At 45.0% G+C, this 121,969-nt stretch overlaps 2 protein-coding genes across 2 annotated transcripts; one reads left to right on the top strand and one right to left on the bottom strand.

Moving 5' to 3' along the window:
• Positions 1 to 3,148: 3,148 nt before the first annotated feature.
• On the top strand, positions 3,149 to 92,846 carry LOC126983149 (uncharacterized). Its single transcript, XM_050835647.1, has 5 exons — positions 3,149 to 3,480; positions 31,859 to 32,134; positions 60,534 to 60,911; positions 67,018 to 67,379; positions 91,373 to 92,846. The coding sequence occupies exons 1-5, from the start codon at positions 3,229 to 3,231 to the stop codon at positions 92,685 to 92,687; spliced, it is 2,583 nt and encodes an 860-aa protein (XP_050691604.1). The 5' UTR covers positions 3,149 to 3,228; the 3' UTR covers positions 92,688 to 92,846.
• A 3,522-nt stretch (positions 92,847 to 96,368) lies between these two features.
• On the bottom strand, positions 96,369 to 98,042 carry LOC126983150 (uncharacterized). Its single transcript, XM_050835648.1, has 2 exons — positions 97,313 to 98,042; positions 96,369 to 97,001 (listed from the first exon to the last, which is right to left on the bottom strand). The coding sequence occupies exons 1-2, from the start codon at positions 97,709 to 97,711 to the stop codon at positions 96,477 to 96,479; spliced, it is 924 nt and encodes a 307-aa protein (XP_050691605.1). The 5' UTR covers positions 97,712 to 98,042; the 3' UTR covers positions 96,369 to 96,476.
• Between the last annotated feature and the right edge of the window lie 23,927 nt (positions 98,043 to 121,969).

The following is a 121,969-nucleotide window of genomic DNA, read 5'->3' as shown; positions in this document are numbered from 1 at the left end:
GGGTAGGTTAGGTTAGGTTAGGTTCCATAACATAGCAAAACGAAAAATCCATTTCACAAATTCACTAGGTAGGGATTTCATGAAATGACTGATTTCACACTTTCCCTGTAACATATATATATATATATATATATATATATATATATATATATATATATATATATATATATATATATATATATATATATATATATATATATATATATATTTCAAGGCCAGGGAACTCAATATGTCTTTATAGTGCTGGAAAGGCATTTGAGAATCTCTTTGATCAAGAAACAACTCCTTATTGCCCAGTAAGATCAACATATTTGGTAATATGATGTCATCGGATGTCACGAGAGGTCCTCGAATTTATTCCAGACGACCCGCAGTAAGGCCGCCTACAGTATGACTCAAGTGAACACATTAACGTGCACACCTTCCTTTCCCACTTTAATAATCCGCTCTAATACATTGTTACACTCCACACTACCACTTATGCCACACGTCCATGTAAAACAATGCCTCTCTCAGACTGCTGATACATTTCATATCCCTCAAAAACCCTCCATTTAGGAGCACAGTGGCAGACGTGGCATGTAAATTTGGAACGACACGAAAATTTCAAGCATTACTTACCCTTACAAGGCGAAATCTGGCTTCAATACACCTCCTGCAACGGCTGCGAAGCACTGTTATGCTGTGTTGCTTGAAGTGGGCCTGCAAGCTTCAACATTTAAAGAGAAAAGAGCAGTAATTGGTGTTGACGGTACGCACACGATACACGTCCCAGCTTTCAAACACTCGGGCGTGGGATAAGCCTTTGCAAGTTTGCAACGGCTCCCACTGTTGTTTTTATAAGAGGCATAGGCTTTTATCGGCGTATGAGAGGCATGGTAGAAGGATATTGAAAGTCAAATGATGTACTTGAATCCTAAGTAGCGAAACAATAATAAGAGCACACTGTTGATAGCGACTTAGATTTAACCACAACATAGAACACCCATAGGTTTGGGAATACTAATGAACATGGACATTATATAATAACGTCTTATAAGTTCACCGTAGGGATACATATATTGTTCTGACAATAAAATCATGATGTACCGCTCAACAAAGCAGTAAAATGAGTGGTTGAAAGCGGAGGGCCCTTAGCGCAGGGCAGGAAGGGGCAGTGTTGAGTCAAGGTACGTATAGCAGTCTATGGTCTAGCTCATCTGGGAAAGTTTCACCAAAACGGCTAAGAGAGGATGACTAAGGGTCAGTTAAGAGATCAAGAAGATCGCTAGTAGAAGATAGGCGATAGGCAGAGTTTGACCAGGCACGGTGTCAGCACGGAAGCACAGTTTTTATGGACATACGAGACAGTCCATCAGGACCATAAGCCCTCTGAGAGTTGAGGCCAGAGAGCGCATATAATCTAAACAATCTTAATAACAGGTATAAAGGAGTCAGGGGGGATGAGTAGGAAGAATATGCCCAGAATCGTTCAAAATTGGTGTTTTTACAGAGCGTTTGAGAAACGAGTTCAAACTCTCTATCTTTGATAGCACGGGAACAAACGTGATTAAACCAAGGTTTTTTAGAATGATTAGTAGAGAAAGTATGTGGACTGTATGCCTCCATTCCAGAGACAATCACCTCTGTGATGCGCTGGGCAAACACAGTGAGGTTTCTCTCCTGGAAGCAGTAATCATTCCACGGGAAATCGGAATAGTATATCCTCAGGACGTCCCACCGAACTGAAGCAAAATGCCAGAAGCATCGCTTCTTCGGTGGGTCCAGAGGCTGTGCAGGAAGGATAGGACATGATACAGAAATAAGATTGTGATCGGAGGAGCCGAACGGAGAGAACAGTTTAACAGAGTAAGCAGAAGAGTTTGTGGTAAGGAAGATGTCTAGCATGTTGGGCCTGTCTCCAAGACGGTCGGGTACACGTGTAAGGTGCTGAACCAACTGTTCCAGATCGTTGAGGATTGTAAAGTTGTAGGCTTGTTCACCAGGCTGGTCAGTGAAAGGATGAAAGCCAAAGCTGGTGGTGAACATTGAAATCTCCTATGATGGACATTTCAGCGAAGGGAGAGTGGGTCAAGATATGGTCCACTTTAGAGTCCAAGTCGTCAAAGAATTTTACATAGTTAGTAGTCAGTTTATTATTATTATTATTATTATTATTATTATTATTATTATTATTATTATTATTATTATTATTATTATTATTATTATTATTATTATTATTATTATTATTATTATTATTATTATTATTATTATTATTATTATTATTATTATTATTATTATTATTATTATTATTATTATTATTATTATTATTATTATTATTATTATTATTATTATTATTGTTATTGTTATTATTATTAATGTTATTATTATTATTATTATTATTATTATTATTATTATTATTATTATTATTATTATTATTATTATTATTATTATTTTTGTGTTGATCATTATTATTATCATTATTATAATTTATTATTATTAATATTATTATTATTATTATTATTATTATTATTATTATTATTATTATTATTATTATTATTATTATTATTATTATTAAAATTATTATTGTTATTATTATTATTATTATTATTATTATTATTATTATTATTATTATTATTATTATTATTGTTGGTGGTATTAGTATTAGTATTGATATTATTATTATTATTACTATTATTATTATTATTATTATTATTATTATTATTATTATTATTATTATTATTATTATTATTATTATTGTTATTATTATTATTATTATTATTATTATTATTATTATTATTATTATTATTATTATTATTATTATCATTATTATTATTATAATAAATAATATCAGTAGTAGTAATGAATATTGTCCACTTCATTCAATCTGAAATATTTTTTAATTTTTTTATTGTTATTGTTATTATTATTATTATTATTATTATTATTATTATTATTATTATTAGTAGTAGTAGTAGTAGTAGTAGTAGTAGTAGTAGTAGTAGTAGTAATAGTAGTAGTAGTAACAGTAGTAGTAGTATTAGTATGATTATGACCAATTACTATTAATATCATTGTCATTACCATCATGATATCATCAACATTGATATCATTATTATTTCATCAGTAATACCATTAGTATGTTAGTGATAGTGTCACTAGCGGCGCACCATCTTCACGTGCTCACCACCTCCTTTACCGCCCCGCCAGAGGATCCGGCGACACAGGGATGAACGCATTCACAGGGACATGGTGTTCGTGATGCCTTGCTTGGATTTCATCCCAGAGCACTATGACTGCCACCTGAAGGGCGCGGACGGCCTGATTCTCCTCCACCACGCAGCGCATCGAGGGTGGCCCCCGCGTAAAGTTACCCTGCTGCTGCAGGAAGGCGTGAGCCCCCACGTGCTAACCCCCGACGGCTTGACCCCCGCTGACCTGGCACGGCGGGCAGGACGCGAGGAGACGCTGGCGGTGCTGACCCAGCACGTGTGTGGAAAGGTATGTTGGGGGTGAACACAGCAGAGTGCACTGCAGAGTCTTGACGGTAATGTTAATAGTCATGGTGATCATGATCCTTCCTCCTCCTTCACTCAACTTGTCGAAAATATCCTTACATTATTATTATTATTATTATTATTATTATTATTATTATTATTATTATTATTATTATTATTATTATTACTATAATTATTATTGTTATTATCATTATTATTAGCTTTATTTTCATTATTATCATTATTATTATTATTATTATTATTATTATTATTATTATTATTATTATTATTATTATTAGTAGTAGTAGTAGTAGTAGTAGTAGTAGTAGTAGTAGTAGTATTAGTAGTAGAATTTGTAATAGTAGTAGTAGTAGTAGTAGTAGTAGTAGTAGTAGTAGTAGTAGCAGTAGAATTAGTAATAGTAGAGGTATTATTATTATTATTATTATTATTATTATTATTATTATTATTATTATTATTATTATTATTATTATTAGTAGTAGTAGTAGTAGTAGTAGTAGTAGTAGTTGTACTATTAATCTTATTCTTGTTATTATTATTTTAATCATCATTATTTTTATTATTACTATTAGTATTATTTTTACTCCTACTATTATTATTGTACAGTCTGCATTATACAAGCCTACTCCATTTCCTCTTTTAGTGGCAGTCGCAGGGATGTTTGATGGTTATAAACAGCAATCTTATTGGGTAACATAACATCTGGCTGCCACAGTCTTAATATTTTAAGACTCAAAATCAACTATAATTACTTAACTGACGTCGTTGTTGTCCTCACATTGCTTGTACCGTCAACTGTTTCCTCTTCGTAGGCTATCATAATATTATATTGTCCATGAAATCGGAGTCGCTGTGTGACAGCAGGCTGTTGGCGTGCGACAGTGCTCACCTCAGACCAGCGCGCTGCGACTATGGGCACTGTAGGCACGGCAGCCCTGCATGCACGGATCGCACACTGGCTGAGGGAACGTGAAAGGGCTGTCGTCAGTAACGGAATGTTAGCCCATCGGTGTCGTAGTTGGTATGCTGTTCATTAAGGGATCATTTCACTGTCTTAATGCAGTCTATATTAATTACAGCCGCATCAAATTGAAAAGATTTATCACCACGCCCTAAGTCACCGTGCATTACATAGAAAATAATAAGTCAGTCTTATACTAACCTTAAAATCTCGTGGCAAATCGTAGGAAAAATTGTATAAACAAAAGCAAGTCTTATATATCTGCGCCGGTGTAGCAGGCCAAAGTGTAGGAGCCCAGACTGTAGATTAGCCAATCAGCTCGCAGTATTGGAGGCCAGAGATGCCTACCGCTGCGTTCCCTTGGAGGAAAAATACAAAGAGTGGCTCTCAGCGGGTCGCCCTTCACTGTGAGGTAAAGCAAGGGGGGTAGGAAGGGAGGTAGGGGGGGCGGAACCTAGCCGGTGAGCGGAGCCAGCAATTCCACCAAAAACATGACGTTTCTCGCTCCCAGATGGTCGGGGTAAATGAGGTTGTCTGCCTTATTTCTTCCACTTATCTTATGTTTTTAGTTATTCAACTGCTGCAGTACATGCACTAAGGATGTATGTGCAGGTTTTAAAAGAAAAACACCAACATTCCCTGGCCTTTATTCCATTGAAGCTGAGAAGAAATGTTCCACACCCGCCTTGATCCCTCACATTGCCTCTGTACAATGTTCATTATATATTGACCATGGTCTTACTTTTAATGTAGAAGCATGTACAGCCACCTATGTAGAGCGTCTCAGATCTGATGAAAACTCACTATGAGTAAAGAAAAGGAAGTATTGGGGCAGGAAGGAGAAAAACTTACCAACACGCAACTAATAGTCTTTATTTGACTCGACGTCAACCAACCGTGTTACAAAATCATGCGTGTCATTGTTAAAGGTATATTAACCAGTAAATGCAGAAAATGCAACATACAGGTCAGGCACCAATTACTGAGAGGGGTTGGTTACACGTTTTTACGGAGAGAAATGGTTGTGCAGTGGTGGAGATATCTGGCTTGATCGCCAGGGATGAAAAAAGAGACTTACAAGAGTGGAATAAATAATAGAAAGATAACTCTTGAGAGAGAGAGAGAGAGAGAGAGAGAGAGAGAGAGAGAGAGAGAGAGAGAGAGAGAGAGAGAGAGAGAGAGAGAGAGTAAGAATGAGAGAGAATGCGAATGAGAGAATGAGAATGGGAGAGAGCTAGGGAATGAAAATGAGAGAGAATGAGAATGAGAGAGAATGAGAATGAAAGAGAATGAGAATGAGAGACGGAATAAGAATAAGAATGAGAGAGAATGAGAGAGAGAATGAGAATAAAAGACAAAGAGAATGAGAGACGGAATAAGAATAAGAATGAGAGAGAATGAAAATGAGAGAAAAAGAGTGAGAGAATAAAAATGAGAAAAGATGAGAATGAGAAAGAATGAGAATGAGGGAGAGAGAGAATGAGCGAATGGGGGGATGATAATGAGAATAAGAATGAAAGAGAATGAAAATGAGAATGAGAGACAGAGAATGAGAATGAGAGAGAGAATGAGAGAGATATAAGGAGAATTAGAGAATACAAAATGTGAAAATGAGAATTGGAGAGAGAGAATAGAAATGAGGGAATGAAAATGAGAGAGGGAATGAGCATAACATAATGAAAGAGAGGGAATAAGAATAGGAATGAGAGAGAATGAGAAAGAGATAATGATAATGGGAGAGAGAGAATGAGAATGAGAGAGAAATTGAGAATGAGAGAGAATGAGAGTGAGAATGAGAGAGAATGAGAATGAGAGAGAATGAGAGTGAGAATGAGAGAGAATGAGAGTGAGAATGAGAGAGAATGAAAATGAGAGAGAATGATAATGAGAGAGAATGAGAATGAGGGAGAGAGAGAATGAGGGAATGAAAATGAGGGGGCATGATAATGAGAACAAGAATGAAAGGGAATGATAATGAGAATGAGAAACAGAGAATGAGAATGAAAGAGAGAATGAGAAAGAGAATGAGAGAGAGATAATGAGAATTAGAGAATATGAATGAGAAAATGAGAATTGGTGAGAGAGAATAGAAATGAGAGAATGAGAATGAGAGAGGGAATGATAATAACAGAATGAGAAAGAGGGAATAAGAATAGGAATGAGAGAGAATGAGGAATCGAAAGAAAATGAGAATGAGTGAGAGACAGAGAATGAAGGTCAATGAGATGAGAGAGAATGATAATGAGAATGAGTGAATGAGAATAAGAGAGGTAATGAGGATGAGAATGAGAGAGAGAGAATAACAGACTGAGTGAGACAGAGAGAATGAAAATGAGATTAAGAGAATGAGAATGGAAGACCCACCCACCCAAGCAAGAGCATAAGAACGTAAGGGGTTCGCATAAAGCCCTCTAACTTATACTTGGCAGCCCCTGTCTACCTACCGCGAGTGGCAGTGTAACACCTATAAGTAACAGTAATAGATGGGCCACTAACACCCACACCCACACAGTAATATATGGACACTAACACCAACACCCACACAGTAATAGATGGACACTAACACCAACACCCACACAGTAATAGATGGACACTAACACCCACACCCACACAGAAATAGATGGACACTAACACCCACACCCACACAGTAATAGATGGACACTAACACCAACACCCACACAGTAATAGATGGACACTAACACCAACACCCACACAGTAATAGATGGACACTAACACCAACACCCACACAGTAATAGATGGACACTAACACCAACACCCACACAGTAAGATATATACTAACACCCACACCTACACAGTAATAGATGGGCCACTAACACCCACCCACACAGTAATAGATGGATACTAACACCCACACCCACACAGTAATAGCTGGACACTAACACACCCACCCATACAGTAAGAGATGGACACTAACACACCCACCCACACAATAACAGATGGACACTAACACCCACACCCACACACTAATAGATGGGTCACTAACACCCACACCCACACAGTAATAGATGGACACTAACACCCACACCCACACAGTAACAGATGGACACTAACACCCACACACACACAGTAATAGATGGACACTAACACACCCGCCCACACAGTAACAGATGGACACTAACACCCACCCACACAGTAATAGATGGACACTAACACCCACACCCACACAGTAATAGATGGGTCACTAACACCCACCCACACAGTAATAGATGAACACTAACACCCACCCACACAGTAATAGATGGACACTAACACCCACACCCACACAGTAATAGATGGGCCACTAACACACCCACCCACACAGTAATAGATTGACACTAACACCCACCCACACAGTAATAGATGGGCCACTAACACCCACACCCACACAGTAACAGATGGGTCACTAACACCCACCCACACAGTAATAGATGAACACTAACACCCACCCACACAGTAATAGATGGACACTAACACCCACACCCACACAGTAATAGATGGGCCACTAACACACCCACCCACACAGTAATAGATGGACACTAACACCCACACCCACACAGTAATAGATGGGTCACTAACACCCACCCACACAGTAACAGATGGACACTAACACCCACACCCACACAGTAATAGATGGACACTAACACCCACACCCACACAGTAATAGATGGGCCACTAACACACCCACCCACACAGTAATAGATTGACACTAACACCCACCCACACAGTAATAGATGGGCCACTAACACCCACACCCACACAGTAATAGATGGGCCACTAACACCCACACCCACACAGTAATAGATTAACACTAACACCCACCCACACAGTAATAGATTGACACTAACACCCACCCACACAGTAATAGATGGGCCACTAACACACACACCCACACAGTAATAGATGGGTCACTAACACCCACACCCACACAGTAATAGATTAACACTAACACCCACCCACACAGTAATAGATGGGCCACTAACACCCACCCACACAGTAATAGATGGGTCACTAACACCCACACCCACACAGTAATAGATTAACACTAACACCCACCCACACAGTAATAGATGGGCCACTAACACCCACACCCACACATTAATAGATGGGCCACTAACACCCACACCCACACAGTAAGAGATGGGTCACTAACACCCACACCCACGCAGTAATAGATTGACACTAACACCCACACCCACACAGTAATAGATGGGCCACTAGCACACCCACCCACACAGTAATAGATGGATACTAACACACCCACCCACACAGTAATAGATGGATACTAACACACCCACCCACACAGTAATAGATGGACACTAACACCCACCCACACAGTAATAGATGAACACTAACACCCACCCACACAGTAATAGATGGACACTAACACACCCACCCACACAGTAATAGATGGACACTAACACCCACCCACACAGTAATAGATGGACACTAACACACCCACCCACACAGTAATAGATGGACACTAACACACCCACCCACACAGTAATAGATGGACATTAACACCCACCCACACAGTAATAGATGGACACTAGCACACCCACCCACACAGTAATAGATGGACACTAACACCCACCCACACAGTAATAGATGGACACTAGCACACCCACCCACACAGTAATAGATGGACACTAACACCCACCCACACAGTAATAGATGGACACTAGCACACCCACCCACACAGTAATAGATGGACACTAGCACACCCACCCACACAGTAATAGATGGACACTAGCACACCCACCCACACAGTAATAGATGGACACTAGCACACCCACCCACACAGTAATAGATGGACACTAACACCCACCCACACAGTAATAGATGGACACTAACACCCACCCACACAGTAATAGATGGACACTAACACACACACCCACACAGTAATAGATGAACACTAACACCCACCCACACAGTAATAGATGGGCCACTAACACACCCACCCACACAGTAATAGATGAACACTAACACCCACCCACACAGTAATAGATGGACACTAACACACCCACCCACACAGTAATAGATGGACACTAACACACCCACCCACACAGTAATAGATGAACACTAACACACACACCCACACAGTAATAGATGGACACTAACACACCCACCCACACAGTAATAGATGGACACTAACACACCCACCCACACAGTAATAGATGAACACTAACACCCACCCACACAGTAATAGATGGGCCACTAACACACCCACACAGTAATAGATGGACACTAACACCCACCCACACAGTAATAGATGAACACTAACACACCCACACCCACACAGTAATAGATGGACCACTAACACACCCACACAGTAATAGATGGACACTAACACACCCACACAGTAATAGATGGACACTAACACCCACCCACACAGTAATAGATGAACACTAACACCCACCCACACAGTAATAGATGGGTCACTAACACACCCACACAGTAATAGATGGGCCACTAACACACCCACACAGTAATAGATGGACACTAACACACCCACACAGTAATAGATGGACACTAACACCCACCCACACAGTAATAGATGAACACTAACACCCACCCACACAGTAATAGATGGGTCACTAACACAGCCACACAGTAATAGATGGGCCACTAACACCCACCCACACAGTAATAGATGGGTCACTAACACAGCCACACAGTAATAGATGGACACTAACACCCACCCACACAGTAATAGATGGACACTAACACCCACCCACACAGTAATAGATGGACACTAACAACCACCCACACAGTAATAGATGAGCCACTAACACACCCACACAGTAATAGATGGACACTAACACCCACCCACACAGTAATAGATGGGCCACTAACACACCCACACAGTAATAGATGGGCCACTAACACACCCACACAGTAATAGATGGGCCACTAACACACCCACACAGTAATAGATGGGCCACTAACACACCCACACAGTAATAGATGGGCCACTAACACACCCACCCACACAGTAATAGATGGGCCACTAACACAAACACCAACACAGTAACATGGCGGGGAAAAGCTGAGGAGCTCTCTTGTGGTAAATATGTGCCTCCCAAAATGGCGGGCCTTTGCGGGGCAGTTGAGAAGTGATCAGCTGATCTCTGATGATGACGTCACGTGTAACCCCTCTATAAGAACTCAACAACAGTGATTAAAAATAAATCAAAGATGCCCAATTTCAAAGAGCAAATTTCGTAGAAATCCGACAAAAACTTACAGAAATATAACTATATCATTATTGCGACGTAGGGGAAGCCTGGCTAAACTTTAAAAATCATTTACTCACTCAGCAGAACACATTTGCCCCGTTTTGCGAGAAGCGAAGTAACATTAATAAAAGTCCACCTTGGTTGGTGAAATTAAATATTCGGTTTAGGAGATAAAAATGTCTTACAGGCTAAAGAAGGAGCAAAACATTCCCGAAAACATTAAACTTTATCATGAAGCCAGGCGGCGAGTAAAAAAGATTAACATATTAGTCAAAGCACTATACGAAGAAAACATTGCAGCCAACTGTAAAAATAAAATCCAAAATCCTTCTTCAGTTATATAAACAATAGGAAGGCGACCAGAAGTGGAATTGGACCTCTAACTAACAGCGACGGGGAATTAGTGACTGACAACCAAAACGTTGCGAACTTGTTAAAAAAATATTTTTCCTCGGTATTTAATACTAGCAGTCTTCCCATCATTACCACCAACACCAGGAACAACAACAGTACTAACGTAAACCTCGTTCATGCATTGCCTAACTTTATAATAACTGCCGATGAAGTCCTAAAACCTCTCCAATCCCTTAAAACAATTTAAAGTCCCGGACCTGACAAAATATATCCCATACTACTTAAAGAAACAAAGAGCAAAATACTCTCCTCCCTCGCAACCGTATTCAATATGTCCTTGCTACAAGGCATCGTCCCTCTTGAAATACGCGGTACAGTTCTGGTCTCCCTACCATGCAAAGAACATTGCTAAATTAGAAGGTGTTCAACGTAGGGTAACAAAAATTATCCCTTCCTTGCGCAACAAACCCTATGACGAGAGGCTCTCGACCCTAAATATGTTCTCTTTTGAGAAACGTTGCCTCCGAGGAAAACTGACCGAACGGTTTAAAATACTTAATGGTTTTACGAATGTGGACAAATCAAAATTATTCATAATCGATGACACTGCGAACAAGGTAAAATGGCAGAAAACAAAAATGTGAACAAGTTAATTAAGACTGGCCAAGTGCAAAACGATTGACTTAAAAACAAGTTCGACTGAATCGTCCTTCAACTTAATATTAACTAAAGCAGAAATGGAAAGTTTTGGAGCAATCTGTCTGGGCCATGGGGTTTGTGTGGTCTGAATTTTTATAAATTCTCTCTCTCTCTCTCTCTCTCTCTCTCTCTCTCTCTCTCTCTCTCTCTCTCTCTCTCTCTCTCTCTCTCTCTCTCTCTCTCTCTCTGACGCTTAGCGAACGTGGAATAATGGCACAGAACTTAAATGTAGACAAGTAAATTCAGACTGCACCAATTTTTTCTTCACCAACGTTGTAGTGCGAGAGTAGAATAAGCTCCCACCCTCAGTGGTCCAGTGTAACTCAATTGACTCCTTTAAAAAACAAGCTCGATCGACACCTCCTTCAGCTTATTATGACTAGAATAGAAATGCAAAGATTTGGATCCATCTGATTAATGTAGAATCACTTGGATTTTTTGACAGATCATCTAGTCTGGACCTGGGGTCTGCGTGGTCTGATTTTCTGTGTAAATCTCTCTCTCTCTCTCTCTCTCTCTCTCTCTCTCTCTCTCTCTCTCTCTCTCTCTCTCTCTCTCTCTCTCTCTCTCTCTCTCTCTCTCTCTTGTACTATTTCAAATGTGTCTCTGCAATAATGATAATATTAAAAAGTAATAATAATAATAATGATAATAATAATAATAATAATAATAATAATAATAATAATAATAATAATAATAATAATAATAATAATAATAATAATAATAAATTCATCAAGTATATGTAGCTGTTCACCTTAAAATGTACATTTTGGAGCATACACACACACACACACACACACACACACACACACACACACACACACACTCACACACCGGAAGCTCCGGTAGCTCAATACACCGCTCCGGTAGCTCACTTGGTAGAGTACCAAGCTGCAAGGCTTCACGGCCAAACAGGCGGCGGTTCGAGCCCCGCTCAGGCCGGATTCTTTCCGTTGACTAGAAGTGGTTACTGTCCCGCCTTGAGCAAGGGGGATGGAGTGTGTGGTGTGTGAGGTCCTGGCACTTGCTTACGTCGTGAGAGTACGGGCTGGCGAAGGCGAGCACTTGGTACCCTGAGGGATTTTTTAGTATAGGCGAGGGGGGGAGGAGTAATGGGAGCAATGGGAGGAGTAATGGGAGGGGACATCTAGCTCATAATATAACCAGGCAGCTTAGAAGTAATTCTAGGGGAGTAACAGAGGACGGGCTAAGAATCTTCTATACTAACAGCAGGAGCCTCAGAAACAAGTTAGACTTACTAAGGGGTGAAGCTTGTTCAGAAAATTTTCATAATAGCGATCACTGAGACATGGATAGACACTGCTAATAGAAATTTTAGATCAGAATTTGAAATAACGGGTTATCAGATGTTTCACAAAGACAGAAGGGGCAGAAAGGGAGGTGGAGTTGCGCTATATGTTAAAAACTCACTTAAATGTTTAGTTAACAATTCAGTCAAAACTAACATGGATTCAGAATCAGTTTGGGTGGACGTTTACAAAGGGAAAGAAAAACTAACTCTAGGAGTTATATACAGGCCACCCAACCTTAACAGGCAGGACACGAGTATATTACTACAGGAGATTGGCAGTGCGAGTATGAGTAGAAATGTCTGCGTAATGGGGGACTTTAATTATAGGAATATAGACTGGGAAGATCTAGTGGGTGACCTGGAAGCCGAGGACTTTCTTGAAGTTATACAAGATAATTTCCTTAAGCAGGTAGTTACTGAGCCTACCAGAGGAGATAACATATTAGACTTAGTCCTAACCAATAATGGGAACTTGCTACGTGAGTTGGAGGTGGGCGGAGAGTTAGGAAATAGTGATCACAGAACGGTTCGTTTTAGCTTAGACTGTGCTGTAACCCGCGAACCAAACCCAGTGTTAGTGCCAGATTTTAGAAGAGCAAATTACGAGGGGCTTCGAAGACATCTTGAAGGGGTAAACTGGGATAATTTAGGGATTCATGAGGGCCAGAACTGCGGATTGGAGAGCCAGGAGAACCAGGTAGAAATGTCTTACAATAATTTAATTAGAGTAATAGTAGAGGGGCAAGAACAGCATATACCACAGCGAACACTTAGAAAAGAAAACAATGATCCTAAGTGGATGACTCGTGGACTAAAACACGAGATTGGGTTAAAGAAGGGAATTTATCAGAAAATAAAGAATGGTGAAACACATCTCAGGGGCCGGTACGTCGAACTATCTAGATTAGTTAAGAAAAACACCAGGATAGCAAAAAAGAACTATGAGATCAAAGTAGCAAATGAGGCGAAAAGTAATCCTAAGGGCTTCTTTCAGATGTATAGAACAAAAACACGGGAGAAAATTGGACCGCTGACAACAAACACAGGGGAGCTAGTAGAAAATTACGAAAATATGAGCACATTGTTGAACGACTACTTCCTTTCAGTATTCACACAGGAGGATCGAACGACTATACCGGAAAGAGTTCAGGTGTACGAGGGCGGGGATGGCGATAAATTGAGGGATATAATCATTACCAGGCAAGTAGTTCAGGATGAGATATATAAGCTTAAGAAGAACAAGTCGCCAGGTCCTGACGGGATATTTCCGAGGGTATTAAAGGAGTTAGGTGATGTACTCAGTGACCCACTAACCGACATGTTTAAGATGTCGGTAAATACTGGCTATGTGCCGAGCCTATGGAAAGTAGCTAATGTGACGCCGATTTTTAAAAAGGGGGACAGGTCAGTTGCTTCAAACTATCGCCCAATTAGCTTAACATCGGTTATAGGGAAGATGCTGGAGTCCATAATAGACAGGAACATTCGGGAGCATTTAGAGAAACATAGCTTAATTCACGACTCGCAGCATGGGTTCACAAAAGGTAGGTCATGCCTCACCAATCTCTTGTCCTTCTACAATAAAGTATTTGAGGCGGTTGACAGAGATGAAAATTATGATGTAATCTATCTTGATTTTAGTAAAGCGTTTGACAAAGTTCCTCACCAACGACTGTTGCTTAAATTACAGGCTCACGGAGTAGAGGGTAAAGTTTTGAACTGGGTCAAGGCGTGGCTTAGCAATAGGAAGCAAAGAGTGCAAATCAATGGTAAAAGATCTGACTGGGGATGTGTTACGAGTGGGGTCCAAATTTTTTTGGTATTAGGTCCACTTTTGTTTATTATTTATATCAATGACTTAGATACAGGAATTAGTAGTGATGTTAGTAAATTTGCAGATGATACCAAGGTCGGTAGAGTAATTGAGTCGGATCAGGACGCTAGTATTCTCCAAGGTGAACTCAACAGATAGTATGACTGGGCGGATAAATGGCAGATGGAGTTCAATGTAGGGAAGTGCAGTATTCTGAGTGTAGGTAGGAACAACCCCTCACATAACTATCGCTTAAATGACACTCTCATAAGTAGGTCTGGGTGCGAGAGGGATTTAGGGGTCTTAGTGAGCTCTGATCTCCGTCCAAGGGCACAATGCATTCAAGCTAGAAATCGAGCTAATAGGGTACTGGGATTTATTTCAAGGAGCGTAAGCAACAGAAGCCCCGAAGTCTTCCTCAAACTATATTTAGCATTAGTTAGACCTCATCTTGACTATGCGGTTCAGTTCTGGTCACCTTACTATAGAATGGATATCAAAATGTTAGAATCGGTACAGAGGAGAATGACTAAGATGATTCAGGGGTTGAGAAACTTGCCATACGAGGGAAGACTCAAACAGTTAAACTTGCATTCTCTAGAAAGGCGAAGGGTGCGTGGAGACATGATCGAGGTTTATAAATGGATGAAGGGCTTTAATAAGGGAGACATTCATAAGGTTTTGTTGGTAAGAGAACCGGGTAGGACACGAAGTAACGGGTTTAAACTGGATAAATTCAGATTCAACAGGGACATAGGCAAAAATTGGTTTACTAACAGGGTGGTGGATGAGTGGAATAGGCTTAGCAGTCATGTGGTGAGTGCCAATACAATTGTCACATTCAAAAATAGACTAGATAAATTCATGGACAGCGATATTAGGTGGGGTTAGATACACGGGAGCTTAGGGTCAAAGGAGCTGCCTCGTACAGGCCTACCGGCCTCTTGTAGACTCCTGCGTTCTTATGTTCTTATGTTCTTATGTTCGTGATCAGGCCGTGGTGAATTACACACACACACACACACACACACACACACACACACACACACACACACACACACACACACACACACACACACACACACACACACACACACACACACTGTCATGACCTAGGCTGGGATTACGTTAGGTAGGATGTGTTACAAATAACGTAGGCAGTTAATAACCCAGTATGGGGTAGACAAGGATACGCTACTCTTGGCAAACCTGGGCCGACTTTCACTAACTTTGTGCGCTGAGGAGGGGAACCAAACCACAAATACAAAAATAACTTCAATATTCAAAGTTATGATTAATTACAAAGACTGCTTCACAGGAATAACACAAATCTCTCCACAAGTTACCTCAAAGTACCCCTTCCGTCACCACGCTAACACAACACACGTATCTCCCCCTAAACTCCTCAATACACTCTCTCACCACGCCAAAGTATAAAACACATTCTCCCCACAATCCTCCACAAGTCACAACTAACCGATTACCAATGAACGTTGCCCGCGGGCCACTCCGTGCCAAGTTATTACCCCCCTGCACTCGTGTCTGAATCCCCTGTCTGTGGCTATCCTGTGCTGTCCTTGAACTTCCATTAGTATGAGTGACACTGCTGTTAGGTTGCCTGAAGTTACCTTTATGTTGTCCTGTGTGTGATGTCTGGCCGTACTTTTCATCATATCTCCCTGGAGGTCGGAAAAATATAATGTTTCTGCCTCCATAAAATACATCTGTTTTACTAGATCCATAGGCAGCGCATATTTGAACAGCCTTGCGTCCTGCCATCACAACGTCTTTGATCTCGCACTTAATGACCTCGTATCTTATCTCAGGAGAGAGATTACCAATAGAGTGCTCCATTACCATCAGCTGGAACATTTCCTCCTTTTACTTCACCTCGGCGGCTTTTAACCATCTCTCAGCCTTCAGCACACACTCCCTGGCCACCTCTTAGTAAGTCATCTTTGGCAGCTTCCTTACTCCACTGAATCTCCTCCTATGTATCTCTGGGTCCACCTGCACAGTTTTCAAAACAGCCTCCTTCACCGTGTCTAACACTTCGATTCCTCAAGAGTTAGAGTGGTATGGGTTTCTTTAGCCTTTCTTTTGAACTTAGGCTGGATCAAAAATGCCCAGTCCTCCTTCCTCCATCCCTTCATAGTTGCCACCTTCTCAAATTGTGAGAATTTTTTTCCGCCCTACTCTCTGTGAACTCTGGGATGTTATGTATCCCTGCCATCTAGCCCTCCGCATGTCCTATAACCGCTACTTGTGGGGTTTGCCTCCAATTTCTTCAGCTCAATCTCCTTCTGTGCCTGAATCCTCTCCTTTTCTAACTACAACTCCATCTTCTGTGCCTCAATTTTCGCCATTTCCATATCCATCTCCATCCTCGCTTTGATCCTAAATCTCTCTAGCTCCAGGGCCTCACTTCCCGTTAGGTCACCTCCATTTCCTGCCGTCACTAGCCTCCTTTCACTTTCATCTTCACCTTCAATCCTAATCTCATCTTCGCCTGCACCCATTCCCTCATCTTCAATACCCCGTAACACTCCTCTTTCCTCCAACGCTTCCACGAACACTCTCTGCATCTCTCCCTTCAAAGAGGCCCTCAGCGACTCATCATAACTCTCCGCAATGTTACGCAATTCCTCCTTAGTACACTGATATAATATATCTACATCTTCACTGCCTTTAAACTGCTCCACTCTGGACGCAGTGATTCACAAGTTTTAAATCTCTAACACAAAATTAAACACACTCGCCTAAACTCAATCCTCCACAAGTTACGGTGCGCACAAACTCACGTCAGTGGCTCGCACACACACCAAACACATCAACACATAAACCTCACCACCAAGCACAACACCACAATTACACACACACACAATATTTCCTCGCCTCCCTCTCAGAGCACAAACCTACACCATACATATACACTGTATCTAATCACTCACTGCTCACAGCACTTCGGTCACACACCACCCTCTACACCACAATTCCCGCACACACACACACACACACACACACACACACACACACACACACACACACACCTCACTTAACTCACTTCCGAACAAGTTACAACACCGTCACCCAACACTCTCACTGACTCAACAGGATCACAACACCGTCACCCAACACTCTCACTGACTCAACAGAATCACAACACCGTCACCCAACACTCTCACTGACTCAACAGAATCACAACACCGTCACCCAACACTCTCACTGACTCAACAGGATCACAACACCGTCACCCAACACTCTCACTGACTCAACAGAATCACAACACCATTACCCCAACACTCTCACTGACTCAACAGAATCACAACACCGTCACCCAACACTCTCACTGACTCAACAGGATCACAACACTGTCACCCAACACTCTCACTGACTCAACAGGATCACAACACCGTCCCACAACACTCTCACTGACTCAACAGGATCACAACACCGTCACACAACACTCTCACTGACTCAATATCCCGGACAAGCCCCGAAAATTATGTCATGACCTAGGCTGGGATTACGTTAGGTAGGATGTGCTACAAATAACGTAGGCAGTTAATAACCCAGTATGGGGTAGACAAGAATATACTACTCTTGGCAAACCTAGGCCGACTTTCACTCACTTTGTGCTCTGAAGAGGGGGAACCAAACCACAAATACAAAAATAACATCAATATTCAGAGTTAAGATTAATTACAAAGACTGCTTCACAGGAATAACACAAATCTCTCCACACGTTACATCAAAGTACCCCTTCCGTCACCACGCTAACACAACACACGTATCTCCCCAAAAACTCCTCAATACACTCTCTCACCACTCCAAAGTATAACACACATTCTCCCCACAATCCTACACAAGTCACAGCTAACCTATAACCACCTTCACACCCTAACTCCTCACACCACACCACCACAGTGAACCAAGACACACGTTCCGCACCTCTTCGTGTCCCAGCCTGAAGTGAATGTCTCTCGTCGTCTTCAATCACCTCTCATTCCCCACGCCTCCCATTTCCGTGACGTCACACATTTTGCGGGGAGGCTCATCCTTCATTTTGCGGAGCGACTCATCCTTCGAGCCGCCCCATTCTTTTTTTTTACAGCTAAGGAGACAGTTCAAGGGCGTAAAGAAAAAAAAAAGAAAAAAAGCCCGCTACTCACTGCTCCCGAACAGAGGTCAAAGGAGTGTCCAAAAAGAGAGGTCAATTTCGGGAGGAGAGGTGTCCTGATACCCTCCTCTAGGAAGAGTTCAAGTCGTAGGCAGGAGGAAATGCATATGAAGGAAAATTGTTCCAGAGTTTACCAGCGTGAAGGATGAAAGAGTGAAGATGCTGGTTGACTCTTGCATAAGGGGTTTGAACAGTATAGAGATGAGCATGAGTAGAAAGTCGTGTGCAGCGGGGCCGCGGGAGGAGGGGAGACATGCAGTTAGAAAGTTCAGGAGAGCAGTCAGCATGAAAATATCGATAGAAGATAGAAAGAGAGGCAACATGGCGGCGGAATTTGAGAGGTAGAAGACTATCAGTATGAGGAGGAGAGCTGATTATACGAAGAGCCTTTGACTCCACTCTGTCAAGGAGAGCTGTGTGAGTGGACTCCCCCCCTCCCCCCACATCTGGATCTGGATCTGGACAATAATGCGCAGGGCACCCGTACAGGTGCATAACAAGCATATTTGTTGGTTGTTGGGGGGACGGGGGAGCCGAGTGTGCAGGGGAGGGAAGTGAATCAAGTGTAATTGTTAGTGTTGGTGTGTTGTGGTGACAAGTGAGTGTGTATTTGTTTTTTGAATGAGTCTATTGTATCGCAGTCTAAAATCTGTTGAGGGAGGCTGTTCCAGTCACGTATGGTGCGTGGAAAGTATGAGTGCTTGTATGCGTCAGTGTTAGTGTGATATGTTTGGTATTTATGGATGTGTGTGTTACGAGTACGTTGATTGTTTGCCTTGTGTAGGTATGTTTGTGGGTCAATGTCAATGTGAGTGTTTGCGATCTTGTACATAAGTGTAAGTCTGTGTGCTTGTCTGCGTATGGTCCATGTTTATCTGATGTTTGATCCGTGTTGTGATTCCAGGCGTTCGAGTGTAATTGTTTGTAATGAACCTTGCCGCCTTGGTGTTGATTTGTTCTAGCCTATCAATGTTTCTGTGTGTGTGTGTGTGTGTGTGTGTAAAGCCGCGTCCACACCAGGAATCTTTGTATGTCAACAATGTATGCCAGACGTTTCCCCAGTGATTCTGGAAGCAGTTGAGAAACAACCTGGATACTTTCAGGAAAGAATTCAGAAACATTGAGAGAGAATATGTGTGTAATTCACTACGGACTAATCGAGTGTTGGACTCGTAAGCTCCAGCAGGTACCCCTCCCGACATGAGCAAGTGCACTTTAGCGTATATCTGTGTGTGTGTGTGTGTGTGTGTGTGTGTGTGTGTGTGTATGCGCGCACGTGCGCATGTGCGTGTGCGTGCGTGCGTGTGTGTGTGTGTGTGTGTGTGTGTGTGTGTGTGTGTGTGTGTGTGTGTGTGTGTGTGTGTGTGTGTGTGTGTGTGTGATTATCAAGTCTTGATAGTAAAGTATAGACTATTTTTATATTCCAGTCAAATTTCATTTATATATTTATGGATGTGAGAGAGAGAGAGAGAGAGAGAGAGAGAGAGAGAGAAGGGGACACACCTGACCGCTGGGAGTGACCTCCCTCAGGGGTGCGGGATAAAGACATAGCCCACACCTCACTCACGGGGAAAAGAGAGTGGGATTATAATTATTATCAGTCAGTCACACACTTCAAAATCTAGCTAAGTGTGTGTGTGTGTGTGTGGGTGGGTGTGACTATATATATATATATATATATATATATATATATATATATATATATATATATATATATATATATATATATATATATATATATATATATATATATATATATATGTGTGTATATATATATATATATATATATATATATATATATATACACACATATATATATATATATATATATATATATATATATATATATATATATATATATATATATATATATATATATATATATATATAGTCACACATATATACATATACATATAAGCCCACGGACACCCACCCACACCCGCATATACGAGCGCGCGAGCGCGCAAAAGTTTCTCCTGTTTTCCATCCTGGATGGAAAACAGGAGAAACTCCCTAACTGTTTCTCAGGACCGCCCACACCAGGAAAGTTTGTATGGAAACTCAACTTTGACATTTCGAAGGTGTTAATGAGGCTCGTAAAAGGATCTCTGCCTGTCAGATTATAGCCGCAGGCTGATGGGAGCTGGAATGGCTTTTCTGTGCCTGGTATCGATTCGTTGTATTTTGGGAGCCACCGTTCGTAATAGTTCTTCAAAATCTGTGGTTGACCTTCCAAGAAAATTATTAATCAATTAAACCCTGCTCCATTAACTCTCGGCTCCGCCAAAAGTAAGTCATTCTGTAATGCTCAACTTTCTATAAACGACCGCACCCATACGCGTTTCCTTGTCTTCTTCTTGCTCTCCAGTGAGTGCAATAATAAATAAAACACAGAGGCCATTGTAGCAGTCTCCGCACACACCGACATCCTGAGAACAACCCTGAGCTGTGGACAGGAAACATTATTTCCCGAGGGTGTCAGATGAATATCCGTCAAGAAGAACACGTTGAGTCCGGTTAGTAAGAAATGCAGTGATCCAGTGAAGAATAGGTCCTGAAATACCGTAGTATTTCAATTTTAATGTCAGTCTTTTGTGCGGGACTTTGTCGAAGGCTTTGGCAAAATCTAAAACAATAGTGTCAATTTGTTTAATGTCACGTCGGTCAAGTAGCCTCGTAATGTCGTGATATGTAGTAATGAGTTGCGATTCAAATGAGCGTTTGGGTCGAAAGCCGTGTTGTGAGTCAGTAAGGATGTTGTTTGCGTCAAGGTGATTCATTATGTGTTTGTGTATTATGTGTTCGAAAATTTTACATGGAATCGATGTTAGTGAGATGGGGCGATAATTGGCAGGGTCAGTCCGGTCACCTGTCTTGAATAAAGGATTAATGTTTGCCAAAAGCCAGTCAGAGGGTAATGAGGTGGATGATAGTGATTGGGCGAATATGGTCTGAAGGATGAAGGCAAAGGATTTAAGGATGAAGGCGGGAATGTTGTCGGGGCCAGTGGATTTAGTTGTGTCGAGTCCTTCCAGTAATTTCTGTATTCCGTTAGTCGTAATGTCAAGGCGGGCTATCGGGGGGGAAGGGGCTGTGTAGCATGTTTGGTGTCAAGTTGTGTTCTTGTGTGTATACCGATTGGAACTGTGTGTTGGGTATTTGTGCTTTGTGTTGTGGGCTGGTTACTAATGTGTTAGTGTTGTCTTTAAGTGATGTGTTAGTGTCATTTTTGCGCGTCTTAAAGAATTTGAAAAAGTTTCTTTTGTTATTTGTTACGTTGTCTGCGAGGGAAGTTTCTATGTGTTTGCTATGAGATGCATACTCCATACGAGGGCGGACAAGGCCCCTGTAAATGGATAGCAACTGTGCGAGGGAGAAGAACTGGCGGAGACGGAACAGAACGCCCAGCCTCGAGGAAGCTGATTTAGTAAGAGATGAAATATGAAGTTTCCAGTTGAGATTTTGAGTTAAGGATAGACCGAGGATGTTTAGTGTTGGGGAAGGTGATAGCTGAGTGTTGTCAAGGAATAGGGGATAGTTGTTTGGAAGATTGTGTCGAGTGGATAGGAGGAGAAACTGTGTTTTTGAGGCGTTGAAGGACACCAGGTTCCTCTTGCCCCAATCAGAAATAATAGTAAGGTCTGAGGCTAAGCGTTCTGTTGCCTCCAGCCTTGAATCGTTAAGATCCTGTAGGGTGGGTCTTCTATTAAAAGAAGTTGAGTAATGCAGAGTGGAGTTATCGGCGTAAGAATGGATAGGACAGTTCGTTTTGGAAAGAAGATCTTCAATGAACAACAGAAAGAGAGTGGGAGATAGGACAGAACCCTGTGGGACACCACTGTTAATAGGTTTAGGGGAAGAACAGTGACCGTCTACCACAGCAGAAATAGAACGGTCAGAAAGGAAACTGGAGATAAAGGTACAGAGAGAAGGATAGAAACCGTAGGAGGGTAGTTTGGGAAGCAAAGATTTGTGCCAGACCCTATCAAAAGCTTTTGATATGTCCAGCATAATAGCAAAGGTTTCAACGAAACAGCTAAGAGAGGATGACCAAGAGTCAGTTAGGAAGGCAAGGAGATCATCAGTAGAACGCCCCTTGCGGAACCCATACTGGCGATCAGATAGAAGGTTAAACGTGGAAAGGTGCTTTTGAATCTTCCGGTTAAGGATTGATTCAAAAAGTTTTAGATAGACTGGAAAGTAAAGCTATAGGGCGTTAGTTTGAGGGATTGGAACGGTCACCCTTCTTAGACACAAGCTGTACGAAGGCGTATTTCCAGCAGGAAGGAAAGGTAGATGTTGATAGGCAGAGACGAAAGAGTTTGACCAGGCAGGGTGTCATCACAGAAGCAGTTTTTAACCTGTACAGTACCGGCCGAATTAAAAAAAAATTGGTTTGCCCAGTACCGGACAATTTTTTGGGGGGGGGCTTAAAAACGTTCCACGTGATGGGAAAAGTGGAAAAAATAAGAAAAAAACATATGTCATAGACCTACTTTTCGCAGGAGAACTCCATGAAGTGTTACCACGGTGTGGCTGGAAACGTCCCCTGTACGTGATCGATGATTTATGGACGACTTGACAAGTGATAGAGGCCAGGTAGCCCATTGTGAATTGCGAACTAACAAAAAAATAGCGGGTGTCCACCTCTGTCAGCCACACACACAATCTCTCTCTCTCTCTCTCTCTCTCTCTCTCTCTCTCTCTCTCTCTCTCTCTCTCTCTCTCCTTGCCAGGCAGGCTGCTTCCATTCATATTTACACAATATTACATAGTAGTACATACAGTACTATTACACAGCACACACATACATACTTTTTATAAATTTACATGAAACATACATACTACATAGTCACTATATAAAATTATCTTCCTCCTCCTACCCTTACACGAAGCTTTTGACTGATTAGGTTGGGCAAATTTGAAAGAAAACGAATACAAGATGTAATTTTATTAGATACTTAAGTAAACATGCATTTATTAATTTTCTTCAAATTCGCAAACTCTGTAGTCAGTAGTCTGCACTCTGCTCTGAGTCTGTGACTCTGTATTGTTTAAGGTATATGCGCCACATCCTCATTGTGTGTGATGTGGATGCGGATGCGGATGCGGATATTTACTTCATCACAAATGCGGATGCGGATGCGGATGTTTCATTTCTGATAATTGCGGATGCGGATGTGATAAATTATGCGGATGTTCCGCTGATGCGGATGCGGATATCCGATACATGGCTAATATATATATATATATATATATATATATATATATATATATATATATATATATATATATATATATATATATATATATATATATATACACACACACACACACACACACACACACCCACGTGTGTGTGTGTGTGTGTGTCAGGAGGAAGGGGGGGACAGGAGAGTCGAGGACGGGAAGGGGAGGACGGGGAGGGAAGGGAGGAAGGAAGGAAGGAAGGAAGGGTGGTGCGACAGCTGCAGTAGCACTAGCCAGGGAGGAATGGTATGGAGGATATGGGGGAGTGAAGGGGAAGGGGAGGAGGGTAGGAAGGGTGGTGCGACAGCTGCAGTAGCACCAGCCAGGGAGGAATGGTATGGAGGATATGGGGGAGTGAAGGGGAAGGGGAGGAGGGTAGGAAGGGGAGGAATCTCCGGCGTTTGAGCGAAAGCGAAAGGTTACCAATATAGGAAAGTCATGACGGGAACAGTGATACATTATTCACACTGTCCAACATATTGAGACAAAACACATCAACTGCAACTGGTAGGCCTAATAGCGAGACCTTGACCATGGGAAAGCTCTAAGCACTGGCGTCTCAGGCCTCAGCGAAGAAACCACGTGGACATTTCAGAGAGGAGATAATTATAATAATAATAATAATAATAATAATAATAATAATAATAATAATAATAAATATTTATTATTATTATTATTATTATTATTATTATTATTATTATTATTATTATTATAATCAAATAATATTGATCTTGGCTACATTGAAAAGAGAGAGAGAGAGAGAGAGAGAGAGAGAGAGAGAGAACGATAAAATAGAGAAGTTACCCTGAAGTTAAAAAACAGATGTAGTGTGTACTACGGTCTATGTTATGCATCAAAGAAAATTTTTTTTACGGGCCATGAGATTGAGCGGCGATCATGTTAGTGCTTGCTTGTACTGTTGTACACTGACAAGTACAGTCATCGCCTTGGGTTGTTTGACGAACAGATTTATTCATTCAGTATTTAACTTTGAACAATATCTGAAAAGTCAGAATGATTGAACAACTGATTCTGATGACTGATACCGATTCACTGATTGAGCCCGATTCACAAAAAAAAAAAAAAAAAAAAAATATGTGAGCATGCCGCGCTACAAAATGTCTTCGATAGTTTTCTAAGTACCGCAAAAAAGTACCGCAGTATTTTTTTAGTGCTGTCCGCAGTTGTGCGGTATATTCAGAAAGTTTGCGGCAGTGCGGTACTTTTTTTGTACTACCGCACTACCGCACTAGGTACCGCACTTGCCCACCTCTGAATATCACAGCTTCCACCACAGGCGTGGCAGGTAATGGCTGTGAGAAGAACATTGTGTTCTTGGAAATCCTCAAGAGTCTAAAGCCTTTAGATTTATCATCAAGAAACATTTTTCGAGAAGAAAATCCGTCCCTATCGACATGCAGAGTTAATTCAAACCGGCGGCCCCGCCCACCTTGGCTGGGGGATCTGTTGGAGCTCTGAAGCGATTGGCCGCCACGAACCACGTGACAAAAGGCGTGCGTTTCACTGGTCCCTCTGTATCATGTTTTACTACGCGGCTCCCCTCGGCGCTGGGTCTCTGAGGGAAGGGAGGGGAGGGAAGGTGTTGATGGCCACGGGAAGCGGCATTATGACCGTAAATTCAACAATGCGATTTCAATCAAAGTAACAGGGCTTCAGGGCATGAGCAGACGCGGCACTTCACACTACGCCAAGATTGAGGAAAACTTTAATAACTGTGTGGTGTTACGCACAGTCCTCCTATATTCTATTCGGGTAGCCCCATCAGCACTCGCAGACATGGCTCAGTCCCTCACACCCCAACACAGACCCTTAACTAATGATCCACCCTCTCCTAGCACAGCACTAGGCAACCCTCACAGCCATGACTCAGTCCCTCCCACCCCAACACAGACCCTTAGCTTATGACCCACCCTCTCCCAGCACAGCACCAGTCAGCCCTCACAGCCATGACTCAGTCCCTCCCACCCCAACACAGACCCTTAGCTTATGACCCACCCTCTCCCAGCACAGCACCAGTCAGCCCTCACAGCCATGACTCAGTCCCTCCCACCCCAACACAGACCCTTAGCTTATGACCCACCCTCTCCCAGCACAGCACCAGTCAGCCCTCACAGCCATGACTCAGTCCCTCCCACCCCAACACAGACCCTTAGCTAATGACCCACCCTCACCCAGCACAGCACCAGTCAGCCCTCACAGCCATGACTCAGTCCCTCCCACCCCAACACAGACCCTTAGCTAATGACAAACCCTCTCCCAACACATCACAAATCAGTCCTCACACCCTTGATTCAGGCCCTTCCAGGTAATTCATCCCTCAGCCCTCTCGGTCGTGTCCCTTCTGCACCTTCTCTCTGCTCCCTCCCTTCCCCTCTCCCTCTTTCCCATGCCGCCTCATTCATGATATTTTTTGTCTCCCTTTCAACTCGTAGCATTTTCTCTACCTCCGTATTTCACTCTCAATAGTTCCTCCCAGTCCTCCTCCGCCATCTTTTCCCTCCTTCCTTTTCGCTCAAACACCCTCCTCAGCCACAGCAAGCCCGTCCTCAGACACTCCTCACCAGGTGGCACCAACCGTTCGTCCATATCCTTCCTTTCCTCTCTCCTTCCCTCCTAGGTGGTGTCAGTCCACCACTCTTTTCTTCCCTCTACATCTCCCTCCAGGGTGGTGTCAGTCCCTCCCTCCCTCCCTCCAACGTGGTGTCAACCTCACGTCATACAGCAGCTCCTCAAACACTTCCTTCCCCTCCCACAGGTGGTTTCAGCCTTTCAGACACTCCCTTCCTCCATTCCTACTCCTCCTAGGTTGTGTCAGCCTTACACTCCCGACTTTCCTCCAATGTTGTTTCAGCCCCACAAGGCCCTCCCTCCCTCCGTCCTCCCTCCAAGATTGCGTCAACATTACACTCCCAACCTCCCTTCCATGCTGTGTCAGGTACACGGATCCTCCTTCACTCCCTCTCAGGCAGTGGCGGATCCAGGGGGGTGGGACACCTGGTCATGTGCCCCCTCAAAATATTTTTTTTTAATAACAGAATTAATAATAATAATGATAATTATTATTATTATTATTATTATCATTATTAGTATTACCATTATTATTAAAATGCATAAATGAATGATTATCTACTAGTTTGCGTTAACATAAAAATTATGTTTAAAGCTAAAAAAAATGTGAAATACTCTCCCAGAACAAGTATTTTTTTTTTAAGCAAAGGAGACAGCTGAAGGACAAAAAAAGTAAACAATAATAAATAAAAAAAGCCAGCTACTCGCTGCTCACAAAAAGAATCTAAAGAGGTGGCCGAAAGAAAGGTCAATTTCGGGAGGAAAGGTGTCCTGATACCCTCCTCTTGAAAGAGTTCAAGTCGTAGGCAGGAGGAAAGACAGAAGAAGTAAGATTGTTCCAGAGTTTACCAGCGCGAGTGATGAAAGAGTGAAGATGCTGGTTAACTCTTGCATAAAGGGTTTGGACAGTATAGGGATGAGCATGAGTAGACAGTCGAGTGCAGCGGGGCCGCGGGAGGGGGTAAGGCATGCAGTTAGCAATTTCAGAAGAGCAGTCAGCATGAAAATATCGATAGAAGATAGAAAGAGAGGCAACATGGCGGCGGAAATTAAGAGGAAGAAGACTATCAGTAAGAGGAGGAGAACTGATGAGACTGATAGCCTTACGGCCGTACCATAAGGCAGCCCCTAAACCTTCCTCTTCCTCTTCCCTTAAACGGTGTCCCCTTTCTGCCGGATACTATAAAGTGATCTCGGCCCCTTCCTCCGTTAGGGCTTCTTCCGAGTTGGGTTGGTAGCCTCTGTAAACATCTATACACGGAAATATTGATAATTGAGCCATTTTACATATATTAGTGTAATCATACATATTTTTCAATGTATAATCACGAAGAAAATGGTTGATTGAAAGGCAAATATAGGTATAACTGGGAACAGAGCGTGAGTGATAGGGTTGGCTTCCCTGCGCGGCCCGTGTTTCCACTAGGCCTACGAGAGGGGCGGCCCAGGGGATTGGGGGTGACGTCAGCACCCCTTGGTTTCCACCTCTCTCCACGCACACAGCCAGGGGTCCACATGTGCCCGGCGTTATCACTTCTCTGCCCCTCGCTACCATCCCGTCAAGCAAGGAGCCGTTAGATATGTGCTCGAGCCCCATCGGGGTTATAGGAAAAGACTATCTAGCTCCTTGAGTTGACCAAGGAGGCGTGTTGACACGGCAACTCGGCAAGGGTTAAAAATCATGATACAACCCTAAAGTCTTAAACAACATTTTAAATAATTTATTTTAAAAAAATTTGCAGATTCATATTAGATCAAATACGTTTTATTATAATTCCTGGATCATTTATTACTATATTAATGAGAGAAATGCAGAATTGACGCATAAAATATGCGAAAGGGCTCACGAAGATGTGCCCATCTCGACCCCTTGCCAGATTCCAACAATTTCGCCCCTCAACACCTTTCCTTCGCTTGCGGAGCGGGCCCCTCGAAGATTATGGTATGAGAAATTGGCCGAAGAGCTTCTATAGTCGAGGAGGCTGCCTTATGGTACGGCCGTTAGACTCCACTCTGTCCAAGAGAGCTATGTGAGTGGAGCTCCCCCACAAGTGAGATGCATACTCCATACGAGGGCGGACAATGCCCCTGTATATGGATAGCAACTGTGCAGGGGAGAAGAAATGGCAGAGACGATACAGAACGCCCAACCTCGAGGAAGCTGATTTAGTGAGAGAGGAGATGTGAAGTTTCGAGTTAAGATTTTGAGTTAAGGATAGACCGAGGATGTTTAGTGTTGAAGATGGTGACAGCTGAGTGTTGTCGAAGAATAGGGGATAGGTGTTTGGAAGATTGTCGAGTTGATAGGTGGAGAAATTGAGTTTTTGAGGCATTGAAGGACACAAGGTTCCTTTTACCCCAATCGGAAATGATAGTAAGGTCTGAGGTTAAGCGTTCTGCAGCCTCCATCCCGGAATCATGTAATTCCTGTTGAGAGGGTCTTCTGTTGAAAGAAGTTGAATAATGCAGAGTAGAGTCATCAGCCTATGAGTGGATAGGACAGTTTGTTATGGAAAGAAGATCATTATTGAATAACAGGAAGAGAGTGGGTGATAGGACAGAGCCCTGTGGAACACCACTGTTAATAGGTTTATGAGAGGAACAGTGACCGTCTACCACAGCAGAGATAGAACGGCCGGAAAGGAAACTCGAAATAAAGGAACAGAGAGAAGGATAGAATCTGAAAGAGGGCAGTTTAGAAAGCAAAGACTTGTGCCAGACTCTATCGAAGGCTTTCGATATGTCTAGCGCAACTGAGAAAGTTTCACCGAAACGGCTAAGAGAGGATGACCAAGAATCAGTTAAGAGAGCAAGAAGATCGCCAGTAGAACGCCCCTTGCGGAACCCATACTGTCGGTCAGATAGAAGATTAAAAGTGGAAAGGTGCTTTTGAATCTTCCGGTTAAGGATTGATTCAAAAGCTTTAGATAGACAGGAAAGTAAAGCTATAGGGCGGTAGTTTGAGGGATTGGAACGGTCACCCTTCTTAGGCACAGGCTGTACGAAGGCGTACTTCCAGCAGGAAGGAAAGGTAGATATTGATAGGCAGAAGTGAAATAATTTGACCAGGCAGGGTGTCAGCACGGAAGCACAGTTTTTAAGGACAATAGGAGGCACTCCATCAGGTCCATAAGCCTTCTGAGAGTTGAGGCCAGAGAGGGCATAGAAGACATCATTAAGAAGAATCTTAATAACAATCATAAAGGAGTCGGAGGGGGGATGAGTAGGAGGAATATGCCCAGAATCGTCCAGAGTGGAGTTGTTACAGAAAATTTGAGCGAAGAGTTCAGCCTTAGAGATAGAAGAGACGGCAGTGCTGCCGTCTGAGTTAAGAAGAGGCGGGAAAGAGGAAGAAGTGAAATTGGAGGAAATATTTTTGGCTAAGTGCCAGAAGTCTCTGGAAGTATTAGAAAAAACAAGATGTTGACATTTGCTATGGATAAAGGAGTTTTTGGTAAGTCGAAGAATAGATTTGGCACGATTCCGGGCTGAAATGTAAAGGTCATGGTTAGCAGGAGTTCGAAGGCTCTGGTACCTATTGTGAGCTGCCTCTCTATCTTTGACGGCACGGGAACAAGCGTGAGGAAACCAAGGCTTTTTAGCATTTTACACCACAGTTTATTCACACTCTGCGAGTTTCGCCTCGCTAACTTGTCTAATACGCGTATCAAGCGGGTACTGAACATGGGGGAGGGAAAGGCTCTCAGAGCTGCGACTGGTCGCTATTGATGTACAAAGACTACCTCTAAATAAATGATCCAGCTCTGGGCCAGGATGATTTACATGATTATGTCACTGAATTGAGAATGTGGAGATCCATTGGTCTTCTGTACCTAAAAGTTCCTTGCCAAATGATGTACTTGATACATATGAGCAATGCTCACAAAATCATCCTGTTACAAAGAAATTATTACTTATTTACGCCACTTTGCCCATTCATCTGTGGTGCCAGACACACAGTGCCTCACCACCGTCTCCCAAGTGATTTTAACCCACACTCCATGACTCCCTCTTCCTCGCCTCATGTGTAAGCCCCACAGCCCTGCCTCCTCTCCTTCCGTGTGGTGTCAGCCATACAGCCTCCCGTTCCTTCTCAGGATATGTCAGCTTCACATGCAGCTATTACCTCACTCCTATAATGTGTCAGCCTCACAGTCCCCTCCTCCCCCACAGCCCCTAAGGTAGCGTTAGCCCCACAGTCCATAGGGTGGTGTCAGCCCCATATACCATAAGGTGGTGTCAGCCCCATACATCATTGGGTGGTGTCAGCCCTATTCACCAAAAGGCGGTGTCAGCCTGAAGTCCAGTGGCCCCACAATTCTTAGGTTAGTGTCAGCCCCACAGTCGTAGGGTAGTGTCAGTCCCACTGTTCCCGCCCTCTCCCGTGGTGTGGCAGCCCCACAGAACCCAACTCCATCCCGAGGTGTGTCAGCGAAACAGACCCACTCCCTCCCGCGTTGTGTCAGCCCCACAGCCCAACTCCCTCCCTTAGTGTGTCAGCCCCACATCCCAGCTCCCTCCCTTAGTGTGTCAGCCTCACAGCCCAGCTCCCTCCCGCGTTGTGTCAACCCCACAGCCCAGCTCCCTCCCGCTTTGTGTCAGCCCCACAGCCCAATTCCCTCCCTTAGTGTGTCAGCCTCACAGCCCAGCTCCCTCCCGCGTTGTGTCAACCCCACAGCCCAGCTCCCTCCCGCTTTGTGTCAGCCCCACAGCCCAACTCCCTCCCTTAGTGTGTCAGCCTCACAGCCCAGCTCCCTCCCGCGTTGTGTCAGCCCCACAGCCCAGCTCCCTCCCGCTTTGTGTCAGCCCCACAGCCCAATTCCCTCCCTTAGTGTGTCAGCCCCACAGCCCAGCTCCCTCCCTTAGTGTGTCAGCCTCACAGCCCAGCTCCCTCCCGCGTTGTGTCAACCCCACAGCCCAGCTCCCTCCCGCGGTGTGTCAGCCTCACGGCGCCTCTTCCTCCCCAGTCTTCCGCGTCGCCGGAGGAGCTGCATGACCAGCTGCTTGGCCTCATCATCGAAAGAGACAACGTGAAGGAGGCGTCCCGCCTGCTGTGTAAGGGAGCCCCCATCGAGTCCGTCGCCAGTGGTGGCAACTCACCTCTCAGACTGGCCGTGATACTTGACCGCTGCCGCACGACCAACCTGCTGCTGGCGTGCGGCGCAATGCTTCCTGCCAACTTGCTGCAGGATGCCTGGCTGAGCCCCGACGTGACCTCCGGGGTGCTGGCCGCCCTCACCGCCGTGAGTACTTCCCTCGCTGTCCTGCTGAGAGAGAGAGAGAGAGAGAGAGAGAGAGAGAGAGAGAGAGAGAGAGAGAGAGAGAGAGAGAGAGAGAGAGAGAGAGAGAGAGAGAGAGAGAGAATCAGAATCAGAATAATTTTATTCCATAAAAATGGCTTTTCTATACATTACAAGCATTACTGGATAACATACAATTTAAAGTAAGACTTAAGCTAAGAGTTTTCTAAGCTATATAAATCAATATCAGAATAGTGTGAGCGTGGTCTCGATAGAATTCTAGTTGACATTTATATCATTGTCAAGCAAGTAGTGTTTTAGTCTTTTTCTGAACACTTGTATGGTATTTGATAGTGTTACATGGTGTGGGAGAGCGTTCCATAGCCTGGGGCCTTGTACAAGGAGCGAACGTGTCCCGCAGTGTGTGTTGGTGTGGGGGACATGTAGGTTGTCCCGCTGTCTTGTTGTGTACCTGCTCCGTGTCACCTCAGTTGTGGTAGGCAGCTGCAGGAACCACTCTAGATACAGTTTACATTTTATCTTATATACAGTTACAGCAACATCAAAAATTATCTTCTTGTTCATTTTAAGCCAGTGCAATTGTGTTATGAAGGGGGTGGCGTGGTCCCGCCTCCTCGCTCCCCCAATACATATCTTTGCTGCAAAGTTATGTAGTTTTTGTACTCGCTTAATTAGTGTGCTATTTGTAGTGCCGTAAACTGGTAGGCAATAATTAATGATACTTAGAGCAAGTGATTCAATAGCTATTTTACGTGTTACATTGTCAAATTTATCTTTAATTCTGTTTATGAACATTAGAGTACCAATGACTTTCTTGTGGGTTTCGTTAATATGTATGTTAAACGTCAAGTGGGAGTCCATGTAAACGCCAAGGTTTTTGATGTGTTTGCTGGGAGTGATGAGAGTGTTGTCAAAAAGGAGAGTGGTGTTTTGGGGAATTTGTTTGATAACTGACCTGGTCCCAATAAAGATACACTGGGTTTTGTTAGTGTTCAGTAACAGGCCGCTTTTGTTAAAGTATTCCCTGGCCAGTGAGAAGGTCGTTTGTGCCGCCGTGATGAGGTCAGGCAGTGCATCAATAGTACCAGTGTTCACGAGCTGCGTGTCGTCTGCGTACTGAACTATCTCGCATCCATGTATTGCTTCAGCAAGGTCGTTGACAAAAATGATAAAGAGAATTGGTCCTAATATTGAGCCTTGAGGAACTCCGTATTTTATCGGTGCAGTCGCAGACGTGGTGTTATTCACTTTAACTTTTTGACTTCTGTCATTTAAATAGTCATGGAACCAAAAAGAGTCTATGTTAACCTTGAGTAGTTTATTTATGAGGATTTCGTGTTTTACGCTATCGAAGGCCTTTGATAGGTCGCACAACGTTATAAGGGATAATTTCTTCTCATCCATATTTCTGTATAGTTTATTTGTAATTGTAGTTAGGGCGGTCTCAGTTGAAAGTTTAGGTCTAAAGCCGTGTTGATTGTTGGAGAGAAGTTTCTTGGACTCTAGGAAGGTAGTCATCTGTTGGGCTACAATTTTCTCTAATATTTTTGAGAGAATAGGTAACAGTGATATTGGGCGATAATTGTTTACGTCGTCCCTGTCTCCGTTTTTATAGATAGGTATGACGGTCGCGTGTTTCCACATGGTAGGGAATTTTCCTGTAACAATCGACGTGTTGATGATAGTAGTGATGGATGTGATCGTAACTGGTAGTGAATCTATGATGTACTGAAGTGCAATCCCATCTGGACCGGCGGAGTTAGTGTTCTTTAGGTGTTTGATAGTTAATATGACTGTGTTCATGTCTACGGGGCTGGGCCTGAAAAGATGACGGTGATTTATATCTTGTTGGGGGATAATGCAGTTTTGATTTGTAATGCTGAGATTGTTTTGCGTTTTTAGGAAGGTGCGTTCCCCCACGTTAACAAACAGATCATTGAATTTATTCGCCACTTCATTTTCATTAATGAAGTTGTTGTTATTAGTTTCTTTATTGTTGGGTGTGAGGTCTTTTATTATTCTCCAGGTGGCAGCTGAATTGCCTCGGCAGTCGTAGATTTTTTGTCGGTAGTAGGATTGTTCAGCATTTCGCAGTAGTGACTTTACTCTATTACGATGGTGTTTGTATTGCTCTAGTAACTCCGCATCATTTCGATTTTGCTTTAGGCGCGCTTGGAGGGTGTTGCGTGTTGACATTGCTGAGCGAATTTCGTCGTTAATCCAGGGGGCAAAAGGCTTGTTGATTTCTTTTGTGACAAAAGGAGCGCATTGTTCCAAGCAATTTGATAGTACAGACGTGAGGGTGTTTACCTGTATGTCTACGTTGTCCGTGGAGGGAATTTCATTTAGGGCGGGAGCAGCGCCTAGTAAGGCATCACAGAGCAGGTCTTTACTGTAAGCCCCAAGATGACGAAACGTTCTCATTTCTGGCTTGCGCTTAGGTTTGGTGATGTTAAACGTTGCCGTTATAAGGTCATGGTCGGCTATAGTGTTAGGTATTACGTCTTTGTGTAGAATTGTGTCCTGTTTGTTAGTAATAATGACGTCTAGAAGTGTGGCTGACTGAGGGGTGACACGGGTAGGTCTGTCAATAATCTGGTGTAATTTGTTTATGCTTATTATGGTACTTAATTTATTTCCGTAGGATAGCAAATCATCATTTAGATCACCGAGCATATAAAAACATTTGTTTTTCAGGCACATGTTTCTCAGGGTCTCGTGTATATAGTCAAAGGTTTCCTGAGGAGCTTTGGGGTGTCGGTAGACGCAACCAATTATTACTGAGGGTAGTTTTCTGCACTGTACACTGATCCAGAGGTCCTCAATACCATTGGGCCTAGCAAGGTCACACGTTATCACTTTGCTGGTGAGATTGTCTCGAACATATACACCAGCTCCTCCCCCGTGGCCCTTGTCACAATGGAACATATGATATCCAGGGATATGGACGTGGCTGTCAGGGGTGTGCGGGAGAAGCCACGTTTCACTGACACAAAGAATATCAACGCTTCTTTCTCTGACTAATAGTTTCACCTCATCTATGTTAGCTATGTAGTAGTGAGCGGGCATTTATGTGAACCATTGTTAAGCAGTCCTTAATTAGTAGTGACTCGGCGGCCGTTTCTTCCTCGCCATGTTCCTTTGCACTGTAGACATTACACAGTCTGTTCTTATGGCCGTATCTGTGGCAGGAAGTACATCGGATTTTGTGGTCGTATCTGCACATGGATTGTCTGTGATTTAACTCACCACAATTGTAGCAGCCTTTACGCATGTACGCACTATCACTGTCCGTTGATTGGTATGATCCTCGAAGGGGGCGGCCACCATCGTAGTAGGGGGGACGGGGGCGTTCTCTGCTTCCTGCATTCATGTCATGCTGGGTCCCGGGATGTGAGGTGGGGTGGTCAGCCTGCCCCTCCCATTGGTTCCTTATGGGGACAAAGTAATGGGTGTGGTGAGTGGGATAGGACCTAAGGGGCTGTCCGTGTCCCCGAGGGTTCCTTCTGGCCCCAGGGTGGTCAGGTGCCGGGCTGCGACCTGACCTGCGGCGTTTCCTAGCCACCACTTGCCACCCGTCGCTGTCCTGGTTGTGATGGGGGATGGTTGTGATGGTGAGGATGGCGGGAGGCTGGTGCTGAGCTTCGTCGCTCGCTTGTGTTGAAAGCGATTTAATTCTTTTTCAAGTTTTCCCAGTCTATGCACGTTCTGAGAGAAGCATTATGCTTTCCAATAGCGGTGAGCAGCCTGGTGGCCCCGAGCCTGTTTATCAGTGTGCCCTGGTACTCGCCTGGTAAATCATAGCATGCCTCGTCTACTTCACCTGTCCCTAGTCTGAACGCAGGTTCGGGGTTGATTATAGAGATGCTATTTATTTCACTCCATTTACTGATTTGTGCATTTAAATCAATAATTTTCTCTTGCATTGATTCACTGTACACACTGGGCACGAGCTGGCACACGTAGATAGCCATGTTTTCATTTTTGTTTTTCAACTCACATATTAGTGCACTGAGATTGTTGATTATGGTTTCTGTGTCCGCCGTGTCGTCCAGCAGGTCGAAGAGGCCGCCATACATGACACAAGATGCAGGAACCCAAGCAAGTTTCTCCTGCACCCAGGCTTTTATCAGGTCAAGGTTGGCTTCATGCAGAGTTCTTATCTTGCATTTGTTTGACAGGTCACACATCCTTAAATTCATGAGATTGACGTCACCGAGAAGAAGGGTGTTTGGTGTAGTGGACGTAGTAGACACGCCTGTGACCTGACCTTGAGGGGCGGTGTCGCCGGCTGGTGAGTCGTTGAGGTGTCCCGCCCTCGCTGTTGCCTCTAGAGTAGCGATGCGTTGTTCCAGTAGTGTAAATTCCTGGCTGGGAGGGCGGTGTGTCATCTGTTCCTCGATACTTTTTTCTTCTAGTGCAGTTACACGGTTGATGAGGTCACTGATTGTATCGAGGGTGCTGTGTTGGGATGACACACGGGGAGCCGGTGTATCCTCTGAGCCTTGCTGTCCCACGCTTCCCGCCTCTAGGGATGTCAGGCGGGATTGTATGTTGTCCACTAGCGAGTATATTTTGCTAATTTCCATTTTTAGTTGTTCATGGCTTTCTTTCAGATCCTGTGACACATGTTCGAGAGTTGGTGTTTGTTCCTCCCTATCTGAGTTTGCGTGGGTATCTGTGTCACGGTCAGGTTGAGGGTGTGGGGGGATGATCTCCGGTGTTGCCATATTCTCCTTTGCTGCATCCATGATCATTTCCACCAAAGTATCTTTCGTGGCCCACACATTCGTCAGGCCTAGGGAACGGCAGTGCTTTTGAAGTTGTACCTTAGTAAAATTTGTATGCAGGTATTCCGTGGTAGGGTGTAGGAGAGACGGTCTGCCAGTAGGTGAGTCTCTTGGAGAAGTGGGCAAGGTGGGAGACGCCATGGTGTGGGAAAACTTGAGTGGGTGAGTTGAGGCAGGGATGGGGGAGGGAGTGGGGGGGGGGAGAGAGGCGAGGAGGCAAGTGCCAGGTAGTGCAGGTGCAGTCAGGTCAGGCGTATCCCCCCTGGGAATACTCTTTTCCGGGTAGAGAGATGTAGGGGAAGGGCGAGGAGACAGGATTCGTCGCAGTGTCGCCGCTGCCAGGTGTTTTTTTTTTTTTTTTTACAGCAAAGGAGACAGCTCAAGGGCACAAAAAAGTAAACATTAATAAAAAAAAAAGCCCGCTACTCGCTGCTCCTAAAAAGAATCCAAAGAGGTGGCCGAAAGATAAGTCAGTTTCGGGAGGAGAGGTGTCCTGATACCCTCCTCTTGAAAGAGTTCAAGTCGTAGGCAGGAGGAAATACAGATGAAGGAAGATTGTTCCAGAGTTTACCAGCGTGAGGGATGAAAGAGTGAAGATGCTGGTTAACTCTTGCATAAGGGGTTTGGACAGTATAGGGATGAGCATGAGTAGAAAGTCGAGTGCAGCGGGGCCGCGGGAGGGGGGGAGGCATGTAGTTAGCAAGTTCAGAAGAGCAGTCAGCGTGGAAATATCGATAGAAGATAGAAAGAGAGGCAACATTGCGGCGGAATTTAAGAGGTAGAAGACTATCAGTATGAGGAGGAGAGCTGATGAGACGAAGAGCCTTTGCCTCCACTCTGTCCAGAAGAGCTGTGTGAGTGGAGCCCCCCCACACATGAGATGCATACTCCATACGAGGGCGGACAAGGCCTGTATATGGACAGCAACTGTGCAGGGGAGAAGAACTGGCGGAGACGGTACAGAACGCCCAGCCTCGAGGAAGCTGATTTAGTAAGAGATGAGATATGAAGTTTCCAGTTGAGATTTTGAGTTAAGGATAGACCGAGGATGTTTAGTGTTGAGGAAGGTGATAGCTGGGTGTTGTCAAAGAATAGGGGATAGTTGTTTGGAAGATTGTGTCGAGTGGATAGGTGGAGAAACTGTGTTTTTGAGGCGTTGAAGGACACCAGGTTCTTCTTGCCCCAATCGGAAATAATAGTAAGGTCTGTGGCTAAGCGTTCTGCAGCCTCCAGCCTTGAGTCGTTAAGTTCCTGAAGGGTGGGTCTTCTATTAAAAGAAGTTGAATAATGCAGAGTGGAATCATCGGCGTAGGAATGGATAGGACAGTTCGTTTTGGAAAGAAGATCATCAATGAACAACAGAAAAAGAACCCTGTGGTGGGAGATAGGACAGAACCCTGTGGGACACCACTGTTAATAGATTTAGTGGAATATCTTTGACCGTCTCCCTCGGCTGAAATAGAACGGTCAGAAATGATACTGTAGATAAAGCTACTGAGAGATGGATTGAAACCGTAGGAGGGTAGTTTAGAAAGCAAGATTTGTGCCAGACCCTATCAAAGCTTTTGATATGTCCAGCGCAATAGCAAAAGTTTCACCGAAACGGCTAAGAGAGGATGACCAAGAGTCAGTTAGAAGGCTAGGAGATCACCAGTAGAACGCCCTTGCGGAACCCATACTGGCGATCAGATAGAAGGTCAGAAGTGAAAGGTGCTTTTGAATCTTACGATTAAGGATTGATTCAAAAGCTTTAGATGAACAAGAAAGTAAAGCAATAGGACGGTAGTTTGAGGATTGGAGCGGTCACCCTTCTTAGGTACAGGCTGTGTGAAGGCATACTTCCAGCAAGAAGGAAAGGTAGATGTTGACAGGCAGAGGCGAAAGAGTTTGACCAGGCAGGGTGACAGCACGGAGGCACAGTTTTAAGGACAATAGGAGGCACTCCATCAGGTCCATAAGCCTTCTGAGGATTGAGGCCAGAGGGCATAGAAAACATCATTTGAAGAATCTTTATAACAGGCATAAAGGAGTCAGAGGGGATGAGTAGGAGGAATATGCCCAGAATCGTCCAGAGTGGAGTTTTTAGAAAAGTTTGAGAGAAGAGTTCAGCCTTAGAGATAGATGAGACAGCAGTGTTGCCGTCAGGACTGAGTGGAGGGAAAGATGAAGAAGTGAAGTTGGAGGAGATGTTTTTGGCTAGATGCCAGAAGTCACGGGAAGAGTTAGAGAAAGCAAGGTTTTGACATTTTCCATTAATGAAAGAATTTTTGGTTAGTCGGAGAATATATTTGGCACTGGATCACTGCACTGCCACTATGACACTACACATCGTACATTACACTCTCAGGTCACTATACAGTCCGTCACGTCACGGTGGAGAGGAGCAGCTATGAGGGGGTCAGGGAGGCCGGACTCGTCACAATGACCTTGCTGCTAACGCACAATCTTGCACTTCACTGTGGCCTTACACTGTACACTGTGTAGTACACCGCTCCATGGTGGCGATGTGGTCTCATATCCGGTGAGTGCTAACGGTAATAGAGAACCGGAGGCCCCGAGTTGGCCACTTGTCGGTCACTTGTCGCCGCTGCGGAGCGGTACGTCCTCACCCCATGACCTCCCGCGAGAGAGAGAGAGAGAGAGAGAGAGAGAGAGAGAGAGAGAGATTTGCACAGATTTATACAGAAATGCAGACCACACAGACCCTATGGTCCAGACTAGGTGATCTGTCCTTAAACCCAAGTGATTCTACATTAATCAGATGGCTCCAAACTTTGCATTTCTACTTCAGTTAATATTAAGTTGAAGGAAGTGTCGGTCGAGCTTGTTTTTAAAGGAGTCGATCGTGTTACACTGGACCACTAAAGGTGGGAGCTTATTCCATTCTCGCATTACAACGTTGGTGAAGAAAACTTTGGTGCAGTCTGGATTTACTTGTTTACATTTCAGTTTTGTGCCATTATTCCTCGTTTGCAGTGTCATCGATCATACACAATTTTAATATGTCCACATTCGTAGACATTAAGTATTTAAAAAAAATCGATCAATTTTACACATAAACGACGTTTCTCAAGAGAGAACATATTAAGGGTTTAGGACCTCTCGTCGTAAGATTTGTTGCGCAAGGAGGGGATCCTTTTTGTTGTCCGAAGTTGAACATCTTTTAATTTAGCAATGTCCTTTGCATGGTAGGGAGACCAAAACTATACCGCATATTCTAAATGGGGTCTGACTAAACTATTGTAAAGCGGAAGTATTAATTCTTTATTTTTAATAAAAAGTTTATTTTAATGTCCTAACATTCTGTTCGCTTTATTTGCTGCATCGATGAATGCATTCATCAGTCAGTCAGTGGGGGCATACGCCGGGGGGCGCGTCGCCTCACCAACCTTACGATGCCAAGCTCCATGCATGCTCCCTTCCCATCCTGAGTACATCCTGGCACAATCTGTCGACTTGCTCAAGCCACGATCTCCGTGGGCGTACCCTTGGCCTCCTTCACTCTGGATTGTCTCATATAAAGACAACTCGATGACCACGTGCCCGTATAGTCGGAGTTGGCGTTGACGGACTAAAGAGGTAATTTATGTCGAACCAATCTCACGGAGTAGTCGCCGGTTTGACACAAAGCCATTCCATCGATATCCTATGATTCTGCTAGACGCTTGTTCTCGTGCTGTCAAAGATAGAGAGGCAGCTCACAAAAGGTACCAGAGCCTTCGAACTAATGCTAACCATGAACCTTACATTTCTGCCCGGAAACGTACCAGATCTATTCTACGACTAACCAAAAACTCTTTCATTAATAGAAAATGCCAAAACCTTGCTTTCTCTAACTCTTCCCGTGACTTTTGGCATCTAGCCAAAAACATCTCCTCCAACTTTACTTCTTCATCTTTCCCTCCACTCCTCAGTCCTGACGGCAACACTGCCGTCTCATCTATCTCTAAGGCTGAACTCTTCTCTCAAACTTTTTCTAAAAACTCCACTCTGGACGATTCTGGGCATATTCCTCCTACTCATCCCCACTCTGACTCTTTTATGCCTGTTATAAAGATTCTTCAAAATGATGTTTTCTATGCCCTCTCTGGCCTCAATCCTCAGAAGGCTTAGGGACCTGATGGAGTGCCTCCTATTGTCCTTAAAAACTGTCCATCTGTGCTGTCACCCTGCCTGGTCAAACTCTTTCGCCTTTGCCTGTCAACATCTACCTTTTCTTCCTGCTGGGAGTATGCCTTCATACAGCCTGTGCCTAAGAAGGGTGACCGTTCCAATTCCTCAAACTACCGTCCTATAGCTTTACTTTCTTGTCTATCTAAAGCTTTCGAATCAATCCTTAACCGGAAGATTCTAAAGCACCTTTCCACTTCTGACCTTCTATCTGATCAGCAGTATGGGTTCCGCAAGGGGCGTTCTACTGGTGATCTCCTTGCCTTCCGAACTGACTCTTGGTCATTCTCTCTTAGCCGTTTCGGTGAAACCTTTGCTATTGCGCTGGACATATCAAAAGCTTTTGATAGGGCCTGACACAAATCATTGCTTTCCAAATTACCCTCCTACGGTTTCTATCCTTCTCTCTGTACCTTTATCTCCAGTTTCCTTTCTGACCGTTCTATTTCTGCTGTGGTAGACGGTCACTGTTCTTCCCCTAAATATATTAACAGTGGTGTCCCACAGGGTTCTGTCCTATCTCCCACTCTCTTTCTGTTGTTCACTGATGATCTTCTTTCCAAAACGAACTGTCCTATCCATTCTTACGCCGATGACTCCACTCTGCATTACTCAACTTCTTTCAATAGAAGACCATCACAACAGGAACTTAACGATTCAAGGCTGGAGGCAACAGAAAGCATAGCCTCAGACCTTTCTATTATTTCCTATAGAGGCAAGAGGAACCTGGTATCCTTCAACGCCTCAAAAACACAGTTTCTCCTCCTATCCACTCGACACAATCTTCCAAACAACTATCCCCTATTCTTTGACAACACTCAGCTATCACCTTCCTCAACACTAAACATCTTCGATCTATCCTTAACTCAAAATCTCAACTGGAAACTTCATATCTCATCTCTTACTAGATCAGCTTCCTCGAGGCTGGGCATTCTGTACCGTCTCCGCCACTTCTTCTCCCCCGCACAGTTGCTATCCATTTACAGGGGCCTTGTCCGCCCTCGTATGGAGTATGCATCTCATGTGTGGGGGCCTCCACTCACACAGCTCTCCTTGACAGAGTGGAGTCAAAGGCTCTTCGTCTCATCAGCTCTCCTCCTCATACTGATAGTCTTCTACCTCTTAAATTCCGCCGCCATGTTGCCTCTCTTCTATCTTCTATCGATATGTTCATGCTGACTGCTTTTCTGAACTTGCTAACTGCATGCCTCCCCCCCTTCCGCGGCCCCGCTGCACACGACTTTCCACTCATGTTCATCCCTATACTGTCCAAACCCCTTTTGCAAGAGTCAACCAGCATCTTCACTCTTTTATCCCTCACGCTGGTAAACTCTGGAACAATCTTCCTTCATCTGTATTTCCTCCTGCCTACGACTTGAACTCTTTCAAGAGGAGGGTATCAGGACACCCCTCCTCCCGAAATTGACCTCTCTATTTGGACACTCTTTTGACCTCTATTCAGGAGCAGTAAGTAGCGGGCTTTTTTTCTTTACGCCCTTGAACTGTCTCCTTAGCTGTAAAAAAAAAAAAAAAGGCATCAATCCGCCTCTCCAAGTCCCCATTTAGGGTCTATGTCTCACACCCATAGAGTAAGACAGGGAGCACCAGGGACTTGAGGATCCGGTCTTTGTCCTTCTGCACATGTTTCGACAACGTTATATACTCGTGTTGAGCGAGTCCATAACACCGTGGACCAAGCCAATCCGCCGTAAGACTTCCTGGTGAGACTCACCGTTGTTATGAACTACGCTACCAAGATACGTGAAACTTTCTGAGATCTCAATGTCCTCGCCACACGTATGCACAGACTGCTCTGTTTCATCCAGCAAGCCTCCAAACACCTGTACCTTGGTCTTGGCCCAGGAGACCTGAAGTCCCAAGGTCTTCGTCTCCTCGTGCAGTGCCTCGAGAGCCATCACCAAAACCTCCAGTGATTCCGCCAGGATAACTGCATCAGCGGCAAAAACAAGATTTGTGATCCTGGTATTGCCAATGGATGCAGTGAAGGTTAATTGTATTTTATGGTAACAAGGGTTCTTACTGTGTTGGTTGCTGGGTTTGTAACTAGAACTCCATTCAAGGCGAGGCATTGAGAGTAGATATACTTGATCAAGTTGGCAGTAGGGTGCCGGCCTCCATGGCACTTACTTGGGAATAAAGCACTTCTTCGAGACGCCGTTTTGCTCGACCGTGACTGGTGGCAGCGGGAAACTACGATATTACGGACTCTACGCCCGCACCCCGCCCACAAGAGGTGCCCCTGACGGTAACCTTCGGCGACGACACATCCCCGGCAGCATTCCGGGCGTTTCATGCTCACTACACCCTCGTTGAGGATGCCAACGTCTTGCGAGGGGTGAAAGTGTGGGATAAGCCGGACTACCGGGCTGTCATGCTACGCCTTCGTCTACGGGGACGGACGGCTGCCTACGTAGAGCAACAAGTGCAGCTGAACACAGAATGGGGGAAGGACGACGCCAACATACTGGACCGCCTGTCGTCGAGGTTCATTGCCGCTGACGCTATCGAAATCAGGATTCTGCACTTCGACCTCCTCGATAGGCTCGGGACGGCTCGTTTCTTCTCCGTACTCAATGCAAAGTCAGGGTACCACCAAATGCCCGTGGACAAGAGGGACAGTGCTGTGTCTGCGTTCGTGGTGCCTCGGGGGCATTACGAGTGGGCAGGGAGGAACCCGTTCGGGTTAACAGTGGCTGGGTGTTCGTTCCAGCGGATGATGTTTACCATACATGGGGAATGTGACTACATCGACACCCTCTGCTACCTAGACGACATCCTGATCTGGGGCGAGATATGGACCGAACACAACGATGGACTACGTAAAGTCCTGGCCAAGATAAGGAATGCCGGGCTGAAGTTAGCACCTAGAAAGTGCCGTTTCGGAGTCCGTAGGGTAGATTATATTGGCGCAGTTGTGGGTGATGGGATGCTAAGTATGAGTAAACAAAGAGTGAACGATCTGAAAACAGTTCCGAGGCCAACAACAATACGTGACCTCAGGAGGGCTCTCGGTGGGTTTTCATACGTACAGCGCTGGTTACCAGGCATGGCAGAGACAGCTAAGCCGCTCTATAAAGCCCTGGACAAGAACCCTCACCAAAGACTGGTTTGGACTAAGGAGATGGGCACTCATTTCAGAATCTCAAGTCGCAGGTGGCACATGCAGCTTCTTTAAACCTCACGGATTACAAGAAGCGCTACGTGCCTGTGACAGACACAAGCGATGTAGGGACAGGTGCGATGCTTGCAAACAGATGGACGATTGCTTCCGGTTGCATTTTTCCACCATACCCCCACCCCGGCGGAGAGACGTTATTCAGCGACCGAAAAGGAATTTTTGTCGGTGATCGTCACAATAAAAGGATTAAGGATTTACCTGTACTCCTCTCATTTTTTTTTTTTTAATTCGCTGCGTATTGCGCCGGTAGGCTCTCTCACCGATGGGTCCTGATGGCGCAGGCGAGTGTTTAAAGTGGCGTCATCTTGTTTTGGCTCATACTGCCCCCCGTAGCTCATCTTTGAGCCCCTTTTTGGAGAGGCTGTCTAGAGTCCGGGTTGATAGATGGTCTTCAGGGCAGCATGTGGGTAGTCTTAGGCCACTCGGCGGTGACTGAAAAATCCCAGCTGTGTGGCGGCTAGGATTCAAACCCGCGTCCCTCCTGGATCTTCTGGACGCGGCGCACGCTAACCACTCAGCCACCGCTTCCCCATCTGAGCACAGATTACCGGGCTCTCCGCTGGCTCAACTCTCTCGATGTAAGTGAAGAACGGGGTAGAAGAGGGAGATGTATCGATTTTCTACAACAGTTCGACATCACCTCGATACACAAGGCTGGCCGTAGTCCAGCCATGTCTATAGCGGATTACCTGTGCAGAATAGCTTCAGGCGAAGAAAGGGATGGAACTTCGGCTGGACGGTCAGCACTACAACTTGTCTCGACAGCACGTTCTGGGACGTGACAACATTGAGGGAGACACAAGAAGAGGACGACGAAATAGCAGCGGCGGTAGAGGTCCTGAAGGGGCGCGCAGAAAATGGAACAACCGTTGTTAAAGGGGGACTGGTCAACTTCCAACCTCGTATGCGATCGTCGAGCCAAGGCATCCTTTGTTATGTTGTCCATGGAGGACGACGGAGTGCACCCCGCCCTCACGGATGTAAGGAGACTTGGGTGCCTGTGATACCAGCATCACAAGAGTGCAAGCCCTCCGCCTAGTGCACGATGCACCCCTCAGCGGTCACTTGGGATGGAGGCATACGTGGGAGAGAGCGAGGAATGGTTTCTGGTTGCCCGGGATGAGGGAGGGCGTCGACTCCGACATTAGTAAGTGTGAAGCATGTGAGACCAATAAGAGGACGAAGACGCCGGGTAAGGCACCACTTCAAGGTACGTTAATACCTGATTGCATGAATGAAACCGTGCAGATCGATTTCGTGGGGCCTTTCCCGACCTCGACAAACACAAGCTTCCATACGTATTACACACGCAAGGCATCCTCACACGATACATAGTGATGGTGCCCACCCTTTATGCCACATATGTTACGGCGTCGATGACTTTTTGATAGATGGATATGCATATTCGGGCTACCGTGCACTCTCTCCTTTGACAGAGGTATGCATTTTACCTCCGAGATGTTCCAGGCAGTTTGTCGCGAAGCACGTATCCAGCAGTGGCTTGGTTCACCCTACCACCCCCGCAGCCGGGCTCAGGTGGAGAGGCAGAACCAGTTGATGGATAACCTTCGGTGCCTGTGTACGAACAACATCGACCAGTGGCCTGAAATGGTGCCCCATCTGAAGTTCAGCCACAACTCCTCGACGGAAGAGTCACAACACCAGCTAGTGTTTGGAATCCCCGCCAGATGACCGGAAGAGGTAATCGACCGTGAAGTATGTCATGGTGACCCCGATTGTTACATTCCAGACCGGAGTAATGCAGAGGCAGCGCGAAGACAAGTGCATGAGAAAACGAGGAAAATCCAGAGGGCGGTGCGGACAGCGAAGGAAAGGATTGCCCTGGCACAAAGGAGAAGGAAGGTGGGAAAGCTCGTACGCCTCAAGCTTTCCAATGCAGAGCGACGCTTCAAGGGGGTAAGAAAATCGCCCCTTACCTGTCTTGCCGTTACCGCGTCATCAAGGTGTCGAGGGGAGGATGGTCTTATCAGGTCATTCCCGAGGGCGAACCAAAGGGCCGAGTGAAAGTGTGTCACTACGACACAACACCCTACTCCTGGGAGGCGCCATACGCCAAGACAACTTCCCCTCAGGGACGCTGGGGACGGCACGCGCCCACCTCTTCGACGGTCAACACGAAACAGACAGCCTCCGGGAAGATTACAAGTTGATCCCCGCCGAACTGCGTATGGGTCCGAGCGGGAGGAACACTACGACGACGAGACGGATGAAGACGACGATGATATGACGTACATTATGTCAGCGATTGTGATAACTGAAGATTTTTTAGACGTGGGGAGTGAGGGTTAAATATTATGGTAACAAGGGTTCTTACTGTGTTGTTTCCTGGGTTTGTAACTTGAACTCCATTCGAGCCGAGGCATTGAGATTAGAGATACTTGATCAAGTTGGCAGTAGGGTGCCGGCCTCAGGGTGCCGGCCTCCATAGCACTTACTTGGGAATAAAGCACTTCTTCGAGATGCCGTTTTGCTCGACCTTGATTATGCTCCGCAATGACTCTGCCTAGTACCCAGTCCATACAAGTGTTGAAAAGTGATGGGAGAAGGACACAGCCCTGTCTCACTCCCGCATTCCCGGGAAAGAAGGTCGACAAGCCTCCACCCCCACCCCCCCGCACACACACACACACACACACACACACACACACACACACACACACACACACACACACACACACACACACACACACACACACACACACTTCACAGTACTCTCTGTCCCAGAATACAGACCAGTTAGAATCCAATAGTCCTCGCTGACATCCCACGAAGTCGCAGGAGTTACCAGAGTGCCTCGCGATGCACTGAATCAAACGCATTCTTGAGATCGACCTAGGCTGCAAACACCGTCGGCCGAAACTCACGTCGGAGCTCCACCAGTACGCGAAGAGCTAGGATACGGTCAGTTGTTGACTTACCAGACGTGAAGTCGGACTGTTCAGGTAACTGCAGCTTCAACAGCTGGCTGCGAATTCCTATCAGCAATAGATGGGTAAACACCTTGTCTGGCACTCAGAGCAGTGTAAGTCCTGTCGGTCCCCTTTTCCTTTCCAGATAGGGGCGACCAACCCCCTCTTCCAGTTAGAGGAATGGTATCAGAGTGCCATACGGCAGTAAAGACCGCATGCAACCCGCGGATCATGGCCTCACCTCCAGCTATGAGCAGCTCCACACTAATGATACAGGTGCCAGGGGCCTTTCCACCCCTCATCTTTGCCACAGGCCCTCTGACCTCGGCCAGAGAGGGGTGGGTTTTCGTCGATGAGTGGATCAGCATTCGCCACCTGCAACCCAGCAACTGGAAGCTGCCCACGTGGAGGGTCCGCCGTGTACAACTGCTCAAAGTACTCAGCTCAACGAGCCCTCTCCCCATCAATGTCCAACACGAGGTAGCCATCAGGTGTTCAGATAGCGCTCACCTGAGAAGAAGACTTGGAGCGGAGCTTCTTCAGGGCTCAGTAATCAGGTCAGAGGTAATTCGCATCTAAATGACCCTCGACTTCCTCAGCGAGACCCCTGACATACCACTCCTTATCTCTCCTCAGGAGAGTTCTCATTCCCAGCAAGTCTGGCAGCGCGACTCTCCTCACTATTATCCAGCGTCTCTAATGAGGCTTAGACATATCGAAAGCTTCCGATATGTCTAGCGCAACTGAGAAAGTTTCACCGAAACGGCTAAGAGAGGATGACCAAGAATCAGTTAAGAGAGTAAGAAGATCGCCAGTAGAGCGCCCCTTGCGGAACCCATATTGGCGATCTGATAGAAGGTTAGAAGTGGAAAGGTGCTTTTGAATCTTCCGGTTAAGGATTAATTCAAAAGCTTTAAATAGACAGGAAAGTTAAGCTATATGGCGGTAGTTTGAGGGATTGGAACGGTCACCCTTCTTAAGCACAGGCTGTATGAAAACATACTTCCAGCAGGAAGGAAAGATAGATGTTGACAGGCAAAGGTGAAGAGTTTGACCAAACAGGGTGTCAGCACGGAGGCACGGATGCTCTCCAATGCACTCTTTGGCAGCTTGCAGAGTCTCACGTTTGAAGGTATCCCACAGTTCTACAGGGTCCTCCAGGGTGCTGAGCACATCGAACCGATATGGGACAGTCACTGCATACTCCTGAGCACATGCCAGACCCTTCAGCCTCTCGAGATGGAACACAGTAGTGTTGCATTTCGAGATTCTTCTTGACCTGACATGGGGCTTCGTGGTGCAGTGGTTAGCACACTCGGCTCACAACCGAGAGAGCCCGGGTTCGATTCCCGGGCGGAGTGGAAAAATTTGGGCAGCTTTTCCGATACCCTACGCCCCTGTCCACCCAGCAGTGAATGGGCACCAGGTATTAATCGGGGGTTGTGTCCCGTCTCCTGGGATCTGTTCCCTTCTCCTATAATTCCTTCCCCTCCTGTCTCTCTCCGGCATATTGACCTGACATGAAGCTTGAATGTTGAAACAACAACCCTATGGTCAGTTGCAAAGAACTCAGCACTCCGGTAAACCGTGCAGTTCTGAAGGATCATCTAACAAGTACTTACGAGGATGTGGTGAATCTCCTTAGCCACCCCTCCGGCAACGCTATACCAAGTGCAGCGGTGCAGCTCTGGTCTCTGGTGCCAGGAACCCGCAATTCTCAACATCCTGAATCTTGCAAGATTCAGGAGAGATCTGTCAGTGCCAGTAGTAGCATTGAAGTCGATCAGGACAATGAGTGTGTCCCGGGGAGGGCACTGGTCTAATACGGAGTCGAGTTTGGCGTAGAAGACCTCCTTCTCATCAGTTTCACGCATCTCAGTAGGAGCGTACACTGCAGCAAGAAACATGTAGCTCAATGTGTGCTTCAGCCTCACTCTCATTATTTGCTCATCAACCGGAGCAACCTCGACCAAAAATGGCAGCAGGTCTGGGACTTTTATTTGTTTTAAAACATTGGAGAGCATTTAGGATTTCATCGGTACTTATTACAAAATTATCATATCGATGCATTGCGGTGAGAATTTGAGGCTCGACGCGACTTTGACGTCAAGGTCCTTGACGCATTGAACACCTCTGAGTTTAACGCCACGCATTTCGTAATCGAACCTCTTACTTCTTGTTCCAACTTGGAGGACCTGGCACTTATCTACATTAAGGGCATCTCCCAAGCTGAAATTTTATGCCAATCTTCTTGGAGGCTTTGTCTATCTTCGTCAGTGAGAACCGAGTTACCAATCTTTGTGTCGTCTGCAAATTTACTAATGAGATTATTGATTCAACGTCCACATCGTTGATGTAAATAATGAAGAGCACTTGGCCAAAAGCCGAGCTCTGAGGGACGCCACGAGTGGCTGGCGCCCACTCTGAGTAAAATCCGTCGAACACCACTCTTTGTTGTCTGTTGCTCAACCGATTCGCGATCCCTCTTTTTTACGGCAAAAGAGATAGTTCAAGGGCATAAAAAAAATAATAATAATGAAAAAAATGCCGCCACTTATTGCTCCTAAAAATAGTACAGAGGAGTGGCCAAAAGACAGGTCAATTTCGGGAGGAGAGGTGTCCTGATACCCTCATCTTGAAAGAGTTCAAGTCGTAGGCAGGAGGAAATACAGATGAAGGAAGATTGTTCCAGAGTTTACCAACGTGAGGGATGAAAGAGTGAAGATGCTGGGTAACTTTTGCATAAGGGGTTTGGACAGTATAGGGATGAGCTTGAGTAGAAAGTCGTGTGTGGCGGGGCCGCGGGAGGGGGGGAGGCATGCAGTTAGCAAGTTCAGAAGAGCAGTCAGCGTGGAAATATCGATAGAAGATAGAAAGAGAGGCAACATCGCGGCGGAATTTACGAGGTAGAAGACTATCAGTAGGAGGAGGAGAGCTGATGAGACGAAGATCCTTATCCTTCACTCTGTCTAGAAGAGCTGTGTGGGTGGAGCCCCCCCACACGTGAGATGCATACTCCATACGAGGGCGGACAAGGCCCCTGTATATGGATAGCAACTGCGCGGGGGAGAAGAACTGGCGGAGACGATACAGAACGCCCAACCTCGAGGAGGCAGGGGCAGCAGAGTTGCTGAGGGGCAGTTGAGGGTGGCGAGCGGAAGCGAGTGTGAGCAAGACGCGTGTCTGGACTGGCGGGGGTTCAGCTGAATGCCCCGTTCGTGAGCCGTGTGCGAGTCTGTCGTGCCTCTGTGTGCCTGATTAACTGTTCTGTGCCCTTGATAGTTGATGTACTGTGTGAGGAACCTGTCATTAAACTAGAAATTAGTGTTGAACGTGTATCCTTTGTGCCCTGCCTCGAGCCTCCCCTCGGTGTTCTGTGTGGTTATTCTGGGGATCACGCCGCCTGCTTGCCAGTGGATGGTGTGTGGTGGGGGGGTGGCGTAACACTTGGTGTCAGGAGTGGGAGAAGTGAACAGTGAAGTGCGCCGAGTCGTCATGGCGTCCCCCAATGGTCGCCGTGAGGGTGAGGAGACGGGCAAGGCCGAGGCTGACGCGGGTGAGGTGAAGCCGGGCCAGATGGACCTGTTCGCTGCCATGCTGGCCGAGATGGAAAAGAGGGCAGAAGAGAGAGCACGCGAGCAGGCTCAGAGGGCAGAAGAGAGGACACGCGAGCAGGCTCAGAGGGCAGACGAGAGAGCACACGAGCAGGCTGAACAGGCACGCGAGCAGGCCCGCCATCTTACCGAGGTCCTCCAGAGCAGTCTCTCGTCCCTGAAGGCGGAAACCCAGCAGTACACCGACAAGGCCTGCAACAGCGTGAAGAGTGAACTGCTGGGAGAGGAGCAGACTCTGAAAGACGAGGTCCAGGGCCTGAGGGAGGAGGTGGAGGCGGAGAGGCAGCGGCGAGAGTTGGCAACGTCACACGGGGAGGAACAAGAAGCGTCACGCGTGCTGGCGGCGGGTGCCTGGGTGGTGGACTGGCTGGGCTCCGCGTGGGGCCCATAGGAAGGGCCCCTGAAGCCTGGTGGCGTCGTGGCGGAGCCGGTGGAGGCTGCAGGAGGCTGGAGAGCCGTCGGAGCCGCTCCCTTGGGTCCAGCTGGTGCTGGGGCCGGACCCATTAACCCCGCCACGTTGCCTCTCTCACCGCCTCCCTCTCCGCCATGTCGGCCGGCTTGCAGCCCACGTGGTCCGCCCGCTCCCCTCTGCGGCCCCTCAGTCTCCTGGCGCTCAGGGAGGCTTAAGCCAGCGGAGCACGACGGGAAGGTGGCATGGGAGTCCCATGTTGCCCAGGTCGAAATGTCAGCTGCTGCCCAGGGATGGAGCGAATCTGAGGAGGCGTTGCTGTTTGCAACAATGCTGCGGGGCTAAGTGGACGAGCCAGGCCGCTTGGCGGTGGGCGCCGCGGCCTAGAGGACCTTGGGGCGGCCTTACATGTTGGCCGCCACACGACTCCAGGAAGCGCCATAGAGGCTGTGTGGCGTCACGGGGCACTGGGTGCAGTCTGAGGACCCAGTGGAGGCTCGTATCGGCGTAGGCAGCGCTGTGGAGCGCCGGCCGACGGACGTCGCCGATCGAGACGAGCCGTGCGTGCTGGGCCTCGACTACCTGCCGCAGGGCGAGGCCTGTGCCGACCTTGGACGGGAGCTGGAGAGGCTGCGCGGACAGGCGCCTTGGCTCCTGAAGGTCGGCTGTGCAGAGGTAGTCGCGGCGGAGCGACTGCAGTGGGGGAGTCAGTCACGATGCTGGTGGCTAACTCCTCCGACGAGGCTCGTAAAGTACCCGCTGGTGCCAAGCGGGGCACCTGTGAAGAGGTGGAACAACAAGAGGAGGCATCGGGGAGCGCGGAGTCGGCCGCTGTGAGGCCGCTTCCCGACTTCCTGGAGGATTCGGCGCACCGGAGCACCGTTCGCCTGACGGAGGCGCAGACGAAGGTGCGCCACACCCTGGTTCGGTGCGCGGACGTGTTCAGCGGGGGTGAATTGGACCTGCTGGGCTGCACGGGGTTGGTGAAGCACAACATCAGCACGGGAAAAGATGTGCCCACCAGGAGCCCGCCCTGACGTGTCGTGCCGGCCAGGCGGGAGGAACTGCAGCGCGCCGTCAACGAGCTGGCGGCGCAAGGGGTGATGGAGCGGACAGACAGTCCGTGGCCCTCAGCAGTCGTCCTGGATATGAAGAAGGACGGCATGCAGCGCTTCTGTGCGGACTGCCGGGCGCTGAGGGACGAGACTGGCGAGGACTCTCACCCCCTGCCGTGGACTGATGACGCGCTGACGAGGGCCTTGGAGTTCGGGGCCTTGACGACGACCAACGGCCTGGGGGCGGCCGCCCCGCCCTGCCATGACTTCCGGGGCCGGATGGCAAAGGTGAAGATAAAGGCAGCGTCGAGGAAGGCGAGCCCAGAGGGTTTCCATGGCACGTGCGGGGGCTGTGGCGAGAAGAGGCACAGGCGTAGTCGGTGCCCGGGGGAGCGAAGGACGCGTTCCCTCGACCGGCTGAGCCCCGACGCCCTCCAGCCGCGCTGTAAGGACTGTGGCCAGTCAGGCCACCGCTCGAGTGCCTGTCCCAGGCCCAGGGACGCGGCGCGGGCGGGAAACGTGGACGGGCTGGAAAAGGGAGCCGACTTTCAGACGTCTCCCGCCCTCGGGCCCCGCCTTGAGTAAGCTGCCGCCGCCCGACCAGCGTGCTGCCAGTGGGAGGCTTAGCGGTTGTAGCCACGACGCGTGACAGTGGACACCGGGGGCTGAGGAGTGCTCGACGCGGCCTGACCCGGGGTAGTGTGTGCTGCTGGAGGGGCCAGTGGAGGCTCGTATCGGCGTAGGCAGCGCTGTGGAGCGCCGGCCGATGGACGTCGCCGATCGAGACGAGCCATGCTTGCTGGGCCTACCTGGCGCAGGCCAGTAAGGTTTGTGGTGGCCTCGGACGGGAGCTGGAGAGGGTGACCGGAGAGGTGCCCTTTGCTTCCAGGAGGTTTTCGAGCATGGCTGCGTGGGGAGGTAGTCATAGCCGGGCGAAGGCACCTTGCCCCGAGGGTGGAGGCCAGGAGCCGGTGTCGACTGTCCCGAGCGTCACGTGGAGCGGATGGCGTGGAAGAGCCCACTGAGGACTGGCGGCTGGTCGACGGCGTGGTTGACAGGCGGAGCCCTTGGGGGCGCAAGAAGAGACTGTGGAGGACGTGGTGGAGGACAGACTAATATATGTGTATTGCATGTATTTTTCCGTGTTCAATGTTCGTCCGGGAGCTCAGGCTACCGGTGGATTTGGCCACGGGGCGGCCTCCCGACGTGAGCTTGCCCACCGTCACCTCTGGCTTCGCAGCGGCACTGCAGGAAAGCCTGGCTGAGGTGCACCGACGCGTGCGGGGCAAGCTCAAGGTGGCAGGCCAGGCCATGAAGGAGACATACGACCGGCGCAAGAGGGACGTGAGGTACTCCGTGGGTGACAGAGTGTGGCTGCATAACCCCCGCCGTAAACGAGGGCTCTCGCCGAAGCTACAGAGCCCCTGGGAGGGGCCGTACACGGTGGTGGCAGCCCTCTCTGACGTCACCTACCGAATTCGACGGGGACGAAATCGCCCGTCTGTTGTCCACGTGGACCGGCTGTGGCGTTACCACGGTCCAGGGCGCTATTCCTGGGGCCACGGCGGGGAAAGAGAGGACGTAAGCCCCAGCAGCAGCGACGACGACGTGTCAGAGGTCGACCAAGGGGCGAGCGAGAACATGGGCGGTGCGGGCGAAGCGGCAGACGTCAGTGATGACCCTGAGCAAGGACTTGGGGCCGACGACGCCGCTCTGGGTGCCACCGCCTGCCTACCGCCGCCCGCATCTCCCCAGCGGCGCCCTCGGCGAGAGAGGCGACGGCCGGGATGGTTAAGAGACTTTAGTGATGTCCCAGGGGACTGATTAATTTGATTTATTTTATGTGTTTTCTTTTTGAATGTTGGGGCAGCCGGGTCGACTGCCTCTTTAGGAAGGGGATAGTGTTACGAATGTGTATGATTGTATGTGTAATGTGATGAAATTGTAGCAAGATGCAATGTTAGCTCAGCATGGTGCAGCTCTACTTGTTGGGGCAGGAGAGTTGCTGAGGGGAAGTTGAGGGTGGCGAGCGGAAGCGAGTGTGAGCAAGACGCGTGTCTGGACTGGCGGGGGTTCAGCTGAATGCCCCGTTCGTGAGCCGTGTGCTAGTCTGTCGTGCCTCTGTGTGCCTGATTAACTGTTCTGTGCCCTTGAGAGTTGCTGTACTGTGTGAGGAACCTGTCATTAAACTAGAAATTAGTGTTGAACGTGTATCCTTTGTGCCCTGCCTCGTGTCGCCTCCCCTCGGTGTTCTGTTTTTTTTTTTTTTTTCTTTTTCTTTTACGTTGTTGCCTATTGCGCCGGTAGGCATCTTCCCGGTGGGGCCTGATGGTCGGCCCAAGGCTTCTTCCAGGTGGGGCCTGATGGTCGGCCCAGCCCGTTCTGGCGCAGGCGAGTGTTTATAGTGGCGCCATCTTGCATTGGCTCATGCTGCCCCCTGGTGGGGGGTGGCGTAACAGTACTGTTGTCGTCGTTGGTGTTGGTGGTATTGGAGAGAAGACTGTTAGTATCTAATACCGAGGAAAAATAATTATTTAACAAGTTCACAACGTGTTGGCTTTCAGTCACTAATTTCCGTCACTGTTTGTTAAGAGGTCCAATTCAACTTCAACTCGCCTTTCTGTTGTTTATATAACTGAAGAAGGATTTCGGATTATTTTTACAGTTGGCTGCAATGTTTTCTTCATATCTACGCTTTGCCTGGCATCCTAATCTTTTTACTCGCCGACTGACTTCAAGATAACGTGCACTGTTTTCGGGAGTGTTTTGCTTTTTCTTTATCCTGCTTACTTTCGCCATTAAAACAAGGTGGACTTTCATTGGTGTTACTTCGCTTCTCGCACAGTGGGACAAATGTGTTCTGCTGAGTGAGTAAATTATTTTTAAAGTTTAGACAGGCTTCCTCTACGTTGCCATCATCTGATAGTTGAATTTTCGTTAGTTTTTGTCGGATTTCTACTATATTTGCTCTTTGGAAATTGGGCACTATTACTTTATTTTCAGCCACTGTTGTTTGAGTTCTAATGACGACGCGCAGTAATTTACGATCGCAAGAACCGAGATGTTCTCCTACCGTTACATTACTGACTAGGACAATGTCTAGTATGTTATTTTCTCGAGTTGGTTCAGTAATCATTTGGCTTAGGTAATTATCTTCTAAAATTTCGATAATTCTATGTGACTCGCCTCCTGTACCCGTCAGTGTCGCCCAGTCAATATGAGGGCGATTAAAGTCTCTTAATATCAGTGAGTCGCTGTTATTAAGTGACTGCCTTAAGACACTGTACATTTCAACATTATCATCGATTGATTGCCCTGGAGGCCTGTAAAGAGAGAGAGAGAGAGAGAGAGAGTTAAAAAAACGTTGCCTTGCAGCTGCACCAACCCTCAGAGCTGCACAATCCATCATACTTTGGGGCGGGCGGTTCACCTCTAGCCCCCCACGCCCTCCCAGTGGAAACCTCTAATGTTGGCCTTTACATAATGAATGTTGTGACCGGGCGTCATCACGCCCGGTCACAACATTCATTATGGCGCCGGGACACACCAACACCCAGCGTTACAAACCGCCCAAAGGTGAATTAAAAATAATTTCGGCCAACATTAGAGGTTTCCACACAAATATTGGCGAGCTAACTCACAGTGTAATAAACAGGAAACGGGCAGACAGTGTTTGTGAGCGAAACCTTCCTGGACGATAAGGTACAGCCGAATTATGCCCGCATCCGTGGGTACTCAACCTGGATAAGGAAGGTTTATGGAACGACTTACTGGTGACTCGGCCGAACCTTAGAGGAGTCACTCTCCAAAGTTTTAAAACAGCGGTGAATGGCTGGTTGCTTAGCCGCAGATTATAAATATGTGCAGAGTTAGGTTTTAAGATAGGTAACACTAACTATGTAACCTTTAGCCTACAAAATTTTACTTTTTAAACCTATGTTATGTAGGGTGTAATTTTCTCTGTAAAATTTGTATGTATTCTAGTATAAGAGAGAGAGAGAGAGAGAGAGAGAGAGAGAGAGAGAGAGAGAGAGAGAGAGAGAGAGAGAGAGAGAGAGAGAGTTGTTAGCTCATATTCTGGCTGTGAACCAAGGACTTGAGCCTGTGGCCTTGCCAGCCTAACAGGAAACTCTTGAAACCAACTTGGGGAGCTGACTCGCCAATCTAGTAAAGCAGGACGCTGACGCCGTTGTTAATTACTCTTCAGGATGAGGAACACTCTTCAGCATGAGGAAGTTGAATCAACACTTGTCAAGATCCGTGGGACCACCCGCTGCCTGGGACGGGATCGCCAGCGTGAGGGAGGAAGAAAAGAGGTGCACCTCAAACCGTGCCTCCTGCCTCAACCACGAGATGTTCCACAGGGTGGTGTTCGCCACGGGGGAGTGCATCGCTCCTGTGTGCACACCACCGCCCACCGCTGCGTGGACGAGCCACTGTGACTTATTAGACACGCTGCAGGTCTTTGGCCTGACGACTTCACTTCTGCAGAAGAATATGCAACACTGCTGCTGCAGCAGGTCCATAGTGTTGCTCACGGGAGTCGATTGTCCCCGTCTGTTGAGGAAAGGAACGTTTGGAGCTTCATAAATCTGGGGCAGAGTTGGCATCTGTCACGTCTGCCGCCAACACAACCCGCCGCACGTCGACTGTGGTCAGACGCGTTAAGACGTCACGCTGCCACATGTGTTATGGAGCAGCTTGATATTGTTTTGTTTGTTTGTTTTTATAACATACGAATAAAGCACTCCAGAAGCTACTGATTGACAACGCTGCCAACGTTCGTAGTTCATTCACCAGTCGCTGGTGAATATCAGTCAGTTATCGTTTTGCCATCGTTTCTTCGGGTAACGAAATATCTTAAAGCTGCCACAGAACAATGATAACGGCACTGACGAGGAAAGGCTGCTGTGTGGCCGAGCCAATTTGCCGCTGTAACGAGAAGCCGCTAGTTAACGACTCCGCATCCGCCCCTGCCGGCCAGGTGTTCAGGTACAAGGTCAGGCTACTTGGTACTGACAGAGTGGCACAGCGAGGTCAGCCGGCGGACGATGAGCATCGTTTCAGTGTTGAAGACCTTGTACGGATCCGTCACCCTAGTAGGCGTTGCATTTCTCAAAATTTTGTTGACAGAATTGTAACACCTAGAATTGAACTCTCCTGTACATCCACATGGCTTTTGCATGTATGTAAACACACATGATACTGGTCCAGACTCAGAAAATGGTAAACGACCATTATCGACGCCAGGGAGTGAACCCTTGACCAGTTTGACGGGAAGCCACTCCTCTACCATTGAGCTGAAGAGGTACCCTCTCAATTCTGTCCAAGAGAGGTGTGTGTGTGGAGGGAAGAGGAAAATACGTGACGGAGACAATACTTTCCTGAATTTCTAAAGCTTATGAAACAATCGTTAACAGGAAATTTCTTAGGCCTCTATAAACTTCTGACCTTCAATCTGAATGCCAGTATGGGTTCTGCAAGGGGCGTTCTACCGGTGTGGGGGGTGGGGTGGGGGGGGTAACAATAAATATAATAATGTATTCTTCTGCTCAGACCTCACAAAAAAGTAGAAGCACAACCCCTCATTAATGTTGATGTAGTATTCAGAAGGTGGTGCGTGACCTATACTGTGTCACCAAACCTTTCAGCAGACGATTTCTCTGCTGTTATCTACCTAAAGTCTCGAAACTTTTTTTTTACCGCAGAGGAGACAGTGCAAGGGCGTAAAAAAAATACAATAATGAAAAAAAAGCCCGCTATTTACTGCTCCTAAATAGAGTAGAGTGGCCAAAAAGAGAAATCAATTTCGGGAGGAGAGGTGTCCTGATACCCTCCTCTTGAAAGAGTTCAAGTCGTAGGCAGGAGGAAATACAGATGAGCCGATATTCAATAGATTTACATTTCAACTCTGCATTAGTGTAGTGAATTTAAGTTGATTTGGGCTTACTTTACATAGCCAGGGATGAACCTGCTCCTTAGCTGAATAATAGCCTGGTTCTGGTACCGAGACGAAGCATGTCTGACCATCGTTACAATTATCACAATAACGTTCCTCCCTTCTATTACCGCGATATCTGTCACTGACTCACTACTGACCGTAACTGATTATTTCCAGTGTGAAATGTTCTTAGGTAAAGGCGATCAATTTTAGCTAGTTTTACAAAGTATTCTTCCATTCCAAACTTTTTTCAAAAGTTCTATAATTACTGCAAATGTTATTTTTTGTTGTTATTGTTACGTTCCAATAAGTTGTTACCAAAAGATATTTTAACCACCGTTCAAAACCTCTTTAACCCCTGTAGGTATATGTGTAGTTTGAGACAGCCACACACCCGACATTCCACATTTTATGCATATTCTCCTTATATAATCCAACCCTGGCAATGGATCCACCTGAGACTTGTGTAACTGTAACAAACAAGTAACAAAACTCAATATGGCATTTTCCCTACAATTAGTCTGGACCAGTTGCTCATCATCCTACACTTGGCATAAGTTTCACTGGGTACACCCCAAGCTCTCAGTATGCCACGCCCGTGCTTGTGTCTCATGTACATACAAAACATGCTTGAAAAGCTTCACCTTTTTTTCCGGGAGTAAGAAGGAAGACACCTCCCTAAACGGGCGTAAGCCACTCCCAGTGAGACATATACTGGAAGCAAGGTGGGTGCTGCAAGCCCACCAAAGTCCCTTCCCGTGTCCTCACTTTCCGTTTTCCTATTGTCCCATTAACACCAGAGAGTAGTTCAGCATGTTCTGTAAAGAGATTCTCTTACTTTCCACACCACACTACACACACACACACACACACACACACACACACACACACACAACACTTCCCCAAAATTAATCAACATAAAATAGAACTAGTCGACGTACTGCCTCGGAGTCCCCGTCTGGGAGGGGAACCTCAAATACCCCAAGAGCGGCCCCCACTTTCGGTTCCCGACCTGAGAGGTGCTCTGATAGATTTTCAACCTTTTTCTTTATTAACTTCTGCAACACTCGCGGTCTTTGCTTTAACTTCCATTCTGTGAAAAACCACTTCTCCTCTTCTGAACCTCACCTTTTCTTCCTCACCGTTTATTGACAGCAATCTCTACTCTGTTCACTCATGTGGATAATGCTAGTTCGGAATATAGGCACCTTGCCTTGGGCAACACTAATCCCGCGGTGTCAGCAGTTTGACCATTGGCGCCCCTCAGAGGCTCAGCGCCTCAGGGGCTAGTTCACTTTTAGAACCTTCTTCTTGGTTCGAGGTGTGTTATGAATAGTCTGTTCGTGAGCGACTTTCTAGGTAACTAACAGCTCTCTCTCATCGTAAGCTCTCGTTATTTATAGGCTGTAAAATCCCCATAATTAAGAAAATGACTTTCCGAGAAAATAAATACTCCTCTATCATTTATCCATAATCTGTGAAAGCTGCAGGTGTCTACAACGAAATTTTCCCTGTCAATAAGAAATGTTATTATTGGTATCAATGAGTAGTCCTCCCTCTGCATAATCCATTTTTTTCTATTTTACGGCATTATTCACACCATTGCACACACTATATAAGGTTTTGTTTGCTTCATTTTGTGATATTTCTGAAGAAATACATCATTGTACCTGACACAGCACCATCCCTTAGCTTACCTTGTGGCTCCCCCCTCGTACTACCGAGAAAACGGTCGTTTTCGCAAAACTAAGTTTTTTTGGTATTTGAAAACAGGTATAAAAAAAACATTTTGAGGAGCCGAAAAAAAAAGTTCGCGGTCAAGAGTAACAGGCGGAGGGTTCCTTAAGGGGACTGCAATCACCTACCTGGCACCATCTCTGAAATTAGTGACGTTCGTCATCTTCCATTAGAAAGGATGGTCCCATTCTGTTGTGTCACAATGTAAACATAGAGATATGAGACCTGATTATCTGTTTTTTGTTGTTGTTGTTGAATTAGTTTATGATGTAATTTATCTGGTCAGTGAGTTTTATCACGTAGTCACTTGGAACAGAGCACAATATTTTTATCGGCAGTTCTGCCAACATTATGCAGGACATGGATGTGACTATATAATAAGATTGTCACCATTACCATTCCTGACGACTTGCACCAGTGAAGGAAGGTGATGGCAGGCTGAGGAAAGGTTGTGGGAGAGAAGTTTCTTGTACCGTTCACCGCTGCCACAACACTCACCAGCACGTGTCCGTGACCCACACTCTCTCTCCCCACAGACTTACTTGTGTCGGCTGCGGGCGGAACGGGGCCGTGTCAAGGCGCTTGTAGAGGGCATTGACGCTCTCATGAAGACTATCGAGGGAGATACCCCTTGGCGTGCTGCGTGGCCCGAGGACGAGCCACAGGCACTCAGCGCCCTCATGGTGGAGGCTGTGCGCGCCAGATGTCCCGTGAGCGCGGCCTTCCTGCACCGGGCCGGCGCGTGGTCCTTCCTCAGCGGGGAGTGGGGGACCAGTGCCTTGGCCACCGCGCTGGAAGAGGGCCACACGGACATGGCCGAGCTGCTCGTGAGGCACCTGGGAAGCAGCATCTATGCCGACGTTCGTCTTTTGAGCGGAGCGATGCCGGAGGCGGAGCGGCGACGACTGGGGCAGGTGAGTCGAAGTCTCTCGTCACCCGACTGTATTTTGTTTTTAGATGCTGTCTCTAGCACCGGTAGGCTCTCTTGATGTGCCTCTTCGACGACCCTGGTCCGTTAGTGGCGCAGACAGGCAGGCAGGTATTATTCATAATGTCTGCCGGGATAAATGACTCTTGTTTGGCACCTGCTGCCCCCCAGTGCTACATTAAAAAGAAGTCGTTGAAGTTTGTGTTGATTGAAGATCTGGGCAGCACGTGGGTAACCTTCCGTCACCCGGCGATGGTTTAAAGCTGTCAGCGTCGTTCGGTGTGACTCGAACCTAGCTCACGATGACCGCAAGCTGACCACTCCGCCACCGCCTGGCAAACTGTTAGGCAAATGTTCCCGCCACCGCCTGGCAAACTGTTAGGCAAATGTTCCCGCCACCGCCCTGCAAACTGTTAGGCAAATGTTCCCGCCACCGCCTGGCAAACTGTTAGGCAAATGTTCCCGCCACCGCCTGGCAAACTGTTAGGCAAATGTTTCCGCCACCGCCTGGCAAACAGTTAGGCAAATATTTCCGCCACCGCCTGGCAAACTGTTAGGCAAATGTTTCCGCCACCGCCTGGCAAACTGTTAGGCAAATGTTTCCGCCACCGCCTTGCAAACTGTTAGGCAAATGTTCCCGTCACCGCCTGGCAAACTGTTAGGCAAATGTTTCCGCCACCGCCTTGCAAACTGTTAGGCAAATGTTTCCGCCACCGCCTGGCAAACTGTTAGGCAAATGTTTCCGCCACCGCCTGGCAAACTGTTAGGCAAATGTTTCCGCCACCGCCTGGCAAACTGTTAGGCAAATGTTCCCGCCACCGCCTGGCAAACTGTTAGGCAAATGTTTCCGCCACCGCCTGGCAAACTGTTAGGCAAATGTTCCCGCCACCGCCTGGCAAACTGTTAGGCAAATGTTCCCGCCACCGCCTGGCAAACTGTTAGGCAAATGTTCCCGCCACCGCCTGGCAAACTGTTAGGCAAATGTTCCCGCCACCGCCTGGCAAACTGTTAGGCAAATGTTCCCGCCACCGCCTGGCAAACTGTTAGGCAAATGTTTCCGCCACCGCCTGGCAAACTGCTAGGCAAATGTTTCCGCCACCGCCTGGCAAACTGTTAGGCAAATGTTCCCGCCACCGCCTGGCAAACTGTTAGGCAAATGTTTCCGCCACCGCCTGGCCTGACCTGTAAAACACCACGATGCTAAAACTAGTCATATGACCCAAACACCAAACTTAACCCTCGACACTTAAACCAAGATAAAGCGTCAGTTGACGACGCCCGAACTAAATCGTCTTTTACTAGACAAACAACATGAACCACTGGATAATACATTGCTAACCATTTCGTAGAAGGAATTCAAATCTAATCATTTTAACCAAAAACGGCTGTAAGTTCGTAACTAATGATTACATATATACTAGAGAGTGCATATTACACATACACGGTTCAAACACCACAATGAAGCAATGACTTTCTTTCACTCAACATATTTATCTCCCAGGCAGCCACAGCCGTGCATTGTTCACAGCCATAAACACTGGCGAGCAACACACGAGGCTGAAGCATACCTTCGTTCGCCTTTCAAGCCTCAAAGCCTCAGCCAGTGACATCTCAAGTAATGGACGGCGCCCTTGTCATTAAGCCGCGAATTTTGGAAAATCAACCGCTTTGGTGCGAATCGCCATAACTCCCTTATTTCTGGGGCTACATAAATGTTTTTGGTATCAATGGACGGCAAAATGAAAGGGCTATATTTCTTAATAAGCGAATGGGCTCAAAAACTGACTCGAAAGGGTAAACAATCGAATAAATTCGCAAAGAACGACTCTGAAAAAAAAACTTTTTGAGTTCCCAACCTTGAAACCCACTCATTCTTTGAGAATTTTAAAGAACTTATTTAACACATAATTTTGCCCTACCAATGTGTCTTCCAATATGATGCATATAATTTCCCTACTCCCTGTAGTTTCGTCGCTAGAGCTCGAAACGTAAACCCTTTTAAGCTTTCATGTGCCACCAAGCACGCCTTCCTAGCCTCAGTGGTTTTTGCTCGAGCTTGACCAGAAGTCGCGACGAAAATTCGCCGAATCTGACTCATTTCACGCGCCGCGATGAAATACCTTTCTGACGCCACAAAAATTAATATATCTGCATAAAAATTCATATATGAACACTTCAATATGTTTACGATTTTGTATTAAAAGCATTTTAAATATATATATATATATATATATATATATATATCTATATATATATATATATATATATATATATATATATATATATATATATATATATATATATATATAAGAAGATACTTCGTTTTACTATATAACTCGTCTTATTATACATGTGATTTTTTTATTTAGTATTCAACCCTATTTCTTCCCATTTATGAATAATACATTTAATTTGAGTCAGATTCGGCGAATTTTCGTCGCGAGTTCTGGTCAACCTCGAGCAAAAACTACTGAAGCTAGGAAGGCGTGCTTGGTGGCAAATGAAAGCTCTAGTAATACAGATTAATAATCAGAAACAAAAAATTGGAAAGCACTAATAAATAATTAAAAGTTATAAGCAAAAAAGTAGGACGTGTCCAAATCGCGGCAAAAAAGCCGAAAAACAGGCTATTTTGTGACGGCTCTACGATAAACTTGGAATCGAGCTATCACAAAATCCTTCGAGCTGGTCAAACTACATTGCCAAGAGGGGCTACATGTCAAATTACAGCCTTCTAGAGGCAATAGCAATGCCACACTAGACAAAAACGACAAAATGTCTGGAGTTCGTCAAAATCGCTCTCAAAAGGGTTTACGTTTCGAGCTCTAGCGACGAAACTACTTGGAGTAGGGAAATGTTATGCATCATATTGGAAAGCACATTGGCAGAGCTAAAGTATTTGTTAAATAAGTTCTTTGAAATTCTCAAAACATGAGTGGGTTTCAAGGTTAGGAACTCAAAAATAGTTTTTTTTTTTTTTCTGAGTCGTTTTGTGCCGTCGATTGATACCAAAAACCTTTCTGTAGCCCCAGAAATAAAGGTTATGGCGATTCGCACCAAAGCGGTTGATTTTCCAAAATTCGCGGCTTAATGACAGGGCTGGGGCAAGTGTCCGGTCCATAGTGAAGGGTTCACTGCCTCAGCACAGGCGTCGGTGCTGGTACGCTGAGGTGCCGCCGCGGAGGCTCCAAGCAGTGTTGCGCGACAACTTGTTTCGCAAGTTCCTTCACCAGACCACCCTTCCAGAACGTGTTTCTTAATATCAAAAGACCTTAACATCCTAAACAGACGACAATACATACCACCCCATAAAACGTAACACAATGTTCATGTAATACTCGTATAATATCAACACAAAAAACTACCGTTATAATATTACTCAAGACAAGAAAACTGCTGCTCAGTACGGTATACTGAGCTGATGGAACCCGTTCACACTCTCCTACACACCGTCTCTAAGGTTCCGTAACATTTATACCATTTGGACAATCGCCACAGTCTTATGATCCAGCCGACCCAGCTCAACACAGGTACAAAGTTACCTCGACTTAGGTAAGCAATTGATAGTCGTGTTGTTGACAAAAATAATCACGTGGAAGTCGTTCACTAAGTTAATTTTATGTTTGGCCTTTCGTTCATAGGTTTACGAGAACTCTGTAACCACGGCGACGAGTCCAGCGGAAGGCAGGAAGCTGCTGCAAAAGATCGTTAGGCTCGTATGGAGTATGCATCTCACGTGTGGGGGGCTCCACTCACACAGCTCTTCTGGACAGAGTGGAGTCTAAGGCTCTTCGTCTCATCAGCTCTCCTCCTCTTACTGATAGTCTTCTACCTCTTAATTCCGTCGCGATGTTGCCTCTCTTTCTATCTTTTATCGATATTTTCACGCTGACTGCTCTTCTGAACTTGCTAACTGCATGCCCCCTCCCCCCTCCTGCGGCCTCGCCTCACATGACTTTCTGATCAAGCTCATCCCTATACTGTCCAAACCTCTTATGCAAGAGTTAACCAGCATCTTCACTCTTTCATCCCTCACGCTTGTGAACTCTGGAACGATCTTCCCTCATCTGTATTTCCTTCTGCCTACGACTTGAACTCATTCAAGAGAAGGGTATCAGGACACTTCTCCTCCCGAAATTGACTTCTCTTTTTGGCCACTCTTCTCTATTCAGGAGTAGTAAGTAGCGGGCTTTTTTTCATTATTGTTTTCTTTTTTTTACGCCTTGCACTGTCTCCATTGCTGTAAAAAAAAGCATCGTCTTGAAATTGTTTCAGGTTGGATTTGCTTTTTTTTTGTTTTGTTTTACAGTAAACAGATCAAGGGCCCAAAAAATAATGAAATAAAGCCCTCTAATCACTGCTCCTATAAAAAAGAGTTAGGAGGGGTGGACAAGATAGAGGTCAATTTCGGGGGGAGAGGTGTCCTGATACTCTCCTATTGAAAGAGTTCAAGTCGTAGATAGGAGGAAATACAGATGAAGGAAGATTGTTCCAGAATTTACCAACGTGAGGGATGAAAGAGTAAAGATGCCGTTTAACTGTTGCATAATAGGGGTGAGCTTGAGTAAAGAGTCGTGTGCAGCGGAGCTTTGTACTCACGTATCATTTCCGGACTTAATGGCAGACAGTCCCTGTTCTTTCCGTAAACCTATCGGCAGTAGGACAATAGGAACTTTAAGTTCCTCAACTCCTCAAAAACTCAATTTCTCCACCTGTCAACTCGACACAATCATTCAAACACCTATCCCCTATTTTCCGATAACACTCAGCTATCATTTCCTTCTTCACTTCACATCATCAGTCTATCCTTAACTCAAAATATCAACTGGAAACCTCATATCTCATCTCCTACTAAATCATAATTATGAACTTTACTTCCATTATATATTGAATTTTGGAGATATCGACACCCTCACAACATGCATGGACAGACTGAACTGTGTCATCCAGCAAGCCTCCAAACGACTGGACCTTAATTTTGGCCCAGAGGAGCATCAATCCCAGAGGCTTCGCCTCCTTAGGCAGCATTTAGGGAGTAATCACTAGGACTCCCAGCGATTCCGCGAAAAATACACCATCAACACCAGAAACAGGGTCAGTGACCTAAATGTCGCCAACATGCCTCGCAGCGACTTTGATCAACAACTTCGCAACATAACTAGCCCACGCAGGTGTTGAAAAGTGATGGAGCAAGGACGCACGCCTGCCTCACTCCTGAATTAACAGGAAAAAAGCCGGAAACGCCTCCACCAAACTTTACAGCACTCACACTCCCAGAGTAAAGGCCAGTCGTCAGGTAAATAATCTTTCCAGCAAACTCACGGATCCGCAGAATGCCCCAGGGTGCCTCATGATGCATCGAGTCAAAAAAAACTTCTTAAGATCGATACAGGATACGAGTAGCCACTGTCGGAAATCACATCAGCGTTCCACAAGGACGTTAAGTGCTGGATCCAGTCAATTTTTGACTTGCCGAGCGTGAACAAAGATTGCTCAGATCTCTTAAACTTTTTTTTTTTACATGTGGCCAATAGCGCCGGTAGGCTATTTCATGGGGCCTGATGGTCGGCCCGAGCCCATCATGGCGCAGGCAATTGATTATAGTGGCGCCATTATTATTGGCTCATGCTGCCCCCCGGAGCTCATTCTTGATTTCATTTGCGCTGTACAGCTACTTCTAGAGTCCGGGTTGATAGGTGGTCTTCAGGACAGCATGTGGGTAGTCTTAGGCCACTCGGCGGTGACTGAAAAATTCCAGGTGGTTAGCGGCGGATTCGAACCCACATCATAGACAGCGCATGCATCCCACAGCTTGGCAGGCAGAGGTTCAAGCCCTGTCCAGGTCGGGATATTTCCACGGACAAGGAGTGGTTACTGTCCCCCCTTGAGCAAGGGGGATGGGGTGTGTGGTGTGTGAAGGTCCCGGCAGTACCCAGGGATCGACCATAATGCGCCTTGCTCTAATTTGGAACGTACTTGATGGTGATGACGGGTCCAGCTCGTGATCAAACCATGGTGAATTCCACACACACACACACACACACACACACACACACACACAACCACTAATAAGTTGTTATCTCCCCCTACAGTATCAGTACCAGAGGGAGTTGGTGATGCTGGAGGACTTGGTAATTCGCCAGAAGTCGGAGCGCGGGAAGGAAGCGGCGCGTCTGGCACTGCAGCTGCAGGAGAAGCTGCACGACAGCCATGTGGCAGGCCGTCGCTACGAAGGCCTCCCGCGTGCTGCCGGACGCAGCGTCCTGCAGCTGTCTGTCAGGAAAGGCCTCGTGCAGCTCACGTACCTGGTGGTGCAGGTGGGCCGCCTCCCGGTTGACGTGACTCTTGACGACATTTGCGGCACCACCGCTCTCCACAAGGCCGCCTCCCACGGCAAGGATTCTTGCGTCGCGCTGCTGCTCGGCGTCGGTGCAGACCCGCTTCGACGTGACAGGTACGTTGATTTAGAGATAAAGGTCAGTAAACGTCAGGCCCTTACGTCCCTCCCTGTGCGGCGGCAGTCACTGACAAGATATTTATTTTTCCTTAATATTTCTCCTCTTTCTTCTGTGTACTAGTTTTGTGCATTAATGAAAACTAAACCTTTCAGTAAGCCATTATTTTAACATTTAAAAGGTAGGAGACTGTTAGTAAGCTGAGGGGAGTTGATAGGACGAAGAGACTTACGGCGGTATCATCAGTCAAGCTCTTCCCTCTTCGTCGAAGCGTCGCTTAGAGAAAGTGTTTCCGTCAAGAGGTATTATCAAACGCTATTTTCTCTTCCCCCTTCGAAGCTATCTTTCCGTGTAGTGTTGGTACTACTGCAAATCAAACAAACGTTGAAAACCGAAACATTAATGCATTTTAGGTACATTTCTATAATGGAAAATATTGTGTGGCAAATACTTGTGTAAGCAGTGCTTGATACAGTGACATGCACTATATATAGCAGAAAATTTACATTGATGCTTTTAATTGGTTGGTACCCGTGGCAATGTTTGCTTCAGGCTCATCTCGTTCCGTCGCCTGTGGGCGGAGCTTAGGAGACCTCGTTAGAATAAACTGCTTTTCTTTTCTTTATTCTCCTCCTGTTCCATGAGACATCTTTTTCTCCCATCGTTATTTCTCCCTTGTAAATATAATTTTAACTAGCTTTAGAGCTCCTACCAGTGGGTGGAAAATGGTATCATCTATATTGCTGAGCTTTGCTAAGCTCCACCCACAGGTGACGTCACGAGTTTGGAGATTGGCTGTGGGAAGCCCAGCACGGAGTATCACATACCACCACATATTCATACAGACTTGTGAAACAAGCGCCCGGAGGCCGAAGCCTGTCAGTCCGTCACTTTAAAATTCATACCAGCAATCTTCATGCTTATGGTTCGAAGTGCCAGCCCTACAAACGCTCAAAAAAGAGAACTGTTGTGAATAGTTGAGATTGAAGGGCGGGGCGTGCTGGATGGGAGGTGTGTTCCAGTGTTGTACAAGAGAGCTGTGTGTGTGTGTGTGTGGAGCTCCCCACACATGAGATGCCTGCTCCACATCGAGGAAGCTGATTTGGTAGGAGAGAAGTGAAGTTTCTGAGTTAAGGATAGACTGGATATGTTTAGTGTGGAAGAAGGGGTCGGCTGAGTGTTGTCGAAGAATAGCAGTACAGACAAAAGTACAGCAAAAGGGATAGAATATGTCTGAATGGTAGTTTAGATAGCAAAGACTTGTGCCAGACTGTATCAAAAGCTTTTTATATGTTTAAAGCAACCGCAAAAGTTTCACCGAAACGGCTAAAAGAGAATGATCAGGAGTCAGTCAGGAAGGTAAGGTCACCACTAGAACGCACCTTGTGGAACCAACACTGATGATCAGATTTAAGATCAGAGGTGCATAGATGGCGCCACTATAAACACTCGCCTGCGCCAGAACGGGCTGGGCCGACCATCAGGCCCTACCTGGAAGAAGCCTTGGGCCGACCATCAGGCCCCACCGGGAAGATGCCTACCGGCGCAATAGGCAGCAACGTAAAAAAAAAAAAAAAAAAAAAAAAATAGGTGCTATACGATTTCCCGGTTAAGGACCGATTCAAAAGCTTTAGAGAGTTAGGAAAGTATATTCCGCCGCCATGTTGCTTCTCTTTCCATCTTATATCGATATTTTCATGCTGACTGCTCTTCTGAACCTGCTAACTGCATGCCTCCCTCCCCCTCCCGCGGCCCCGCTGCACACGACTTTATCCTCATGCTCTTCCCTATACTGTCCAAACCCCTTATACAAGAGTTAACCAGCATCTCTATTCTTTCATCCCCTTCACTGGTAAACTCTGGAACAGTCTTCCTTCGTCTGTATTTCCTCCTGCCTTTGACTTGACCTCTTTCAAGAAGAGTGTATCAAGACACTTCTCCACCCGAAATTGACCTCTCTTTTGGCTACTCTTTACTTTTTACTTTTGTGGGAGCGGCGAGTAGCGGTATTTTTTTTGTTTTTTTTTGTTTACTCTTTTTGTTGCCCTTGAGCCGCATCCTTTGATGTAAACAATAATAGGACGGTAGTTTGAGAGGTTGGAAGGGTCACAATTCTTAGGTACAAACTGTATGTAGACAGACTCCTAGCGGAGAGGAAAGGTAGATGTTGAAAGGCAGAAACGTGTGAGCGAGAGATCTTGTTGACTGGTAGTAGCCAGGGGGGGCCATGGAGTCTCGCGGTTTGAAGCCACTAAACTGTCAGTCGGCCATATTGTTCAAGCCGGGGAGGAGTGGCCAAATGGATGTAAGTACTTCCTTGAGCGGCCGGCCAGACCACGTGTCAGCGTGTGACATTTCATGAGGGTTCGTGTGGCAGACTGGCAGTACATGCTTTGCTGCTTACAATTTTCTAACTTGTATTTATTAAGGAGACCACACATCTTGGTGATGAATTGTCCTCACCGCATTTCTTGGTGATCATGAATACATTACAGCGCTTCTTGGATATCATATACATTACTACTTTCTTACCTATTACAGTATATTTACAGTAATAAATTACAAAATTATTTTTATTTCATACGCCTGCATGTTCAAGTGCTGGAAAACAGTAAGTAGATAACATTTTTTTTTTTTTTTTGTTACGTCGCGCCGGTAGGCTTCTTCCCGGTGGGGCCTGATGGTCGGCCCAAGGCTTCTTCCCGGTGGGTCCTGATGGTCGGCCCAGCCCGTTCTGGCGCAGGCGACTGTTTATAGTAGCGCCATCTTGCATTGTCTCATGCTGCCCTCCCGGAGCTCATCTTTAATCTTAGAATCTAGAGTCAGCATGTGAGTAGTTTTGAGCCACTCGGCGGCGGCTGAAAAATCCCAGCTTGGTGGCACCGGGCGGGGATTGAACTCGCGTCCTCCTGAACGCGGTGCTGTTACTCTGTCGATTCAGCCACCGCCTCACCATACAGTACATAAAAACATTACGGTACTCCATGGATGCGGTACTCTAACTCTAACGGCAAGCGCCCTCCATGTTAGGCGCGCTCCACCCTCGTATTCGTACCTCACGGCTTGAACAATATGGCGCCCGATTTGACAGCTGAGACCACGAAAACTGGCTTCACTCACCAGTACAGCGCGCTCGGTGCTGTGGGCCTACCTCCATGGTAGTAGCGAGCAAGACCTAAGTCTGAGGCTATGGATATAATCAGCTTTATTTCAAATAGAAAGGGGACCAAGGCAATGAGTTGCAGCCTGCAGGGCAAGAGCAGGCGGAGGAAGAGTTACTTCCTGCTGTTGCTGTAACTGTAGATGAGTCATGACGGGAGACTGCCGCTGCCTTTACATTGTCTGTTAGCTCATGTTGGTGAAGCAGAGGGCTCTTTAGCCAACTAGCAAGGATCCATAGTCTAACTGAGTGGTCGTCAAACGTTTTTGTCTCACAAGGCATACTAACGCCTTAAAAATGTGACGTATACTGTAATGATGGAAAATGTGCACACTGCACCAAATTGCTCCAGCATTCAGCAGTTCGAAGTGAAACGAGTGACCGTATTTTTTCCGATTTCCAAAGGATCCAGTTATTATTTAGCAAATTTCAAGAGGCAATTTATTAACAAGACCCTGTGGTCATTATTTTGTTACGTGACACTTACGTGAGATCGAACTTCCTCAACCTGGATAAGGAAGGTTTATGGAACGACTTACTGGTGACTCGGCCGAACCTTAGAGGAGTCACTCTCCAAAGTTTTAAAACAGCGGTGAATGGCTGGTTGCTTAGCCGCATATAATAAATGTGTGCAGAGTTAGGTTTTAAGATAGGTAACACTAACTATGTAACCTTTAGCCTACAAAATTTTACTTTTTAAACCTATGTTATGTAGGGTGTAATTTTCTCTGTAAAATTTGTATGTATTCTAGTATAAGAGAGAGAGAGAGAGAGAGAGAGAGAGAGAGAGAGTTGTTAGCTCATATTCTGGCTGTGAACCAAGGACTTGAGCCTGTGGCCGTGCCAGCCTAACAGGAAACTCTTGAAACCAACTTGGGGAGCTGACTCGCCAATCTAGTAAAGCAGGACGCTGACGCCGATGTTAATTACTCTTCAGGATGAGGAACACTCTTCAGCCAGCATGAGGAAGTTGAATCAACACTTGTCAAGATCCGTGGGACCACCCGCTGCCTGGGACGGGATCGCCAGCGTGAGGGAGGAAGAAAAGAGGTGCACCTCAAACCGTGCCTCCTGCCTCAACCACGAGATGTTCCACAGGGTGGTGTTCGCCCCGGGGGAGTGCACCGCTCCTGTGTGCACACCACCGCCCACCGCTGCGTGGACGAGCCACTGTGACTTATTAGACACGCTGCAGGTCTTTGGCCTGACGACTTCACTTCTGCAGAAGAATATGCAACACTGCTGCTGCAGCAGGTCCATAGTGTTGCTCACGGGAGTCGATTGTCCCCGTCTGTTGCGGAAAGGAACGTTTGGAGCTTCATAAATCTGGGGCAGAGTTGGCATCTGTCGTCACGTCTGCCGCCAACACAACCCGACGCACGTCGACTGTGGTCAGACGCGTTAAGACGTCACGCCGCCACAAGTGTTATGGAGCAGCTGGATATTTTTTTGTTTGTTTGTTTTTATAACATACGAATAAAGCACTCCAGAAGCTACTGATTGACAACGCTGCCAACGTTCGTAGTTCATTCACCAGTCGCTGGTGAATATCAGTCAGTTATCGTTTTGCCATCGTTTCTTCGGGTAACGAAATATCTTAAAGCTGCCACAGAACAATGATAACGGCACTGACGAGGAAAGGCTGTTGTGTGGCCGAGCCAATTTGCCGCTGTAACGAGAAGCCGCTAGTTAACGACTCCGCATCCGCCCCTGCCGGCCAGGTGTTCAGGTACAAGGTCAGGCTGCTTGGTACTGACAGAGTGGCACAGCGAGGTCAGCCGGCGGACGATGAGCATCGTTTCAGTGTTGAAGACCTTGTACGGATCCGTCACCCTAGTAGGCGTTGCATTTCTCAAAATTTTGTTGACAGAATTGTAACACCTAGAATTCAACTCTCCTGTACATCCACATGGCTTTTGCATGTATGTAAACACACATGATACTGGTCCAGACTCAGAAAATGGTAAACGACCATTATCGACGCCAGGGAGTGAACCCTTGACCAGTTTGACGGGAAGCCACTCCTCTACCATTGAGCTGAAGAGGTACCCTCTCAATTCTGTCCAAGAGAGCTGTGTGTGTGTGGAGGGAAGAGGAAAATACGTGACGGAGACAATACTTTCCTGAATTTCTAAAGCTTATGAAACAATCGTTAACAGGAAATTTCTTAGGCCTCTATAAACTTCTGACCTTCAATCTGAATGCCAGTATGGGTTCTGCAAGGGGCGTTCTACCGGTGTGGGGGTGGGGTGGGGGGGGGGGAAACAATAAATATAATAATGTATTCTTCTGCTCAGACCTCACAAAAAAGTAGAAGCACAACCCCTCATTAATGTTGATATAGTATTCAGAAGGTGGTGCGTGACCTATACTGTGTCACCAAACCTTTCAGCAGACGATTTCTCTGCTGTTATCTACCTAAAGTCTCGAAACTTTTTTTTTACCGCAGAGGAGACAGTGCAAGGGCGTAAAAAAAATACAATAATGAAAAAAAATCCCGCTATTTACTGCTCCTAAATAGAGTAGAGTGGCCAAAAAGAGAAATCAATTTCGGGAGGAGAGGTGTCCTGATACCCTCCTCTTGAAAGAGTTCAAGTCGTAGGCAGGAGGAAATACAGATGAGCCGATATTCAATAGATTTACATTTCAACTCTGCATTAGTGTAGTGAATTTAAGTTGATTTGGGCTTACTTTACATAGCCAGGGATGAACCTGCTCCTTAGCTGAATAATAGCCTGGTTCTGGTACCGAGACGAAGCATGTCTGACCATCGTTACAATTATCACAATAACGTTCCTCCCTTCTATTACCGCGATATCTGTCACTGACTCACTACTGACCGTAACTGATTATTTCCAGTGTGAAATGTTCTTAGGTAAAGGCGATCAATTTTAGCTAGTTTTACAAAGTATTCTTCCATTCCAAACTTTTTTCAAAAGTTCTATAATTACTGCAAATGTTATTTTTTGTTGTTATTGTTACGTTCCAATAAGTTGTTACCAAAAGATATTTTAACCACCGTTCAAAACCTCTTTAACCCCTGTAGGTATATGTGTAGTTTGAGACAGCCACACACCCGACATTCCACATTTTATGCATATTCTCCTTATATAATCCAACCCTGGCAATGGATCCACCTGAGACTTGTGTAACTGTAACAAACAAGTAACAAAACTCAATATGGCATTTTCCCTACAATTAGTCTGGACCAGTTGCTCATCATCCTACACTTGGCATAAGTTTCACTGGGTACACCCCAAGCTCTCAGTATGCCACGCCCGTGCTTGTGTCTCATGTACATACAAAACATGCTTGAAAAGCTTCACCTTTTTTTCCGGGAGTAAGAAGGAAGACACCTCCCTAAACGGGCGTAAGCCACTCCCAGTGAGACATATACTGGAAGCAAGGTGGGTGCTGCAAGCCCACCAAAGTCCCTTCCCGTGTCCTCACTTTCCGTTTTCCTATTGTCCCATTAACACCAGAGAGTAGTTCAGCATGTTCTGTAAAGAGATTCTCTTACTTTCCACACCACACTACACACACACACACACACACACACACACACACACACACACACACACACACACACACACCACCTCCCCAAAATTAATCAACATAAAATAGAACTAGCCGACGTACTGCCTCGGAGTCCCCGTCTGGGAGGGGAACCTCAAATACCCCAAGAGCGGCCCCCACTTTCGGTTCCCGACCTGAGAGGTGCTCTGATAGATTTTCAACATTTTCCTTTATTAACTTCTGCAACACTCGCGGTCTTTGCTTTAACTTCCATTCTGTGGAAAACCACTTCTCCTCTTCTGAACCTCACCTTTTCTTCCTCACCGTTTACTGACAGCAATCTCTACTCTGTTCACTCATGTGGACAATGCTAGTTCGGAATATAGGCACCTTGCCTTGGGCAACACTAATCCCGCGGTGTCAGCAGTTTGACCATTGGCGCCCCTCAGAGGCTCAGCGCCTCAGGGGCTAGTTCACATTCTAGAACCTTCTTCTTGGTTCGAGGTGTGTTATGAATAGTCTGTTCGTGAGCGACTTTCTAGGTAACTAACAGCTCTCTCTCATCGTAAACTCTAGTTATTTGCCAACCGTTTAATTATAGGCTGTAAAATCCGCATAATTAAGAAAATGACTTCCGAGAAAATAAATACTCCTCTATCATTTATCCATAATCTGTGAAAGCTGCAGGTGTCTACAACGAAATTTTCCCTGCCAATAAGAAATGTTATCATTGGTGTCAATGAGTAGTCCTCCCTCTGCATTTCTATTTTACGGCATTATTCACACCATTGCACACACTATATAAGGTTTTGTTTGCTTCATTTTGTGATATTTCTGAAGAAATACATCATTGTACCTGACACAGCACCATCCCTTAGCTTACCTTGTGGCTCCCCCCTCGTACTACCGAGAAAACGGTCGTTTTCGCAAATTTTTTTTTTTTTTTGGTATTTGAAAACAGGTATAAAAAAACATTTTGAGGAGCCGAAAAAAAAAGTTCGCGGTCAAGAGTAACAGGCGGAGGGTTCCTTAAGGGGACTGCAATCACCTACCTGGCACCATCTCTGAAATTAGTGACGTTCGTCATCTTCCATTAGAAGGGATGGTCCCATTCTGTTGTGTCACAATGTAAACATAGAGATACGAGACCTGATTATCTGTTTTTTGTTGTTGTTGTTGAATTAGTTTATGATGTAATTTATCTGGTCAGTGAGTTTTATCACGTAGTCACTTAGAACAGAGCACAATATTTTTATCGGCAGTTCTGCCAACGTTATGCAGGACATGGATGTGACTATATAATAAGATTGTCACCATTACCATTCCTGACGACTTGCACCAGTGAAGGAAGGTGATGGCAGGCTGAGGAAAGGTTGTGGGAGAGAAGTTTCTTGTACCGTTCACCGCTGCCACAACACTCACCAGCACGTGTCCGTGACCCACACTCTCTCTCCCCACAGACTTACTTGTGTCGGCTGCGGGCGGAACGGGGCCGTGTCAAGGCGCTTGTAAAGGGCATTGCCGCTCTCATGAAGACTATCGAGGGAGATACCCCTTGGCGTGCTGCGTGGCCCGAGGACGAGCCACAGGCACTCAGCGCCCTCATGGTGGAGGCTGTGCGCGCCAGATGTCCCGTGAGCGCGGCCTTCCTGCACCGAGCCGGCGCGTGGTCCTTCCTCAGCGGGGAGTGGGGGACCAGTGCCTTGGCCACCGCGCTGGAAGAGGGCCACACGGACATGGCCGAGCTGCTCGTGAGGCACCTGGGAAGCAGCATCTATGCCGACGTTCGTCTTTTGAGCGGAGCGATGCCGGAGGCGGAGCGGCGACGACTGGGGCAGGTGAGTCGAAGTCTCTCGTCACCAGACTGTATTTTGTTTTTAGATGCTGTCTCTAGCACCGGTAGGCTCTCTTGATGTGCCTCTTCGACGACCCTGGTCCGTTAGTGGCGCAGACAGGTATTATTCATAGTGTCTGCCGGGATAAATGACTCTTGTTTGGCACCTGCTGCCCCCCAGTGCTACATTAAAAGGAAGTCGTTGAAGTTTGTGTTGATTGAAGATCTGGGCAGCACGTGGGTAACCCTCCGTCACTCGGCGATGGTTTAAAGCTGTCAGCGTCGTTCGGTGTGACTCTAACCTAGCTCACGATGACCGCAAGCTGACCACTCCGCCACCGCCTGGAAAACTGTTAGGCAAATGTTCCCGCCACCGCCGTCACAAACCTCGTCCAGGGAACCGACCGTGACGTTCGTTCACATCCTTGGCGAGGCGTTCACACCAAACTAATAACACCCCCCCGATAACTGGCATAGAGTTGAAATACGCTCCGTCTTTTAAGTTTTTAGGTTAAATGTGCTTTTCGCTGTGGAATAAAGTCCTCCAAGATGTCTTCCGTAAACACCCGGCCAGGCTGCTCTAACCCTATTGGTGACGTTCGACCTGTAAAACACCACGATGCTAAAACTAGTCATATGACCCAAACACCTAACTTAACCCTCGACACTTAAACCAAGATAAAGCGTCAGTTGACGACGCCCGAACTAAATCGTCTTTTACTAGACAAACAACATGAACCACTGGATAATACATTGCTAACCATTTCGTAGAAGGAATTCAAATCTAATCATTTTAACCAAAAACGGCTGTAAGTTCGTAACCAATGATTACATATATACTAGAGAGTGCATATTACACATACGCGGTCAAACACCACAATGAAGCAATGACTTTTTTTCACTCAATGACTCAACATATTTACCGCCCAGGCAGCCACAGCCGTGCATTGTTCGCAGCCATAAACACTGGCGAGCAACACACGAGGCTGAAGCATACCTTCGTTCGCCTTTCAAGTCTCAAAGCCTCAGCCAGTGACATCTCAAGTAATGGACGGCGCCCTTGTCATTAAGCCGCGAATTTTGGAAAATCAACCGCTTTGGTGCGAATCGCCATAACTCCCTTATTTCTGGGGCTACATAAATGTTTTTGGTATCAATGGACGGCAAAATCAAAGGGCTATATTTCTTAATAAGCGAATGGGCTCAAAAACGGACTCGAAAGGGTAAACAATCGAATAAATTCGCAAAGAACGACTCTGAAAAAAAAAAACTTTTTGAGTTCCCAACCTTGAAACCCACTCATTCTTTGAGAATTTCAAAGAACTTATTTAACACATAATTTTGCCCTACCAATGTGCCTTCCAATATGATGCATATAATTTCCCTACTCCCTGTAGTTTCGTCGCTAGAGCTCGAAACGTAAACCCTTTTAAGCTTTCATGTGCCACCAAGCACGCCTTCCTAGCCTCAGTGGTTTTTGCTCGAGCTTGACCAGAAGTCGCGACGAAAATTCGCCGAATCTGACTCATTTCACGCGCCGCGATGAAATACCTTTCTGACGCCACAAAAATTAATATATCTGCATAAAAATTCATATATGAACACTTCAATATGTTTATTATTTTGTATTAAAAGCATTTTAATATATATATATATATATATATATATATATATATATATATATATATATATATATATATATATATATATATATATATATATATATATATATATATATATATATATATATATATATATATATATATATATATATATATATATATATATATATATATATATATATATATAAGAAGATACTTCGTTTTACTATATAACTCGCCTTATTATACATGTGATTTTGTTTATTTAGTATTCAACCCTATTTCTTCCCATTTATGAATATTACATTTAATTTTAGTCAGATTCGGCGAATTTTCGTCGCGAGTTCTGGTCAACCTCGAGCAAAAACTACTGAAGCTAGGAAGGCGTGCTTGGTGGCAAATGAAAGCTCTAGTAATACAGATTAATAATCAGAAACAAAAAAATGGAAAGCACTAATAAATAATTAAAAGTTATAAGCAAAAATTTAGGACGTGTACAAATCTCGGCAAAAAAGCCGAAAAACAGGCTATTTTGTGACGGCTCTACGATAAACTTGGAATCGAGCTATCACAAAATACTTCGAGCTGGTCAAACTACATTACCAAGAGGTGCTACATGTCAAATTACATCCTTCTAGAGGCAATAGCAATGCCACACTTGACAAAAACGACAAAGTGTCTGGAGTTCGTCAAAATCTCTCTCAAATGGGTTTACGTTTCGAGCTCTAGCGACGAAACTACTTGGAGTAGGGAAATGTTATGCATCATATTGGAAAGCACATTGGCAGGGCTAAAGTATTTGTTAAATAGGTTCTTTGAAATTCTCAAATCATGAGTGGGTTTCAAGGTTAGGAACTCAAAAATAGGGTTATTTTTTCAGTCATTTTTTGCCGTCGATTGATACCAAAAACATTTATGTAGCCCCAGAAATAAGGGAGTTCACACAGGCGTCGGTGCTGGTACGCTGAGGTGCCGCCGCGGAGGCTCCGGCTCCTCCGCCACAAAGCAGTGCTGCGCGACAACTTGTTTCGCAAGTTCCTTCACCAGACCACCCTTCCAGAACGTGTTCCTTAATATCAAAAGACCTTCACAACCTAAACAGACGATAATACACACCACCACATAAAACGTAACACAATGTTCATGTAATACTCGTATAATATCAACACAAAAAACTACCGTTATAATATTACTCAAGACAAGAAAACTGCTGCTCAGTACGGTATACTGAGCTGATGGAACCCGTTCACACTCTCCTACACGCCGTCTCTGAGGTTCCGTAACATTTATACCATTTGGACAATCGCCACAGTCTTATGATCCAGCCGACCCAGCTCAACACAGGTACAAAGTTACCTCGACTTAGGTAAGCAATTGATAGTCGTGTTGTTGACAAAAATAATCACGTGGAAGTCGTTCACTAAGTTAATTTTATGTTTGGCCTTTCGTTCATAGGTTTACGAGAACTCTGTAGCCACGGCGACGAGTCCAGCGGAAGGCAGGAAGCTGCTGCAAAAGATCGTTAGGCTCGTATGGAGCATGCATCTCACGTGTGGGGGGCTCCACTCACACAGCTCTTCTGGACAGAGTGGAGTCTAAGGCTCTTCGTCTCATCAGCTCTCCTCCTCTTACTGATAGTCTTCTACCTCTTAAATTCCGTCGCGATGTTGCCTCTCTTTCTATCTTTTATCGATATTTTCACGCTGATTGCTCTTCTGAGCTTGCTAACTGCATGCCCCCTCCCCCCTCCTGCGGCCTCGCCTCACATGACTTTCTGATCAAGCTCATCCCTATACTGTCCAAACCTCTTATGCAAGAGTTAACCAGCATCTTCACTCTTTCATCCCTCACACTTGTGAACTCTGGAACGATCTTCCCTCATCTGTATTTCCTTCTGCCTACGACTTGAACTCTTTCAAGAGAAGGGTATCAGGACACCTCTCCTCCCGAAATTGATTTCTCTTTTTGGCCACTCTTCTCTATTCAGGAGTAGTAAGTAGCGGGCTTTTTTTCATTATTGTTTTCTTTTTTTTTTACGCCCTTGCACTGTCTCCATTGCTGTAAAAAAAAGCATCGTCTTGAAATTGTTTCAGGTTGGATTTGCTTTTTGTTTTGTTTTACAGTAAACAGATCAAGGGCCCAAAAAATAATGAAATAAAGCCCTCTAATCACTGCTCCTATAAAAAAGAGTTAGGAGGGGTGGACAAGAGAGAGGTCAATTTCGGGGGGAGAGGTGTCCTGATACTCTCCTCTTGAAAGAGTTCAAGTCGTAGATAGGAGGAAATACAGATGAAGGAAGATTGTTCCAGAATTTACCAACGTGAGGGATGAAAGAGTAAATATGCCGTTTAGCTGTTGCATAATAGGGGTGAGCTTGAGTAAAGAGTCGTGTGCAGCGGAGCTTTGTACTCACGTATCATTTCCGGACTTAATGGCAGACAGTCCCTGTTCTTTCCGTAAACCTATCGGCAGTAGGACAATAGGAACTTTAAGTTCATCAACTCCTCAAAAACTCAATTTCTCCACCTGTCAACTCGACACAATCATCCAAACACCTATCCCCTATTTTCCGATAACACTCAGCTATCATTTCCTTCTTCACTTCACATCATCGGTCTATCCTTAACTCAAAATATCAACTGGAAACCTCATATCTCATCTCCTACTAAATCGTAATTATGAACTTTACTTCAATTATATATTGAATTTTGGAGATATCGACACCCTCACAACATGCATGGACAGACTGAACTGTGTCATCCAGCAAGCCTCCAAACGACTAGACCTTAATTTTGGCCCAGAGGAGCATCAATCCCAGAGGCTTTGCCTCCTTAGGCAGCATTTAGGGAGTAATCACTAGGACTCCCAGCGATTCCACGAAAAATACACCATCAACACCAAAAACAGGGTCAGTGACCTAAATGTCGCCAACATGCCTCGCAGCGACTTTGATCAACAACTTCGCAAAATATCTAGCCCACGCAGGTGTTGAAAAGTGATGGAGCAAGGACGCACGCCTGCCTCACTCCTGAATTAACAGGAAAAAAGCCGGAAACGCCTCCACCAAACTTTACAGCACTCACACTCCCAGAGTAAAGGCCAGTCGTCAGGTAAATAATCTTTCCAGCAAACTCACGGATCCGCAGAATGCCCCAGAGTGCCTCATGATGCATCGAGTCAAAAAAAAATTTTAAGATCGATACAGGATACAAGTAGCCACTGTCGGAACTCACATCAGCGTTCCACAAGGACGTTAAGTGCTGGATCCAGTCAATTTTTGACTTGCCGAGCGTGAACAAAGATTGCTCAGATCTCTCAAACATTTTTTTTTTTTACATGTGGCCAATAGCGCCGGTAGGCTATTTCATGGGGCCTGATGGTCGGCCCGAGCCCATTATGGCGCAGGCAGTTGTTTATAGTGGCGCCATTATTATTGGCTCATGCTGCCCCTCGGAGCTCATTCTTGATTTCATTTGCGCTGTACATCTTTTTCTAGAGTCCGGGTTGATAGGTGGTCTTCAGGACAGCATGTGGGTAGTCTTAGGCCACTCGGCGGTGACTGAAAAATTCCAGGTGGTTAGCGGCGGATTCGAACCCACATCATGGACAGCGCATGCATCCCACAGCCTGGCAGGCAGAGGTTCAAGCCCTGTCCAGGTCGGGATATTTCCACGGACAAGGAGTGGTTACTGTCCCCCCTTGAGCAAGGGGGATGGGGTGTGTGGTGTGTGAATGTCCCGGCAGTACCCAGGGATCGACCATAATGCGCCTTGCTCTAATTTGGAACGTACTTGATGGTGATGACGGGTCCAGCTCGTGATCAAACCATGGTGAATTACACACACACACACACACACACACACACACACACACACACACACAACCACTAATAAGTTGTTATCTCCCCCTACAGTATCAGTACCAGAGGGAGTTGGCGATGCTGGAGGACTTGGTAATTCGCCAGAAGTCGGAGCGCGGGAAGGAGGCTGCGCGTCTGGCACTACAGCTGCAGGAGAAGCTGCACGACAGCCATGTGGCAGGCCGTCGCTACGAAGGCCTCCCGCGTGCTGCCGGACGCAGCGTCCTGCAGCTGTCTGTCAGGAAAGGCCTCGTGCAGCTCACGTACCTGGTGGTGCAGGTGGGCCGCCTTCCGGTTGACGTGACTCTTGACGACATTTGCGGCACCACCGCTCTCCACGAGGCCGCCTCCCACGGCAAGGATTCTTGCGTCGCGCTGCTGCTCGGCGTCGGTGCAGACCCGCTTCGACGTGACAGGTACGTTGATTTAGAGATAAAGGTCAGTAAACGTCAGGCCCTTACGTCCCTCCCTGTGCGGCGGCAGTCACTGACAAGATATTTATTTTTCCTTAATATTTCTCCTCTTTCTTCTGTGTACTAGTTTTGTGCATTAACGAAAACTAAACCTTTCAGTAAGCCATTATTTTAGCATTTAAAAGGTAGGAGACTGTTAGTAAGCTGAGGGGAGTTGATAGGACGAAGAGACTTACGGCGGTATCATCAGTCAAGCTCTTCCCTCTTCGTCGAAGCGTCGCTTAGAGAAGGTGTTTCCGTCAAGAGGTATTATCAAACGCTATTTTCTCTTCCCCCTTCGAAGCTATCTTTCCGTGTAGTGTTGCTACTACTGCAAATCAAACAAACGTTGAAAACCGAAATATTAATGCATTTTAGGTACATTTCTATAATGGAAAATATTGTGTGGCAAATACTTGTGTAAGCAGTGCTTGATACAGTGACATACACTATATATAGCAGAAAATTTACATTGATGCTTTTAATTGGTTGGTACCCGTGGCAATGTTTGCTTCACGCTCATCTCGTCCCGTCACCTGTGGGCGGAGCTTAGGAGACCTCGTTAGAATAAACTGCTTTTATTTTCTTTATTCTCCTGCTGTTCCATGAGACATCTTTTTCTCCCATCGTTATTTCTCCCTTGTAAATAAAATTTTAACTAGCTTTAGAGCTTCTATCAGTGGGTGGAAAATGGTATCATCTATATTGCTGAGCTTTGTTAAGCTCCACCCACAGGTGACGTCACGAGCTTGGAGATTGGCTGTGGGAAGCCCAGCACGGAGTATCACATAGCACCACATATTCATACAGACTTGGGAAACATGCGCCCGGATGCCGAAGCCTGTCAGTCCGTCTCTTTAAAATTCATCCCAGCAATCTTCATGCTTATGGTTCGAAGTGCCAGCCCTACAAACGCTCAAAAAAGAGAACTGTTGTGAATAGTTGAGATTGAAGGGCGGGGCGTGCTGGATGGGAGGTGTGTTCCAGTGTTGGCTTAAATTATCATAGGAACCGTGAAGTCTTGAATTCACAGAAAAATAGTGTTTTTCGCATTGTATGACTTTTTATATAAGGTCTAGAAAATTTAAATTGTTCTTATGCCCAATTAATAATACAGCAACATTGAAAAATGTTGTAATAAAGCATTAAATGTGCGAAGATATTACCGACATCACCTCCTCTTCGTCAAGAGAGGAAATTAGTTAATTTCTTTCCCGCTCGCCCCTTCGCGCGCTGCATCAAAGACACTCCTCGTCACTGATAATACCGTTTGGTCCACGAAGCCTTGTTTCCTCGCGGGAAGGGGGAAGAGACAGATTGAGAATCCCAGTTTTAGACTCTACTATGTACAAGAGAGCTGTGTGTGTGTGTGGAGCTCCCCACACATGAGATGCCTACTCCACATCGAGGAAGCTGATTTAGTAGGAGAGAAGTGAAGTTTCTGAGTTAAGGATAGACTGGATATGTTTAGTGTGGAAGAAGGGGTCGGCTGAGTGTTGTCGAAGAATAGCAGATTAAAGTGCAGTACAGACAAAAGTACAGCAAAAGGGATAGAATATGTCTGAATGGTAGTTTAGATAGCAAAGACTTGTGCCAGACTGTATCAAAAGCTTTTTATATGTTTAAAGCAACCGCAAAAGTTTCACCGAAACGGCTAAAAGAGAATGATCAGGAGTCAGTCAGGAAGGTAAGATCACCACTAGAACGCACCTTGTGGAACCAACACTGATGATCAGATTTAAGATCAGAGGTGCATAGGTGCTATACGATTTCCCGGTTAAGGACCGATTCCAAAGCTTTAGAGAGTTAGGAAAGTAAATTCCGCAGCCATGTTGCTTCTCTTTCCATCTCATATCGATATTTTCATGCTGACTGCTCTTCTGAACTTGCTAACTGCATGCCTCCCCCCCTCCCGCGGCCCCGCTGCACACGACTTTCTCCTCATGCTCTTCCCTATACTGTCCAAACCCCTTATACAAGAGTTAACCAGCATCTCTATTCTTTCATCCCCTTCACTGGTAAACTCTGGAACAGTCTTCCTTCGTCTGTATTTCCTCCTGCCTATGACTTGACCTCTTTCAAGAAGAGTGTATCAAGACACTTCTCCACCCGAAATTGACCTCTCTTTTGGCTACTCTTTACTTTTTACTTTTGTGGGAGCGGCGAGTAGCGGGATTTTTAAAAAAATTTTTTACTCTTTTTGTTGCCCTTGAGCCGCATCCTTTGATGTAAACAATAATAGGACGGTAGTTTGAGAGGTTGGAAGGGTCACAATTCTTAGGTACAAACTGTATGTAGACAGACTCCTAGCGGAGAGGAAAGGTAGATGTTGAAAGGCAGAAACGTGTGAGCGAGAGATCTTGTTGACTGGTAGTAGCCAAGGGGGGCCATGGAGTCTCGCGGTTTGAAGCCACTAAACTGTCAGTCGGCCATATTGTTCAAGCCGGGGAGGAGTGGCCAAATGGATGTAAGTACTTCCATGAGCGGCCGGCCAGACCACGTGTCCGCGTGTGACATTTCATGAGGGTTCGTGTGGCAGACTGGCAGTACATGCTTTGCTGCTTACAATTTTCTAACGTGTATTTATTAAGGAGACCACACATCTTGGTGATGAATTGTCCTCACCGCATTTCTTGGTGATCATGAATACATTACAGCGCTTCTTGGATATCATATACAGTACTACTTTCTTACCTGTTACAGTATATTTACAGTAATAAATTACAAAATTATTTTTATTTCATACGCCTGCATGTTCAAGTGCTGGAAAACAGTAAGAAGAGAACATTTTTTTTTTTTTTTTTTTTTACGTCGCGCCGGTAGGCTTCTTCCCGGTGGGGCCTGATGGTCGGCCCAAAGCTTCTTCCCGGTGGGTCCTGATGGTCGGCCCAGCCCGTTCTGGCGCAGGCGAGTGTTTATAGTAGCGCCATCTTGCATTGGCTCATGCTGCCCTCCCGGAGCTCATCTTTAATCCTAGAATCTAGAGTCAGCATGTGGGTAGTTTTAAGCCACTCGGCGGCGGCTGAAAAATCCCAGCTTGGTGGCACCGGGCGGGGATTGAACTCGCGTCCTCCTGAACGCGGTGCTGTTACTCTGTCGATTCAGCCACCGCCTCACCATACAGTACATAAAAACATTACGGTACTCCATGGATGCGGTACTCTAACTCTAAGGGCAAGCGCCCTCCATGTTAGGCGCGCTCCACCCTCGTATTCATACCTCACGGCTTGAACAATATGGCGCCCGATTTGACAGCTGAGACCACGAAAACTGGCTTCACTCACCAGTACAGCGCGCTCGGTGCTGTGGGCCTCTCCACCCTTAATACCTCCATGGTAGTAGCGAGCAAGACCTAAGTCTGAGGCTATGGATATAAGCAGCTTTATTTCAAATAGAAAGGGGACCAAGGCAATGAGTTGCAGCCTGCAGGGCAAGAGCAGGCGGAGGAAGAGTTACTTCCTGCTGTTGCTGTAACTGCAGATGAGTCATGACGGGAGACTGCCGCTGCCTTTACATTGTCTGTTAGCTCATGTTGGTGAAGCAGAGGGCTCTTTAGCCAACTAGCAAGGATCCATAGTCTAACTGAGTGGTCGTCAAACGTTTTTGTCTCACAAGGCATACTAACGCCTTAAAAATGTGACGTATACTGTAATGATGGAAAATGTGCACACTGCACCAAATTGCTCCAGCATTCAGCAGTTCGAAGTGGAACGAGTGACCGTATTTTTTCCGATTTCCAAAGGATCCAGTTATTATTTAACAAATTTCAAGAGGCAATTTATTGACAAGACCCTGCGGTCATCATTTTGTTACGTGACACTTACGCGAGATCGAACTTCGTTGATATAAAAATAAGTTAAAAGCATAACAGTGAAAGAAGCTTTCAATACATCTTTAACCCTGTATCTAATAAACTTGCAGCTTGCAGGAACTGATGGCATGGCAGGAGTGTTACTACTGAATACAATAACACATAAATTGGCACTAATGTTTGTCAGAGAGGCCTCAGAATTATCCAAAAAACTCGCGCTTCTCTCGCCTCCGACCACCCAGCATTTTGAGCTGGGCTAAGCCCCCAATGTTTGAAGATCCTAAGTACGCCCCTGAGGACACTCCTAATCGAAAGTGTCTGGGGGCGGAGCAAGCGCCGGCCGCGGGCTGGAAGCCTGATCTTGATGTCACAAGTGACTCGCTTAATATAATGCCTCCCGAACGTCGATCCTGCTCACAGAGTTCTTTTTGTACGCGACAACCCTGAACGACGAGACCAAGGTGACGCTCACCTAAGTCGTGGGTGGGGCATGTCGACTGATCCTGCCGTAAAGGACTTATGATGGATAGGGCGGCTGCGTGAGAGCTTGCTTGGGTGTGGAGGCGGCGGGGAAGTGAAGTGACGCGCCCCCGGACGTATGCCCCTACTGGTTCGTATGTCCCTTCTCTCCCCCTCCTCATTCACACCAACCCAATTCACACATGCCACCCTAAGGAGCTCCTCCCTCCTCCTCCTCCTCCCCTCCCTGGGACAGATGGGAACCCCTCCTCCCGTTGCCACTTTTCGTCCATCCCGGAGGGACCACTGGCAGCTGGCAGGGCTCATTCCCTGAGGGACGCAGGGCAACAGATCGTCCGGAATTACCAACATCCTACAATAAAAAAAAAATTCACATAAGATAAAATCAATGTCACCTAAAAACACAGCACCAAAGCTTCCCGCCGTCCTCTTTAGTTCCACCACAAAAAAAAAAAAAAAATACTGCACACCATGAACAAATACTAAAATCAAATTGTCGTGTAAAACCGAGTTCACCTCGTGAAGGCGGGGTGGAGCTAGGTTATCACAGACGTGGCTGTGGTAGTCCAGCGAGGTGCTGCTAGCTCATAACAGCCTGGTGCTTAGCTTTGCACACTGACACCTCCAGTCTCATTGGTTACGATCCTGACTCTGCGCAAAGCCTAACATGATCAGTCAAAATTTTCCTTGGCTTCTGCTTCTGAAGGCAGTGTTTGGTTATGACCTAGTTTCGTTTTGCCCTGTGCGCATGAATGGTGAGTTGAGTGAGTCTTGGTTTTGGTGTGGGTGTGAGACGGGTGTGTGATGCCGCCATGGCTTTTTAACGTGTACATGGATGGTTATACGTATGAAAGAAGTGAAAGCCAGAGTGGGGGAGCTAGGTCCAAGGCTGAAAGTGTGAGGACAGAGCAGTCATTGGTGGCAGGCCAGTTTGCAGATGATACATTAATGTTGGCAGAAAATGTGGGGACGCTACAGAGGATAGTGGATGAGTTTGACAGGGTGTTTAAGAGGAGAAAGCTGAGAGTGAATGCTGGAAAGAGTAAGGTTATGGTATTTGAGCGAGCGAGAGAGCAGACCATTAATTTTGCAAATCAATGCAGAGTTAGAGCAGAGAGCACAACGAAGTGTAGGACAAGGCTGGGGGAAGAGAGAATGGAGCTGACTGACTTTTAAAACTTGAGGACAATTTTATGTAAGCATGGAAGTATGGAAGGTAAGGTGATGGAAAGAGCAGGGAAGGGCAGACAGGAACTGATTGCACTGGAAGGAGTTATGAGAGAAAGAAGTGTGAGCATGGGGGTAAACAGGGAAATAAGGAACATTATTATCCTGCTAACCCTGTCGTATGCATCAGAGACGTGGACATAAAGTGCAGAACAGCAGTCGCAAATACGTCTAGTGGAAATGAGTTATATAAAAGGTGCTTGTGGTGTTTCAGGACGGGATGGAGAAAGTAATGAAAGCGTGTATGAGGGGTTTGGTATGGCTGTCACGGCGGAAGGAGTGAGGTGTGGAGTAGTCGAATGGGTGAAGCGTGGTGCGCTGAGATGGTTTGGACACGTGACGGGAATGACGGAGAATGAATTTGTGGAGAGTTTTTTTTTTGTTTTTTTTTTTACAACAAAGGAGGCAACTCAAGGGCACAAAAAAAAACAATAATAAAAAAGCCCGCTAATCGCTGCTCCCATAAAAGAATCAGAAGAGGTGGCCAAAAGCAAGGTCAAATTCGGGAGGAGAGGTGTCCTGATACCCTCCTCATGAAAGAGTTCAAGTCGTAGGCAGGAGGAAATACAGATGAAGGAAGATTGTTCCAGAGTTTACCAGCGTGAGGGATGAAAGAGTGAAGATGCTGGTTAACTCTTGCATAAGGAGTTTGGACAGTATAGGGATGAGCATGAGTAGAAAGTCGTATGCAGCGGGGCCGCGGGAGGGGGGGAGGCATGCAGTTAGCAAGTTCAGAAGAGCAGTCAGCGTGGAAGTATCGATAGAAGATAGAAAGAGAGGCAACATTGCGGCGGAATTTAAGAGGTAGAAGACTATCAGTAGGAGGAGGAGAGCTGATGAGACGAAGAGCCTTAGCCTCCACTCTGTCCAGAAGAGGTGTGTGGGTGGAGCCCCCCCACACGTGAGATGCATACTCCATACGAGGGCGGACAAGGCCCCTGTATATAGATAGCAACTGCGCGGGGGAGAAGAACTGGCGGAGACGATACAGAACGCCCAACCTCGAGGAAGCTGATTTAGCGAGAGAGGAGATATGAAGTTTCCAGTTGAGATTTTGAGTTAAGGATAGGCCGAGGATGTTTAGTGTTGAAGAAGGTGACAGCTGAGTGTTGTCGAAGTATAGGGGATAGGTGTTTGGAAGATTGTGTCTAGTTGATAAGTGGAAAAATTGAGTTTTTGAGGCATTGAAGGACACAAGGTTCCTTCTGCCCCAATCGTAAATGATAGCAAGGTCTGAGGTTAAGCGTTCTGCAGCCTCCAGTCTGGAGTCGCGTACTTCCTGTTGTGATGGTTTTCTATTGAAAGAAGTTGAATAATGCAGAGTGGAGTCGTCGGCGAACGAGTGGACAGGACAGTTTGTTATGGAAAGAAGATCATTGATGAATAACAGGAAGAGAGTGGGTAATAGGACAGAGCCCTGTGGAACGCCACTGTTGATAGGTTTAGGGGAAGAGCAGTGACCGTCTACCACCGCAGAGATAGAACGGCCGGAAAGGAAACTGGAGATAAAGGAACAGAGAGAGGGATAGAATCTGAAAGAGGGCAGCTTAGAAAGCAAAGACTGGTGCCAGACTCTATCGAAGGCTTTCGATATGTCTAGCGCAACAGAGAAAGTTTCACCGAAACGGCTAAGAGAGGATGACCAAGAGTCAGTTAAGAGAGCAAGAAGATCGCCAGTAGAACGCCCCTTGCGGAATCCATACTGGCGATCAGATAGAAGGTTAGAAGTGGAAAGGTGCTTTTGGATCTTCCGGTTAAGGATTGATTCAAAAGCTTTAGATAGACATGAAAGTAAAGCTATTGGGCGGTTGTTTGAGGGATTGGAACGGTCACCCTTCTTAGGCACAGACTGTACAAAGGCATATTTCCAGCAGGAAGGAAAGATAGATGTTGATAGGCAGAGACGAAAGAGTTTGACCAGGCAGGGTGTCAGCACAGAAGCACAGTTTTTAAGGACAATAGGAGGCACTCCATCAGGTCCATAAGCCTTCTGAGAGCTGAGGCCAGAGAGGGCATAGAAAACATCATTTGGAAGAATCTTAATAACAGGCATAAAGGAGTCAGAGGGGGGATTAGTAGGAGGAATATGCCCAGAATCGTCCAAGGTGGAGTTCTTACAGAAAGTTTGAGCGAAGAGTTCAGCCTTAGAGACAGACGAGACGGCAGTGCTGCCGTCAGGGTTAAGGAGAGGAGGGAAAGAGGAAGAAGTGAAATTGGAGGAGATATTTTTGGCTAGATGCCAGAAGTCACGGGAAGAATTAGAAGAAGCAAGGTGTTGACATTTTCTATTTATAAAAGAAGTTTTGGTAAGTCGGAGAATAGATTTGGCACGATTCCGGGCTGAAATGTATAAATCAAAGTTAGTGGGAGTTCGGAGGCTCTGGAACCTTTTGTGAGCTGCCTCTCTATCTTTAATAGCACGAGAACAAGCATGATTAAACCAAGGCTTTTTAGCATGAGGAGTAGAGAAAGTACGTGGAATGTATGCCTCCATTCCAGAGACAATCACCTCTGTGATGCGCAGAGCACACACAGAGGGGTCTCTCTCCTGAAAGCAGTAATCATTCCACGGGAAATCGGAAAAGTACATCCTCAGGTCGTCCCACCGAGCTGAAGCAAAATGCCAGAAGCATCGCCTCTTCGGTGGGTCCAGAGGGTGTACAGGAGCGATAGGATAGGATGCAGAAATAAGGTTATGATCGGAGGAGCCCAACGGAGAGAACAGTTTGACAGAGTAAGCAGAAGGATTAGAGGTAAGGAAGAGGTCCAGAATGTTGGGCCTGTCTCCAAGACGGTCGGGAATACGAGTAGGGTGCTGAACCAACTGCTCTAGGTCGTTGAGGAGAGCAAAGTTGTAGGCATGTTCACCAGGCTGGTCAGTGAAAGAGGATGAAAGCCAAAGCTGGTGGTGAACATTGAAATCTCCCAAGATGGAGATTTCAGCGAAGGGAGAGTGGGTCAAGATGCGCTCCACTTAAGAGTTCAATTAGTCAAAGAATTTTACATAGTTAGTAGAGTTAGGTGAGAGATAAACAGCACAGATATATTTAGTAATAGAATGACAATGAAGTCTTAGCCAGATGGTGGAAAATTCAGAAGAGTCAAGGTCGTGGGCACGAGAGCAAGTGATGTTGCGCACGTAGGCGCAACATCCAGCTTTGGATTGAAATTTAGGATAGAGATAGTAGGAGGGAACAGAGTAGAGGTTGTTGTCAGTAGCCTCAGAAACCTGTGTTTCGGTGAGGAATAGAAGGTGAGGTTTAGAGGAGGAGAGATGGTGTTCCACAGAATGAAAATTAGAACGGAGACCGCGAATGTTGCAGAAATTGATAAGGAGGAGGTTCGAGGAGTTATCAGGATACCTCTCAAGTCGGCAGCCAGAAGGGGAGTCCTCCCTGGGGGAATTTATGCCCCCCCCCCCCAGGTGGGGACTCCGAGGCTCTGTTGTTCATCGCTATTTTGAATTGAATTTTGGGAAAAGGTGTGTGTGTTTTGTGAATGTAGTGTGGTGTAGAAAGAGAGAGGAACTGTCTTTAGAAAGCATGCTGAACTGCTCTCTGGTGTTGATGAGACAAAAGGGAAACGGTTAGTGAGGACATGGGAAGGGTCTTTGAAGGGCTTCAGCACCCTCCTCGCTTCCCATATATCCTCACCGGGAGTATCTCACGCCCGTTCGGTAGGTGTCTTCCTACCTACTCCTACCTAATCCTGAGGAAAGGATTGAGGGGGGGGGTGTCAGGGGAAGACCACCTGTGAAGTGGATCAATAGAGTGAGCGAGTATCGGACCGAGAGAATAGGAGGTAGCAGGATTGGCTATGCTGAGAGGGAGGGCCAGAACAGGGAGAGATGGAGACAGTTCTTCTGCGGCCACCTCCGGAGGGAAGTTCTCGTGATGGAACAGGGCGTCGGAGAAATAGATAGACTGAGCTGCCTCCTTTGATGTGTATTTGCTGCCAATAATAACTTGCCTCGTTAACATGTGTGGAGTCATGACACGGTGCATCGTGGTGACCGGTGAGCTGTCCCATCATTTGTTTTTCCTCCCTGACAGGTACGACCAGACGCCCCGTCTCCTGGCCGCCATGTTCGGCCACAAGAGCACCGAGCAGCTGCTGGCACTACACGAGCCGCGTGACCCCAGCTGCCGTGCGGGCACAACCGCCGAGCAGGCAAACCACAACTATGACAACTACCTCCGGAGATACGAAAAGCTTGGCAGCGAGAAACGGGAGTCCCTGACGCCCATTGACCGTCACTACCCAGAGCGAGTCACGTGCAGGCTCATGGAGGCCATCGGAGTCCAGGAGCTGTGGGAGAGGGCTGGTGAAGCTCTTGTGGATTTTTCCCGTGGTGAGGCCCGCGAGGTGAAGGACGCAGTGATGAAGGAGCTGCATTCCATTATAGAAAAGATTGCGCAGGAAGACAGTCTGTACAACGGCAAGCTAAGGCTGGTGGGCAGCTCAGAAGATGGGTCAAAAATATACTGCCCCGACGAAATGGACGTCAACCTTCTGATTACGCCGAAGAACGTCAAAGTCGAGGTGGAGGAGACCCCAAAGGGACTGGCGCCAGCCAAGGGGAAGTATAAGATGTCCATTGTGGCCGACGCGCCCGGTCTCCAGGGAAACAAGCTGATGGACAACCTGTTCCTTCTGTTGCACAAGTGCCTCGCGAAGTACACACTGCAGGATGAAAGGCTGAGCTTCGTGCCGCCCGGCCTGAGCAGCACGCAGGTGGGCGCTGCCCTCGCCCTGGCCTGGCAGGGGAAGGAATATCCCCTCCTCCTGGTCGGTGTGGATCTCGTGCCGGTGCTGGAGCTGCCGTGGCACGAAAAAATATCAAAACCAAAGCTCATCAAGGACACTGCCAAGACATTCCACGTCAGCAACACTGCTGACGGCTATTGGCGTTGCAGTTTTGCCCTGACAGAGGCAACGGTGCTGAAAAAATTGTCCCCCATCAGACGACGTGTCATGGTAATGGGAAAGGTCCTGCTTTCCTGCCTCAAGACCGAGCCGTGGATGCCACAGCACATGAAGCACCTCTGCACCTGGTTTGTTGATCGGGCGTGGAAAATCATCGTTCCAAACGGATTCTGCTTCAAGAACGCTTTCCTTAGCTGGCTCCAGGAGCAGGCAGAAGATCAGCAGGTCACCAGCCAGGAGGAGGCTCGGCGTTGCACAGAGGCACTGATAGCCATTTACAGGCAGCTGTGTGACGAGCCCGAAGTACTGCGGGGCCACCTGCGGCCAGGCCGGATCTCTGCATACTTTGGAGGAGATTTCGAAGGCGTCAAACAGGGAGAAGGCGCTCCGCTCATCGTGCGCTGCCTGGAGGAACAACTGGAGAAGGAACAAAAACAGTGAAAACGGTGGAAGGGAATATGAAGAGAAGAAAGAGGAACGAGAATGCGATGGACTTTGCTAGTGAGGACTGTTAAAAGAAAAAAAGATACTTCCCTTCAATACATATGTAGACATTGTTATGTCCCTCTAGGAAAAGTGGTTGACGTTCACTTTGTAGAAACAGATGATTTTATATATATATATATATATAGATATATATATATATATATATATATATATATATATATATATATATATATATATATATATATATATATATATATATATATATATATATATATATATATATATATATATATATATATATATATATATATATATATATATATATATATATATATATATATATATATATATATATATATATATATATATATATATATATATATATATATATATATATATATATATATATATATATCGTCAGTAGCGGCCTCGTGTTCAGGAGGACGAGTTCAATCCGCCCGGTGCCACCAAGCTGGGATTTTTCAGCCGCCGAGTGGCTTAAAACTACCCACATGCTGTCCAGAAGACCACCTATCAACCCGGACTCTAGATTCTAGGATCAAAGATGAGCTCTGGGAGGCAGCATGAGCCAATGCAAGATGGCGCCACTATAAACACTCGCCTGCGCCAGAACAGGCTGGGCTGACCATCAGGACCTACCGGAAAGAAGCCTTGGACCGACCATCAGGATATATATATATATATATATATATATATATATATATATATATATATATATATATATATATATATATATATATATATATATATATATATATATATATATATATATATATATATATATATATATATATATATATATATATATATATATATATATATATATATATATATATATATATATATATATATATATATATATATATATATATATATATATATATATATATATATATATATATATATATATATATATATATATATATATATATATATATATATATATATATATATATATATATATATATATATATATATATATAAATTGTAAATGTGATTAATCTTCATTAATTACTGGACACTGGTACCACAAAGCTAAAGACATACCGTAACCCTCATGTTTACAACTTTGTTTACTGCCCAACTGTCATCTCCTTTATGGAGAGCAAATACTTCTAGTAATTTGTTACTTATAATTTAGCTTTGCTTTGTGGAAACATCTTGGTTTTGATATGTTAGAATTTGCCAATTTTCTCGTTCTTGTGGTGATCCTAGATACTACTAGAAATGGTAGTGTACAGAAAGTTTATCAATCTCTTAAGTCTTCTACTAATTTACTGTCTGTTACACTGTGTTTGCTTACTTCTAAACTAAAAACACGTATGTTTTTATTTTTTTTATTAGTACAAAATATACAGTATGATTACTGCATATTAATATGAAATAATAACTTGATGTTGAAATAGGTATATAGTTTTTCTTGGTTGTAATATAAGCTGTCCAGAAGACAACCTATCAACCCGGACTCTAGATTCTAGGATTAAAGATGAGCTCCGGGGGGCAACATGAGCCAATGCAAGATGGCGCCACTATAAACACTTGCCTGCGCCACAACGGGCTGGGCCATACCATCAGGCCCCTCCAAACAAGCCTACCGGCGCCACAGGTGAAGACGTAAAAAAAAATGACTGATTTCAATATGTATGCCATGGTAGTTAACAGAGCTATATCTTGGGGTGCTGTGACTGCATATACCATCACTGCAATGGGCATTACATTGTTTATTACCTGCAAATGTCCGTTAATGTGCTTTTTGTACATTCAGAGAGTTTGTCAATAGGCGTGTGGATACAAATTTGAGCTCCGTGTCAATATTGTTTGACAAGGAAATGTCAGACCCTGAGTAGACAATACTTAGAAGTAGAGATGAGCTGTCAGGAAATCTGGTAGGTCTAGCAATGAGTGGAGTGAAGTTTAATAGTTGTATATTTGTAAGAAAGTTGTTTGTTGGGATGTGAGAGGTGTGTTCAAGTAAATTAATGTTAAAATCTCCAATCAGCACTATTTTTTTATTTTTTGCTTTCTCTCGTAAAAGTTCGTGCAATATGTGTGAGAACTCATCAACTGCAATGTGTTTACTGTTAGGTCTGTAAATTGTGCATAGAAGGAAACCTAATGAGTTTGTTTTTATTCTAATTGTGTTTATTTCTATATCTTCATTTACTATTGTCAAGTCTTTGATTTCCTGAGAATGTATTAGATTGAACACAAATATTGATACCCCTCCCTGTTTGCGCGTATTTCTGGTTAAATGGTATGAGTGGTATCCTGTAAGTTGGTGTAGGTGTTTATTATTGCCTGTAAGCCAGGATTCAGTGACTGCCAAGATATCAGGTTGTATGTGTAAAGATCTGAGGAGTAGTTGTATATTATCGAATTTTTTTGTTAATGATCTCGAGTTTATGTGCATTATGTTAGAATTGTGTGTCTGTTGAGTCTTAATGAGGTTATTATAGGTAACAAGGTCATAATAATTTGATATTGATTCAAAGTCCATGTGGCCGTGTAGTTGATTGATTATCTCCATACTTATGTTATTTGAATTGGCATGTCTGTGTTCATCATCATAAAAGAGTGTCTCATAGAGATGGGACATAAGATTAATGAAAGAAGAGTCAGAGAAGAGAATGGAAAGAAAGCAGTAAGATATAAGATTAACCCTCTCGCGCACGATGACTCGTTTTGAGTCAATAAGGGAAAAAGGTCCTGGCGCACGATGACGTGTTTTGAGTCAATAAGGGAAAAAGGTCCTGGCGCACGATGACGCGTTTTGCGTCATAAAACGTTAAAATATTCATTAAAAATAAAGTTTCTGGTGAAATTGCGTCTAATTTGGTATAATTATTCAGTGGGATAAGTTTCTTCATGGTAACATACGGCAACCTCTCTATGGGGCGCAGGAGAGGAGCGCGGAGCCATTTTGTTCATCAGTCTGCCCCAGAGGGGGTCCCACAAGGAGGTATGCGCGCCCTCACTCCCATCTAAGCGAGGCCCGCGTGGGCTTTAATCCGTCCCGCACCACCGAAAATCGAGTGTTTTATGATATATACGTGTGTAGCGTTGTGTTCTACGTAAAAATAATATATTTTTTGTGTGTGATTTCAGAGTGGGGAAGATACGGTACTTAGTTACGGCCAGCGAAGGTTGCGTATATTGCGCGGGGAACTTCATTGCAGACGTTACCACACGATACCTACAAGGGTTGGTGTAGTTTTGAAGGTTGCATCTTCTTCCATATAAAATTAGCTATATAATGCTATGAAATTTATTTACAAATGATATAAAAAAAATAGCGTAATAGTAAAAGGAAATGAGAGGGAGCGCCAACTCTGTTGATTATTTAGATATAAATTCAGTTTTCTTGGTGTAACTCGGGAACTAATAGGCGTATGAGGATTTTGAAGATACCAAACGAATCCTCACTAAATTCCGCTTCGAAACATATATTCGGCAAGAAAAGTTGGCCCACAAACTTTCGAGCTAGCGAGGTGGGAAGACATGGGGACCTTTTCGGTTTGACTGCCGCAAAAATTATGAAACCAAAATACACTTTTCTAATGCAGTTTTTTATGCTCTTTCCGAAAATGTAATTATCTTTTTCGAGAAATGAATAATATTAAATTTATGGCTATTTAAAGGTGTTTATTTCCTATGTATTTGTTAAGAACACAAAATCTTTAAAAAACACAACGTTTTTAAAAAAAAAAAAAAAGTTATGGCTATTTAAAGGTGTTTATTTCCTTTCATAAAAATCTTTAAAATTTAGAATTTTGAAATATTTTCTAGTACCACCTTGAATAAGTCTTGTCCCTCATGCCGGCGACGCCAAATAAATTCACATAGGTAACCATCCATCATTTCACGCTTAGTTCCACAGTGCCTTTTGTTACGGCGTTTCAGCAAATTCCAGGTGCTTTCAATTTGTTGTGTGTGAGCTCCAGTGATAGGATCTACAAAGTTTTCACTGTGATTTACTGTTAAATGCTTAAAGTTGTACCCAGAAATATCCTCTATTTTTTCATATGCCTTCCACATGTCGCTAACGATCGTACTACCTGGTAGAATGATTTCCTTGATGCAGCTCTCCAGTGTACTCCGATCTCTTCGCTCTACGGCATATAGAAAGACATCTCTAGTTTCTTTACAAACGCCTCCAAACACCCACTGTTCCTTCAGCATTCTTCCTTTATTGTACTTTCTTTTAGCATAGACTGTTTCATCAATTTCCACGGTGCAGTTTGGACCTCCAATCTTTACAGGGTTGTTTAATATTTCATGGGCACACACCTGAAACGAAAACGTTCGGTTAGGTTAGGTTAGGTTAGGTTAGGTTAGGTTAGGTTTGTTTAGGTTAGGTTAGACGTTAGGTTAGGTTAGGTTAGGTTAGGTTAGGTTTGTTTAGGTTAGGTTAGACGTTAGGTTTGTTTAGGTTAGGTTAGGTTAGGTTTGTTTAGGTTAGGTTAGACGTTAGGTTTGTTTAGGTTAGGTTAGGTTAGGTTTGTTTAGGTTAGGTTAGACGTTAGGTTAGGTTAGGTTTGTTTAGGTTAGGTTAGACGTTAGGTTAGGTTAGGTTTGTTTTGGTCTCAATGTTAACTTACCTCTCTTAGATAGTTGTTGTAGTCCACAACCGCGTCATGGCTAATACCCAGTTCGTCCCTGCAGAATTTTATGCTCGTGTATTCTTTTGTCCATGCATAGATGAATTCAATGATTTTATTCATGGGCAAAGTAGATCCTTCTAGCCACGTGTTTTTGCGTAGGTTTACTTCTTCCCGGCAACGACCCTTGTGGCATCTCCAGGAAGACCTCTTGTAATCTATGGTCATTGGATGGTGTTTCTGGCACAATTTCTCTTTCGGTATTATTCCGTGGTTCTGCAGAAAGTTGACAGTACTTTCATTGGATTGAAGGTGTTCCCAAAACCACTTTAGACTATATTCGTCGCTAGCCATATTATCTGAGGAAAAAATGAAAATTAAGTTTCTTAATAAATGCATAGGAAATAACCATCTTTAACTGGCCATAACTTTTTTATTTTTCATTTCTCGAAAAAAAGAATTTCATTCTCGGAAAGAGTATAAAAAACTGCATTAGAAAAGTGTATTTTGGTTTTATAGTTTTTGCGGCAGTGAAACCGAAAAGATCCAAGACATGGTACTTAGGATGTATTGTTTACAACAGTGCTGTCCAAACATTTTCGCCTATTGTACCCTTTATTACCTTATCCTACTGTTACGTACCCCCCCACACCGTCCACCATTTCTGAACAAATTCAATTTTATTTAGGATAATGCAAGTAATATATTAATTAAATATGAAAAAATGTATAACAGGAGTTATGGTCAATAAATTCGAATTTATTACACAGCAATAAAAAGGATGATTTAATAACACAATGCATGAAAAATACTTACAACTTAATGCGAGATGTGAGGCTGATGTTCACTGATGATTTTTTCCATCCTTGGCGGTACTGAGGCTACTGCAGTGATTAGGCTTTGTTCCAGGTTGACATTTAGTTTGTTTCTCTGTTTCGATTTGATAATGCTCAGTGCGGAGAAAGACGCCTCACAAAGGTAGGTAGACCCAAATGGCAGAAGTTTTTCTAATGCCATTTTTCCTATATCAGGGTGCTCCTTCATCACAGAGCTCCAGAAGCGAGTGACATTTGAGCTTTCAAATAACAGTTTTAAGCCACGGTCTGCACACACTTCTATCAGTGTTTCCTGGAAACAAATAGGAAGCTTCTCGTGTTCAGAAAAGAGGAATGGGTTCCTAATCCAGTCCAGTTGTACTGATCGTTCATGTATGTCAGGAAAGTAAGACTTAAAAGCACTAATAAGGCTGGTCAAATGTTCCACAATGACTGGTTTCAGAGTGCCTTTCTCATAATTGTTAATGGAAAAGTAGGCATCTGACAGAGGAAAGCACGTAAACTCTCCCCCTGAGCATGTTTTCTTCCACAGTTCAATTTTCTTCTGAAAACCAGCAACTTTGTCATATAGGTTGAGAATGTTTGTGTCTTTACCTTGCAGAGACAAATTTAACTCATTCAGTTTGCTGAATATATCTGCAAGATATGCCAGTTGTGCAAGCCAAGTAGTGTTTTCAAAATATGTGGCAAAAGGAGACTCATGTTCTGATAAGAAGGAAGCTACCTCATCTCGCAACTCGAACAATCTGGTGAGTATCCTCCCACGCGACAGCCAGCGCACCTCCGTGTGAAGTAATAGCTCTGTGTGCTCTGACCCCATGCTTTCACAAAGTGTGTGAAACAGACGACTATTAAGTGGCCTTGACTTTATGAAGTTGATTACCTTGATGGCATCATTCAGAGTTCCATGCAACTGTGGGCTCATTTTCTTTGAAGCTAATGACTCTCTGTGAATGATGCAGTGAGTCCACTCCACATCAGGATTTTCCTTCTTAATCCTTGCCACTAGTCCCTTCACCTTCCCGGTCATAGATGCAGCAGCATCTGTACACATACTCATGCAAGATTTCCAGCTCAGCCCTTGTTCAGAGAAGAACTGATTAATGACATTAAAAATAGCCTCCCCTGTTGTGTGCTCTTCTAATTTTTTGCAAAATAGTATGTGTTCCTTGATATCATCTTCATCAATGTATCTCACAAAGGAGACAAGATGAGCCTGCCCACTAATGTCAGTTGATTCGTCAACTTGGAGTGCAAATGACTGGCTTGCTTTCATCTTATTCACAACTTGATCTTGAATATCTGCACTCATTTCTCTTACCCTGCGCGAGACAGTTTGGTGTGACAAAAGAATTGCTTTTAGTTGGTCAGCTGTCTTTTTATCCACCATTATTTCAGCCATCATACCTGCAGCTGGCAAAATAAGTTCTTCAGCAATACTGAATGGCTTTTTGGCTTTAGCAATTAATAAAGATACAGCTAAAGATGCTTTCAGAGCTTTGCCTGAAGTTGTCGTGGCTTTCTGAAGTACTTTTTGGGAGCACTGAAAATCAGAGAGCTTTCTTTTGAAGAACTCTACCGGTTTACCAACATGACACTGATGTTTTGTTTTCAGGTGACGCTGGAGGTGAGCTGGTTTCATACTACTGTTGGCCAGCCTCTCCCCACAGAAGAAGCACAAAGCTTCCGGAGGATCAGAATTCGTTGCAGTAAATCCCAAAAGCACATAATCTTCCTTGTACTGCCGATATTTAGGAATATCTGTCTTCTTTTTCTTTGCACCTGTTTGATTTCCTTCGTCTGCGTCACCGCTGCGGCTGCTACAGCTGCCACTTTTTAGCCATCTATCCATTGTTGCTGTTAACGAGCAACTGCCTTCTGTAAGCTTCTGTTATTTTCAAATAAACAGCCGCGCTCACTCTGACGCCTAAGAGAAGACTGAGTCACTGAGCAAGTGGGTAGCAGTCAGCACTGCTCTCGTACACGTACAATACGCGTGCTTCCTGAGTAACCGACCCGTCCCTCGGACTCCCTCCCCCTACCTTTGCCTTCATAGAAACCATGGGAAGTTTCTGCTGTGTGTGTGTGTGTGTGTGTGTGTGTGTGTGTTCGTCGTCTTGTCACGTACCCTTATGATCTATGTTGCGTACCCCCAGGGGTACGCGGACCCCAGTTTGGACAACACTGGTTTACAATACTCTATACGGAGACCTAAAACAAGTTTGTATTGTTTATTTTCCTCTATTTTTATTTGCGTATGTTCTAGTACAAGTCTTTATGAAGCCATTGATACCAAATTTGTTGGGGTACGATATATTTGTGAGGGTAAAATACGGCCGGGAATGTAGAGTGTCGCGGCGGCAAAAAAAGGCCGGTCGGGCCGAGAAATCCATTGTGAGTGGAACAGAAGCTTATTGGAAACTTACGGTGCGCGAGAGGGTTAAGTCTAGCCGCGTCGGGTGGCACTGTGAACATGTTGTTTAAGTAAAAAAAAAAAAATAAATAAATAAATAGATAAATAAAAACTTTACAGAAAAGTAATAATGAGTAGCAAGGACAATGACAACATAATTATAATAAAACAAAAAATAACAATAGTAGCAGCAGCCGTTATAGAATCAATGATATTCAGCAATAACTATTGTAGTGATAATAATAATTATAGCGATTATAATAATATTAATAATAATAGTAATAAATAATTATAATGATAATAATAATAATAAAATAATAGTAATAATAATAATAATAATAATAATAATAATAATAATAATAATAATAATAATAATAATAATAATAATAATAATAATAATAATAATAATATTAATAGTAATAACAAAAATGATAGTAATAATATACTAATATAGCAGTCGTGGTAATAGTAATAGTAGTAGTAGTAGTAGTAGTAGTATTAGTAGTAGTAGTAGTAGTAGTAGTAGTAGTAGTACCTAGTAGTGGTAATAGTAGTATTAGTATTAGTAGTAGTAATAGTAGTAGTATCCCTGAAAATTGTATTCACTCTCCCCCATCTCTTCCTCCAAAAAGCACACCCAAAAACCAAACAAGCCGAAAATATCGAGGCATTAAGAAGGCGAGTTGCCTTGTGGCAAACTAACGAGTTAGATGCCCTCCTTGGAGAAGCCAGGGCCATACAGGAGAGGCTCCCCGGACCCCAACAAAACAACACCTCCACAGAAGACAGGGCCCGGAAGTTTGCAGACAAAATGCGACAAGGCAACGTTGCGTCTGCAACACGAGCCTTGTCAGAAAATTCCACACGGGGTGTGCTTCCACTCACCAGGGACACCATCAATCAACTCAAGGAAAAACATCCACCACCGAGTGACCTGAAGGGACTGAGACTGGCAGGATGTCACCAACCACCGAATCCAGTTATATACGAAAGGATAACAGGAGAGATGGTGTGGAAGAAGGCCCTCCAGACTCGTGGAAGCGCAGGGCCCTCAGGATTTGATGCAGGGATGGCGAAGCTTGCTGAGCAGCGCCAACTTTGGCAATGCAGCTGGTGACTTGCGCAACACCATTGCAGCACTGTCAAGAAAACTCGCCTCCTCCAGCTGCCACTATGTGGACGCCCTGACGGCATGCCGCCTCATTCCCCTGGACAAGAGGCCGGGATGCAGGCCTATAGGAGTCGGAGAAGTCCTGCGGCGCATCGTAGGCAAATGCATCATGGCTGTCGTCAAAGAAGATGTGAGAATGGCAGCAGGAACCTCCAAGTTTGTGCGTGGCAGCAGGCAGTAGGAGAAGCATCAGTCCATTACATGCTTGAGATATTCTACCACGTGGAGTGCGAATCAGTGCTTATTGACGCCAAAAATGCCTTCAACACAATAAAGAGAAAGACTATGATACAAAACATTAAAACCAAGTGCCCTAAGCAGCTATGTATGTCGAAAATACCTATACATACCCAACCGACTTATACATAAATAGCCACAGTGGAAAAGTGAAAGTGTTAAAATCATCTGAGGGAACAACACAAGGTGACCCAATAGCCATGGCTATGTACGCCCTGGGCCTATCAGTCCTCCAAAATGAAATCGCGTTCGCAGAAACACGGGTGAAACAGGTGGCTTATGCAGATGACCTCTCAGGTGCTGGTAAAATCTCAGACTTAAAAGGGTGGTGGGACACTGTGAACACCGCCGGCCCTGAGATAGGATACATCCCTAACGCCACCAAGTCTGTCCTTATTGTCAAACCTGAACATTATGATCATGCCGCAGAAACTTTTAGAGGAAGTGGCGTCATTGTGACAAAAGACGGACAACGACACTTAGGTGCAGTGATCGGGACAGAGGTATATAAGGAGTACGTGGGAGACAATGTAGCTGAATGGGTGAAGGAAATAGAAGCTTTGTCTGCCATTGCCAAGACTGAGCCACACGCTGCCTGTTCAGCGTACACCCACGGCATCCAACATCGGTGGACGTTCCTGATGCGCACCATCCCCGGCATCAGTCCACTCCTCCGACCACTAGAAAATGCCGTCAAGAATGTATTCTTGCCGGCGCTGGTGAAATATCATGCTTTGGGGGAGGAGGAGAGGGATATGCTAGCACTTCCCCCAAGACTGGGTGGGATGGGGATCACCAACGCTGAGAAGCTGGCTGATAAGGAGAACCAAAACTCCATCAGCCTTACCAGGTCACTCATCAACAGGACCATCGCTCAGGAGGCAGAGGGCGAGATAGACCAAACAGAAATAAGAGATATTAAAAGAAAAATCTCAGAAGAAAGGCAACAGGCCCAAAAAGACGAGCTGGACCGTCTTACACACCACCTGTCCACAGAAATGGGTAGAAAAATACACACAGCACAGGAGGCAGGCGCCTCTAACTGGCTAACGTCATTACCAATCAGAGCAAAAGGCTTCAGCCTCAACAAACAAGAATTTGTCGACGCCATTGCTCTGAGATATGGCTGGCCGATTGAGGGACTGCCTGATCTCTGTGCATGTGGATCACCAAATGATTTCACCCACACCATGACATGTAAAAAAGGAGGCTTCGTCTGTATTCGACACGATGAAGTGAGGGATCTGGCAGCCAGCATGCTCGGGGAGGTATGCCAAGACGTCACTACCGAGCCGGCACTGCTTCCCCTGGACGGCGAACACCTTCGGTACAGGACGGCCAATACCTCACATGAGGCACGGGTTGATGTAAGTGCCCGCGGATTCTGGGTGCGCGGACAGCGGGCGTTCATGGACATCCACATATTCGACCCGATGGCTGCCTGTCACCGTGATCTGCCCCTGCAAGCCGCCCACCACAGGAACGAGCAGGAGAAGACAAGGGCATACGGTGAAAGAATCCAACATGTGGATCAGGGCAGCTTCACCCCCCTCGTCTTCACCACATCCGGCGGGATGGGTCCCAGGGCCCAATGCTTCTACGCACGCCTCGCGGAACTAATCTCAGAAAAGAAGCATCAGCCAAGGAGCCACGTTGTCGCCTGGATGAGGTGTCGCCTCTCGTTCTCCCTGCTCAGGTCGGCCATCCTATGTCTCAGGGGCACCAGACACTCTGGCCCATAAGCCACCAACATCTCCAATATGGACTATGAAGCCACAGTGGTGGAGAGTGACCTTAGGGTGGGTCGGGAGTGACTTGAGTAGGGAAGGAAAGGGGGATCTAGACGTAATAGATGATAGGTGATTTAGTGTCAGGTAGTATTAGCGATATGGTTGGATGCCACAGTCATTAGCGAACAGAGTTGGGGCTAATGACCTCCAAGCTATGGAGCCCTCCATGATTATGTGTCGGAAAAATAAACATGGGTGGAGGTATCATTTATGTAGTAGTAGTAGTAGTAGTAGTAGTAGTAGTAGTAGTAGTACTTAGTATAGTATTACTTAGTATAGTATTACTTAATAGTAGTAGTAGTAGTAGTAGTAGTACTTAGTATTGTATTACTTAGTATAGTATTACTTAGTAGTAGTAGTAGTAGTAGTAGTAGTAGTAGTAGTAGTAGTAATAGTAGTAGTAGTAGTAGTATAGTAGTAGTAGTAGTAGTAGTGATAATAGTAGTAGTAGTAGTAGGAGTTATGGGTAGGCGGTGGCGTAGGTGGTAGCGTATTGGGCTCACATTCACCGCGTGATGAACGACGCGGGTTCGAATCCCCACGCTACCACTCGGATTTTTCAGTCACCGCCGAGTGGCTTAAAACTACCCACATGCTGTCCTGAAGACCACCCATCAACCCGGACTCTAGAGGAAGCCGTCCAAGCGAATCAGGAACGAGTTCCGGGGGGCAGCATGAGCCAATGCAAGATGGCGCCACTATAAACACTCGCCTGCGCCAGAACGGGCTGGGCCGACCATCAGGCCCCACCTGGAAGAAGCCTTGGGCCGACCATCAGGCCCCACCTGGAAGAAGCCTTGGGCCGACCATCAGGCCCCACCGGGAAGGTGCCTACCGGCGCAATAGGCAACAACGTAAAAAAAAAAAAAAAGTAACAGTAAGAATGATAAATAATGATAGCATTAACAATGGCAATAGTAATAATAATAATAATAATAATAATAATAATAATAATAATAATAATAATAATAATAATAATAATAATATATGAATATTGATGATGTCATTAATATTGAGAATAATATTACTTTGTAATTTAATGGTAGTAATGAGGTATGAGTGTCATATTGGAGCTTAAAGGTAGATAAAATGATTACTGTAAACTACTGGAATGTGACTTATGGCATAAATCATTATGGTGAGGAGATTGAAGCAAAACTAGAGTGACTCAAGATAGGTGTCTTTCATGTCAGGGTACTTATCCAGGAAGGTGATCAGTGTCTGCTGATCAATTATTTCATGCTTGATGGTAGAGTTCCTGAGCCTGACAATTATTTTTCCATCCTTGGTGTGGCATTGCTGGAATTTGTTCCTGTGAGCTCGTCGGCTGTTTAACACCTGCTTGAAGAGAAGGAGTCGTTTGGGTGTCAGGCTTTCGTTGATGTACAGTTGAGGCTTCATTTGGATGAACAGGCCCTTAATGTTGAAGAAGGTGACAGCTGATCGTTGTCGAAGAATAGGGGATAGGTGTTTGGAGGATTGTGTCGAGTTGATAGGTCGAGAAATTGGGATTTTGAGGCGTTGAAGGACACAGGGTTCCTTTTACCCCAATTGGAAATTATAGCAAGGTCTGAGGTTAAGCGTTCTGCAGCCTCCAGTCTGGAGTCTCCCAATTCCTGTTGAGAGGGTCTTCTGTTGAAAGAAGTAGAATAATGCAGAGTGGAGTCGTCAGTGTATAAGTGGATAGGACAGTTTGTTATGGAAAGAAGATCATTGATGAATAACAGGAAGAGAGTGGGTGATAGGACAGAGCCCTCTGGAACACCATTGTAGATAGGTTTAGGGGAAGAACAGTGACCGTCAACCACAGTAGAAATAGTACGGCCGAAAAAAAAAATCTATACTATAAGTCGTAGTAATGCTATGATAAATTATTATCATTATTATTTGCTAATAGTTTCCTTTAGGATGATGATAATGATGATTGTTATTATTATTATTATTATTATTATTATTATTATTATTATTATTATTATTATTATTATTATTATTAATATTATTATTAGTTATCATTATCATTGTGATGAATATTATTTTCATTTGTGTTACTATTATTAATACTATTGTTATTACTATTGGCTGATTATAATTTTCATTATTGTATGTTTATAAGAATTATGGTATTACTACTTTACCTACTACCACCATAACTAATACTACTATAATAGTACTACTGCTGCTGATGGTGCCACTACAGCTGCTCCTACTACTGCTAATAATAATAACAAAAATCAAGTAAAATATATATATATATATATATATATATATATATATATATATATATATATATATATATATATATATATATATATATATATATATATATAGAGAGAGAGAGTAATAATATGTATAATAATAAAGTTGAGAGCACAAAATGCATTATAATATGTTCACTTATTTTTTATCCAATTTTGAGAGAGAGAGAGAGAGAGAGAGAGAGAGAGAGAGAGAGAGAGAGAGAGAGAGAGAGAGAGAGAGAGAGAGAGAGAGAGAGAGAGAGAGACTTCCTCCTTTGAAAATTATCTAGTTACCGCTGAATTGTGAAAGAGAATGGGAGAGGAACCGCGCGTGAGAGAAGAATGAGATCCCTTCTCGTGAGGTCATTGACGTCATGCGCGTCGGTCGACCTTACTTATTTCGATCTTGTATGGGATAACCATGAATGAGATCACGGGAGTGGCGCAGGCTCCAGACTACTGCGAGGACTTCCTTTTGTGTCGTCCAGTAGTTTTGTTCAGCCTTATAAAGACCCTTCTGGCGAATGCGATTACCTGCTGTTTTTTTATGACGGCATGTTGCACCAGCGCCGCGCCTAGACCTATGCCGGATGTATCTGTATAAAAATAGTAGTCCTTGTGGAAGTCAGGATATGCCAGAATCGGTGAAGTGGTAAGTAATGCCTTAAGGGACCGTTTCCGAGCCCTACCCAATGGATTTTCTAAAAATTAACATTTTTGTTTTGTTTACGTGTTCATACATAGCCTAACTTAAAATTGACCAAGTACTTTGTTATAAATCCTTTAAACAGCCGAGTTACGCACACACAATTACAGGATCTGCTGTCGTTGACGAGGTGCCCCAAAAAACTTTGCAAGAAACCTGTGAACGTCATTCCAACCCGTGACCACTGGGACACCACCTTCGGCATTGTCTGTTCTGGCTGCCACATCAACTTGTGCCACAGCCCTTCTGCTAGCAAGAAGACCTTCCCCGAGTCGGACGCCATACAGGTGTACTTGAGTTTGGTGACAGGAGTGGGACGTGCTAGCTTGCAGAAGTACACAGGATTTTTTGCAGAAAAAAACTTCACTGCAACAGATAAGCATCCTTCACATCAATTCTGTCCTGCTGATCCTGAGTCCTGGTGCTTTTACAACTGGGCTAAAGCAGAAAACAAGACCCTAGAAGATCACAAGTCAAAGAATCTGTACCTGGCAAAAATTCCACAAGAAAAGTTGGCCCTTATCAAGACTGTGTACAGGAGCTTGACAGCAGAGGATCTTCTCACCAGATGACTGTTGTTATGGTACTAGGGTTGCCATCCTCGCAGCAGAGAATTATCGTGCAGTGCACTCCAAATTATGGTATTTATACCCAAATTATCGTATAGCCAGAGAGAGAGGAAAATATATATATATATATATATATATATATATATATATATATATATATATATATATATATATATATATATATATATATATATATATATATTCTTTTTTATTCATTAATTTATTTATTAGGAACAAAAACACATTTATATATCCATTTGTTATTTGCAATATTATGAAAACTAATGTTGGTTTCACAACCTTATAAACACAAAATAAATAAACAAAACCTGCTGTGTCTTAATGGTGAGACATTTTATATTTGCAATAATTTTAGAGTGGCTGAACTGAAAAAAACTTAAATATTGTATCACGTATATGTACTACCTTAGTCTTCATCGTCTGAATCAGGCAGATTGCGAGAACACATGTCGCCAGCCTCACCTCATTTCACTGCCACAACCACTTAAGACCATCTTCCTGCAGCCCCTTTATCACTATCACCATCACTATCTTAGCACTTCATACTCGTGGAAGTGAGGCGTAGTAACCTCACAATCCTTGTCTACCGTAGCCAACAGCGAATATTTCAAAGCCTTTGCCGTCATTCTATCACTTTTCACGCATATTTTAAACACTTTTGACATTACAAGACACGTATGCATTGCTTACAAACCTGAAATTTGGCCGCAGTTTGAACGGCGTGTGGGATGTCGCAGCGGCCCGAGGCTCTGGTACAGCCACGGAGTCAGGGACCACAGAGTTATATACTAGAGGGTTCAACTCCAATCTCTCGCCACGGTGAGAGGTGAAGCCACTGCTCCTGCCTGTAACTCTATGGTCGGCCGCCATAGGGTGACGGATTGGTGACCTTTCCATGATTCCACATGTTTACACTTAACCACTATTAGCTAGCCACCATTATGATATTTTGGAAAACTGAGCCGATCGTCGTGTTGATGAGACATTGCTGCATATCATGATCATAAATTTATTGCACTTAGGTATACCTACAATAAAATACTGAGAAAAAATGATGGTAGTGTATAAAAAAAATTGTTCACTTTTTTTGCTTCAACTTCTTGTCTTTCATGTACTTTTTATTGCATTAAATTTTTGTTTACAGTTTCAAATTCAGCACATGTTTCCGATTCAGATGGTGTATGACATGTGCCAATGTAACAATAATCAGGGGGTAAAAAATGGACAAGAAAATAACAAGTCTATCTGATAGAGGATCGCCGAGGCGCTGGTATCTTGATAATAGCACTAGCAGACATAACTATGTGATGTTAAATTTCTCTCTGTCTCGCCATCCGTCACCCTAAGATGGCCGCCAGTTGCTTCAAAATCCAGGCTCTGGGAACCCTCTATGTATATAACTCTGTGGTCAGGGACAGGACACGTTACGTTAACATCCGGATTTCCGGCCCCGACTTCGAACCACCTTATTAACAAAATACAGCTATAACCTCGATTTATCATTCTTATATATTATAATTTTATTATTCATGCAGCATATACGCCACCGCCTTCCATCCTTGGGGTATATCCCCAACGAAAAAAAATTATCGTACAAAACGTACGATAATTAAAAACACTATCGTACATCGTACCAAGGGTAAAATTATCGTACATTTACGATAATTATCGTACGATTGGCAACCCTTAATGGTGCCCTCGTCAAACCGAGCCTCGAAACGCGCCATCAAACATCACCTCACCAAAAACTAATTCACGCACGAGTCCTCGAAGCTCCAGCAGCACCAGCTCATTCACTCGTGACTCTCCACATCGAAGCTTCACCCACCATTCAGCTGAATGTCACGAAGCCTCACACTTCGCGGACCGTCTCGCCCGCCATGGTTATAAATATACCTTCCACTGCTCACCCCAGCAGTCTCATCCGAGGTAGCTCACTCTCCGAGGACGCAAGGACTCTTCACTCTCCGAACAACCGGGATTCACCAAGGGGTCTGACACACACATTCTCACACTCACATACACACACACATCTATCCACATACCCATTCTCACGTGTATATATTTAGGTTCCTCATTTGTAATTCTAACTTAACTTAGTAGGAGTAGATAGGAAGACACCTACCGAACGGGCGTGAGCTGCTCCCGGTGAGGATATATGGGAAGCGAGGAGATTGATGAAACCCTTCAAAGACCCTTCCCATGTCCTCACTAACCGTTTCCCTTTTGTCTCATCAACACCAGAGAGCACTTCAGCATGCTTTCTAAAGACAGTTCCTCTCTCTTTCTACACCACACTACACTCACACAACACACACACCTTTTCCCAAAATTCAAAATTCAAAATGGCGAAAAATAACAATGCCTCGGGGTCCCCGCCTGGGGGGGGGGGCATAAACTCCCCCAGGGAGGACTCCCCTTCTGGCTGCCGACTTGAGAGGTGTCCTGATAACTCCTCGAACCTCCTCCTTATCAATTTCTGCAACATTCGTGGTCTTTGTTCTAATTTTCATTCTGTGGAACACCATCTCTCCTCCTCTAAACCTCACCTTCTCTTCCTCACCGAAACACAGGTTTCTGAGGCTACTGACAGCAACCTCTACTCTGCTCCCTCCTACTATCTCTATCCTAAATTTCAATCCAAAGCTGGATGTTGCGCCTACGTGCGCAACGATATCACTTGCTCTCGTGCCCACGACCTTGACTCTTCTGAATTTTCCACCATCTGGCTAAGACTTCATTGTCATTCTATTACTAAATACATCTGTGCTGTTTATCTCTCACCTAACTCTACTAACTATGTAAAATTCTTCGACTATTTGAATTCTAAAGTGGAGCACATCTTGACTCACTCTCTCTTCGCTGAAATCTCCATCTTGGGAGATTTCAATGTTCACCACCAGCTTTGGCTTTCATCCTCTTTCACTGACCAGCCTGGTGAACAAGCCTTCAACTTTGCTCTCCTCAACGACCTAGAGCAGTTGGTTCAGCACCCTACTCGTATTCCCGACCGTCTTGGAGACAGGCCCAACATTCTAGACCTCTTCCTTACCTCTAATCCTTCTGCTTACTCTGTCAAACTGCTCTCTCCGTTGGGCTCCTCCGATCATAACCTTATTTCTGTTTCCTGTCCTATCGCTCCTATACATCCTTTGGACCCACCGAAGAGGCGATGCTACTGGCATTTTGCTTCAGCTCGGTGGGACGACCTGAGGATGTACTTTTCCGATTTCCCGTGGAATGATTACTGCTTCCAGGAGAGAGATCCCTCTGTGTGTGCCCAGCGCATCTCACAGGTGATTGTCTCTGGAATGGAGGCATACATTCCACGTTCTTTCTCTACTCCTCATGCTAAAAAGCCTTGGTTTAATCATGCTTGTTCTCGTGCTATTAAAGATAGAGAGGCAGCTCACAAAAGGTTCCAGAGCCTTCGAACTCCCGCTAACTATGACCTTTACATTTCAGCCCGAAATCGTGCCAAATCTATTCTCCGACTTACCAAAACTTCTTTTATCAATAGAAAATGTCAACACCTTGCTTCTTCTAATTCTTCCCGTGACTTCTGGCATCTAGCCAAAAATATCTCCTCCAATTTCACTTTTTCCTCTTTCCCTCCTCTCCTTAACCCTGACGGTAGCACTGCCGTCTCATCTGTCTCTAAGGCTGAAGGCTTCGCTCAAACTTTCTGTAAGAACTCCACCCTGGACGATTCTGAGCATATTCCTCCTACTCATCCCCACTCTGACTTCTTTATGCCTGTTATTAAGATTCTTTCAAATGATGTTTTCTATGCCCTCTCTGGCCTCAACTCTCAGAAGGCTTATGGACCTGATGGAGTGCCTCCTATTGTCCTTAAAAACTGTGCTTCCGTGCTGACACCCTGCCTGGTCAAACTCTTTCGTCTCTGCCTATCAGCATCTACCTTTCATTCCTGCTGGAAGTATGCCTTTGTACAGCCTGTGCCTAAGAAGGGTGACCGTTCCAATCCCTCAAACTACCGCCCTATAGCTTTACTTTCATGTCTATCTAAAGCTTTTGAATCAATCCTTAACCGGAAGATCCAAAAGCACCTTTCCACTTCTAACCTTCTATCTGATCGCCAGTATGGATTCCGCAAGGGGCGTTCTACTGGCGATCTTCTTGCTCTCTTAACTGACTCTTGGTCATCCTCTCTTAGCCGTTTCGGTGAAACTTTCTCTGTTGCGCAAGACATATCGAAAGCCTTCGATAGAGTCTGGCACAAGTCTTTGCTTTCTAAACTGCCCTCTTTCAGATTCTATCCCTCTCTCTGTTCCTTTATCTCCAGTTTCCTTTCTGGCCGTTCTATCTCTGCTGTGGTAGACGGTCACTGTTCTTCCCCTAAACCTATCAACAGTGGTGTTCCACAGGGCTCTGTCCTATCACCCACTCTCTTCCTGTTATTCATCAATGATCTTCTTTCCATAACAAACTGTCCTGTTCACTCATACGCCGACGACTCCACTCTGCATTATTCAACTTCTTTCAATAGAAGACCATCACAACAGGAAGTACACGACTCCAGACTGGAGGCTGCAGAACGCTTAACCTCAGACCTTGCTATCATTTCCGATTGGGGCAGAAGAAACCTTTTGTCCTTCAATGCCTCAAAAACTCAATTTCTCCACCTATCTACTCGACACAATCTTCCAAACACCTATCCTCTATTCTTCGACAACACTCAGCTGTCACCTTCTTCAACACTAAACATCCTCGGTCTATCCTTAACTCAAAATCTCAACTGGAGACTTCACATCTCCTCTCTCGCTCAATCAGCTTCCTCGAGGTTGGGCGTTCTGTATCGTCTCCGCCAGTTCTTCTACCTCGCGCAGTTGCTATCCATATACAGAGGCCTTGTCCGCCCTCGTATGGAGTATGCATCTCACGTGTGGGGAGGCTCCACTCACTCAACTCTTCTGGACAGTGGAGTCTAAGACTCTTCGTCTCATCATCTCTCCTCCTCCTACTGATAGTCTTCTACCTCTCAAATTCCGTCGCGATGTTGCCTCTCTTTCTATCTTCTATCGATGTTTCCACGCTGACTGCTCTTCTGAACTTGCTAACTGCATGCCTCACCCCCTCCCACGGCCCCGCTGCACACGACTTTCTACTCATGCTCATCCCTATACTGTCCAAACCCCTTATGCAAGAGTTAACCAGCATCTTCACTCTTTCATCCCTCACGCTGGTAAACTCTGAAACAATCTTCCTTCATCTGTATTTCCTCCTGCCTACGACTTGAACTCCTTCAAGAGAAGGGTATCAGGACACCTGTCCTCCCGAAATTGACTTCTCTTTCGGCCACCTCTTTGGATTCTTTTATAGGAGCAGCGAGTAGCGGGCTTTTTTTTTATTATTGTTTCCTTTTTTTGTGCCTTGAGCTGTCTCCTTTGTTGTAAAAAAAAAAGAAGAAAAAAAAGAACCAATATTTGGTTCCTCAATTGTAATTCTCATATTTGGTTCCTTATTTGTAATTCTAACTCTAACTAAGCACTTCCGTGAACCAAACCACTTACTCTTGTCATTGTAGCATTGCCTATTTTGTCATATATTCTCTTCTGATGTCAAGTAACTATTTGTTTTATTAGGTTAAGTATTAATAATAAGTAAAATCACCATTTACTTTCAAATAACCTTACAATTATGTGTTATGTCACAGTTAGCTCTCTTTTCAACACAACTCAACCCCTAGACGTCAGCTAACTGTATTCATAACACTGCAAAGAAGAACACAGAACCCCAATGAGTCCCTGCTTGCTAAGATGTGAAACAAATGCAATAAGAACAAGTATGCTGGTCTCTGCAGAGTGAGATTTATGGGCAGTGACCATTATAGCGCACAACTTCGGGAAGAAGTCACACCTGCTGACGAAAATGTTTGGGATCAATGAAGACATCATCAAGTCGATGGAGATATAGGAGGCAGAGAGTGAGCGCTTAATTATACATAAACAACGAAAGAAGAAGCAGAGAGTGTCTGTGAGTCAAGGCTATGAGTCAGACAACTTCTGAATAGAAAGACCTAGCGACAACGAGGGCGTTGGCATCTCCTGATAGCCTCGCCTCAGAGCGACTAATAACTTGAAAAAGTGGGGACTAGGTGCCATATGTCTTGTTACAGCAGTGGGTGTGTTTGCGTGTCTGTTTGTGCCTGCTGAGAGCCGTGTGCGTCCCTTGTACCTGTCTGTCGGGCCTCTGTGTGCCTGTAGAACCTGTACTGTGCTCGAGAACTACTGTACTGTGTGAGGAACATGTCATTAAACGAGGAACTAGTGTTGAACGTGCGTTTTCCTTGTGCCCCGGCCTCTGGTGTTCAATCCTCGGAGTTCTGTGGGCCGCTGTCTGTGTCCGGCTCCCTCCTAGCTGCTAGGGTGGCCATTTCCAAATTTCCAAAAAGGAGGACACTGCATATCGATGATTATGATATACAATATATATATATATATATATATATATATATATATATATATATATATATATATATATATATATATATATATTTATATATATATATATATATATATATATATAAATACAAACTTTCACTTCTAATGAAACTGACAAAAAACAAATAGATCTTACTGCACAAATAAAACCTAGTAGACACAAAAATTGCTAGTAAAGTAACTGCGACACTCGACGAAGAAGCTTTACAATCAGATCTAGATCGACTTGCACGTTGGGCCAATCAATGGCAAATGAAATTTAACGTTGACAAATGTAAAGTGTTGCACATCGGAAAAAATAACAATCGCGTTCGGTACGTAATGAATGGCCAACAACTTTCTGTAGTAAGTAAAGAAAAGGATCTTGGAATCACTATATCAAGCGATTTAAAGCCCGGTCAGCATTGTTCAGAGGTAGTTAAAACTGCATACAAATTGGTTGGCTTCATCGGACGAGTCTTTAATAATAAATCGGAAAAAGTAATATTAAAACTGTATAATTCGTTGGTTCGACCCCGTCTAGAGTACTGTGTACAGTTTTGGTCTCCCTACTACAGAAAAGACATAGAAAAGTTGGAACGGGTTCAACGAAGAGTAACAAAGATGATTCCTAGGTTGAGAAATTTGTCATATGAACAAAGGCTTAAAAAAGTAAATTTATTTAGCCTATCAAAACGAAGAATGCGAGGCGATCTAATAGAAGTGTTTAAAATGTTTAAAGGATTCAGTGTAACAGTATTCATAAATAAATGTGAATGTCCTAGAATGCCATTTGAATGTCCTGGAATTCAGTAAGAATGCAGTCTAAAGGTGTGTCCACACGATCGAGCACTGCCCGTCGGGCAAACACTGTTACCAGATCACGATAGGAAGCGGGAATGAGCGCTGATGACGTCAGAAGCGAGCACCACGGTTATTGCCGTCCACACGGTCGAGCACTGCCCGGCACGAGGGCTTTGGCTGTCAGCGGGTACATTTAGCGGGCAAAGCATCGAATTGCCGCAGTTTTGACGTCGGTATGGAGCGACGACACTGCCGGACGCACAACGTGCGTGGGCTCACTACATATCTCACCTTCATGTAATCATCCTTCAGAACTTCATGTATAGTTTGGCAAGTTTCTGGTATGATGGCGGATAAACTCTGCCTAGATATCCTCGTGCTATATTGGAGGGATGTGTACGAACACCCCCTAGCCAGGAATCTGAGAGTTGCCTCCAGACGTGCTGCAGGTGCAATGTTTGGCTCATATATGTATCCTGCCTCTTTATGCAAGGTTCCACTTTCGCCAGGAGTGTATAAAAGGTGTTGATATCCATTCTCATGGAACTGACAAAAAAAATCAATTTTTCATCCTGTAGTTCACGCAAGACAGTCACAAAACTACCCAAAACCCCTCGTTTTTGCAACCGCTCCCTGCACCATACACTTTTCCGTGATCTCTTCAGTTTTTTTTAATTTTTATGCAGACACCAATTATGATTGCATAGAGTGCAATCTTCTTTTGAATAATGGCGCGCACCATGGTGATCGTACCGCACTACAAACAGCCCGCCCACAACCCCTGTTACTGCCGACTACCCGCCAACCAGTTGAACCAGCAGCTCAGCCCTGTGGACAACACCAGAGGCAAAGTTCGCAGGCCTTGCCCGGTGAGGGCAAGGTCGAGCACTGCCCGCTCAGCGGGCAGTGCTCGACCGTGTGGACGTGGCATAATAGTTGCTTCCAAATGGCTTGAGGTGGGATAAGAAACATTTGAAACATTTTATTATCCCTCTATACAATTATGTATTTACAATAATTTTGTAGTGCAGGGAGCCCATTTAAAGCTGGGAGCTTTTTGGGCAGTTTTTTTTTTTTTTTGAGAGATGCGAGAGCAAGAGAAAAAAGGTTTGAGCCGTTTTCTCAAAACTAATATAATACTACTTTTTAATAGAATGGCTTCGTAACTATGCAAGCTACTGCAGTGATACATATATATTTATATATATATATATTTATTTATATATATATATATATATATATATATTTTTATATATATATATATATTTATATACCATTATAAAGAGGATAAACAATGCTATTTTTTATTTTTTTTTTTTTTTTTACATTGCAGCCTATTGCGCTGGTAGGCTTCTTCCAGTGGATCCTGATGGTCGGTCCAAGGTTTCTTTCCGGTAGGTCCTGATGGTCGGCCCAGCCTGTTCTGGCGCAGGCGAGTGTTTATAGTGGCGCCATCTTGCATTGGCTCATGCTGCCCTCCCAGAGCTCATCTTTGATCCTAGAATCTAGAGTCCGGGTTGATAGGTGGTCTTCTGGACAGCATGTGGGTAGTTTTAAGCCACTCGGCGGCGGCTGAAAAATCCCAGCTTGGTGGCACCGGGCGGGGATTGAACTCGCGTCCTCCTGAACACGAGGCCGTTACTTTGACGACTCAGCCACCGCCACTCAGCACTGAAGATGCAGATTTTTTTTTTAATAAAATGGAAATGTATATATATATATATATATATATATATATATATATATATATATATATATATATATATATATATATATATATATTTTTTTTTTTTCGGACATGAGTAAAAAACAAAACAAAATCAATTATTAGAACTTAATTTAACATTTTGCAACAGTGAATATCTTATGAACCATGTAAGGTGTATTCAGTATTTTTAAAACAAAATCGGAACATATTTGTCGAAGCTATTTCGAAATAAAAAAATAAAAATAAACATTAACTTCATAAAAAAATACAATATGTCTTCCAATGGCTTGAAACTTAATATGAATATCTTCAAATGCATCTACAAAACATACTACAAGGCCAAGGTAATCCGGGATATTTCTTTATTTTTCGTGAGGTAGGGAGAGGCCTCGGCAACGGTCCCCTCAAGCTGACGGAAGGCCTGCTCCTGTTCCGCGATCCATTCGAAGGGCGTGTTCCTTCTCGTCAGCTGGGTTAGGGGTCTGGCTATTGTGCGCAGTTTTTAATGAAGCTGCGATAGAAGCCGATTAGGCCCCAAAAAATGACCGCAGACTTTAAATTTGTAGGTGTTGGGAACTTTCGAGCGGCCTCACTTGCTCCTGTGTGGTATGGACACCCTTATGATCGAGTACGTGCCCTAAAAACGTAATCTTCTTCTGTTGGAATGTTGCACTTAACTAGCTTTAGGGTTAAGCCTGCAGCTGATTCTAGGCGGGAAAACATTGCCTGGGGTTTACTCTTATGTGACTGAGTGTCCTTAGAGACTATTATTATGTTATCCAGGAAGGCGAAGACCGAGGCCCCCAAGAGGCCTGCAAACACATAGTAGATGCCGAATGGCATTTTCATCGGCGAAATGACCGGACAGTGTTCTGAGGGCCGTTAGTTCCTTCGATTTCTAGTCCAGCGGGACTTACCAGAACCTTGTCCGTAGATCAAGTATGGAAAACACCGTATTGTGTGGACCTATGGACGTCAGAATGTCCTGTAGAACCGGCAGTGGGTACCTTTCCTGACGACTCGATTGTGTCGTCCTTCTCCGGGACTAGAAACAGCGGTAAGCTCCAGAATGAGTTGCTGTCTACAACGACGTCCTGAGCCAGCATGTCTTTGACGATTTTGTCGAGCTGTTGGCGTTGGGAGTGGGGGAACCTATACATCGGGATATATGTTGGCGCCGTACCCGGTTGTAGCGGAATGTGATGCTCCACTAACGTGATGGCTCCCAAGGGGTTCCCTGGTAGTGATAGCACAGAATGGTACTGTGTAAGTAGCATATTAGGTTGTTTATGTCGTGATGCGCGCTACTGGTGAGGTAGACCGGTAAGGCAACCTTTACCTTCTCGGCGTGTGCTAATCTAAAAATCTACATTACTTCTCAACCAAACGGAATAAAAGTAAACACCAACGGATTCACCACAAACATTGACACCCGCAGAGTGCCAGAAACATGAGAGTTAGCGAGAAATAAAACGGGAAATGGATGAAATATGGGAACGTTTTTGGTCCAGGAGACAGACATTTCCTTGGTAGTGTTATGGAGAGGGTGAAGAAGAGGGGGAGCGAGAGGAAGCGAAGGGATAGATACAGATAGATAGATAGATAGAGCGAAACGCATTATTATTACTTTACTGCAGTCACCTTTTCTCTCTCCCTGGCGGCTCCGTGGTCTAGTGGTCAGCGTGCCTGGTACCACCCCGCTGGCCCAGGCTCGAGTCCCGACCCGGGCAGTCGGCGTGCAGCTCACCCAGCCGTTCATCCTCCCTTTCGGGCTGGTCGATAAACAAGTACCTGGGGAAGGTAAACTCTGGCAATCCCGGACTTCACTTTGGGCCGCGTCCCAGGACCACGAGATCCTGTTCTTCCTTACCACAGGTTCAAAGGGCCAACGGATCGGAGATGAGCACCGCAGCCACGCGCAGCCGTAGCGTATGCGCCCATCTTTACTTTTTTCTCATCGAACACCTGCAGGTCATCGTGAAATACATACTGGTACTTAAATCATTGAGAAAAGGTCAGGCAACAGAGTAAGAAAGCAGAAAGTCAGATTAGATAGATAGGTAGAGAAACAGATAGATACATAGATAGGAAGACAAGTAGATAAATAGGAAGAGAAGTAGATATAAACGTGGATAAAGATATATGAAAAGACAGATAAAAAGAAAGGAAGATGGATACATAGAGAAAAGTGGAAAAGAGAGAGAGAGAGAGAGAGAGAGAGAGAGAGAGAGAGAGAGAGAGAGAGAGAGAGAGAGAGAGAGAGAGAGAGAGAGAGAGAGAGACACACACACACACACACACACACACACACACACACACACAGACATACAGAGGGCCAGAGACAAACCACAGCCTTGCTCATACCAAGTTTTTATTTCACATCATCATCATCATCATCGTCATCATAATATAATATACGTATATACATAAGTACAAGATAAATACCATGAACTGCTTTCTTTATACTATGACCTTTTCCTTTCCGATAGACTATTAAGGCAAATTCTTCAACAATAGAGTAACACAGTAGCCAACAGGAAGTCTACACAAACTTGACAGGACACCCACAGTTGAGCAGGAGGCCGAGTGTCCTTCAAGTGACCTCAGAAAGTATCCTATGACCTCAGGGTTGACCCAAACAGACAGGGGGGAAGACAGGGGGGCATGGGGGAGAGGCAGGGGTAGGAGGCCGAGTGTCCTTCAAGTGACCTCAGAAAGTATCCTATGACCTCAGGGTTGACCCAGAGAGGAGGGGGTCAAGGGGAGTAGAGGCTGAGTGTCCTTCAAAAATGACCTAAAAATCTAACCTCTTCCTAATGACCTCTGACTTACAAACAGATGGGTCAGGAGATCACACACAGGACAAAGGGGAAGGAATATGACCTGACCTCCAATACATAACCTTCTAGAAATAAGGTCAATGGGAAAAGGGCAGGAGAGGGAATGACCTAACCTGACATGATCAAACCTGACATGACCTATCCAGTGACCTCTGACCTTCAAAGAAGTCTCTGGGGGGAGGGGAAGGAATATGGCCTGACTTTCAATACATGACCTTTTAGAATCATGGCCAAAGAGTAAGGGCCTAACCTGACCTAACTTGACCTAGCCTGATGAGGGGTCAAACATGGATTCAGAGAGAGAGAGAGAGAGAGAGAGAAGGATAGAGACAGAAAGGAAGAAAAAAGAAAAAAGCAAGAGAAGAAGAAACACAGGAAGAGAAGAAGAGCAAACAAGTACAGTGATTCTCTCTCTCTCTCTCTCTCTCTCACTCTCTCTCTCTCTCTCTCTCTCTCTCTCTCTCTCTCTCTCTCTCTCTCTCTCTCTCTCTCAACACAAACTCTTATTTGATTTTGATTAATATAAATTTCAAGAGCTATGTGTGTGTGTGTGTGTATGTGTGTGTGTGTGTGTGTGTGTGTGGTTCTCAAGAATACAATTTTTAACACTTTTTTTCTTCTTTTCTTGCTTCTTCCACTTTCAATATTTTTTTTACTTTTATTATGGGATAGGCGGTGGCTGAGTGGTTAGCGTGCTGGGCTCACATTCACCACGCCATGGACAACGTTGGTTCAAATCCCCACTTTTTCCACCTGGAATTACTCAGTCACCGCCGAGTGGCCTCAGACTACCCACATGCTGTCCTGAAGACCACCCATCAATCCGGACTCTAGAAGAAACCGTCCAGTGAATCAAGAAGGAGTTCCTGGGGGCAGCATGAGCCAAGCATAACTGGCGCCACCATGAAAATTGCCTGCGCCATGATAGGCTTGGGCCGACCATCTGGCCCCTGAAGAAAGCCTACCGGCGCTATTGGCAGGATTGTAAAAAAAAAATTCCTTCATATTCTTTTCTGTCTTTTCTCTTCTCTTTTTCCACCTATTTCTGACTTTTGCTTTTATCCATCTTCTTTTTTATCTGTTATTTTATTTCCTTTTCTCTCCTTATCCACTCTCATATTTTCTTTTTCTCTCACTTTTTTTCTGCTTTTCTACTTTTTTTTCTACTTATCCTTTTTTTTCCTCTTCATCTTTCTTATTTTCCTTATTTTCTTATTTTAGTTTCCTTTTTTATATACTATATATTTATATTTTTTTATTCTTGTCCTTTAAATTTTTTATAGAGTTATTTGTCTCTGCAGAGAATATATATATATATATATATATATATATATATATATATATATATATATATATATATATATATATATATATATATATATATATATATATATATATATATATATATGTAAAGGCTTTGATTTGACTTATTTATTCCATTTTTTTTTTTTTTTTTTTCTTTTCAGACCTTGCAGGTTCACTAATTCATCATGTGTATATTTTTCTAACCCAAACCTTTTTATTTTTTTTATTTCTAGATATTTTCTATTTTCAATTTTCTTTTTCTCGTCCTTTCAAATTTCTGAATGTATTCATCCCTGCACGGAATATATATATGGCTTTGATGGGACTTTTTTCTTCCTTTTTTCTTCTTTTCTTCTCCTCACATTATGCTTGTTCACTGATTTCTATGTTTGTCTTTTTCTAACCCAAATCTTTCCTATATTCTATTGTCTTCCATTTTTCTATGTTCTTAAGCACCAGATTTTTTTAGCTTACAGAATAAACTTCATGGTCATTCTTCTGTTTACATTATGCGGATTCACTAATTCATTATGCGTATAGATTTTCCTAAAACAAATCTTTCTTACGCGGGTTTTACAGTTTTCTGTTTTTCTTTCACACCAGCAATTTTCAAGATTGCAGGATAGATTTCATTCGTTCTTCTCTTTCTCATTATGCAGATTTGCAAACTCACTACGCCATGTTATGCAATAACAATCATAATAATAATAATAATAATAATAATAATAATAATAATAATAATAATAATAATAATAATAATAGTAATAGTACCGCTATACGTGTTCCTGTAATAAAATAATAGTTGTAATTTCTGTAGCTACCATTTCTTATTCAGTCACATCTCTAAGCTTTCCCCTCTGGCTTTCCTTTTTCTCCTCTTTCCTTGCGTCTTTCCTCTTCCACACATGTCCAAGTTATCGTCAACATCCGTCTCCTAGTATACCCAGCATCTCTCCTCCCTGCACATGTACAACCCATTTCATATGATCCTCTGTTTCCCTCTCTGCCTGTAGTACTTCCCTTCTATCATATCCACCATTCTCTCTGTCTGGTCTTCCTAGTTCTGCCTTTTTTCTGCCAGCTTCGTCTCCAGCATCATTCTCTCTTCCTCTGTTTCACGTTTTTCTGACCCTTTTCTGCTTGTTTCTTATTTTCTCTACCTTTTTTTCTGCTTTTTTCCATCCCTTTTTACACCTTTTCTGCTTTTTTTTCTCTCTGACCATCTTTTTCTGGTCCGTTTTCCCACGCGTTTCAGGACCATTTCTTACATCAATCTCCTTATGTTCTTATGTCCTTGTGTATTTCCTTGCTTGTCAGTTTTTCTTTTTCCCTGGCAGCCTCATCTCCAGCATCCTTTCTCCTAATATTATACTCAGCCTCTCTCCTCTGCACATGTCCAAACCACTTCAGTGCCAACTATCTCGTTCTGTTTCTGGATTTCTTGGAAAATATTTTCAGTTCACACACTCACAGATCTCCTCCTCCTCCTTCTTCTTCTTCTTCTTTTTCTTTTTTTCTTCTCAATACTCTCTCAGACACACACAGTTAAACACACAGCCCCAAAAGTCTTGTCTCCC

Source organism: Eriocheir sinensis, chromosome 53, assembly GCF_024679095.1.
Source record: "Eriocheir sinensis breed Jianghai 21 chromosome 53, ASM2467909v1, whole genome shotgun sequence".
NCBI lineage: Eukaryota > Metazoa > Arthropoda > Malacostraca > Decapoda > Varunidae > Eriocheir > Eriocheir sinensis.
Note: the sequence above shows the minus strand (reverse complement) of the source record. Positions and strands in the feature narration are given on the sequence as shown.

What these genes read in the sequence shown, in the direction of transcription:
- LOC126983149 (XM_050835647.1), top strand. Translation starts at nt 3,229, where the DNA reads ATGGTGTTCGTGATGCCTTGCTTGGATTTCATCCCAGAGCACTATGAC. An exon ending in CCCAGCACGTGTGTGGAAAG is followed by an intron (nt 3,481 to 31,858) that starts GTATGTTGGGGG and finishes CTTCCTCCCCAG; the next exon opens with TCTTCCGCGTCGCCGGAGGA. An exon ending in AGCGGCGACGACTGGGGCAG is followed by an intron (nt 60,912 to 67,017) that starts GTGAGTCGAAGT and finishes CTCCCCCTACAG; the next exon opens with TATCAGTACCAGAGGGAGTT.
- LOC126983150 (XM_050835648.1), bottom strand. Translation starts at nt 97,711, where the DNA reads ATGCATTTATTAAGAAACTTAATTTTCATTTTTTCCTCAGATAATATG. An exon ending in ACAACAACTATCTAAGAGAG is followed by an intron (nt 97,002 to 97,312) that starts GTAAGTTAACAT and finishes TTTTCGTTTCAG; the next exon opens with GTGTGTGCCCATGAAATATT.